The sequence below is a fragment of the Rhinoraja longicauda genome, chromosome 19 (genome assembly GCF_053455715.1).
Source record: "Rhinoraja longicauda isolate Sanriku21f chromosome 19, sRhiLon1.1, whole genome shotgun sequence".
Classification (NCBI taxonomy): domain Eukaryota; kingdom Metazoa; phylum Chordata; class Chondrichthyes; order Rajiformes; family Arhynchobatidae; genus Rhinoraja; species Rhinoraja longicauda.
This window is the reverse complement of record NC_135971.1, coordinates 17,785,037-17,929,215: the sequence shown is the minus strand read 5'-3', so window position 1 is coordinate 17,929,215 and position 144,179 is coordinate 17,785,037. Positions and strand designations below refer to the sequence as shown.

The 144,179-nt window shown below is 48.3% G+C and overlaps 3 protein-coding genes across 3 annotated transcripts in view; all 3 read right to left on the bottom strand.

Annotated features, from left to right (window-relative positions):
• Positions 1-43,136: 43,136 nt before the first annotated feature.
• Positions 43,137-94,251, bottom strand: LOC144603172 (zinc-binding protein A33-like). The gene is made up of 6 exons (XM_078416340.1): positions 93,835-94,251; positions 93,658-93,744; positions 88,670-88,903; positions 87,985-88,007; positions 87,779-87,897; positions 43,137-44,238 (listed from the first exon to the last, which is right to left on the bottom strand). The coding sequence occupies exons 1-6, from the start codon at positions 94,249-94,251 to the stop codon at positions 43,706-43,708; spliced, it is 1,413 nt and encodes a 470-aa protein (XP_078272466.1). The 3' UTR covers positions 43,137-43,705.
• Positions 94,252-99,156: 4,905 nt separating this feature from the next.
• Positions 99,157-103,976, bottom strand: LOC144603168 (E3 ubiquitin-protein ligase TRIM39-like). Its single transcript, XM_078416335.1, has 6 exons — positions 103,569-103,976; positions 103,383-103,478; positions 102,344-102,577; positions 101,660-101,682; positions 101,454-101,572; positions 99,157-99,766 (listed from the first exon to the last, which is right to left on the bottom strand). The coding sequence occupies exons 1-6, from the start codon at positions 103,974-103,976 to the stop codon at positions 99,231-99,233; spliced, it is 1,416 nt and encodes a 471-aa protein (XP_078272461.1). The 3' UTR covers positions 99,157-99,230.
• Positions 103,977-118,609: 14,633 nt separating this feature from the next.
• The window catches only part of LOC144603170 (zinc-binding protein A33-like), a 42,861-nt gene continuing 17,291 nt past the window's right edge, over positions 118,610-144,179 (bottom strand). Inside the window, exons 5-6 of the mRNA XM_078416337.1 lie at positions 122,358-122,473; positions 118,610-119,554 (exon numbers count right to left, since the gene is read on the bottom strand). Of these exons, the coding sequence (XP_078272463.1) occupies positions 119,025-119,554; positions 122,358-122,473 (646 nt within the window). The 3' untranslated portion in view covers positions 118,610-119,024. The remainder of the gene's footprint in view (positions 119,555-122,357; positions 122,474-144,179) is intronic.

The following is a 144,179-nucleotide window of genomic DNA, read 5'->3' as shown; positions in this document are numbered from 1 at the left end:
GTGGTGCTCGAATATAATTATGTATTTTCCACCTAGTTAGCACACACCAAAAGCTTTTCACTGCGCCTCAGTACACGTGACAATAAACTAAACTGAACTGAAGTTGGTCGGCACGGACAAGCTGGGCCGAAGGGCCTGTTTCCGTGCTGTTCAGCTCTATGACTCTACGCTAACAGGCGAAATATCCACTCACTCAACGATCGGTCTGCGGTGCGGGTTACAGGGAGACGACGATGTACAAATAGCTGAGGCGAGGGCAGAGGAGGTTATGGGGGGGGGGGGAGAGGAAGAGGGGGGGTGAGAGAAGTGGGGAGGGGGGAAGGAAGTGGAGGTGGGCGGAAGGGAAACGAGGGGTGGAGGAGAATGGGGGGGGGGGAGGGAAGTGATGATCTGTTTCTTGCAGCTCCCCAGTGATTTAACGGGTTGAGTTATTGGCATCGTAGACACAGGTTTACTGCAACAAGGTGCAGGTAATTTCAGTCTGGGGCAAGCACCCAGCAGCACCTCCCACCCTGCCTAGCCCACAAAACAAACCCAGCATCGCTGATTTCTTTAACCAGGTGCTATCGGTTAGTGAAGAAAATCATCCACGCATTCATTTCCTCCCGCCTAGACTACTGCAACTCCCTATACACTGGGATCAGCCAATCATCCCTGTCCCGCCTGCAATTGGTCCAAAACGCCGCAGCGAGACTCCTGACGGGTGCCCGCAAAAAGGGACCACATCACCCCGATTCTGGCCTCTCTCCATTGGCTCCCAGTACGGTACAGAATCAACTTCAAGCTCCTCCTATTCACATACAAAGCCCTTCCAACCCACCACTCTATCTCCAGGTCCCTCAGGTCGGCCGACTTGGGGCTACTGACTATCCCGCGGTCTAGGCTTAAGCTCAGGGGTGACCGCGCTTTTGTGGTTGCAGCTCCTAGACTGTGGAACAGCATCCCTCTCCCCATCAGAACTGCCCCCCCCCCCTCCATCGTCTCCTTTAAGTCCAGGCTCAAAACCTATTTCTACACCCTAGCGTTTGAGGCCCTCTGAGGGGGCGCTGTGAACTGTTTATGTATGTGCTGTTATGTTTGTGTGCCATTGTATGTTCGTTCTTAGTACCTGAACTGATGTACAGCACTTTGGTCAACGTGGGTTGTTTTTAAATGTGCTATACAAATAAAACTGTGCGTTTTAAACTGGTATGTTTATTTTAAAATTATCCCTAAGTGCTAGAGTGTGCTAGCACTTAGCAGTAAACCAATGTACGACCGGGAAACGCTCGTAAAATTAAACTCGAGCGCTACCGGAGCACTATTAAACAGTATACTACTCACCGATATATCAACGTGGCCGATAGAGATCATCAAAGGAGCGCACCGCGGCAGCAGCAGTGGGAGCGCAGGTCCGTGGGAAAGTCGGAAAAAAACACCGAGGGAAGCGAGGGGGGATTGGGAACAAGCTGAGAGCCCAAGCCTTACGTCCACCTCTGCCCAGCATACTTCTGGCCAACGTCCAGTCCCTGGAGAACAAGCTGGATGACCTGAGGGCAAGGATCAGATTCCAGAGGGACATAAGGAATTGCAACATCCTTTGTCTGACCGAGACATGGCTGACCCCGCTGGTGCCTGACCAGGTGATTTGCCCATCCGAGTCCTTCACTGTTTTCCGGGCGGACAGAACGGAAGAATCTGGGAAATCCAAGGGCGGAGGAGTCTGCTTCTTGACCAATAATAACTGGTGCAATCCTGGAAATATTAAGACGCTTTCTCGTTCCTGCTCGCCGGACCTGGAACATCTAACTATCTCATGCCGACCATTCTACCTTCCCCGGGAGTTCAGCTCAGTGATCATCACAGCCGTCTATATCCCACCGCATTCGGACACCGACGTGGCACTGTCGACCCTACACGATGTGTTGTGTCGACACCAAAACAAGAACCCTGATGCGGCTGTGCTGGTGGCTGGAGATTTCAATAGGGGAAATCTCAAAAAGGTCATGCCCAACTTCTACCAACACATCACGTGTGTCACCAGGCAGGATAGAACTTTGGACCACTGCTACACGCCGTTCAGGAAAGGCTACAAGGCCGTTTCTCTCCCCCCTTTTGGAAAGTCTGACCATGCTGCCATTTTCCTGCTGCCGGAGTATAAACAACGGATAGTACAGGAAGCGACAGTGACAAGGGACGTAAAGCGGTGGGCTGACCAATCAGAGGCCATGCTGCAAGATGCACTGAGCGATGTCGACTGGAACATGTTCCAAGCAAGTTCCAGAGACGTCAGTGAGTTTACGGAAGCGGTTACGGACTTCATTGCCACAATAGCCGATACCATCATCCCCACGGTAAGGGTCAGTATCTTCCCTAACCAAAAACCCTGGGTGGACAGGTCTATTCGCGTGACCTTGAATGCTCGCACCGCTGCTTACAACTCTGGCCTGGCATCCGGCAACATGGACGACTACAAGGGAGAGTCCTACTGACTGCAAAAGGCAGTGAAGGATGCAAAAAGGAGGTACCGGGACAAGATGGAGTCACAGATGGAGCAGCAGGACACCAGGCACCTTTGGCAGGGGCTACGGACAATAACTAGCTACAGGTCCAGCACCCCCTCAACCGGAAGTGCCGGCTCCTCCTTAGCTGATGACCTGAACTCTTTTTATGCACGGTTTGAGACGGGTAACACCCCCAGCTCGCCGTCTAAAAACAGCACCGAAGGGGCACTGGCTAGTGAGGCTGGAGGGGGATCCACTGCCGGGGATGTGCACACATTCTCGGTGTCCGAGCATGAGGTGAGGTGGGCTCTGACGCGTGTGAACACGAGGAAAGCTGGAGGCCCAGATGGTATATCTGGGCGAGTGCTAAAGTCTTGTGCTACTCAGCTTGCTCCAGTGCTCACCACAATATTCAACCTCTCATTGGCCAAGTCCGTGGTCCCTGCATGCTTCAAAAGATCCATTATTGTACCGGTGCTAAAGAATGCCTCTCCAGCGTCTTTAAATGACTACTGACCAGTGGCCCACACCTCGGTTGTCATGAAATGCTTTGAGAGGCTAGTCAAGAAGCACATCTGCGCCCTCCTTCCTCGCAACATGGACCCACTACAGTTCGCATACCATCCAAACAGGTCCACGGATGATGCGGTCTCCCAGGTTCTTCACACCGCTCTCTCTCATCTGGACAGCCAGGGGGGCTATGTGAGGATGCTGTTCATTGACTTTAGTTCAGCATTCAACACAATAGTCCCCATCAGACTGGTTCAGAAGCTGCTGGAACTAGGGCTTAGCACCCCTCTGTGTGCCTGGGTCCTGGATTTTCTCACCGCCAGGCCCCAAGTGGTCAGGATGGGGGTACACACATCTAGCTCCCTCACCCTGAACATAGGATCCCCCCAGGTTTACGTCCTTAGCCCCCTACTGTACTCCCTGTACACACATGACTGTGGGGCCAGGTTCAGCTCAAACTCCATCATCAAGTTTGCTGATGACACTGTGATAGTGGGCCGGATCTCCGACAACAATGAGAAGGCCTACCGGGAGGTGGTGGCTGATTTGGCACTCTGGTGTCAGGACAATAGCCTCCTCTTGAATGGCACTAAAACGAAGGAGCTGATTGTGGACTTTAGAAGGGCTAAACATCCAAGGACGTACATGCCACTGGAGATAAATGGGTCTACTGTGGATAGGGCGAGCAGTTTTAAATACTTGGGAGTCCGCATCACAGAGGATCTGACATGGGCAACGCACATTGCCGCACGGGTGGGTAATGCAAAGCAGCGCCTTTACCATCTTAGACAGCTGAGGAAATTCAGAGTGTCTCTGAGGATCCTTCATTGCTTCTACTCTGGGGCTGTAGAGAGCATCCTGTCCGGCAACATTACAGTCTGGTTTGGGAACAGCTCTTCCCAGGACAGGATGGCCCTGCAGAGAGTAGTGCGTTCGGCAGAACGCACCATGGGAACTACACTCGTCCCCCTGCAGGACCTATACATCAGGAGGTGCAGATCCAGAGCAAGCAAGATCATGAGGGACCCCTGCCACCCCAGTAACGGACTGTTCCAGATGCTACGGTCAGGCAAGCGCCTCCGCTGTCATGCTGTGAAAACGGAGAGGATGAGACGGAGTTTCTTCCCACAGGCCATCAGGAGTGTCAACTTTTATAACTCCAGAGACTAAATTTTTGTCTACACTATAGTAACTTATTAACTTTATTTCTATGCTATGTAACTGTAATTCTTTTTTGTGCACAATCCGCAGTCATTGCCACTTTCATTTCACTGCACATCGTGTATGTGAATGTGACAAATAAACTTGACTTGACTAGTGAATGTCATTAGTAAGGATCCACTAGATTCCACAAACTATCTAATTACTTCCTTTTCATCATGGAATAGATTGAAGACTGTGGTGGCTTGGTTTCTTAAATTAAGAACAATGCTTTTGCAGTGGTCTCGTAAGAGAAGGGAGATTCGGACTGCCGTGAGTAGTTTGGGAACGGATCCTGACAAGTTGAAAGTCAAGGTGGACAAAGAGATGCAAGTTTTTAAGGTATCATACCGGGGACAGTGCTTATGTTCAGATCATCTTTTCAATGCAGAAAATTCAATTATTTCTTTTTGTCAAAGACAAGAATATAAGGATGAGCTATCAGCATTACAAGCTGGTGAGCATGGTGTTAAAATAAGTAGACATTTATACAGGCTTGACCCGATGCTGGATAAAGGGCTTCTGAGAGTAGGGGGTCGCCTAAGTAAACTATCGATGCCTGAAGAAGCTAAGCATCCTATTATTCTCTCAAAGGACTTTTATATTTCAACATTGCTGTTACGGCATATTCATGAACAGATGGGACATGGAGGAAGAAATCACATGTTGTCGAGACTTCGTAGGAAATATTGGATTGTCAAAGGTAACTTCGCTGCAAGAAAGGTTATAAAGAATTGTGTTGCGTGACAGCGTCAGCGAGGAAGATTTGGTGAACAAAAGATGACAGACTTGCCTCTGGAAAGGATTCGACCTGATAATCCTCCATTTACTGAGGTAGGAGTTGATTATTTCGGTCCTATTGAGGTTAAGAGAGGACGATGTCTGGTGAAAAGGAATGGTGTGATCTTCACTTGGATGGCAGGTAAAGCGGTGCATCTTGAGATGGCATGTACACTGGACACAGATTCCTGTATTCACGCACTGCGAAGATTTATTTGTCGACGAGGTCAGGTTCTTTCAATAAGATCTGATAATGGTACAAATTTTGTTGGAGCGGAAAGGGAGTTGAGGGAAGCGCTTAAAGGCTTGAATCAGAACAAGATCCAGAATGATATGCTTCGGCAAGGCATACGATGGTACTTTAATCCCCCAGCGGGATCCCACCATGGTGGTGTTTGGGATCGATTGATTCGTATGATCCGAAATGTGCTGCGTTCGGTTCTTAAACAAGACACTATGGATGAAGAAGGATTGCAAACCTTGTTTTGCGAAATTGAGGCAATTTTGAATGACCGACCTATCACCAAGAGTTCTGATGACCCGAACGACTTGGAAGCGCTTACTCCAAATCATATTCTTTTATTGAAAACTAGGCCAGTGCTACCATCTGGGCTCTTTGCAAAGGACGATTTGTATGTTAGACGCAGATGGAGGCAGGTGCAGTTTTTGGAAACGGTGGACACGAGAATATTTACCTTTAATTCAGGAACGTCAACGATGGTTGAGAGTGAGAAGAAATTTTATTCCAGGTGATATCGTTTTGGTGGTTGATTCTACTGCACCACGAGGTTCTTGGTTGATGGGCAGGATACTGGAGATTATGCCGGACGTTAAAGGTTTTGTGCGTACGGTACGACTTCAAACTAAGGACAATATTTTGGTAAGACCAATGACCAAGATATGCCTGCTTCTGGAAGGTGAAGGAGAAGATTGAAGAATTGCGAAAGAAATTTGTACGCAATGCGTATTGTTTTGTTATTGGATGAACAGTAAGCTTTTATAGCTCCTTTGATATCTATTAGTAATTGCTTCGTTATATACGCAGAACAATTAGGGGCCGGTATGTAGGAGCCATTTATGCTTAATTCAGTTATTGTCATTGTGTTATGACTATGTTTTAATATTTCTAGTTTATGTCTTTTTTGCCTGCTTGTGGGTGTGACTTAATGCGTAATTGGGAGTGTCTAGATGGGAGGAGGCTAGTGTGTTGACAGAGGTTGTGGGTCAGTTTGGACTCGGAGGATGGTGATCATACAGTTCTTTACCACGCGCCGGACCATGCGCTCGCACCAGCTATATTTGTAAGAACCACACGGTAATAACTGCAAGAATTTATAGATATTGTTTGAAGAAGAAACAGTTGATAAAGTACGGAAACTGATGAATTATTCTATGATTTGTGCTACTTTAATAAATCCAATTAATGAAGAAAAGGAGTTTGGAAGATTCGTTTTGTCATATCAGGGTGCGACGTGTGCGTAAGCTATAACCACATTTCATCCCCGAGAAGTAATGGCTATCAAAGTGGGATTTCGAGATGGTATAGAAACTGCCATTACAACCATGTTTAAAAGGCATTTGAGGAGGTACAGGGATGGGAAAGGTTTAGAGCGAAATGGGCCAGCCGCGAGCTGCTGGGACGAGTGTAGATGGGACATATTGGTCGATACGAGCAAGTTGGGCCGAAAGACCTGCGTCCGTGCAGTTGGACTCGATGATAAATGGTCGGGGCCTGGTGCTAACGAGGCCTCAGGTGTAACTGAGAAGGCGTTGGGCAGTGGAACTCGCCGCCCGCATCTCCGATCCCAGCCCGGGATCAGGGTGGACGGAGACCTCTCTCCGGACTTATTTTAATCCACAACAGTGCACCTGTCTCTCGTGCGCCAGTCTTCAGCCCAATCTATATTTGGAGACGCGGCGCATCGCTTGATAAATTGTGTTATAGGATCCATTAACCTTTGTGTAGATCAATCCGTTTATTCGGATTGATCCATGTCTGGTTTTCAGATTGCCAACCAGATCCATGATCCATGACTGGTATTTGTTTGTAACCGATGTTTAGTTTTGCTTGGTAGATTAGGACAGATTGGAAAACGGTGGTGTACTGTGCGAACGTTTGCTCATTTGCTCCCTGCTTGTGTTCTTAATAAATACTTTAGAAGGTAACGATTCTGTGGAAGTCTACATATCTTACATGGTGTCAGAAGTACTGTGGATTGGTTTCAGCTCATTTCTACTGTTATAACATGGCTGGGACATTCCGACAACCGGACTCTCTCGTCTTCGACGACCAGATCGGTGAGCGTTGGCGCCTCTTTGAGAGGCAGTATAATGTGTTTATTCGTGCCGCCCATTACGACAAACCTGCCACGGCTCGGGCCTACATGCTCCTCAATCTCGCGGGAGATGAGGCTTACGAGCGAGCGCAGCAATTCGTCTACGCGGAGGAGATTGTTCATCCCCGGTAGGCGATGCACCTTCGGTTGTGACCCCTGCGGAATCGGCAGAGGACCCGGAGTGCTTGATAAGAAAGTTTCGCCAGCTTTGCGAACCTCGGACGAACCCCATTGTGGAGCGGGTGAAGTTTTTCTCTCGTCACCAGAATGACGGTGAGACAATTGAATCGTTTCTGTGTGCTATTAAAAAGGCAGCCAAGGGCTGCGGGTTTGGACAACTCTGCGACGAGTTTGTGAGGGACAGGCTGGTGTGTGGGCTTGCGAACGATAAATTAAGGAGAAAGCTTATCCGCGACCCTGCTTTGACTCTGGACAAAGCTGTCTCTTTCTGTGCAAACTATGAAATTGGCAACCGTAACGCTGCGACGCTGTCCGGGGCACTACATTCCACACCAGTGGGAATCGATGCCATCCAGACTACGTTTCCAAGACAACGAAAGCCTGGGACACCTTGTTATGTACAATGAGATAAGCAAGGATTTGTTACAAACTGTTCTAACTGTGGGGGCTCTCATGTCACGAACAGGGAGAAATGTCCTGCCTTTGGCCAAATCTGCCACGGCTGCAGAAGGAGGAACCATTTCTGGAGATTTTGCAGGTCCAGGGCTCACGATGCCCCTGCGAAAATACCTAAAAAATCTGTGCACCTGGTCCTGCCGGAGCCCTTATCAGAATCCTCTGATAACAGTCCAGACGAAAGGCCCAAGGTCGACGGTATCGAGCTGCTTGTGCATTCCACTGGGGGGGTTGGTGCTCGGAACAGCGAACCCACGGCCACAGTGATGGTGAATGGCCATGCTCTGGAAATGAAAATTGACACTGGGGCCAAATGTAATGTTGTGTCTGAGACTGAATTCCTCCGTGTTCGGAATCCCAGGGAGGCAGAGAAACTATCCACCTGCAGTGCCACCCTTGTGGCGTACGGTGGCAGTCACGTCAACCCTATTGGGCAGGTCAAGCTGCTGTGTAGTCTCCGGAACAAATCGCAAGTGTTGCGATTCTACGTTGTCAGGGGCGATGTAGAGACACTGTTGGGATCCGCTGCCTGCACTGACATGGGACTGGTCACGTTCAGCGAGGCCGTGCATCAACTGGCTCTTAGCCCTAACTCCACGCAGCGCATCCTCTCTGCATACCATGACCTTTTCGACGACGAGCTGGGCAGGCTGCCGGTCACATACTCCATTGCTTTGGACCCGGACGCGCGCCCTGTGGTGCGTCCTGCCCACCGTGTCCCCATTACAATGCGGGACCGGGTCAAGGCTGAGTTGGACAGGATGGCAGCGCTTGGAGTTATCACGCCCGTTACGGATCCTACGGACTGGGTGTCCTCAATGGTAGTTGCTGTCAAGAAAGACAAACAAGAGCTCCGAATCTGCATCAACCCCAAGGACCTGAACGCCTCTCTGAGGAGGCCGCACCACCCCATGCGCACCGTGGAAGAGGTAGCTGCTCGCATGGGCAAGGTTTCTGTATTTTCAGTGCTGGACGCAAAAAACTCGTTTTGGCAAATTCCCCTGGACAATGTCTCATCCCTGCTAACTACCTTCAGCACTCCGTTTGGGCGCTACCGCTTCCTTCGCATGCCGTTTGGCATCAGCTCGGCCAGTGAGGTTTTCCAACGAACTATGGAACAAATTTTTGATGGCTTGCCGTGCTCCATCATCGTGGACGATATCATCATTGCTGGCAAGAATCTACAGGAACACGATGATAATTTAAAGAGGGTGCTTGAGCGTGCCAGAGAGGTCAACCTGAAGCTCAACCCCCGCAAGTGTCGGTTCCGTGTTGACCAGGTGAAGTACGTGGGACATGTCTTTACCAGTGAGGGGCTCAAGGCTGACCCCTCCAAGACGGTGGCCATCAGTGCGATGGCGGCACCGACCGATGTTACCGGCCTACAGCGGTTTTTAGGCATGGTCAACTATCTCGGGAAGTTCATCCCCAATTTCAGCGAGCTCTCGGCTCCACTGCGTCAGCTCACGCACAAAGACACTGCCTGGTTGTGGGACGAGCCGCAACAACGAGCTTTCGACACGCTAAAAATGCAGATGTCGTGCCCTCCTACGCTGGCGTACTTCGACATTGACCGGCCTGTCACACTCACCTGCGACGCTTCCCAATACGGTCTCGGTGCTGCATGTCTACAAGCGGAACGGCCTGTTGCTTATGCGTCCAGAACGTTGACGGAAACAGAAACCAGGTACGCACAAATTGAGAAGGAGCTGCTGGCGGTGGTTTTCGCTTGTGCAAAGTTTAATGACTACATCTTTGGCCAACCTGTGACTGTAGAGACAGACCACCAACCTTTAGTAACCATTATGAACAAGCCCATACACGCGGCTCCGGCGCGACTGCAGCGGATGATGTTACGGCTCCAGAAATATGACGTGACCTTAGTTTACAAACGAGGCAAGGACCTGCATCTGGCGGACGCACTCTCTCGTGCCCCTTTGCGGTCCTGTGCACAACACGCTTCCGAGCGGGACTCCATGGTGGTGTTAACCCTCGACCACATACCTCCCTCTTGTCGGGACGCACTGGTGGCCTCCACGGCTGAAGATGCCACGCTTCAGCAACTCGCATCCGTTATCAGACGCGGGTGGCCGTGCTATGGTCGGAAGGAGGTGACTATGATTCGTCACCCACAGCTCGAGAGCTGCCCCTTGCGAAGGAGACAAATTCAACATCGGTGAACGCACCATCCGTGGAGCTGCCTCCGACATCCAAATCGCCTATGAGGCCTGTGGCACGATCCCCGGGGAAGCCCATGCCGGTCGCATCATCTCCAGCGAAGGGTACCTCTGAGGGGCCGTATCAGACTCGTGCGGGGCGGATTTGTAAGCCCAACCCTAGATATAAGGACTATGTCTAGAGACTCCCAGGACGCTTGCTGCTACTACAATATATGCTATTATATTCCCGTTACTGCTGTTTTTGCAATTGCATTCTGTTTGGTGCTGTACTGTTGTGTATTTGAATGCCAGAAAGTAGCTGTAGTTTTTTAGTCTGAAAAAGGGAAGATGTAGATCAATCCGTTTATTCGGATTGATCCATGTCTGGTTTTCAGATTGCCAACCAGATCCATGATCCATGACTGGTATTTGTTTGTAACCGATGTTTAGTTTTGCTTGGTAGATTAGGACAGATTGGAAAACGGTGGTGTACTGTGCGAACGTTTGCTCATTTGCTCCCTGCTTGTGTTCTTAATAAATACTTTAGAAGGTAACGATTCTGTGGAAGTCTACATATCTTACACTTTGTGCCAGAGTATTTATGTTTGTCCGCTCACGAGTGACAGTGGGGGACGGTGAACATTCCGCATCGAAAGCCTGGGATCGAATTTGTTGAATTTCCAACGTCAGTGCAGGTCATTTTCCATCATATTCCCCTTGTTGGAGTCACAGTCATGGAGTGATGCAGCGTGGAACCAGGCCCTTCGGCCCAACTTCACTCACCACCTGGTTGCGTCTCTGTTGAAATCGGTGTGGTCTTTGCTCCTCCCACTGACCACCACAGATGGGAAGATCATTGGCCCCCATTGCTCCGGATCCGAAATTGGACCCCTCTGTCAAATCTCCCGACAGCCCCTATCTATGTTCCCCGGAGAAGCAAACACTCTTCTCCGGTCTTATCCTGAACCTGATCCCCGTAATCTCCAAAACCTTTCCAGCAAATATCTCCTGCAACTTCCCGAAGCATCCCGATTCATTCTTTGTGTTTGGTGAAGGGAAATAGACCAGATTCTCCAGTCGGGGTCCTAACCTGTGCTTCTCATCCCCAGGGCAGCGTTCACCGAGATTTGTGGAGCTTTGGAGATCCGCTCATCAAACACTCTTCTCCTCAGACGGCCAAACTTTGTGCAGGCGCGCAGTAGGAGCTGGTGGATTTCACCATCGATGTCTGCTTTCGTCTGGGAAGAGGGGCGCCGGCCAGAGGACCCGAGGGTCTCCATCATGACGACCATTTTAAAGAAATGGGACAAATGCACCTGCGGCGCCAACAGAGGTGGTTCCCCTGCGGTCAACCACAGGGCAAGTGTTTCACGGGTCCCCCTCAACCACCACCTCCCTGTCACTGAAAACCTGCCACTGTTGAAGGTGGAGGAAATGCAGTCGCCAATTTGTAGAAAGGACAACTCAAAAACACAGTTCAAAAGATTAAGGGGTGGTACCGGTAGAGTTGCTGCCTCACAGCGCCAGAGATCTGGGTTCCATCAGGACTACGGGTGCTGTCTGTACAGAGTTTGTACGTACTCCCCGTGAGCTGCGTGTTCTGTGGTTTCCTCTCACACTCCAAAGAGGTATAGATTTGTAGGTCAATTGGCTTGGTAAAGTGCAAATTGTCCCTAGTGTGTGTAGGGTAGTGTTAATGTGCGGGGATCGCTGGTCGGTGCGGACTCGGTGGGCCGAGGGGCCTGTTTCCGCGCTGCATCTCCAATCTAAACTAAAGCAAACTAAACTGCTGTCTCCCCGTTCAGTAGATTTCAAAAGAATTCAAAAGCAAGCTCCACAGTTCAAGTAAGTTTGAGTTTATTTCAATGACAGTATTTGAAGCAACAATGCACATCATTCAAATAAACGCAAACTTTCAATTAGCTTGTCGTGTGTGTCAATGGTTGTGTACATTTTCCAAATCACTGAAGTAACATGAACTGTATCTATTACATTGAACTAGTCATTGAACGGAGTTAATAATACCGTAACGACTTTTGACGAGAAGGGTCCAATCCCATTACATTTAAAAAATATTTTCACAAAAGTAATTTCTGTTGCCGGACGCGGTTAGCGCGTTAAAATGAACGGATCGACAGCTCTGATTCCACTTGCTGTTTATTTCACTCTTCCAACATTTACATTCCCCCTGGTTTTATTTCCGCGCTCACTGGGGTTTTACGACGCGGAATTTGGGGATTAAACGGGAGCCGTTCAAGCGCCGACCTGTTGTCCACCGGGTTTCTGCCCCACAGCCCCTGAGCCCCGCTCCTGACGCCGGTCCCGGGACCCGACCCTTTTGCACACCCGGAGCGGAACCGGAGCAGATTCTCAGCCAGTTTCCATCCCAAGTCTCGAAGAAAGGATAAAGTTTCTCCGTGAATTTATTCCCAGTGAAGGTGTGGAGATGGGACTTGGTGTCCGCGTCGTAAAATGAAACTGTCCCGGACTCGTAACTGAGATAAACTCCCACCCTCCCGGGGATGGGACGGGCGGGGAGACGGGATGGAGGGGAGGTGAGTGCATCAAACCCGTCACCCCCCCGCCAGATGCTCCAGACTCCAGTCTCCGGGGTCTGTGTGACCCATACCTTCCTCTCCACAGACTCTGCGGCGACTCCCAGACTCCAGCGCCGACTCCCCGCCACCTCCACCTCCCAGTAATGTCTCCCCGATGTGAATCCCTCCGATCCCAGCACACACGCACTGACTGTAAACCTCTTCCCGGTGTCAGGGAGACTCCACCAGGTCCGGTTCCCTCTCACCCTCTTCCGATCCTCAGACACCTCGAGCGCCGGATGCGCTGTTTCCACATCCAGGGTGACGGAGACTGGGGGGAGAAGCAGAGAATCAGAGAGTCCCCGGGGGTCGGGGGGAGACTCGGGCAGCGCGGCCCCGGGACCGGGGGAGAGGCCGCTCGGCCTCAGGCACAGGCGGGCGGACAACTGAAACCCTGCCCGGGGTTTTACCCCGACCACAGCGGGTGGACAACAGACATCTCCCCCGGAGTTTTTATCCAGGGATGGAGAGGGGAATTTCGTGAGGTGGGGGAGGGTGGACGGGGAGGACGAGTGTGGAGAGTGAGGAGGATTGAAAGATTGCGGTGGGGATGGAGGAATGGAGTGGGTTATTCAGATGTGGAGGCAGATCGGAGCAGGTTGATATTGAGGTTAGCAGTAATTTGAGGTTGTTAAAGAGGAGGTACAGGTGCGTGATGGGGTCGTCATGATCACAGTGAAAGGGGGCAGACACGAGGGGCCAGATGACCTGCTCCTGTGTTTTTTGAGTGGAGGGTGAGACAAAGGGAAGGGTGGGTTTGTTAGTCAATTGGAGTGGGTGCAAAAGGGTTTACAACAACTTCATCAGGTCTGAAGGGCTGGGTTATCAGGTGAAGTTGGACAGTCATCAGGTCATAATGTCATCAATGAAAGTATTAGAATTAGGCCATTCGGCCCTTCAATTCTACTCCACCATTCAATCATGGCTGATCTATCTCTCCCTCGTAACCCCATTCTCCTGTATTCTCCCCATAACCTCTGACATCCATACTAATCAAGAATCCAACTATCTCTGCCTTAAAAATATCCACCGACTTGGCCTCCACAGCCTTCTGTGGCAATGAATTCCACAAATTCACCACCCTCTGATTAAAAGCATTTCCACTCATCTCCTTCCTAACGGAACATCCTTTAATTCTAAGGCTCTGACCTTTCGTCCCTTCCTGCCCAAACCACCCCATCCCCGGGCACATTCCCCTGCAATCGCAGGAGATGCAACACCTGTCCCTTTACCTCCCCCCTCAACTCCATTCAATTTATCCCAAAGAGGAGGAAAGATTCCAAGGGGAGTAAGAGACACCCGTGGCTGACAAGGGAAGTCAAGGACAGCATAAAAATAAAAGAGCAGAAGTACAACAAAGCAAAGAATAGTGGGAAGCCAGAGGATTGGGACTCTTTTAAAGAGCAACAGAAGATGACTAAGAAGGCAATACGTGGAGAAAAGATGAGGTACGAGGGTAAACTAGCTAATAATATAAAGGAGGATAGTAAAAGATTTTTTAGGTATGTAAAGAGGAAAAAAATAGTCAAGGCAAATGTGGGTCCCTTGAAGACAGAAGAGGGAGAATTTATTATGGGAAACAAGGAAATGGCAGACGAGTTGAACCAGTACTTTGGATCTGTCTTCACTAAGGAGGGTACAAGCAATCTCCCAGATGTTCTAGTGGGCAGAGATCCTAGGGCAGTGGTGTCCATACTTTTTTCAAAGGGGGCCAGATTTGATAATGTGAAAATACCCAAGGGCCAATACCCCCCCCCCCCCGAACCTTTAACTAATGCGCCCCCCCCCCCCCCCCCCCCACCGGACCTTTAACTAATACGCTCCCCCCCCACCCCGGACCTTTAACTAATACGCTCCCCCCCCCCGGACCTTTAACTAATGCGCTCCCCCCCCCCCCGAACCTTTAACTAATGCGCTCTCCCCCCCCCCCCCCCCCCCCCGACCTTTAACTAATACTCTCCCCCCCCCGACCTTTAACTAATACGCTCCCCCCCCACCGGACCTTTAACTAATACGCTCCCCCCCCACCGGACCTTTAACTAATACGCTCCCCCCCCCCCCCCCCCCCCGGACCTTTAACCAATACACCCCCCCGGACCTTTAACTAATACGCTCCCCCCCTCCCCGGACCTTTAACTAATACGCTCCCCCCCCCACCCCGGACCTTTAACTAATACGCTCCCCCCCCCCCGGACCTTTAACTAATACGCTCCCCCCCCCCCCCGAACCTTTAACTAATACGCTCCCCGGGAAGGTGTAGTCGCCGTCGCCTCTCCCGCTGGGGGGGGATGCGGCACTTGCCCGACTGACGGGAGCGCCTGCCAATGAGCGTGCGGGGTGAGGAGAGCTCAGCTGCTGCTCTCCCGTCCCCCCGCACGCCCTCAACCCCGCCGCCGGGAAGTGTAGTCGCCGTCGCCTCTCCCGCTCGGGGGGGGGGGGGAGTCGGGCAGCGCTGACCGCCGGGAGGTGTAGTCGCCCTCTCCTCTCCCCCTCCCCCTACCTTCATTCTGTTAGACAGTGCTGGCGGGCCATAAATAATCATTTTTAAGACGGAAGCTGCGGGCCGTATAAAATCTGACCTCGGGCCGCGATTGGTCCCCGGGCCGGACTTTGGACATGTCTGTCCTAGGGTGACGGAGGAACTGAAGGAAATCCACATTAGGCAGGAAATGGTGTTGGGTAGACTGATGGGACTGAAGGCTGATAAATCCCCAGGGCTTGATGGTCTGCACCCCAGAGTATTTAAGGAGGTGGCGCTAGAAATTGTGGACGCATTGGTGATCATTTTCCAATGTTCTATAGATTCAGGATCAGTTCCTGTGGATTGGAGGGTAGCTAATGTTGTCCCACTTTTTAAGAAAGGAGGGAGAGAGAAAACAGGAAATTATAGACCAGTTAGTCTGACATCAGTGGTGGGGAAGAAGCTGGAGTCAATTATAAAAGACAAAATTGCGGAGCATTTGGATAGTAGTAACAGGATTGTTCCGAGTCAGCATGGGTTTACAAAGGGGAAATCATGCTTGACTAATCTTCTGGAATTCTTTGAGGATGTAACCAGGAAAATTGACAGGGGAGAGCCGGTGGATGTGGTGTACCTTGACTTTCAGAAAGCCTTTGACAAGGTTCCACATAGGAGATTAGTGGACAAAATTAGAGCACATGGTATTGGAGGTAGGGTACTGACATGGATAGAAAATTGGTTGACAAGACAGAAAGCAAAGAGTGGGGATAAATGCGTCCCTTTCAGAATGGCAGGCAGTAACTAGTGGGGTACCGCAAGGCTCGGTGCTGGGACCGCAGCTATTTACAATATACATTAATGACTTGGATGAAGGGATTAAAGTACCATTAGCAAATTTGCAGATGATACAAAGCTGGGTGGTGGTGTGAACTGTGAGGAAGATGCTATGAGGTTGCAGGGTGACTTGGACAGGTTGTGTGAGTGGGCGGATGTATGGCAGAAGCAGTTTAATGTGGATAAGTGGGAGATCAAATCTCCATTTAAACCTCGAGTGCATCAGTTTAAGGTGAGAGTGGAAACAATAAAAAGGACCTGAGGAGCAGGTTTTTCAGTCAGTGGGTAGTGTAGATGTGGAACGATCTGACAGAGGAAGTGGGCGAGGCAGGTACAATTACAACAGTTCACAGAGAATTGGGTAGATACGTGGATAAGAAAGACTTGGAAGGATACGAGCCAGACTCAGGCAAGTGGGGCTAGCTTGGTTGGGCAACGTGGTTGGCATGGTTGAGTCAAAGGGCCTGTTGCTGTGCTACAAAGCTCTCTGACTGTGATGCTTCCCAGCAGATGAGCTTGGTGGGAGATCAAATCTTCAATTTCCCTTCAGTTCAAAATAACATTAATCTTTGCATCTTTGTATAATTTAAGATAGACCATTCAAAGGTAGACACAAAATGCTGGAGTAACTCAGTGGGACAGGCAGCATCTCTGGAGAGAAGGAATGGGTGACGTTTCGGGTCGAGACCCTTCTTCAGACTGAAGAAGGGTCCAGACCCGAAACATCACCCATTCCTTCTCGACTGAGATGCTGCCTGTCCCGCTGAGTCACTCCAGCATTTTGTGTCGACTTTCCATTTAAACCTGCAACTGCAGTTCTTTCGTACACATCTTACTTCAAGATGTCAGAAACAAGAACAATGGAAAAGGTATAAGCTTTACCTTGCTTGAAGTCATCAGATGTTTCTTTAAATGTTGTGTTGAATGAAACAGGGCAATGAAACTTGTCAATCGGCAAGGCCTCCTCTACCACCGACAGTGGTTTGGCTTCATCACGAACCCTGCGAATATTTAACAGCCGGTTATCAACTGAGCATTAGAAATGTTTTGAACTGTTCCACAAAAACTTACAATGTTTCCGTCAAAAGCATGTCCTACCTTCGCTTGCGACCAGCTTCCTCCTGAAAGAAATAAAACACAAATCTCAATTGACAAATCTCACCGACAGATAGGAGTCCAGCAGATGCAACACCCATCCCTATACGTCCTCCCCAGACTCCACTCAGGGACGACGCCAGTCCTTTCAGGTGAGGCAGAGGTTCACTTGCACCTACCCCAACCACATCTACCGTGTCCATTTGTCTCGGTGTGGAATCTAAATAATCGCAAGGGTTGAACCATGGTCTCCAGCCCCATGAGGCAGCGGCTCGACCCGCTGCTCCACAGCACCTCAGAAATATAAAGCCTTCCATTTCCAAATACTGTACACTGCCCGACCTGCCGAATGCTGCCAACGTTTTCTGTCTGTTCTATTTTCATGGCAATTTATTGTCAAACTCACATTCCAATCGAACATTAAACTAGAAAAACTAAAAATAAAGTAGATGCTGAAAATCTGAAAGACATAAGATCCAAGAAATACCCAGCAGATCGGTTAGATTCTGGAGAGAGTGAAACAGAGTTAATGGCTCAGGTTGAACACCATTCATCATCAGTATTAGATCTGAAATGTACAGTCTGTTTCACCTTGCAGATGCTGCCTGACCTGCTGAGTATTTGGGGCAATGTCGCAGTTAACGCGTTGAAATGAACGGATCGACAGCTCTGATTCCACTTGCTGTTTATTTCTCTCTTCCCACATTTACATTCCCCCTGGTTTTATTTCCGCGCTCACTGGGGTTTTACGACGCGGAATTTGGGGATTAAACGGGAGCCGTTCAGCGCCGACCTGTTGTCCACCGGGTTTCTGCCCCACAGCCCCTGAGCCCCGCTCCTGACGCCGGTCCCGGGACCCGACCCTTTTACACACCCGGAGCGGAACCGGAGCAGATCCTCAGCCAGTTTCCATCCCAAGAAGGCACGAAGAAAGGATAAAGTTTTCCCGTGAATTTATTCCCAGTGAAGGTGTGGAGATGGGACTTGGTGTCCGCGTCGTAAAATGAAACTGTCCCGGACACGTAACTGAGATAAACTCCCACCCTCCCGGGGATGGGACGGGCGGGGAGACGGGATGGAGGGGAGGTGAATGCATCAAACTCGTCACCCTCCCGCCTGATGCTCCAGACTCCAGTCTCCGGGGTCAGTGTGACCAGTCTCTTCCTCTCCACAGACTCTGCGGCGACTCCCAGACTCCAGCACCGACTCCCCAACACCTCCACCTCCCAGTAATGTCTCCCCGATGTGAGTCCCTCCGATCCCAGCACACACGCACTGCCTGTAAACCTCTTCCAGGGAGTCAGGGAGACTCCTCCAGTTCCTGCTCAGTCTCACCCTCTTCCGATCCTTAGACACCTCGAGCCCCGGACCCGCTGTTTCCACATCCAGGGTGACGGAGACTAGGGGAAGAATCAGAGAATCAGAGAGTACCCGGGGGTCGGGGGGAGACTCGGGCAGCGCGGCCCCGGGACCGGGGGAGAGGCCGCTCGGCCTCAGGTACAGGCGGGCGGACAACTGAAACCTTGCCCGGGGATTCACCCCGACCACATCGGGTGGACAACATACATCTCTCCCGGTGGTTTTATCCGGGGATGGAGAGGGGAATTTTGTGAGGTGGGGGAGGGTGGACAGGGAGGACGAGTGCAGAGAGTAAAGAGGATTGTGAGATTGCGGTGGGAATGGGTGAATGGAGTGGGTTATTCAGATATGGAGGCAGATCGGAGCAGGAGGATATTGAGGTTAGCGGTAATTTGAGGTTGTTAAAGAGGAGGTAGAGGTGTGTGGTGGGGTCGTCATGATCACAGTGAAAGGGGGCAGACACGAGGGGCCAGGTGACCTGCTCCTGTGTTTTTTGAGTGGAGGGTGAGACATAGCGAAGGGTGTGTTTGTTAGTCAATTGGAATGGGTGCAAAAGGGTTTACAACAACTTCATCAGGTCTGTAGGGCTGGGTTATCAGGTGAAGTTGGACAGTCATCAGGATATAATGTCATAAATGAAAGTATTAGAATGAGGCCATTTGGCCCATCAAGTCTACTCCACCATTCAATCATGGCTGATCTATCTCTCGCTCCTAACCCCTTTCTCCTGCCTTCTCTGCACAACCTCTGACACATGTACTAATCAAGAATCCAGCTATCTCTGCCTTAAAAATATCCACTGACTTGGCCTCCACAGCCTTCTGTGGCAATGAATTCCACAAATCCACCATCCTCTGATTAAAAGCATTTCCACTCATCTCCTTCCTAAAAGAACATCCTTTAATTCTGACGCAATGACATCTAGTCCTAGATTCTCTCACTAATGGAAACATCCTCTCCACATCCATTCTATCCAAGCCTTTCACTATTCTGTATTTTTCGATGAGGTCCGCCCTCATTCTTCTAAACACCAGCGAGTACAGGCCCAATGTTCACAAACCCTCGTCATAGGTTAATCTACTCATTCCTGGAACAGACTATTTTACCCAAGGTCGGAGAGTATAAACCTCGAGTGCATCAGTTTAAGGTGAGAGTGGAAACAATAAAAAGGACTTGAGGAGCAGGTTTTTCAGTCAGTGGGTAGTGTAGATGTGGAACGATCTGACAGAGGAAGTGGTCGAGGCACGTACAATTACAACAGTTTACAGAGAATTGTGTAGATACATGGATAAGAAAGACTTGGAAAGATATGAGCCAGACTCAGGCAAGTTGGGCTATCTTGGTTGGCATCGTCGAGTCGAGTCCAAGGGCCTGTTGCTGTGCTACAAAGCTCTCTGACTCTGTGATGCTTCCCAGCAGATGGTAGATCAAATCTTCGATTTCCCTTCACTCCAAAATAACATTCATCTTTGCATCTTAGTATTACTTATAAATAGACGCAATCAAAGGTAGACACAAAATGCTGGAGTAACTCAGTGGGACAGGCAGCATCTCTGGAGAGAAGGAATGGGTAACGTTTAGGATTGAGAACCTTCTTCAGACTGAAGAAGGGCCTCGACCCGAAACGTCACCCATTCCTTCTCTACAGAGATGCTGCCTGTCCCGCTGAGTCACTCCAGCATTTTGTGTCGACTTGTGATTTAAACCTGCAACTGCAGTTCTTTCGTACACATATTACTTCAAGATGTCAGGAACAAGAACAATGGAAAAGGTATTAGCTTTACCTTGCTTGAAGTCATCAGATGTTTCTTTAAATGTTGTGTTGAATGAAACAGGGCAATGAAACTTGTCAATCAGCAAGGCCTCCTCTACCACCGACAGTGGTTTGGCTTCATCACGAACCCTGCAAATATTTAACAGCTGTTTATCAACTGAGCATTAGAAATGTTTTGAACTGTTCCACGAAAACTTATAATGTTTCCGTCAAGAGCATGTCCTACCTTCGCTTGCGACCAGCTTCCTCCTGAAAGAAATAAAACACAAATCTCAATTGACTGAGATGTTATGTCCTCATCCCGACAGTGGGAATTTCTCCACATTTCTACAACCCTCTGATAATTCCCATTTCCCAACTCTTATCTCCGCTGCCATGCAGATAGAAAGCAGACATTACCGTCGAGACATAGAACGATGGGGAAAAGCACAAGGAATGTTCATGAGAATGATGCCATGACTGAGAGGGTGGAGCTCAATGCAAAGACTGGGCAGGTCATGGGATTTTATCTGGAGAAAATGTCAGGAATGATGAGATAGGATTTAATTTATCGGTGGATTTAAATGGGTGAGGATGAAATAATATCTCTAATCGATGGGAGAGCAAAAATCAAAGCTGAAATGTAACGTGGTCTTCAACAAATACCGAAAGGAATGCAGTCATGAGAACATGGACCTCACTAGCATTGGAGGGAATGAAGACAACAGCAGAGATACATTTAAGGGCAAGCGGGATAAACACGCGAGCGCTCCTGGAATTCAGGGTATTGTTACCGGGTGTGGTGAGTAGATGGGAGGGATGTTGAGTGGAGCAGAAATCCTGACTGGATAGGATGTGCCGAATGGCCTGTCTATGATGCAGAATGGGATGTCATTCTTTGGTGAACAAAGGTGGCTAAAACAAACAGAGCAAATTCCCCCAAGGTGACCGACTACTGCTGATGGGAACCGGATATAGATGTTCAATCTGCTGTGTGCGCTACATTCTAGATTTCAATGTTAATCCCCACAATGTGGTCATGGCTGATCTAGCCCAGGAACAAACTCCTCCGCCTTGTCCCATTCCCTTTGATTTCAGTTCCCCGAATTTTCAAAAATGTATCTTCCTCTGGTATAAATACGTCTAACAGGTTAAACCTCTGAGTCTCTTGGTTGGAGAATCCCAGAGACTTACTGTCCTCTGCTCATTCGTGGCCCTTGGGATCGCCCGTCGTAGTTCTCAACTCTACAGAATACAAACACCTCTCTACATTCAGGCCAGGCAGTCCCGAGATCCCATAGATTATGCGGGAGGCCAATTAGTTTGGGAACAACAGCTGGAACAGATGAAACATTTACCCAGTTCTGAATTACTGGTAAATGCAGCATGTATTTCTGAAATATCCCCCTCCATTTTGTGACTGCACTTTCACTTCGCCAGACTGTGGTGTAACCCCTCACCTTCAGAAACACCACACTGTCCTTTTGATCCATCTGCTGCTGCAACTTAGAGAGTTCCTCCTGAATAGATTTTAAATTCTCTTCGATCTCTCCAAGATTTTTCTTCATTCTATTCAGAATCCTCTTCTCTTCCTCCCGGATATCTGCCTGTACGCGCTGCTCTTTCTCAGTGAGAATCTGGTGCAGTTCAGCAAACTGGGATGCGATCTTGGACTGAAGGTTGTGTGACTGTTCCTGTCAAATGAAAGGTGAAGATCAATATGTGATGTCACTGATTGTGTTTCCCTCAGAGGTTGACGGTGACATTTGTCCTGTGCATTTTTTATTTGCTTTGGCAATTCAATAGTTTGTCTAAATGCTTCTGAAGTGTTGTGAGGGTAATCTGATAACCCATCAATCCTCTACCCCTAATGCAATTCCCAGCTGCCTATTCCTTTTCAAGTGCCCATTAATTCCCATTTATCCGTCCACCACCCCTTAGTGGGGTGCCGCAAGGCTCATTGCTGGGACCGCAGTTATTTACAATATATATTAACGATTTAGACGAGGGAATTAAATGTAACATCTCCAAGTTTGCGGATGCCACAAAGCTGGGCGGCAGTGTGAGCTGCGAGGAGGATGCTGTGAGGCTGCAGGGTGAGTTGGACAGGTTGGGTGAGTGGGCAGATGCATGGCAGATGCAGTAAAATGTGAATAAATATGACGTTATCCACTTTGGTGGCAAGAACAAGAAGGCAGATTATTATCTGAATGGTGTCAGATTAGGAAAAGTGGAGGTGCAATGAGACCTGGGTGTCCTTGTACACCAGTCAATGAAAGTAAGCATGCACGTACAGCAGGCAGTGAAGAAAACTAATGGCATGTTGGCCTTCATTGTGAGAGGATTGGAGTTTAGGAGCAAGGAGGTCCTACTGCAGTTGTGCAGGGTCCTGTTGAGACCACACCTGGAAAATTGTGTGCTGTTTTAATCTCCTAATTTAAGGAAGGACATTCTTGCTATTATGGGAGTGCAGTGTAGGTTCATCAGGTTAATTACCGGGATGGCAGGACTGACATATGATGAAAGAATGTATCACAAATGCTGGAGTAACTCAGCAGGTCAGGCAGCATCTAGGAGAGAGGGAATGGGTGACGTTTTGGGTCGAGACCCTCTTCAGACTGATTCTGATTGGGTCGACTGGGTTCGTATTCACTGGAATTTAGAAAGATGAGATAGGATCTTATAGAAACATGTAAAATTCTTTAGGGATTGGAGAGGCTAGATGCAGGAAAAATGTTCCCGATGTTGGGGGAGTCCAGAACCAGGGGTTATTGTTTAAGAATAAAGGGTAGGCCATGATCATATTGAATGACGGTGCTGGCTCGAAGGGCCGAATGGCCTACTCCTGCACCTATTTTCTATGCAGCGCCCGAGGTCAGGATCGAACCCGGTCACCAGAACTGGGAGACAGCAGCACTACTTGTGTCACTGCGCTGCCCTGTTATTACACACGTCACAGGGATCAAACCTGCACAAGATCAGGAAATCGAAACTTAAAAGCCTCACCAAAACTCCAGAAATCTTCTCTTTCTGTTGCTGCTCCATTTGCTGGATCCCTGATTTATCTTTTGTGAGAGACTGGATGGAAGCTTTAACCTGACCCTGCGATTGTGTTTGAAAATCGGAGAATAAAAGTGTTAGACTATAAAGACGGAATTAAACAATGATGCGATCAAAATCGGTTTGCTTTTACCTTGTAGTTTTCAACAGCTTCATCTATCAGAATGAAGCGGTGCTCTCTATGTTCCCGCCCACCTGCACAAACCACACAGATCAGCTTCTTGTCATTTTCACAAAACAGCTTCAGTTCTTCCTGATGTTCCTCGCAGTGAAGTTTACTTTCCTTCTCTGTCCGATTCAGGCTCAGTGTTCGAGCTTTCTCAGCCAGTCTCGCCAAGGCCCGACTCACCCCGAGGGTGCGGTCTGTAAACACCTCTCTACATTCCGGGCAGCAGTTTCTCCCCTCCCTGTCCCAACTCTGTGTGATACAGGAGCGGCAGAAGTTGTGCCCACACTCCAGCGACACCGGATCGGTGAAGAAATCCAGGCAGATGGGACAAACTAACTCCTCGGTTAAACTCTCGACCTGGTCTTTCGAAGCCATTTTAACTATGCCATTTCCTGGTTCAAAACGCATGTCCACTGCGCACGCCGCCGTCTAGAGGAATGAATGTAAATCTGACGCAAACGTTCAACGTTCAAAGATGCAGAAACAAGGAACTGCAGATGCAGGTTTACAAAAAAAAAGTACAAAGTGCTGGAGTAAGTCAGTGGGTCAAGCAGCACATCTGGAGAACATGGACAGCTGATGTTTCGGGTCGGGACCCTTCTTCAGACTGATTGTAGGGGGTGGGAGATGGAATAACGATGGGAGGAAGGAGGCAGGACAAAGCCTGGCTGGCAATAGGTTGACACAGTTGAGGGGGAGAGGGAGTTGATAGTCAGACGGTTGGACAAAGACCAGAGATGAAAAGACAGAAGATGTGTGACAAAATGATTGAGGACTTGCGAATTGTGTCCTGATCTTCAAACAGTCTTCTCCTCAGACGGCCAAAGGTTGTGCAGGTGCACTGAAGGCGCTGGTGAGTTTCACCATCAATGTCTGCCTTCCTCTGGGTAGAGGAGCGCCGGCCAGAGCACCCGATGGTCACCATCGTTACGACCATTTTAAAGGAAGGAGACAAATCCACCCGCGGAAACTATGGGGGGTTCCCCCGCTCTCTACCACAGGGAGGGGTCAGTTACACATTAAACTGTCCTGAATATAGACGGAAGCGGAGAGTAGCGCTTGGGACAGTGTAAGGCATGATCAAATGCTGGAAACAACTGCAGAGTGGATTCACGAAGATGGTGCCAGGATTTGAGGGTCAGAGCGAAAGGGAGAGGTTGGGCAGGGACGGATTGATTAATTGGAGCGCAGGAGGCTGAAGTGCATAAGATCAAGCGGCGAATAGACAGGGTGAATGCACAGTCTGTTACCCGGAGCAGTGGAATCGAGAACTAGAGGACACAGGTTTGTGGTGAGAGGTGCAAGATTTAATCGGAACCTGAGGAACAACATTTTCACACGGAAGGTCGTGGGTGTCTGGAACAAGCTGCCAGAGGGGGTGAGTGAGGCTGGACAACAACGTGGAGTGGAGTTGAAGCCCCGTTTCCTGAACAAAGAGGATACCTCCGAATCACCCCCTCCTCCTCTTGCTCCTCCTCCCCCTCACCCCTCCTCTTCCTCTCCTTCACCCCTCCTCCTCTCCTTCTCACCCTCTCCCTCTCATCCTCCTCTCCCTCTCACCCACTCCCTTTCATCCTCCTCTCCCTCTCATCCTCTCCCATTCACTGCACCTCCTCCTCCCCCCCTCTTCCACTCCTTCACCATCCTCCTCCTCCCCTTATTCCTCACTTTCACCTCTCCTCCTCCCTCTCCTCTCCTCACTTCCTCTCCACCTCAACTCATCACGCTCCTTCCCCTCAACCCTCCTCTTCCTCTCCCCCTCACCCCTCCATTTCTCTCTCCTCCTCTCCATATCCCTCCATTTCTCTCTCCTCCTCCACTCCGGGCCTCCAAGGCCGCCTCTCTCCGTAGCCGCCGCCGCTCCTTGTGGAGCCACTGCCGGTCGGGGCCGGGGCCGCCGCTGCAGGCCCGGCGGAGAGGGAGGGGGATGAGGGAGAGAGGTTGGAGGAGGGGGGTGAGGAGCCGCGGCAACAGCGGCAACAGCGGGTCTCGGGTTGCCGCCGCCATCAGCGCCATGGGGTCTTGCTTCCATAATACCGGTTGCCATCAAAGCTGAAGTGAACAGTAATCAGTCGCTATGTGTAGGAAGGAACTGCAGATGCTGGTTTAAACCGAAGACAGACACAAAATGCTGGAGTAACTCAGCGGGACAAACAGCATCTCTGGAGAGAAGGAATGGGTGACGTTTCAGGTCAAGATCCTTTTTCAAACGATCAGAATCGACCCGTGCGTTGGAAGGAACTGCAGATGCTGGTTTAAACCGAAGATTGAGTCTGAAGAAGGGTCTCGACCCGAAACGTCACCCATTCCTTCTCTCCCGAGATGCTGCCTGTCCCGCTGAGTTACTCCAGCCTTTTGTGTCTATCTTCAGCAATCGGTCGGTGACAAGCTTTGAGTTTAAAGTCTGAAGATGTCAGAGGGGATGATTGAGGTTTCAGTGAGGAGAGAATCAGGCTGGCAGATGGCATCACAGATCCTCATTACACGATAGTCAGGAAAAAAGATAAGGTCTGAACAAGAGCTAGTTCAAATGCGTTAAATTCTCCAAGTAAGCTTTAGTAAGTTTTAGATATAGGTTTCAAAGGTCTTTTATTGTCACGTTGTAAGGTACAGTGATATGCGAATTACCATACAGCCAGACGAAAATAAAAGCAACAAAACACAGAATTACACAAAAGTATTTCTGTTGCTTTGACGGACGCGGTTAACGCGTTGAAATGAACGGATCGACAGCTCTGATTTCACTTGCTGTTTATTTCTCACTTCCCACATTTACATCCCCCCTGGTTTTATTTCCGCGTTCTGTAGCTTTGCCATTTTGTACGTCATTATATTTTCAATAAACACATCTACAAGTTCCACGGCATGATTTGGCACAGAATACAGAAAGAACATTGCAGTAGTCTTGTCGTTGTTCAATCTGAGCCACAGACCACTTTTCCAATGCACATTATAAGCAGATGCCACTGTGCTAAATGTCGCAACACTCCCTGCACACTAAGGGCAATTAACCAACAAACCAACATGTCTTTTGGAGGTGGGAGAAACCCGGACCAATAGACAATAGGTGCAGGGGAAGGCCATTCGGCCCTTCCAGCCAGCACCGCCATTCAATGTGATCATGGCTGATCATTCTCAATCAGTATCCCGTTCCTGCCTTCTCGCCAAACCCCCTGACTCCGCTATCCTTAAGAGTATCTAGCTTTCTCTTGAATGCATTGAGAGAATTGGCCTCCACTGCCTTCTGAGGCAGAGAATTCCACAGATTCACAACTCTCTGACTGAAAAAGTTTTTCCTCATCTCAGTTCTAAATGGCCTACCCCTTATTCTTAAACTGTGGCCCCTTGTTCTGGACTCCCCCAACATTGGGAACATGTTTCCTGCCTCTAACGTGTCCAACCCCTTAATAATCTTATACGTTTCGATAAGATCCCCTCTCATCCTTCTAACCTGCAGGAAACCCACGTGGTCACAGGGAAAACGTGCAAACTCCGAACAGACTGCAACAGAGATCATGTTTGAACTCTGGTCTCTGGCCCTATGAGGCAAAGGCTCTACCTGCAGCTCCACAGCACCTCAGAAATATTAACCCTTCCCTTTCCAGACACTGTCCCAACCTGCTGAATGCCGACAAAGTTTTCTGTTTTTTTTGTTGGCTGTTTATGGTCAGACTCACATTCCAATCACCCAATCAACTGGAAAAACGAAAAAAAACACGCAAATGCTGAAAATCCAAATGGAAACACCATTCATCATCAGTATTAGATCTGAAATGTCAGGTCTGTTTCACCTTGCAAATGCGGCCTGACCTGCTGAGTATTTGGGACAGAGGAGGTAAGTGAGGCTGGACAACAATGTGGCGGCGGGCTTTAGGACCCGGGGGGACCCGGAGCTGTGGAGCCGCCGCCGCGGCTCCTGCTGAACCCGCGGTCAATGAAAGGGGCGGGGCACGGCTGAGGAGAGGCGGAGCTCGGCCCCGTCAATCACAGCCCTGACCACAAAGTGGATGTCATTTGACAATAGACAATAGACAATAGGTGCAGGAGTAGGCCATTCAGCCCTTCGAGCCAGCACCGCCATTCAATGCGATCATGGCTGATCACTCTCAATCAGTACCCCGTTCCTGCCTTCTCCCCATACCCCCTCACTCCGCTATCCTTAAGAGCTCTATCCAGCTCTCTCTTGAAAGCATCCAACGAACTGGCCTCCACTGCCTTCTGAGGCAGAGAATTCCACACCTTCACCACCCTCTGACTGAAAAAGTTCTTCCTCATCTCCGTTCTAAATGGCCTACCCCTTATTCTCAAACTGTGGCCCCTTGTTCTGGACTCCCCCAACATTGGGAACATGTTATCTGCCTCTAATGTGTCCAATCCCCTAATTATCTTATATGTTTCAATAAGATCCCCCCTCATCCTTCTAAATTCCTGTGTATACAAGCCCAATCGCTCCAGCCTTTCAACATACGACAGTCCCGCCATTCCGGGAATTAACCTAGTGAACCTACGCTGCACGCCCTCCATAGCAAGAATATCCTTCCTCAAATTTGGAGACCAAAACTGCACACAGTACTCCAGGTGCGGTCTCACCAGGGCCCGGTACAACTGTAGAAGGACCTCTTTGCTCCTATACTCAACTCCTCTTGTTACGAAGGCCAACATTCCATTGGCTTTCTTCACTGCCTGCTGAACCTGCATGCTTCCTTTCATTGACTGATGCACTAGGACACCCAGATCTCGTTGAACTCCCCCTCCTCCTAACTTGACACCATTCAGATAATAATCTGCCTTTCTATTCTTACTTCCAAAGTGAATAACCTCACACTTATCTACATTAAACTGCATCTGCCATGTATCCGCCCACTCACACAACCTGTCCAAGTCACCCTGCAGCCTTATTGCATCTTCCTCACAATTCACACTACCCCCCAACTTAGTATCATCTGCAAATTTGCTAATGGTACTTTTAATCCCTTCGTCTAAGTCATTAATGTATATCGTAAATAGCTGGGGTCCCAGCACCGAACCTTGCATTCAGCTGCGGGTAAATTTCATTCCCTTAAACTCAACACATCAGTGTTTCCCATCGTGAATTGTTCATTATATTCGGCCGCACAATAACATTACTTCTACACCAAACACTGTTATTGTATTTAACAGTCTCATGTGCAAACTTGAATTCAACTCAATGATTAAATTATACTCTATTGTCACATGTACCTCGGGACGGTGAAATGCTTTGCTTTTGCATGCAATCCGGTAAAATACAGACCTCACCTGGGCGGTACAGAGAGAGTCGCCACGTTTCATTATATTAGGCTGCACAATAACATTACTTCTCCTGCAAACACTGTAATGAAGAAGGGATCACAAAATGCTGGAATAACTCATTTTGTGATACCCTCGATTAGTACCAGCATCTGCAGTTATTTTTCTGTAATGAAGAAGGGTCTCGCTCCGAAATGTCACCCATTCCTTCTCTCCAGAGATGCTGCCTGTCCCGCTGAGTTACTCCAGCATTTTGTGTCTGTCTTCGGTTTAAACCAGCATCGGCAGTTCCTTCCTACACACTATCATTGTATTTAACAGTCTCATGTGCAAACTTGAATTCAAGTCAATGATTCAATTATACTCTATTGTCACAGGTACCGAGGGACGGTGAAATGCTTTGCTTTTGCATACAATCCGGTAAAATACAGACCTCACCCGGGCGGTGCAGAAAGAGTGGCCACGTTTTTGGCGCCGACAAAGTTGCGAGAAGTTTATGGAACAGTCTGTATTTCCCCGCAGCGGCGAACCAGTCCCCGCCTCACCAGGCAGCAGGCGCCCCCGCGCCGGGACCCCCTTCGTTCTCGGCTGCTCTCGGGATGGAATGATTCACGGCTATTTTCCCGATTGCGGTGGGGATGGAGGAATGAAGCGGGTTATTCAGATATGGAGGCAGATCGGACCAGGAGGATATTGAGGTTAGCAGTAATTTGAGGTTGTTAAAGAGGAGGTAGAGGTGAGTGGTGGGGTCGTCATGATCACAGTGAAAGGGGGCAGACACGAGGGGCCAGTTGACCCGCTCCTGTGTTTTTTGAGTGGAGGGCGAGACAAAGGGAAGGGTGGGTTTGATAGTTAATTGGAGTGGGTGCAAAAAGGTTTACAACAACTTCTTCAGGTCTGTAGGGCTGGGTTATTAGGTGAAGTTGGACAGTCATCAGGTCATAATGTCCTAAGTGAAAGTATTAGAATTAAGCCATTCGGCCCATCAAGTTTACTCCACCATTCAACCATGGCTAATCTTTCTCTCCCTCCTAACCTCTTTCTCCTGCCTTCTCCCCATACACTCTGACATCCATACTAATCAAGAATCCAGCTATCTCTGCCTTAAAAATATCCACCAACTTGGCCTCCACAGCCTTCTGTGGCAATGAATTCCACAAATTCACCACCCTCTGATTAAAAGCATTTCCCCTCATCTCCTTCCTAACAGAACATCCTTTAATTCTGAGGCTATGACCTCTAGTCCTAGACTCTCTCACTAATGGAAACATCCTCTCCACGTCCATTCTATCCAAGCCTTTCACTATTCTGTATTTTTCTATGAGGCCCCCCCTCAATCTTCTGAACTCTAGTGAGTACAGGCCCAATGATGACAAACGCTCATCGTAGGTTAATCTACTCATTCCTGGAACAGACTATTCAGACTGGGACATTTTTTCTTGGGAGCCTGTCAGAGAGACATTGTAGATGTGTATAAGATGCACAGATAAGGTGATGCGCCACAATACTTTTACCCAAGGTCGGAGAGTCTAACCCTCGAGCGCATCAGTTTAAGGTGAGAGTGGAAACAATAAAAAGGACCTGAGGAGCAGGTTTTTCAGTCAGTGGGTAGTGTAGATGTGGAACGATCTGACAGAGGAAGTGGTCGAGGCAGGTACAATTACAACAGTTCACAGAGAATTGGGTAGATACATGGATAAGAAAGACTTGGAAGGATCTGAGCCAGACTCAGGCAAATGGGGCTAGCTTGGTTGGGCAACGTGGTTGGCATGGTCGAGTCGAGTCAAAGGGCCTGTTGCTGTGCTACAAAGCTCTTGTTGTATTTTGTATATTAGTTTGTTACATTGTAACTGCTGTAATCATTATTAGCCATTGAAATTTAACAGCGTAGGCATTCTTTATATTTTAGTACATTGCAACTGTCTGTAACCTTGTTACATTTGGATGAAAGATAATGGTGGCGAGATAAGGAAAGACATAGGCCTTGGGGTGATGGATGGATGTGAGGGATGGACTAGCAGGGAAATAAGGGAGGCGAAGTATGAAGGGATGTGAGCATTTCTCTATGTTCTCTAAATCTCTGTAAAGCGTCTTTGAGTATATGAAAAGCGCTATATAAATAAAATGCATTATTATTATTATTATTATTGAGATAAGAATATATTACTAAATGGGATTTAATGGTGGCGGGACAGACGGGTGACTGCAAAGAAATGAATGACTGAAGAAAGGAGTATGGGTATGAGGTAATGTAAAGAAGATAAGGTTTGGAATAATCCTATAAACATAGACTGCCCGATGTACTAAGGGGGCAGTCAGGTGGTTGGCTTCCTGATTGTTCCAGCCGTTGTTTACTAATAAAGGCTTTTAACTTCTCGAAGAATTCTCCGTGTCGCCTGTCTTAATTTCGGGGATCAGGGAACCACAACAAAATTGGCGCAGCGAGCAGGGTCGGAAAGAGGCCCGTTCGATAACGGACGACAAGCTAAAGGCGCTTCCAAGACCTCCAGGGGCTCCCCGGTTCAACAGGTAAAGGGTGTCCACCCGCAAAAAAAGGTAGGCGGTTTTCCACTTTATTTGGACTAACAGCCTGTTGAACATGGGGGACCTCTGGTGACACAGGAGCGCCCAGGCGGTCCAAGGGCCTCTCCGATCCAACAGAACCTATCGCGAAATTATTCTAAAAAGGAGACCCGGAGGATTGGTGGAGAAGGCTGCGCAGTGGGGTAAGGGGATAATAGTTGAGTAAGATCTTGTGTGTGATGTGAATAAGACCTCGTGGATACCGCCCTAAGAGGATAGGGAACTGTATAGACAAGGCGTCCTGTGGATACCGCTCTAGTCAACTAGGGATCTGCACGGGCAAGATAAGACGTCCTGTGGATACCACTCTGGGTGGCTAGGGGTCTGTACAGGCAGGATAAGACGTTCTGTGGATACCGCTCTAGTTAACTAGGGATCTACACGGGTAAGATAAGACGTCCTGTGGATACCACTGTGGTTAGCCAGGGGTCTGTACGGGCAGGATCAGATGATCTGTGGATACCACCCTAAGTGAGTAGGGGTCTGTACGGGCAGAATAAGAATTGGAATAATTGGATAACATAAAACAAAAAAATTGAAAAATATTAAATGAATATAGTAGAACTGTAGAAGATAGAAATAGCATAATAGGTAGTATAGTGACCATAGAGACGGAACGGAGTGAGAACAAGGACTGCATTTAAACTGACTGACCAAGTGCACTAAAATAAGACGGGTACAATGAATAAGATAACTGCAATTGAACTATTAAGTAAGAAATTCCCCGTATCCAAAGGGGATATTAAAAAACACTCTGAAAAATGGGAAAAAAGGACGAAAAAATTGGTTACGAAATGGCCCAAGAAAGACGTTTGATATAAATATGTGTGATGAAATGGAAGTGTTAAATAAGAACAATAAGCCTAAGGATAAATCAGAAACCCGAGTAATGAAAAAGGAAAAAGAACTAGACGTGCTTAAATTGTTTAGAATAGAAGGAGAAAGGCTGAGGAAAGCATACCAGGAAAAGAATACCACCCTAAACAAGGGTGAAAAACCCGAAAAACAGCATGAAAGTCAGGAGCTTCAGGAGAAAAAAACAAAACTCTGTACCCAAGCCTAAGAGACCCTGGGTATCCCCCTCCCTATTCCGGCCAGGACAGAATAAAGCAGTGTCCTTTGCTGAAGGGAATAGTGGAGATAGAGGGCGAAGTCACAACTTGGAATGATGAGCAAGACATAAAGGAATATAGACAGAGAAGGGGGCAGCGAGAAAAGGAAAGGATGAAGCAAGAAGCACGGGAACTAGAAGCAGACATCACAAGGCTGCAGGACCTCAGGGACAGAAAGATTTATGAGACCCGTCAGGCAGTAAACGAGGGGTATGAGGGAGACAGCAACGCAGAATCACAGGCGAGTAATCAGCAGGCATCAGAGAGAGTGCAAAACTGTGAGAATGAAGCAGAATTAGAAAGTGATGGGGAAAGAACAAGGGAGTGTAGAAGGGAAATAGAGGCATCCATGAAGCACTTAGAGATAGAGATAAGGGAGTTGGAAAAAACTGTAGAGGGAGAAAGAAAGGAAAGCCAGGTGTACGCCCAGGAAGGAATGAGGTGGGAAAGCATACAGGTAGAACCACAGCAGGGGATGCCAAGCGGGAGACAGGAGCTGAGGGGTGGAATGATGCTGTTACTTTTGATAAAGGCAGGACAAACCCAGTATATCCCTTGGGCGACCCGAGACCTAGAAGGGCTGAAAAATGCCCTGCCCAACATATATGACGGGGCAGGAAAATGGATAAGAGCCTTTGAGGAGGAAACTACAGGACGGTTATTGGCTATGGGAGATTTGAAGGCACTACTGGTGAAAGTGATAGGAACCAAAAAACTAGAACTATTTGAAATGGCTGGGGTAAAAAACGCAAATGACCCGATGATTGATGGTAGGTCATTTAACATAGTCAGACGGAGGGTATGGCAGCCCCTCAGAGACTGTTACCCGCTCAAGGTGGACCCAAAGACATTGAGGGGAGACCCGCTGGGGGACACGGAGAACCAAGCAGCTTATCTGGAGGATCAACTGAAAAAGTGGAGACTTGAAACCGAACAAAAAATAGACGGTAGTGAGTTAATGACCACTTTGTTTAGGAGCAAAGAGGTCCTTCTACGGGCCCTGGTGAGACCGCACCTGGAGTACTGTGTGCAGTTTTGGTCTCCAAATTTGAGGAAGGATATTCTTGCTATGGAGGGCGTGCAGCGTAGGTTCACTAGGTTAATTCCCGGAATGGCGGGACTGTCGTATGTTGAAAGGCTGGAGCGATTGGGCTTGTTTACACTGGAATTTAGAAGGATGAGGGGGGATCTTATTGAAACATATAAGATAATTAGGGGATTGGACACATTAGAGGCAGGAAACATGTTCCCAATGTTGGGGGAGTCCAGAACAAGGGGCCACAGTTTAAGAATAAGGGGTAGGCCATTTAGAACGGAGATGAGGAAGAACTTTTTCAGTCAGAGAGTGGTGAAGGTGTGGAATTCTCTGCCTCAGAAGGCAGTGGAGACCAGTTCGTTGGATGCTTTCAAGAGAGAGCTGGATAGAGCTCTTAAGGATAGCGGAGTGAGGGGGTATGGGGAGAAGGCAGGGACGGGGTACTGATTGAGAGTGATCAGCCATGATCGCATTGAATGGCGGTGCTGGCTCGAAGGGCTGAATGGCCTACTCCTGCACCTATTGTCTATTGTCTATTAAAAAATATCCACTGACTTGGCCTGCACAGCCTTCTGTGGCAAAGAATTCCACAGATTCACCACCCTCAGACTAAAATTCTTCCTCATCTTCTTGTATGAACGTCCTTTAAATCTGAGGCTATGACCTCTGGTCCTGGACTCTCCCACTAGTGGAAACATCCTTTCCACATCCACTCTATCCAAGCCTTTCACTCTTCCGTCAGTTTCAATTAACTCATTTTTCTAAACTCCGGCGAGTACAGGCCCAGTGTCGAAAAACGCTTATCACATGTTAACCCACAATAAGGTGGTAATCATGATTGGTTGGAGGAATTTAATATTAACGATGTATTAGATTGGGTGTGGATGAAGAATGTAGAGTCTCAGTCACGTGGACAGAGGCCCAGGAGCGGTTGGAGCAGCGTGTGGGCGGGGCCCAGGAGCGGTTGGTGCAGCGTGTGGGCGGGGCCCAGGAGCGGTTGGTGCAGCGTGTGGGCGGGGCCCTGGAGCGGTTGGTGCAGCGTGTGGGCGGGGCCCAGGAGCGGTTGGTGCAGCGTGTGGGCGGGGCCCTGGAGCGGGTGGTGCAGCGTGTGGGCGGGGCCCAGGAGCGGTTGGAGCGGTTGGTGCAGCGTTGGTTTAAAAACGTTCCCTCACACTTCAAAAGAAGTGGTCTGGAGGAAGCCGCTGATTGGTGGAAGCGACTAGAGGAAGCAACTGTAATAGTAATAGGGGGGATTCAATTGTAAGGGGAATAGATAGGCGTTTCTGCGGCCGCAAACGAGACTCCAGGATGTTATGTTGCCTCCCTGGTGCAAGGGTCAGGGATGTCTCTGATCGGCTGCAGAACATTCTGGAGGAGGAGGGTGAACAGCCAGTTGTCGTGGTGCACATTGGCACCAACGATATAGGTAAAAAACGGGATGAGGTCCTACAAGGTGAATTTAGGGAGCTAGGAGATCAACTTAAAAGTAGGACCTCAAAGGTAATAATCTCTGGATTACTACCATTGCTACGTGCTGGTCAGAGTAGAAATAGGAGGATATTTCAGATGAATACGTGGCTTGAAAAATGGTGCAAGGGGGAGGGATTCAAATTTCTAGGACATTGGAACCAGTTCTGGGGGAGGTGGGACCAGTACAAACAGGACGGTCTGCACCTCTTCCATCACAGTGAGGAGAGAGAGGACTGGAGGAGACTCACTGTGATGGATGTTTCTTTGATGGATGTTTCTTTTTTTTGTGTGTGTTTTTGGGGTTGGGTGGTTTGAGTGCCTGTTGATGCTTTTATTGTTGGACTGTGTTTTGGGGGTTTTGGGGTGTGTGATTTGAATGCCTATTTAATGCTTTTATTGTTGGACTGTGTTTTGGGGGGTTTTTGGGGTTGGGTAATTTTGGGTGCCTGTTTAGTGCTTTTATTGTTGGACTGTGGGTGATTGAATTAACATTTTGTTCAAGATGGCCGCGCCGTTGTGTTTGGCTGCCTGCCACTGTATGTTTCTTTTTTTCCTAGTCAGATGTGCAGCACTTTGGTCAACGTGGGTTGTTTTTAAATGTGCTATACAAATAAATTGACTTGACTTGACTTGAGCTGGAATGGAACCAATGTCCTTGGGGGAGTGTTTGCTAGTGCTGTCGGGGAGGATTTAACGTAATGTGGCAGGGGGATGGGAGCATGCGCAGAGAGGCAGAGGGGTGTAAAATGAGGGTAGAAGCAATAGGTAGCAAGGTGAAAAGTAAAAGTGGCAGGCAGACAAATCCAGGGCAAAAATCAAAAAGGGCCACTTTTCAACATAATGCAAGGAGTATACGTAATAAGGTGGATGAATTAAATGTGGAGATAGTTATTAATGATTATGATATAGTTGGGATTACGGAGACATGGCTCCAGGGTGACCAAGGCTGGGAGCTCAACATCCAGGGATATTCTATATTCAGGCGGGATAGACAGAAAGGAAAAGGAGGTGGGGTAGCGTTGCTGGTTAGAGAGGAGATTAATGCAGTGGAAAGGAAGGACATTAGCTCGGAGGATGTGGAATCGATATGGGTAGAGTGCGAAACACTAAGGGGCAGAAAATGCTAGTGGGAATTGTGTACAGGCCACCTAACAGCAGTAGTGGTGACATTCAAGAAAGAGCTAGATAGAGCTCTTAAGGATAGCGGAGTCAGGGGGTATGGGGAGAAAGCAGGAACGGGGTACTGATTGAGAATGATCAGCCATGATCACATTGAATGGCGGTGCTGGCTCGAGGGGCCGAATGGCCTACTCCTGCACCTATTGTCTATTGTCTAAAGTGAGGTTGGCGGTGGCATCAAACAGGAAATTAGAAATGCGTGCACTAAAGGTGCAGCAGTCATAATGGGTGACTTCAATCTACATATAGATTGGGTGAACTAAATTGGCAGGGGTGCTGAGGAAAAGGATTTCTTGGAATGTTTGCGAGATGGTTTTCTAAACCAACATGTCGAGGAACCAACGAGAGAGCAGGCCATTCTAGACTGGGTATTGAGTAATGAGGAAGGGTTAGTTAGCAGTCTTGTTGTGCGAGGCCCCTTGGGCAAAAGTGACCATAATATGGTGGAGTTCTTCATTAGGATGGAGAGTGACAAAGTCAATTCAGAAACAAGTGTTCTGAACTTAAAGAAAGGTAACTTTGAGGGTATGAGACGTGAATTGTCCAAGATAGACTGGCAATTTATACTTAAAGGGTTGACGGTGGACATGCAATCGAAGGCATTTAAACTTTGCATGGATGAACTACAACAATTGTTCATCCCAGTTTGGCAAAAGAACAAACCAGGAAAGGTAGTGCATCTGTGGATAACAAGGGAAATCAAGGATAGTATTAAAACAAAAGATGAAGCATATAAATTAGCCAGAGAAAGTAGCATACCAGAGGACTGGGAGAAATTCAGAGTCCAGCAGAGGAGGACAAAGGGCTTAATTAGGAAAGGGAAAATTGATTATGAGAGAAAACTGGCAGGGAACATAAAAACTGACTGCAAAAGCTTTTATAGATATGTGAAGAGAAAAAGACTAGTTAAGCCAAATGTAGGTCCCTTGCAGTTGGAAACAGATGAATTGATCATAGGGAACAAGGAGATGGCAGACCAATTGAACAACTACTTTGGTTCTGTCTTCACTAGGGAAGACATAAACATTCTGCTGGAAATAGCAGGGGACCGGGGGTCTAACGAGATGGAGGAACTGAGGGTAATCCAGGTTAGTCGGGAAGTGGTGTTAGGTAAATTAAATGGATTAAAGGCCGATAAATCCCCAGGGCCAGATCCCCAGGCCCAGAGTGCTTAAGGAAGTAGCCTCAGAAATAGTGGATGCATTAGTGATAATTTTTCAAAACTCTTTAGATTCTGGAGTAGTTCCTGAGGATTGGAGGGTAGCTAATGTAACCCCACTTTTTAAAAAGGGCGGGAGAGAGAAAACGGGGAATTATAGACCAGTTAGCCTAACATCGGTAGTGGGGAAAATGCTAGAGTCAGTTATTAAAGATGTGATAGCATCAGATTTGGAAAGTGGTGAAATCATAGGACAAAGTCAGCATGGATTTATGAAAGGCAAATCATGCCTGACGAATCTTATAGAATTTTTCGAGGATGTAACTAGTAGAGTGGAGAAGGGAGAACCAGTCGATGTGTTATATCTGGACTTTCAGAAGGCCTTCGACAAGGTCCCACATAGGAGATTGGGGTACAAACTTAAAGCACACGGTATTGGGGGTTCAGTGTTGAGGTGGATAGAGAATTGGTTGGCGGACAGGAAGCAAAGAGTAAGCGGGTCCTTTTCAGAATGGCAGGCAGTGACTAGTAGGGTACCGCAAGGCTCAGTGCTGGGACCCCAGTTATTTACAATATATATTAATAATTTGGACGAGGGAATTGAATGCAACATCTCTAAGTTTGCGGATGACACGAAGCTGGGTGGCAGTATTAGCTGCGAGGAGGATGCTAGGAGGCTGCAGAGTGACTTGGATAGATTAGGCGAGTGGGCAAATACATGGCAGATGCAATATAATGTGGATAAATGTGAGGTTATCCACTTTGGCGGCAAGAACAGGAAAGCAGAGTATTACCTGAATGGTGGCCAATTAGGAAAAGGGGAGATGCAACGTGACCTGGGTGTCATGGTGCACCAGTCATTGAAAGCAAGTGTGCAGGTGCAGCAGGCAGTGAAGAAAGCGAATGGTATGTTAGCATTCATAGCAAGAGGATTTGAGTATAGGAGCAGGGACGTTCTGCTGCAGATGTACAGGGCCTTGGTGAGACCGCAGCTGGAGTATTGTGTACAGTTTTGGTCTCCTAATCTGAGGAAAGACATTCTAGCCTTAGAGGGAGTACAGAGAAGGTTCACCAGATTGATCCCTGGGATGGCAGGACTTTAATATGAAGAAAGACTGGATAGATTAGGCTTATACTCGCTGGAATTTAGAAGACTGAGGGGGGATCTTATTGAAACATATAAAATTCTTAAGGGGTTGGAGGGGCTAGATGCGGGAAGTTTGTTCCCGATGTTGGGGAAGTCCAGAACCAGGGGTCACAGCTTAAGGATAAGGGGGAAGTCTTTTAGGACCGAGATGAGAAAACATTTCTTCACACAGAGAGTGGTGAGTCTGTGGAATTCCCTCCCACAGAAGGTAGTTGAGGCCAGTTCATTGGCTATATTTAAGAGGGAGTTAGATGTGGCCCTTGTGGCTAAAGGGATCAGGGGGTATGGAGAGAAGGCAGGTACAGGTTACTGAGCTGGATGATCAGCCATGATCATATTGAATGGCGGTGCAGGCTCGAAGGGCCGAATGGCCTACTCCTGCACCTATTTTCTATGTTTCTAAAATGATTGAGGACTTGCGAATTGTGTCCTGATCTTCAAACAGTCTTCTCCTCAGACGGCCAGAGGTGGTGCAGGTGCACTGAAGGCGCTGGTGAGTTTCACCATCAATGTCTGCCTTCCTCTGGGAAGAGGAGCGCCGGCCAGAGCACCCGAGGATCACCATCATTACGACCATTTTAAAGGAAGGAGACAAATCCACCTGCGGAAACTATGGAGGGTTCCCCCGCTCTCTACCACAGGGAGGGGTCAGTTACACATTAAACTGTTCTGAATATAGACGGAAGCGGAGAGTAGCGCTTGGGACAGTGTAAGGCATGATCAAATGCTGGAAACAACTGCAGAGTGGATTCACGAAGATGGTGCCAGGATTTGAGGGTCAGAGCGAAAGGGAGAGGTTGGGCAGGGAAGGATTTATTAATTGGAGCGCAGGAGGCTGAAGTACATAAGATCAAGAGGTGAATAGACAGGGTGAATGCACAGTCTGTTACCCGGAGCAGTGGAATCGAGAACTAGAGGACACAGGTTTGTGGTGAGAGGTGCAAGATTTAATCGGAACCTGAGGAACAACATTTTCACACAGAAGGTCGTGGGTGTCTGGAACAAGCTGCCAGAGGGGGTAAGTGAGGCTGGACAACAACGTGGAGTGGAGTTGAAGCCCCGTTTCCTGAAGAAAGAGGATACCTCCGAATCACCCCTCCACTTCCTCTCCTTCACCCCTCCTCCTCTCCTTCTCTTCCTCCCCCTCTCCTCCTCTCCCTTTCACCCTCTCTCCCCTTTCACCCTCCTCTCCCTGTCCACCATTCTCTCTCATCCTCTCCCTCTCCCTGCACCTCCTCCTCACCCCCCCTCTTCCTCTCCTTCAACTCTCCTCCCCTTCTTCCTCTCCTTCACCTCTCCTCCCCCTCCTCTCCCCTCTTCCTCTCCACCTCCACCTCTCTCTCATCCCTCTTTCACCTCACCCCTCCTCTCCCTCGCCTCCTCACCCCTCCATTTCTCTCTCCTCCTCTCCCTCACCCCTCCATTTCTCTCCACTCCGGGCCTCGAAGGCCACCTCTCTCCGCCGCCGCTCCTTGTGGAGCCGCTGCCGGGCGGGTTCGGGGCCGCTGCTGCAGGCCCGGCGGAGAGGGAGGGGGATGAGGGGGAGAGGGTGGAGGAGGGGGATGAGGAGCCGCGGCAACAGCGGGTCTCGGGTTGCCGCCGCCATCAGCGCCATGGGGTCTTGCTTCCATAATACCGGTTGCCATCAAAGCTGAAGGGAACAGTAATCAGTCGGTATGTGTAGGAAGGAACTGCAGATGCTGGTTTAATCCGAAGACAGACACAAAATGCTGGAGTAACTCAGCGGGACAAACAGCATCTCTGGAGAGAAGGAATGGGTGACGTTTCGTGTCAAGACCCATCTTCAAACGGTCAGAATCAACCCGTGCGTTGGAAGGAACTGCAGATGCTGGTTTAAACCGAAGATTGAGTCTGAAGAAGGGTCTCGACCCGAAACGTCACCCATTCCTTCTCTCCAGAGATGCTGCCGGTCCCGCTGAGTTCCTCCAGCCTTTTGTGTCTATCTTCAGCAAGCAGTCGGTGACAAGCTTTGAGTTTAAAATCTGAAGATGTCAGAGGGGATGATTGAGGTTTCAGTGATGAATCAGGCTGGCAGACGGCATCCTGATTTAGCAGTAAATAACTCACTTAGACCAGAGATTTCAGGAGTAAATGTTCAGTGTACCAAAGTACAACTAGTATATGATTGTCAGTTTGTGCTAGAATTCTGTCCATCCAGCAGTTCAGCAACCGTGGACCCGGCCACTCTACGGAGCCTGGGACTGCTACGTCGGCTGGTACCGGCGGCCGACAAAGCTGCCAAGTCTCCTCCCAGCCCGAGCCGCTGTCGGAGGAGAAGGAGGCGGTGCGACAGGAGGCAGAAGTGCGGCACTCGGGGAGGGCTAACAGCGAAGCTAAAGGTGAACCCCTGCAGAACGCCGCTTGCATCTATTCTGCTCGCTCACGTCCGCCCCTTGGAGAATAAACTGGACTATCTGAAGCTGGGTTTAATAACCAAACGGGAGATGAGAGACTGCTGCGCCCTGATCTTGACAGAGACGTGGTTAAACTCCTCCGTTCCCGACGTCGCTATCAGCGTGGAGGGCGAACAACATTCCGGTCGGACAGGAGCTGCGCTCTCAGTGGTAAATCCCGGGGCGGTGGTGTGTGCATTTACACTAATAACAGCTGGTGTAATAATGCCACAGTGGTCTCAAGTCATTGCTCTCCAGACATTGAGTTTTTGACAATAAAATGTAGACCCTTCTATCTGCCCAGGGAATTTACTATCATGACCATCACAGCCGTGTACATCCCCCCCAGTGCAAACACTAAGGATGCCCTGAATGTCCTTTATCACTCCATCAGTGACCTGCAAATTACACATCCCAACAGTGTTTTCATTGTTGCTGGGGACTTTAACCAGCCCAACATGAAGACAGTTCTCCCACATTACCACCAGCATGTGGACTTTGCAACCAGGGGAGTGAACACACTGGGCCTGGCCTATACAAACATCAAGAAGGCATTCAAGGCAGTCCCCCGCCCCCACCTTGGCTCCTCAGACCATCTCTCTGTGATGCTAATTCCTGCATACAGGCCCCTGCTCACCAGAGAAAACCCCACTGTGAAGCAGGTTAGGGTCTGGCCAGAGGGAGCTATGTCAGCATTACAGGACTGCTTTGAGTGCACTGACTGGGACATGTTCAAGAAGGCTGCGACTGACAATCAACACACCAGCCTGGAGGAGTACGCTGCGTGTGTGTCTGCGTACATGGACAAGTGCATAGAGGATGTCTGTGTCACCGAGATCATCACTATACGGGCCAACCAGAAGCCCTGGGTGATCAGCGAGGCACGTGCCATGCTGAGAGCACGAAATGCGGCATTCAGATCAGCAAGAGCCAGCCTGAACCGAGTCATCAGGCGAGCAAAGCGTGCCCATGGTCAGGAAATCCAGAGTTTCTTTCATGACCCCATGAACACCAGGCCCATGTGGCAGGGAATCCAAACCATCACAGGCTATAAGACTGCTCCACCGCCCTGTGAAGACAGCACAAACTTTCTCAATGAACTCAATAAATATTTTGGACGGTTCGAGGCGCTCAACAACACACCTGCGAGGAAAGCTATTCCTCACCATGATGACAAGGCACTCAGTCTCAACACAGCAGATGTCCGGAGGACCCTAAGAAGAGTCAGCGCACGGAAGGCGGCAGGCCCTGATAACATACCAGGCCGGGTGCTCAGGGAATGTGCTGATCAGCTGGCACATGTCCTCACTCACATCTTCAACACCTCGCTGAACCACGCTATTGTCCCATCGTGCTTCAAGACTGCTACCATCATACCAGTGCCAAACAAAATCCACAATCACTTGTCTCAACGATTACCGCCCTGTAGCACTCACTCCCATAATGATGAAGTGCTTCGAGAGGCTGGTCAAGGACCATATCATCTCCAGACTAACCCCTCCCCACACACACACTTGACCCGTTGCAGTTTGCTTACCGGCCAAACCGCTCCACAGAGGACTCCATATCCTCTGCACTCCACCTGAGCCTGGCACATCTGGAGGACAAGAACACATATGTGCGAATGCTGTTCTTGGACATCAGTTCAGCATTCAATACGATCACCCCTCAGCATTTGGTAAGAAAATTGGGTCCACTGGGCCTTAGCAACTGGCGGACTGGTGCAACACAAGTAATCTGGTCCTGAATGTCGCAAAACCAAAGGAGATCATCGTTGACTTCAGGAGAAAACGTTGCAGGCACACACCACTCCACATCAGTGACACTGCGGTGGTGGTAGTCAGTAGCATTAAGTTCCTGGGGGTGCAGATCACAGACAGTCTGACCTGGTCCCTAAACACTGCAGCTCTCGTCAAGAGAGCCTAGCAGCGTTTGCACTTTCTGCGCCTGATGACAAGAGCACACCTCCCCCATCACACCCTCACCACTTTCTACAGGGGCACCATAGAAGTCCGTGCAGAGAGTGGTGAGGACGGCTGAGAAAATCATCGGGACTTGACTTCCTTCCATCCAGGACATTGCACACAAACGCTGCTTGTCCAAGGGCAACAAAATTATTAAAGACCCCACCCATCTCCATCACGGACTGTTCACCCTGCTGCCCTCTGGTCAAAGGTACTGCAGCATCCGGAGCAGAACAGTCAGGTTCTGCAATAGCTTCTTCCCCCCCCGAGCCATCAGACTCTTGAATTCACAATGGTCCCCCGCCATTATTTTATATGCGAGTCACTTATTTATTTATTTTTCTTTAATACATTTTTATTATTTTGTGTTACATTGAAGCCAGTTGCAACGGAATTTCTTTCAAATATGCACTCGTCTGTATTGTTTTGAATGAAAGTAAAGTTTTATTCATTCATTCATTCATTCATCACAGATCCTCATTACACGATAATCAGAAACAAAGATAAGGTCTGAACAAGAGCTAGTTTAAAAGCATTAAGTTCTCCAAGCAAGCTTTAGTAAGTTTTAGAGATATAGGTTTCAAAGGGATTTTTTTTTTGTCACGTGTGCCAATTAAGGTACAGTGATATGCGAATTACCATAAAGCTATACGAATATAAAAGCAACAAGACACAGAATTACAAAAAAGTATTTCTGTTCCGTTGGCGGACGCAGTTAACTCGTTGAAATGAACGGATCGACAGCTGTGATTCCACTTGCTGTTTATTTCTCTCTTCCCACATTTACATTCCCCCTGGTTTTATTTCCGTGCTCACTGGGGTTTTACGACGCGGAATTTGGGGAAAATGGAAGCCGTTCAGCGCCGACCTGTTGTCCACCGGGTTTCTGCCCCACAGCCCCTGAGCCCCGCTCCTCACGCCGGTCCCGGGGCCCGACCCTTTTACACACCCGGAGCGGAACCGGAGCAGATCCTCAGCCAGTTTCCAACCCAATAAACCCCGAAGAAAGGGTAAAGTTTCTCCGTGAATTTATTCCCAGTGAAGGTGTGGAGATGGGACTTGGTGTCCGCGTCGTAAAATGAAACTGTCCCGGACTCGTAACTGAGATAAACTCCCACCCTCCCGGGGATGGGACGGGCGGGGAGACGGGATGGAGGGGAGGTGAATGCATCAAACCCGCCACCCACCCGCCTGATGCCCCAGACGCCAGTCTCCAGGGTCAGTGTGGCCTGTCTCTTCCTCTCCACAGACTCTGCGGCGACTCCCAGACCCCAGCACAGACTCCCCGCCACCTCCACCTCCCAGTAATGTCTCCCCGATGTGAATCCCTCCGATCCCAGCACACACTCCCTGCCTGTAAACCTCTTCCCAGTGTCAGGGAGACTCCTCCTGGCCTGGGTCAGTCTCACCCTCTTCCGATCCTCAGACACCTCGAGCTGCGGATGCGCTGTTTCCACATCCAGGGTGACGGAGACTGGGGAGAGAAGCAGAGAATCAGAGAGTCCCCGGGGGTCGGGGGGAGACTCGGGCAGCGCGGCCCCGGGACCAGGGGAGAGGCCGCTCGGCCTCAGGCACAGGCGGGCGGACAACTGAAACCCTGCCCGGGGTTTCACCCCGACCACATCGGGTGGACAACAGACATCTCTCCCGGAGATTTTATCCGGGGATGGAGAGGAGAATTTCGTGAGGTGGGGGAGGGTGGACGGGGAGGACGAGTGTGGAGAGTGAGGAGGATTGCGAGATTGCGGTGGGGATGGAGGAATGAAGCGGGTTATTCAGATATGGAGGCAGATCGGAGCAGGTTGATATTGAGGTTAGCGGTAATTTGAGGATGTTGAAGAGGAGTTGGAGGTGTGTGGTGGGGTCGTCATGATCACAGTGAATTGGAGTGGGTGCAAAAGTGTTTACAAAAACTTCATCAGGTCTGAAGGGCTGGGTTATCAGGTGAAGTTGGACCATCATCAGGTCGTAATGTCATCAGTGAAAGTATTAGAATTTGGCCATTCGGCCCTTCAATTCTACTCCACCATTTAATCATGGCTGATCTATCTCTCCCTCCTAACCCCATTCTCCTGTCTTCTCCCCATAACCTCTGACATCCATACTAATCAAGAATCCAGCTATCTCTGCCTTAAAAATATCCACCGACTTGGCCTCCACAGCCTTCTGTGGCAATGAATTCCACAAATTCACCACCCTCTGATTAAAAGCATTTCCCTCATCTCCTTCCTAACGGAACATCCTTTAATTCTGAGGCTCTGACCTTTCGTCCCTTTCTGCCCAAACCACCCCATCCCCGGGCACATTCCCCTGCAACCGCAGGAGATGCAACACCTGTCCCTTTACCTCCCCCCTCAACTCCATCCAATTTATCCCAAAGAGGAGGAAAGATTCCAAGGGGAGTAAGAGACACCCGTGGCTGACAAGGGAAGTCAAGGACAGCATAAAAATAAAAGAGCAGAAGTATAACAAAGCAAAGAAGAGTGGGAATCCAGAGGATTGGGACTCTTTTAAAGAGCAACAGAAGATGACTAAGAAGGCAATACGTGGAGCAAATGAGGTACAAGGGTAAACTAGCTAATAATATAAAGGAGGATAGTAAAAGCTTTTTTAGGTATGTAAAGAGGAAAAAAATAGTCAAGGCAAATGTGGGTCCCTTGAAGACAGAAGAGGGAGAATTTATTATGGGAAACAAGGAAATGGCAGACGAGTTGAACCGGTACTTTGGATCAGTCTTCACTAAGGAGGGTACAAGCAATCTCCCAGATGTTCTAGTGGGCAGAGATCCTAGGGCAGTGGTGTCCAAACTTTTTTCAAAGCGGGCCAGATTTGATAATGTGAAAATACCCAAGGGCCAAAGACCCCCCGCCCCCGAACCTTTAACTAATGCGCCCCCCCGCCGAACCTTTAACTAATACGCCCTCCCCCCCCCGAACCTTTAACTAATGCGCTCCCCCCCCCCGAACCTTTAACTAATACGCCCCCCCCCGGACCTTTAACTAATGCGCTCCCCCCCACCGGACCTTTAACTAATACACTCCCCCCCCCCCCCCGCCACCGGACCTTTAACTAATGCGCTCCCCCCCCCCACCGGACCTTTAACTAATACGCTCCCCCCCCCACCGGACCTTTAACTAATACGCTCCCCCCCCCGGACCTTTAACTAATGCGCTCCCCCCCCCGACCTTTAACTAATGCGCTCCCCCCCCCCCCCCGGACCTTTAACTAATGCGATCAGTTAGTCTGACATCAGTGGTGGGGAAGATGCTGGAGTCAATTATAAAAGACGAAATTGCGGAGCATTTGGATAATAGTAACAGGATTGTTCCGAGTCATCATGCGTTTACAAAGGGGAAATCATGCTTGACTAATCTTCTGGGATTCTTTGAGGATGTAACCAGGAAAATTGACAGGGGAGAGCCGGTGGATGTGGTGTACCTTGACTTTCAGAAAGCCTTTGACAAGGTTCCACATAGGAGATTAGTGGACAAAATTAGAGCACATGGTATTGGAGGTAGGGTACTGACATGGATAGAAAATTGGTTGACAGACAGAAAGCAAAGAGTGGGGATAAATGCGTCCCTTTCAGAATGGCAGGCAGTAACTAGTGGAGTACCGCAAGGCTCGGTGCTGGGACCGCAGCTATTTACAATATACATTAATGACTTGGATGAAAGGATTAAAAGTACCATTAGCAAATTTGCAGATGATACAAAGCTGGGTGGTAGTGTGAACTGTGAGGAAGATGCTATGAGGTTGCAGGGTGACTTGGACAGGTTGTGTGAGTGGGCGGATGCATGGCAGATGCAGTTTAATGTGTATAAGTGTGAGGTTATCCACTTTGGTTGTAAGAATAGGAAGGCAGAGTATTATCTGAATGGTGTCAAGTTAGGAACATAGGACGTACAACGAGATCTGGGTGTCCTAGTGCATCAGTCACTGAAAGGAAGCATGCAGGTACAGCAGGCAGTGAAGAAAGCCAATGGAATGTTGGCCTTCATAACAAGAGGAGTTGAGTATAGGAGCAAAGAGGTCCTTCTGCAGTTGTACAGGGCCCTAGTGAGACCGCACCTGGAATACTGTGTGCAGCTATGGTCTCCAAATTTGAGGAAGGATATTCTTGCTATTGAGGGCGTGCAGCCTAGGTTTACTAGGTTAATTCCCGGAATGGCTGGACTTTCAAATGTTGAAAGACTGGAGCGACTAGGCTTGTATACATTGGAATTTAGAAGGATGAGAGGAGATCTTATCGAAACGTATAAGATTATTAAGGGGTTGGACACGTTAGAGGCAGGAAACATGTTCCCAATGTTGGGGGAGTCCAGAACACAGTTTAAGAATAAGCCATTTAGAACTGAGATGATGAAAAACTTTTTCAGTCAGAGAGTTGTGAATCTGTGGAATTCTCTGCCTCAGAAGGCAGTGGAGGCCAATTCTCTGAATGCATTCAAGAGAGAGCTGGATAGAGCTCTTAAGGATAGCGGAGTCAGGGGGTATGGGGAGAAGGCAGGAACGGGGTACTGATTGAGAATGATCAGCCATGATCACATTGAATGGCGGTGCTGGCTCGAAGGGCCGAATGGCCTCCTCCTGCACCTATTGTCTATTGTCTTTAGATAGTTCCTCTGTCCCTCTCTTCCCCTCCCCCTTCCCAGTTCCCCTCTGTCTTCCTGTCTCCACCTACATCCTTCCTTTGTCCCACCCGAAACATCACCCTTTCCTTCTCTCCTGAGATGCTGCCTGACCTGCTGAGTTACTCCAGCATTTTTGTAAATAAATATCTAGTCCTAGACTCGCTCACTAATGGAAACGTCCTCTCCACGTCCATTCTATCCAAACCTTTCACTATTCTGTATTTTTCAATGAGATCCCCCCCTCATTCCTCTGAGCAACAGCGAGTACAGGCCCAATGCCGACAAACGCTCATCATAGGTTAATGTACTCATTCCTGGAACAGACTATTTAGACTGGGACATTTTTTCTTGGGAGCCTGTCAGAGAGACATTATATATGTGTATAAGATGCACAGACAAGGTGATTAGCCGTAATACTTTACCCAAGGTCGGGGAGTCTAAACCTCGAACGCATCAGTTTAAGGTGAGAGTGGAAACAATAAAAAGGACCTGAGGAGCAGGTTTTTCAGTCAGTGGGTAGTGTAGATGTGGAACGATCTGACAGAGGAAGTGGGCGAGGCAGGTACAATTACAACAGTTCACAGAGAATTGGGTAGATACGTGGATAAGAAAGACTTGGAAGGATATGAGCCAGACTCAGGAAAATGGGGCTAGCTTGGTTGGGCAACGTGGTTGGCATGGTCGAGTCCAGTCAAAGGGCCTGTTGCTGTGCTACAAAGCTCTCTGACTCGGTGATGCTTCCCAGCAGATAAGCTTGGTGGTAGATCAAATCTTCAATTTCCCTTCAGTTCAAAATAACATTAATCTTTGCATCTTTGTATAACTTAAAGATAGTCCAATCAAAGGTAGACACAAAATGCTGGAGTAACTCAGTGGGACAGGGAGCAGCTCTGGAGAGAAGGAATGGGTGACGTTTCAGGTCAAGACCCTTCTTCAGACTGAAGAAGGGTCCAGACCCGAAACATCACCCATTCCTTCTCGACTGAGATGCTGCCTGTCCCGCTGAGTCACTCCAGCATTTTGTGTCTACTTTCGATTTAAACCTGCAACTGCAGTTCTTTCGTACACATCTTACTTCAAGATGTCAGAAACAAGAACAATGGAAAAGTTATAAGCTTTACCTTGCTTGAAGTCATCAGATGTTTCTTTAAATGTTGTGTTGAATGAAACAGGGCAATGAAACTTTTCAATCGGCAAGGCCTCCTCTACCACCGACGGTGGTTTGGCTTCATCATGAACCCTGCGAATATTTAACAGCCGGTTATCAACTGAGCATCAGAAATGTTTTGAGCTGTTCCACCAAAACTTACAATGTTTCCGTCAAGAGCATGTCCTACCTTCGCTTGCGACCAGCTTCCCCCTGAAAGAAATAAAACACAAATCTCAATTGATTTATTCACAAAATGCTGGAGTAACTCAGCAGGTCAGGCAGCATCTCGGGAGAGAAGGAATGGGTGACGTTTCGGGTTGACAAATCTCAATTGACTGAGATGGACCGTCCTCATCCCGACAGCGGGAATTTGTCCACATTTCTACAACCCTCTGATAATTCCCATTTCCCAACTCTTATCGCCGCTGCCATGCAGATAGAAAGTGGACATTACCGTCGAGACGTAGAACGATGGGGAAAAGCACAAGGAATGTTCATGATAATGATGCCATGACTGAGAGGATGGAGCGCAATGCAAAGGCAGGGCAGGTCGTGGGATTTTATCTGAAGAATGATGAGATAGAGTTTAAGTTTATCGGTGGATTTAAATGGGTGAGGATGAAATAATATCTCTAATCGATGGGAGAGCAAAAATCAAAGCTGAAATGTAACGTGGTCTTCAACAAATACCGAAAGGAATGCAGTCATGAGAACATGGACCTCACTAGCATTGGAGGGAATGAAGACAACAGCAGAGATACATTTAAGGGCAAGCGGGATAAACACGCGAGCGCTCCTCGAATTCGGGGTATTGTTACCGGGTGTGGTGAGTAGATGGGAGGGATGTTGAGTGGAGCAGAAATCCTGACTGGATAGGATGTGCCGAATGGCCTGGTCTATGATGTAGAATGGGATGTCATTCTATGGTGAACAAAGGTGGGTAAAACAAACAGAGCAAATTCCCCCAAGGTGACCGCCCACTGCTGATGGGAACCGGATATAGATGTTCAATCTGCTGTGTGCGCCACATTCTAGATTTCAATGTTAATCCCCACAATGTGGTCATGGCTGATCTAGCCCAGGAACAAACTCCTCCGCCTTGTCCCATTCCCTTTCATTTCAGTTCCCCGAATTTTCAAAAATGTATCTTCCTCTGGTATAAATACGTCTAACAGGTTAAACCTCTCAGAGTCTCTTGGTTGGAGAACCCCAGAGATTTACTGTCCTCTGCTCATTCGTGGCCCTTGGGATCAGTTATAGGATCACCCGTCGGAGTTCTCAACTCCACAGAATACAAACACCTCTCTACATTCAGGCCAGGCAGTCCTGAGATCCCATAGATTATGTGGGAGGCCAATTAGTTTGGGAACAACAACACTGGAACAGATGAAACATTTACCCAGTTCTGAATTACTGGTAAATGCAGCATTTATTTCTGAAATATCCCCCTCCATTTTGTGACTGTACTTTCACTTCGCCAGACTGTAGTGTAACTCCTCGCCTTTAGAAACACCACAATGTTTGTCTAAATGCTTCTGAAATGTTGTGAGGGTAATCTGATAACCCATCAATCCTCTACCCCTAATGCAATTCCCAGCTGCCTATTCCTTTTCAAGTGCCCATTAATTCCCATTTATCCGTCCACCACCCCCTAGTGGGGTGCCGCAAGGCTCATTGCTGGGACCGCAGTTATTTACAATATATATTAACGATTTAGACGAGGGAATTAAATGTAACATCTCCAAGTTTGCGGATGCCACAAAGCTGGGCGGCAGTGTGAGCTGCGAGGAGGATGCTGTGAGACTGCAGGGTGAGTTGGACAGGTTGGGTGAGTGGGCAGATGCAGTAAAATGTGAATAAATGTGACGTTATCCACTTTGGTGGCAAGAACAAGAAGGCAGATTATTATCTGAATGGCGTCAGATTAGGAAAAGTGGAGGTGCAATGAGACCTGGGTGTCCTTGTACACCAGTCAATGAAAGTAAACATGCACGTACTCCAGGCAGTGAAGAAAACTAATGGCATGTTGGCCTTCATTGTGAGAGGATTGGAGTTTAGGAGCAAGGAGGTCCCACTGCAGTTGTGCAGGGTCCTGTTGAGACCACACCTGGAAAATTGTGTGCTGTTTTGATCTCCTAATTTAAGGAAGGACATTCTTGCTATTGTGGGAGTGCAGTGTAGGTTCATCAGGTTAATTACCGGGATGGCAGGACTGACAAATGATGAAAGAATGTATCACAAATGCTGGAGTAACTCAGCAGGTCAGGTAGCATCTAGGAGAGAGGGAATGGGTGACGTTTTGGGTCGAGACCCTCCTCAGACTGATTCTGAATGGGTCGACTGGGCTCGTATTCACTGGAATTTAGAAAGATGAGATAGGATCTTATAGAAACATGTAAAATTCTTTAGGGATTGGAGAGGCTAGATGCAGGAAAAATGTTCCCGATGTTGGGGGAGTCCAGAACCAGGGGTTATAGTTAAAGAATAAAGGGTAGGCCATGATCATATTGAATGACGGTGCTGGCTCGAAGGGCCGAATGGCCTGCTCCTGCACCTATTTTCCATGCAGCACCCGAGGTCAGGATCGAACCCGGTCACCAGAACTGGGAGACAGCAGCACTACTTGTGTCACTGCGCTGCCCTGTTATTACACGCGTCACAGGGATCAAACCTGCACAAGATCAGGAAATCGAAACTTAAAAGCCTTACCAGAACTCCAGAAATCTTCTCTTTCTGTTGCTGCTCCATTTGCTGGATCCCTGATTTATCTTTTGTGAGAGACTGGATGGAAGCTTTAACCTGACCCTGCGATTGTTTTTGAAAATCGGAGAATAAAAGTGTTAGACTATAAAGACGGAATTAAACAATGATGCGATCAAAATCGGTTTGCTTTTACCTTGTAGTTTTCAACAGCTTCATCTATCAGAATGAAGCGGTGATCTCTGTGTTCCCGCCCACCTGCACAAACCACACAGATCAGCTTCTTGTCAGTTTCACAAAACAGCTTCAGTTCTTCCTGATGTTCCTCGCAGTGAAGTTTACTTTCCTTCTCTGTCCGATTCAGGCTCAGTGTTCGAGCTTTCTCAGCCAGTCTCGCCAAGGCCCGACTCACCCTGAGGGTGCGGTCTGTAAACACCTCTCTACATTCCGGGCAGCAGTTTCTCCCCTTCATGTCCCAACTCCGTGTGATACAGGAGCGGCAGAAGTTGTGCCCACACTCCAGTGACACCGGATCGATGAAGAAATCCAGGCAGATGGGACAAACTGCCTCCTCGGTTAAAGTCTCGAACCTGTCTTTCGAAGCCATTTTTTAACTCTGCCTCTTCCTGGTTCAAAACGCATGTCCACTGCGTACGCCGCCGTCTAGAGGAATGAATGTAAATCTGACGCAAATGTTCAACGTGAAGATGCAGAAACAAGAAACTGCAGATGCAGGTTTACAAAAAAAAGTACAAAGTGCTGGAGTAAGTCAGTGGGTCAAGCAGCACATCTGGAGAACATGGACAGCTTATGTTTCGGGTCGGGACCCTTCTTCAGACTGATTGTAGGGGGTGGGAGATGGAATAACGAAGGAAGGGAGCAGGACAAAGCCTGGCTGGCTATAGGTTGACACAGCTGAGGGGGGAGAGGGAGTTGATAGTCAGACGGTTGGACAAAGGCCAGAGATGAAAAGACAGAAGGTGTGTGACAAAATGATTGAGGACTTGCGAATTGTGTCCTGATCTTCAAACAGTCTTCTCCTCAGACGGCGAAAGGTTGTGCAGGTGCACTGAAGGCGCTGGTAAGTTTCACCATCAATGTCTGCCTTCCTCTGGGAAGAGGAGCGCCGGCCAGAGTACCCGAGGGTCACCATCGTTACGACCATTTTAAAGGAAGGAGACAAATCCACCCGCGGAAACTATGGAGGGTTCCCCCGCTCTCTACCACAGGGAGGGGTCAGTTACACATTAAACTGTACTGAATATAGACGGAAGCGGAGAGTCGCGCTTGGGACAGTGCAAGGCAGGATAAAATGCTGGAAACAACTGCAGAGTGGATTCACGAAGATGGTGCCAGGATTTGAGGGTCAGAGCGAAAGGGAGAGGTTGGGCAGGGAAGGATTTATTAATTGGAGCGCAGGAGGTTGAAGTGCATAAGATCAAGAGGTGAATAGACAGGGTGAATGCACAGTCTGTTACCCGGAGCAGTGAAATCGAGAACTAGAGGACATAGGTTTGTGGTGAGCGGTGCAAGATTTAATGGGAACCTGAGGAACATTTTCACACAGAAGGTCGTGGGTGTCTGGAACAAGCTGCCAGAGGGGGTAAGTGAGGCTGGACAACAACGTGCGGCGGGTTTAGGACCCGGGGGGGGGGGGGCGGAGCTGTGGAGCCGCCGCCGCGACTGCTGCTGCTGAACCTGCGGCCAATGAAAGGGGCGGGGCACGGCTGGGGGGAGGCGGAGCTCAGCCCCGTCAATCACAAAGTGGATGTCATTTGCAATCAGCTGCGGGTAAATTTCATTCTCTTAAACTCAACACATCAGTGTTTCTCATCGTGAATTGTTCATTACATTAGGCTGCACAATAACATTACTTCTACAGCAAACACTGTTATTTTATTTAACAGTCTCATGTGCAAACTTAAATTCAACTCAATGATTCAATTATACTCTATTGTCACATGTTATGTGACCTCCCCCACTCATACGCCGCTTCATCTGGGGGTCGAGGATGGACCGGGTGCGACGGGCCATAATGCACAAGTTGGCAGACAATGGGGGTAAAAGCTTGCCCAACGTCGCATTCACCCTGATGGACGCCTTCGTGTGTGGCTGCATCAGGCGGAGCGTAGAGCCAAGGCATGTGGGCACCAAGTATCACTGCCTGCTGACGTTCTACCTGTCCCCAGTGTTGCGAAGGATGGGCCTGGCGCAGATGCCACGCACTGTGACAGTCAGCTGGACCATTGCCGCAACATGTGATTCGTGGTAAGGTTCTTCCAGACCAACATGTTTGACCACAAGTCCATCGGACAGTGGTCAGCACGGAACGTCCTGCAGGCACTGCAGGGAAATGACTCCATGGATCCTGTGGCGTGGTTCCGAGAGCAGACTGCCCAGCTTGTCTGGCAAAATGTCTCATCACCAGAACTCACCAACAGCACCAAGATCTGGCTTGGCTGGCGGTGAGGGGAGCCCTCCCACTCAGATCCTTCTTGCACCGTCAGAACCTCACTACCGGCGCACACTGCCCTCGGGACGGCTGCTACGGAGAGGAGACGGTCGCACACCTCTTCACAGAGTGTGGATTTTCCAAGAGAGTCTGGAGAGGTTTGCAGGGGTCCCTGTCACGATTTATTCCGAGCAGCTCCATCACAGAGGACTCTGTGATCTACGGACTGTTCCCAGGGACGCATTCAGAGACTGACATCGAGTGCTGTTGGAAGGTCATTAACTGGGTTAAAGACGCTCTTTGGTCTGCCCGAGCTTTGTTGACCTCCCAGCGGAGCGAGCTGTCCGTCTGGTAATGTTGCCGACTGGCCCACTGCAGACTGCAGGAGTACGTGCTGAGGGACGCATTGAAGCTTGGTGCAGCCAACACCAAGGCTCTGTGGGGGAGGGCCACAGACTAGGGTCCTTCTGCTGCTGGACACGGGGGAGGGGAGGGGGGGCATGGTGTGGTGGAGACGCCCCTCCAAATAAGGGAAGGGATTCCACGCCATTGAGCCACATGAGTGGCAAGGGTAGGGGGTAATTTTGTGTAAGTGGTGTATTGAATATCTGCATTGAATGTGTGTATAGCCTCTGAGAATGTCGGATGGAGTTTTGGAAGGAACATCTTTTGTATATACTTATTTCTTGAATAAAATATTTTTTGATAATAAAAAAATAAATAAAAGGGAAGGGCGATTGTTTCACTCTTTATATTTTCGCAAAAGTGTTTCTGTTCCGTTGACGGACGCAGTTAACTCGTTGAAATGAACGGATCGACAGCTCTGATTTCACTTGCTGTTTATTTCTGTCTTCCCACATTTACATTCCCCCTGGTTTTATTTCCGCGATCACTGGGGTTTTTTACCACGTGGAATTTGGGGATTAAACGGGAGCCGTTCAGCGCCGACCTGTTGTCCACCGGGTTTCTGCCCCACAGCCCGAGCCCCGTTCCTGACGACGGTCCCGGGACCCGATCCTTTTACACACCCGGAGCGGAACCGGAGCAGATTCTGAGCCAGTTTCCATCCCAAAAGGTCCGAAGAAAGGATAACGTTTCTCCGTGAATTTATTCCCAGTGAAGGTGTGGAGATGGGACTTGGTGTCCGCGTCGTAAAATGAAACTGTCCCGGACTCTGAATGGACAGCAAATTGGCTCCATGGAAGGAAGCTGAGGGTGATGGTGGAAGGTTGCTTCTCAGACTGGAGGCCTGTGACCAGTGGTGTGCCTCAGGGTTCAGTGCTGGGCCCATTACTGTTTGTCATCGACATCAATGATTCATATGAGAACATACAGGGCACGATTAGCTAGTTAGCTGATGATACAAAAGTGGGTGGTTTTGAGATTGTGAAGATGGTTGTGAAAGATTGCGGCAGGATCTGGATCGATTGGTCAGGTGGGCGGAGGAATGGTTGATGGTATTTAAAACAGAGAAGTGTGAGGTATTGCATTTTGGAACGTCTAACAAGGGCAGGACATGCACACTGAATGGTAGGCTTCTGGAGAGTGTTGTAGAGCAGTGGGAACTGGGAGTGCAGGTGTATAGTTCCTTGAAGGTCAAGTCCCAGGTAGATAAGTTCAAGTAGGTTTTGGCACATTGGCCTTCATCAATCAGAGTATAGAAGTTGTGAGGTCATGTTGCAGTTGTATAAGACGTTGGTGAGACCGCATTTAGAATATTGTGTTCAGTTCTGGACACCATGTTATTGGAAAGAAATTGTCAAGCTTGAAAGGATTCAGAGAAGATTTACGAGGATGTTGCCAGGACTCGAGGGTGTGAGCAAAAGGGAGAGGTTAAGTCGGCTTGGTCTCTATTCCTTGAAGCACAGGAGGAAGAGGGGTGATCTTATAGATGTGTACAAAATCATGAGAGGAATAGATCGGGAAGATGCACAGTCTCTTGCCCAGAGTAGGAGAATCGATGACCAGAGGGCATAGGTTCAAGTTGAAGGGGGAAAGATTTAATAGGAATCTGAGGCATAACCTTTTCACACAAAAGGATGGCGGGTGTATGGACAAGCTGCCAGATGTGGTAGTTGAGGCTGGGACTATCCCAATATTTAAGAAACAGTTAGACAGGTACATGGATAGGACAGGTTTCGAGGGATATGGACCAAGCGCAGGCAGGTGAGACTAGTGTACCTGGGACAGGTTGGCCGGTGTGGACAAGTTGGGCCGAAGGGCCAGTTTCCACACTGTGTCACTCTATGACTCCGTGACTCGTAACTGAGACAAACTGCCACCCTCCCGGGGATGGGACGGGCGGGGAGACGGGATGGAGGGTAGGCGAGTGCATCAGACCCGTTACCCAGCCCCCGCTAGATACTCCAGACTCCAGTCTCCGGGGTCGGTGTGACCGGTCCCTTCCTCTCCACATACTCTGCGCGACTCCCAGACTCCAGCCCTCACTCCCCGCCACCTCCACCTCCCAGTAATGTCTCCCCGATGTGAATCCCTCTGATCCCAGCACACACGCACTGCCTGTAAACCTCTTCCCGGTGTCAGGGAGACTCCTCCAGGTCTCGGTCCATCTCACCCTCTTCCGATCCTGAGACACCTCGAGCCCCGGACCTGCTGTTCCCACATCCAGGGTGACGGAGACTGGGGGGAGAAGCAGAGAGTCAGAGAGTCCCCGGGGGTCGGGGGGAGACTCGGGCAGCGCGGCCCCGGGACCGGGGGAGATCATGTCTCCCGGAGTCTTTATCCGGCACGGGGAGGGGAATTTCGGGAGGTTTCGGGAGGGGGGAGGGAGAGGGCAGGGAGGACGAGTGAAGAGAGTGTATCTTATAACCCATCAATCCTCTTCCCCCAATACAATTCCCCGCCGCCTTTTCCTTCTCACGTGCCCTTTAATTCCCATTCATCCGTCCACCACCCACTTTCACAGGGATAATTTACAGTCGCCGATTGACCATAGAACCAGTGTGTATTGTGGACGTGGAAGGAATCGGACGCGGTTACCGGGAGAAGGCGTGAACCACATGGGCAGCGCCCGAGGTCAGGATGGAACCCGCTCACCAGAACTAGGAGACAGCAGCACTACTTGTGTCACTGCGCTGCCCTGTTGCTTCTGCTTTGTTGCTGCTCCATTTGCTCTGATTTCTTTTTTAGGTGAGATTTCGAAGGAAGATTTCTCCTGCTCCTGGGAAAGGCCGCCAGCATCATCAGAGACCCGCGCCACCCTGTGTGGGATAGTGCTAATGTACAGGTATCGCTGGTCAGCACGGACACGGTGGGCCAAAGGGCCTGTTTACACGCTGTATCTCTTAAAGTAAACCAAAGAACGTTTTTTAGCCAAAGAACAGTGGGAATGTGTGACCCACTCCCTCAGGTTGAACAGAATAGAGTGAATATATTTTAGTTTAAAGATACAGCACGGAAACAGTCCCTTCAATCCAGCGCGTCCACGCCGACCATCGATCACCCGTTCACACTAGTTCTATGGTACCTCACTTTCTCATCCACTGGTTAGCACTCAACTAAAGCTTCTCACTGCACTCAACTAAAGCTTCTCACGTGACAACTGAACTCAATCAACTAAACTCAAAACTACCGAGACACCGGGGGGGGACATACAGCGCAGAAACAGGCCCTTCGGCCCACCGGGTCCGCACCAACCAGTGATCCCTGTTCACTAGCAATAGGCTAATCACTAGGGACAATTTACAATTTTTACCGAAGCCAATAATCCTACGAACCCACACGTCTTTCGGACATGGGAGGAAACCGGAGCACCCGGAGGAAACCCATGCAGTCACAGGGAGAATGTGCAAACTCCACACGGACAGTACCCGAGGTCAGGACGGAAACCCTGGTATCTGGCGCTGTGGGACAGCGGCTCTACCATCTAGGCCACTGTACCACCCGAGGTAAAAGGCAAAAAAAAGGGTTATGCCGATAGTTTTAAACTGAGGAGAAAGCGTGCCTGGAGCATGAAGACCAGAAATGCTTGATTGGGCCAAATGGTCTGTTTGTGTGTAGGAAGGAACTGCAAATGCTGCTTTAAATCAAACATAGACACAAATTGTTGGAGTAACTCAGCGGGACAGGCGGCATCTCCGGACGGAAGGAATGGGTGATGTTTTGGGTCAAGACCCCTCTTTAGATGTCTGTTTTGTGTCATGTGCATCCAATGAATAATTCAAACAAAATCCACAAAAATATTTAAAAGAACATTAAAATTGTCATTGAAATGGCTGCAATATTAGAAACAGAATCTGCAGTTTATATTAATAAACTAAATTAAAATATACATTCCTGCTGTAATGTAATAGTTGCATTCCTAGCAAAACTGGTAATAGAAAAATCACACGATTAAAAACTGGAAGGGGCGATTTGGGACCACAGTTTGGGGCTGACACTAACAGTTTCAATGCCACTGCAGGTTTTGCAGAATAAATGTCATGCTTTTTCGCACAGTCTTTCTTGTAGAATGTTGTGTGTGATTTATGTGTAAATGTCGTTAAACTGGAAAGATTACAGAGAGGTTTCACAAAGACGTTGCCAGGACTTGAGGGCCTGAGCAATAGGTTGAGGTTGAACAGGCTCGAACTTTATTCCTTGGAGCGCAGGAGGATGAGGGGTGACCTTATGATGATGTATACAATCATGAGGCGAATAGCTAGGGTAGAGGCACAGAGTCTTTTACTCAGAGTCGGGGAATCAAGAACCAGAGGACATAGGTTTAAGGTGAGACGGGGGAAAGATTTAACAGGAACATGAAGGGTCACTTTTTTTACACAAAGAGTGGTAGGTACGTGGAACGAGTTGTCTTCCTATTGAGGGAGTGTAGCGCAGGTTCATGAGGTTAAATCCCAGGATGGCGGGACTGTCATATGATGAAAGAATGGAGCTGCAGGGCTTGTATTCACTGGGATTTAGAAGGATGAGCGGGGATCTTATAGAAACACATAAAATTATGAAGGGATTGGACACGCTGGATGCAGGAAACATGTTTCCGATGTTGGGGGAGTCTAGAACCAGGGGTCACTCACAGTTTAAGAATAAGAGGTCGGCAATTTAGAACTGAGATGACGAAAACCTTTTCACCCAGAGAGTTGTGACTGTGGATTCACCGGATATATTCAAGAGAGAGTTAGATAGAGCTCTAGAGTCCAGTGGAACCAAGGGATATGGGGAGATGGCAGAAACAGGGCACTGATTGTGGATGATCAGCCATGACCACATTGAATGGCGGTCCTGGCTCGAAGGGCCGAATGGCCTCCTCCTGCACCTATTGTCTATTTATCTATGTATCCCACATTGTCCCCCTCCCCTCAACCTCTCCTCTTCTGCCTGCCCTCCTTTCCCACCCCTCCTCCCTTCCCACCCCTCACCCCCCCTCCTCATTTTCCCCGTCACTTCTCCTCCCCAAACACCTCCCTTCCCCCCCCCCCATAACCCGCCCTTCCTCTTTTTCCTCCCTCTTCCCTATCCAGGTTGGGACCAGGCCGCGTCTCCATGGAGACGGGCCCCGCCGTTGCCCCCCCTCTCCCCTCTCCCCCCTCCTCCGGTCGCCATGGTTACTCACGCCCTCTCCCCCCTTCTTGCTCCAGCGCTGGCCCGCCCGCGCGCCCAACCACACGTCACTGGCCGGCGCCGCTATTCCGCCCCGTCGCCCCCGACACGTGACACAAGATCGTTATTCACCCGACACGTGACACCAGACCCCATTCCCCGCCCCCGACACGTGACACCAGATCTCCATTCGTCCGCCCCGACACGTGACACCAGATCTTTATTATCCCGCCCCTGACACGTGACACTAGATCCCATTCAACCCGCCCCCGGCACGTGACAGCTGTCTCCGTCCACACCCCTTTCCCCACGGCACGTGACAGCAGTGACATAACTCAGGGCGCTCCCATTGTCCCGCCCTCCGCACGTGACAAGGGTCCCCGCTCCCCCAGCCTCATTCCGGCTTCAAAGATTGGCAACTCTTTGAAGCTTTGGTCATGGGGATGAACATAAGTTACAGAAGTGAAACATAGAAAATAGGTGCAGGAGTAGGCCATTCGGCCCTTCGAGCCTGCACCGCCATTCAATATGATCATGGCTGATCATTCAGCTCAGTAGCCTGTACCTGCCTTCTTTCCATACCCCCTGATCCCTTTAGCAAAAAGGGCCACATCTAACTCCCTCTTAAATATAGCCAATGAACTGGCCTCAACTACCCTCTGTGGCAGAGAATTCCACAGACTCACCACTCTCTGTGTGAAGAAATGTTTTCTCATCTCGGTCCTAAAAGACTTCCCCTTTATCCTTAAGCTGTGACCCCTGGTTCTGGACTTCCCCAACATCGGGAACAATCTTCCCGCATCTAGCCTCTCCAACCCCTTAAGAATTTTATATGTTTCTATAAGATCCCCCCTCAGTTTGTCGAACTCACTGGTGAGGCTGCACTCGAGATTAATATGTTCAAAAGGACACAAAGTGCTGGAGTAACTCAGCAGGTTCACAAGCGATAGGAACAGAATTAGGACATTTGGCCCATCGTGTACTCCGCCATTCAATCATGGCTGATCTATCTCTCCCTCCTAACCACATTCTCCTGCCTTCTCCCCATAACCTCTGATACCCGAAATAATCGAGAATCTAACTGTTTCTGCCTTAGAAATATCCACTGATGGCCTCCACAGCCTTCTGTGGCAATGAATTCCACAGACTCACTACCCTCAGACAAAACAAAAATCCACCACATCTCCTTCCTAAAAGAACATTCTTTAATTCTGAGGCTATGACCTCTAGACCTAGACATTCCCACTGGTGGAAACATCATCTCCACTATATCCAAGCCTTTCATTATTTAGTACGTTTTGAGAGGTCCCCCCGCATTCTTCTGAACTCCAGCGAGCACAGACCCAGTGCAGTCAAACGCTCATCAGGCAGCATCTCTGGAGAACATGGATAGGCAACGTTTCCGACACAATCCGAAATGTCACCTATTGAAGTTCTCTGGTGATGCTGCCTATTCAATTATTCAAATATTCCTTACACCAAGTCAAGCCTGATGCACCAATTAAGTCATACAGTGTGGAAACGGGCCCAACGGTCCAACTTGCCCATATCAACCAACATGCCCCGTCTATACTAGTCCTACCTGCCCCACATTTGGCCCACGACCCTCTAAACTTTTCCTATCCATATTCCTGTCCAAGTGACTTTTAAACTTTAGATATACAGAGTCAAGGTTCAATCCTGACTACGGGTGCCGTCTGCACAGAGTTTGTACGTTCTCCGGGTGACCGCATGGATTTCCTCCAGGTGATCTGGTTTCCATCCACATTTCAAAGACATAACATAACATAACATAACATAACATAACAACACTTTATTGTCACTCGGCACAACACCGAGCGAAATTTCAGCAGTCACACAAAACACAGCAAAAAAGAAAAGAACACAGGACACCCGACCCCAACACAAACATCCATCACAGTGACTCCAAACACCCCCTCACTGTGATGGAGGCAACAAAACTTCCCCTCTCCTCCCCCCGCACCCACGGACAGGCAGCTCGACCCCTACCGAGGCAAACGACACGCACAGCCCCCGCAAGGGGATGGAAGGGCCCCGGGCCGAGCCGCCCCGGGCACCGAAACGTCCCGCAGCCACACCGGGCGATGTTAAGTCCAGCGGCCAAGCCACACCGGGCACTGATACGTCCCGCGGCCGCACCGGGCGATGTTAAGTCCAGCGGCCAAGCCACACCGGGCACTGATACGTCCCGCAGCCACACCGGGCGATGTTAAGTCCAGCGGCCAAGCCACACCGGGCACTGATACGTCCCGCGGCCGCACCGGGCGATGTTAAGTCCAGCGGCCAAGCCACACCGGGCACTGAAACGTCCCGCAGCCACACCGGGCACTGAAACGTCCCGCAGCCACACCGGGCGATGTTAAATGTCCCGAGGCCGAGCCGCGCCTGCGATGTTAAGGCCCACAGCCGGGCCGCGCCCCGGGGAAGAGACCCAATAAAAGAAAGGTTTCCCCCCGCCCCCCCCCCCACCCCACAACCCCCCACCCCCACCACACATACACAGCCAAAAACAGAAACAAAAACCATCCCACCACCGACACAAACAAAAAAAAAGAAAAAAAGACAACAGACTGCCAGAGAGCCGCAGCCGTTAGGCGCAGCCAACTCCTCCCACGTGCAGATTGGTAGGTTAATTGGCTCCGTTAAGAATTTTAAAACGTCCCCATTGTGTCCGATAGTGTTGATGGTAATGGTCATAGTGTTGATGGTTCGGCACGGACTAGGTGGGCTGAAGGGCCTGTTTCCGAGCTGCACCTCTGAAATCAACTAAACTACACGAAACTAAGTCCACCCAATGGAGCGCATGTCACTGGAGTTTAACAATTCATCTGAACGTCAGCATCTCATTCTCCCAGCACCCAACAGGGATGGTCACCCTTGGTAAACGTAAATTTCCTGAGCAGTCTGTGACCCATAGCGCTGTGGACATAGTGCTATATTTAAACCCCACAGCGCTGTGCCCATAGTATACTGCCCAAGCTGCTGAATGCAGACGTTTTCTGTTTTTTGTTGGCAGTATATGCTCAGTCTCACATTCCAATCACCCAATCAACTGGATGAAGTTAAAAAAAACCCACAGATCCTGAAAATCTGAATGGAAACACCATTCGTCGTCCTCGCAACATGGACCCACTACAGTTCGCATACCGTCCGAACAGGTCCACGGATGATGCGGTCTCCCAGGTTCTGCACACTGCTCTCTCTCATCTGGACAGCCAGAGGGGCTATGTGATGATGCTGTTCATTGACTTTAGTTCAGCTTTTAACACAATAGTCCCCAGCAGACTGGCTGAGAAGCTGCTGGAACTGGGGATTAGCACCCCTCTGTGTGCCTGGGTCCTGGACTTTCTCACCGCCAGACCAAATGTGGTCAGGATGGGGGAACACACATCTAGCTCCCTCACTCTGAACATAGGATCCCCCCATGCATGCGTCCTTAGCCCCCTTTTGTACTCCCTGTACACACATGATTGTGGGGCCAGGTTCAGCTCAAACTCCATCATCAAGTTTGCTGATGACACTGTGGTGGTGGGCCGGATCTCCGACAACGATGAGAAGGCCTACCGGGAGGAGGTGGCTGATCTGGCACTCTGGTGTCAGGACAATAGCCTCCTCTTGAATGTCACTAAAACTAAGGAGCTGATTGTGGACTTTAGAAGGGCTAAACATCGAAGGACGTACATGCCACTGGAGATAAATGGGTCTACTGTGGATAGGGTGAGCAGTTTTAAATACTTGGGAGTCCACATTACAGAGGATCTGACGTGGGCAACGCACATTGCCGCACTGGTGGGTCAGGCAAATCAACGCCTTTCCACGTTAGACAGCTGAGGAAATTCAGAGTGTCTCTGGGGATCCTTCATTGCTTCTACTCTGGGGCTGTAGAGAGCATCCTGTCCGGCAACATCACAGTCTGGTTTGGGAACAGCTCTGCCCAGGACAGGATGGCCCTGCAGAGAGTAGTGCATTCGGCAGAACGCACCATGGGAACTACACTCGTCCCCCTGCAGGACCGATACATCAGGAGGTGCAGATCCGCAGCAAGCAAGATCATGAGGGACCCCTGCCACCCCAGCAATGGACTATTCCAGATGCTACGGTCAGGCAAACGCCTCCGCTGTCACGCTGTGAAAAAGGAGAGGATGAGACGGAGTTTCTTCCCACAGGCCATCGGGACTGTTAACTTTTATAACTCCAGGGACTAAATTTTGTCTTCTCTATATTAACTTATTAACTTTATTTATATGCTGTAACTGTAATTATTTTTTGTGCACAATCCGCAGGCATTGCCACTTTCATTTCATTACACATCGTGTGTGTGTATGTGACAAATAAACTTGACTTGACTTGTATTAGACCTGAAATGTAAAGTCTGTTTCACCTTGCAGATGCTGCCTGACCTGCTGAGTATTTGGGGCAATTCATGCTTTTATTCCACATTTTAAGCCATGCATGTGGTTTGGGCCGCAGGTGTGGTAACAGGTGACAAAAGTCACTTATTAAATCAGATTTCCGCTGTTTCTGCAATTGTCGAAGTTAATTCTCAAAGTTACAGCTGGTCTGTGGTCGCACCGCGTGGCGTTGCTGCCATCTCGTGGCGGAACCAAGACGTGACGCAGTTAACGCGTTGAAATGAACGGATCGACAGCTCTGATTCCACTTGCTGTTTATTTCTCTCTTCCCACATTTACATTCCCCCTGGTTTTATTTCCGCGCTCACTGGGGTTTTACGAGACGGAATTTGGGGATTAAATTGGAGCCGTTCAGCGCCGACCTGTTGTCCACCGGGTTTCTGCCCCACAGCCCCTGAGCCCCGCTCCTGACGCCGGTCCCGGGACCCGACCCTTTTACACACCCGGAGCGGAACCGGAGCAGATCATCAGCCAGTTTCCATCCCAAGGCCCGATGAAAGGATAAAGTTTGTCCGTGAATTTATTCCCAGTGAAGGTGTGGAGATGGGACTTGGTGCCCGCGTCGTAAAATGAAACTGTCCCGGACTGGTAACTGAGATAAACTCCCACCCTCCCGGGGATGGGACGGGCGGGGAGACGGGATGTAGGGGAGGTGAGTGCATCAAACCCGCCACCCCACCGCCTGATGCTCCAGACTCCAGTCTCCGGGGTCATTGCGACCCATTCCTTCCTCTCCACAGACTCTGCAGCGACTACCAGACTCCAGCGCCGACTCCCCGCCACCTCCACCTCCCAGTAATGTCTCCCCGATGTGAATCCCTCCGATCCCAGCACACACTCACTGCCTGTAAACCTCTTCCCGGTGTCAGGGAGACTCCTCCGGGTCCCGGTCAGTCTCACCCTCTTCCGATCCTCAGACACCTGGAGCTCCGGATGCGCTGTTTCCACATCCAGGGTGACGGAGACTGGGGGGAGAAGCAGAGAATCAGAGAGTCCCCGGGGGTCGGGGGGAGACTCGGGCAGCGCGGGACCGGGGGAGAGGCCGCTCGGCCTCAGGCACAGGCGGGCGGACAACTGAAACCCTGGCCGGGGTTCAACCCACAACCACGTCGGGTGGACCACAGACATCTCCCCCGGAGTTTTTAATCCAGAGATGGCGGGGGGGATTTCGTGAAGTGGGGGAGGGAGGGTTACGGGGAGGGCGAGTGTGGAGAGTGAGGAGGATTATGAGATTGCGCTGGTGAAGGAAAAACGAAGGGGGGTGGGGGTCTACTCACATATGGATGCAGATCGGAGCAGGAGGATATTGAGGTTAGCGGTAATTTGAGGTTGTTAAAGAGGAGGGAGAGGTGAGTGGTGGGGTCGTCATGATCACAGTGAAAGGGGGCAGACACGAGGGGCAGATGATCTGCCCTTGTTTCTTAGAGTGGAGGGTGAGAGAGAGGGAGGGGTGGCTTGGACCATGGAAGGAAGCAGAGATTGAATGATCGGGTGTTGGACAGAATGGGTGGAGACTTGTGGTTGTAGGGTTGTTGAAAGACAATAGACAATAGACAATAGGTGCAGGAGTAGGCCATTCAGCCCTTCGAGCCAGCACCGCCATTCAATGCGATCATGGCTGATCACTCTCAATCAGTACCCCGTTCCTGCCTTCACCCCATACCCCCTCACTCCGCTATCCTTAAGAGCTCTATCCAGCTCTCTCTTGAAAGCATCCAACGAACTGGCCTCCACTGCCTTCTGAGGCAGAGAATTCCACACCTTCACCACCCTCTGACTGAAAAAGTTCTTCCTCATCTCCGTTCTAAATGGCCTACCCCTTATTCTTAAACTGTGGCCCCTTGTTCTGTACTCCCCCAACATTGGGAACATGTTATCTGCCTCTAATGTGTCGAATCCCCTAATTATCTTATATGTTTCAATAAGATCCCCCCTCATCCTTCTAAATTTCAGTGTATACAAGCCCAATCGCTCCAGCCTTTCAACATACGACAGTCCCGCCATTCCGGTAATTAACCTAGTGTACCTACGCTGCACGCCCTCCATAGCAAGAATATCCTTCCTCAAATTTGGAGACCAAAACTGCACACAGTACTCCAGGTGCGGTCTCACCAGGGCCCGGTACAACTGTAGAAGGACCTCTTTGCTCCTATACTCAACTCCTCTTGTTACGAAGGCCAACATTCCATTGGCTTTCTTCACTGCCTGCTGTACCTGCATGCTTCCTTTCATTGACTGATGCACAAGGACACCCAGATCTCGTTGAACTCCCCCTCCTCCTAACTTGACACCATTCAGATAATAATCTGCCTTTCTATTCTTACTTCCAAAGTGAATAACCTCACACTTATCTACATTAAACTGCATCTGCCATGTATCCGCCCACTCACACAACCTGTCCAAGTCACCCTGCAGCCTTATTGCATCTTCCTCACAATTCACACTACCCCCCAACTTAGTATCATCTGCAAATTTGCTAATGGTACTTTTAATCCCTTCGTCTAAGTCATTCACGCGGATTCACGGGTGGATTTAGACAATAGACAATAGACAATAGGTGCAGGAGTAGGCCATTCAGCCCTTCGAGCCAGCACCGCCATTCAATGCGATCATGGCTGATCACTATCAATCAGTACCCCGTTCCTGCTTTCTCCCCATACCCCCTCACTCCGCTATCCTTAAGAGCTCTATCCAGCTCTCTCTTGAACGCATCCAACGAACTGGCCTCCACTGCCTTCTGAGGCAGAGAATTCCACACCTTCACCACCCTCTGACTGAAAAAGTTCTTCCTCATCTCCGTTCTAAATGGCCTACCCCTTATTCTCAAACTGTGGCCCCTTGTTCTGGACTCTCCCAACATTGGGAACATGTTATCTGCCTCTAATGTGTCCAATCCCCTAATTATCTTATATGTTTCAATAAGATCCCCCCTCATCCTTCTAAATTCCAGTGTATACAAGCCCAATCGCTCCAGCCTTTCAACATACGACAGTCCCGCCATTCCGGGAATTAATCTAGTGAACCTACGCTGCACGCCCTCCATAGCAAGAATATCCTTCCTCAAATTTGGAGACCAAAACTGCACACAGTACTCCAGGTGCGGTCTCACCAGGGCCCGGTACAACTGTAGAAGGACCTCTTTGCTCCTATACTCAACTCCTCTTGTTACGAAGGCCAACATTCCATTGGCTTTCTTCACTGCCTGCTGAACCTGCATGCTTCCTTTCATTGACTGATGCACTAGGACACCCAGATCTCGTTGAACTCCCCCTCCTCCTAACTTGACACCATTCAGATAATAATCTGCCTTTCTATTCTTACTTCCAAAGTGAATAACCTCACACTTATCTACATTAAACTGCATCTGCCATGTATCCGCCCACTCACACAACCTGTCCAGGTCACCCTGCAGCCTTATTGCATCTTCCTCACAATTCACACTACCCCCCAACTTAGTATCATCTGCAAATTTGCTAATGGTACTTTTAATCCCTTCGTCTAAGTCATTAATGTATATCGTAAATAGCTGGGGTCCCAGCACCGAACCTTGCGGTACCCCACTGGTCACTGCCTGCCATTCCGAAAGGGACCCATTTATCCCCACTCTTTGCTTTCTGTCTGTTAACCAATTTTCTATCCATGTCAGTACCCTACCCCCAATACCATGTGCCCTAATTTTGCCCACTAATCTCCTATGTGGGACCTTGTCGAAGGCTTTCTGAAAGTCGAGGTACACCACATCCACTGACTCTCCCTTGTCAATTTTCCTAGTTACATCCTCAAAAAATTCCAGTAGATTTGTCAAGCATGATTTCCCCTTCGTAAATCCATGCTGACTCGGAACGATCCCGTTACTGCTATCCAAATGCTCAGCAATTTCGTCTTTTATAATTGACTCCAGCATTTTCCCCACCACTGATGTCAGACTAACTGGTCTATAATTACCCGTTTTCTCTCTCCCTCCTTTCTTAAAAAGTGGGATAACATTTGCTATTCTCCAATCCACAGGAACTGATCCTGAATCTATAGAACATTGAAAAATGATCTCCAATGCTTCCACTATTTCTAGAGCCACCTCCTTAAGTACTCTGGGATGCAGACCATCAGGCCCTGGGGATTTATCAGCCTTCAGTCCCATCAGTCTACCCAAAACCATTTCCTGCCTAATGTGGATTTCCTTCAGTTCCTCCATCACCCTAGGTTCTCCAGCCCCTAGAACATTTGGGAGATTGTGTGTATCTTCCTCAGTGAAGACAGATCCAAAGTAACGGTTTAACTCGTCTGCCATTTCTTTGTTCCCCATAATAAATTCCCCTGCTTCTGTCTTCAAGGGACCCACATTTGCCTTGACTATTTTTTTCCTCTTCACGTACCTAAAAAAACTTTTGCTATCCTCCTTTATATTATTGGCTAGTTTACCCTCGTACCTCATCTTTTCTCCCCGTATTGCCTTTTTAGTTAACTTTTGTTGCTCTTTAAAAGAGTCCCAATCCTCTGTCTTCCCACTCTTCTTTGCTATGTTATACTTCCTCTCCTTAATTTTTATGCTGTCCCTGACTTCCCTTGTCAGCCACAGGTGTCTCTTACTCCCCTTAGAGTCTTTCCACCTCTTTGGAATAAATTGATCCTGCAACCTCTGCATTATTCCCAGGAATACCTGCCATTGCTGTTCTACCGTCTTCCCTGCTAGGGCCTCCTTCCAATCAATTTTGGCCAGCTCCCGCCTCATGCCTCTGTAATCCCCTTTGCTATACTGCAATACCGACACTTCCGATTTTCCCTTCTGCCTTTCCATTTGCAGAGTAAAACTTATCATGTTGTGATCACTGCCTCCTAATGGCTCTTTTACCTCTAGTCCCCTTACCAGATCAGGATCATTACACAACACTAAATCCAGAATTGCCTTCTCCCTGGTAGGCTCCAGTACAAGCTGTTCTAAGAATCCATCTCGAAGGCACTCTACAAACTCTCTTTCCTGGGGTCCATTTCCAACCTGATTTTCCCAGTCTACCTGCATGTTGAAATCTCCCATAACCACCGTAGCATTACATTTTTGACACGCCAATTTTATCTCCTGATTTAACTTGCACCCTAAGTCGAGGCTACTGTTTGGGGGCCTATAGATAACTCCCATTAGGGTCTTTTTACCCTTACAATTTCTCATTTCTATCCATACTGATTCAACATCTCCTGATTCTATGTCACCCCTTGCAAGGGAATGAATATCATTCCTTACCATCAGAGCAACCCCACCCCCTCTGCCCACCTGTCTGTCTTTTCTATACGTTGTGTACCCCTGAATATTCAGTTCCCAGCCCTGGTCCTCTTGTAGCCATGTCTCAGTGATCCCTACAACATCATACTTGCCCATGACTAACTGAGCCTCAAGCTCATCCACTTTATTTTTTATACTACGCGCATTTAAGTACAACACTTTAACTTCTGTATTTACCTCCCCTCTCACATCGTTCACAATTGGCCCTGCCCTTAATTTCTTTTCCGCTCTGGAACTTCTGTTCCCATTCTTCCTAGAGTCTTTTGCAATATCTCCTGTATTCCCTTTTACCTCATCTTCATATTCACAATTTGTTAACCCCTCCCCCCCACTACTTAGTTTAAAGCCACAGGTGTCACACTAGCAAACCTGCCTGCCAGAATGTTTGTCCCCCTGCTGTTAAGATGCAACCCGTCCCTTTTGTACAAGTCACCCCTAGCCCAGAAGAGATCCCAGTGGTCCAGAAATCTAAATCCCTGCTCTCTGCACCAGTCCCTCAGCCATAAATTCATACCCTCTATCTCTCTGTTCCTGGCCTCACCAGCACGAGGTACCGGTAGCAGTCCAGAGATAACTACCTTCGACGTCCTACTTCTCAGCGTTTTTCCCAACTCTCTAAACTCCCGCTGTAGCACCTCCTTCCTCTTCCGCCCGACGTCATTCGTGCCCACGTGCACAACGACTTCAGGTTGATCGCCTTCCCTCGCTAGGATTTTCTGAAGCCGGTCTGTGATGTGTTGAACCCTGGCACCAGGGAGGCAACAGACCATCCTCAAGTCCCTCCTGCTGCCACAGAATCTTCTATCCGTACCTCGGACTATGGAGTCACCGACCACTACGGCTCTTCCAGACTTCGGTCTCCCCTGTCGTGTATCCTTGCCAACAGGTCCGCCACTCGGACTGGAAACGTCTTCTGCCCCGACAGTTCCCAAGAGGGTATACCTATTTGCAATAGGCACAGCCACTGGGGTCTCCTGTAGTCCACGTCCACTCCCCCCGGAAACAGTCTCCCACCTTCGCTCGACCTGGACCCTTGGCGTGACAGCCTCACAATAGGTCCTGTCGAGGAAACTCTCGCATTCCCGGATGGCCCTGAGGTCATCCAACTGCCTCTCCAACTCCACCACACGTCCCTTCAGGAGCTGCACCTGGACACAGTTCTTGCAGGTGTAGCTCCCAGAAGCTCCCGCGACGTCCCTGTCTTCCCACATCCTGCAGGAAACACACCGCACCAACTTTTCCGCCATCACCTTGTGCCTATAACCAGCTCTGGCTTAAAACAATGGTATCCTCCTCACCTCAGCCTCCTCGCCGAAGACTCGCAGCCAAAGACTCGCACTTTTCTCACTGGGCACTTCCCTCACTGGGCTGCACCTGAACAGGGCTGCACCCTTTTGTGAGCCTTGCTTATATCACCAATTTAAATTGCCTGATTGTCCAATTTACCTGACTTCTCACTTAAACTGCCTGTTGAACTGTGATTAGCACTTACTTTACTGCTCAGCCAACGGGCGTCCTTGCTCTGCTCCCGGACTTTGATGGGTGTGCACAACTAACACACTGATCTCATTGTAAACCAATATATGAACTTCACTGAGGGACTTGACAATGTTCCGTGTGCAAGGCTGGTTCAGAAAACGAAGGCAGGTGGGATCCAAGGCGAGCTGGTGAAATGGATCCACAATTGGCTTGGTGGTTGGAGGTAGAAGGTAGCGGTAGAAGGATGATTTTTCTGCTTGGAGGTCTGTTGCTGGTGTTGTGCAGCAGAGATCGGTGCTGCAACCTTTGCTGTTTATGTTACATGATCATGGCTTGGATGTGAATGTGGGAGGTGTGATTAGTAAGTTTGGGGAGGAAGCAAAAATTGTGGATAGTGGGGAAGGTTGTCAAAGTCTGCAGCCGGATGCAGGGTAATTATCTAAACCTTATTCGCATGCAGGGATATCAAATCAAGAGAGTGCAGGTTTATATTGAGAGCAAAGAATTTTAAAGTACATCTGAGATTTAGGTTTTACTAGACCAAGTGGACCCGTTGGGCCCAAACCTCTCCTGCATTGGTGCAGCACCCTCTCCTCCCCCTCTCTCCTCCTCCCTCCCTCCCTCACCCCCCCCTCTCTCCCTCCCTCTACCCAACCTCCCTAGGAGATAGATTTAAACTTTAAAATGTGAATAACTTTAAAAATATAACACTGATTTCAATGAAATGTCTTCCATTAGCATCAAAGGATGACGGTGAGTAAGGTGGGCTTAAAATTGTTGCACTATCGTGCACCATTTTGGCTGTAGTTCAGGAACAAACAAACAAATGAGAGGTTTAGTACATAGATTTCCACTGAGAGTGGGTGATATCTTGAACATGCTAGAGAGGAGTTGGTGGAGTGAGATATAATCAATATATTGGAGGTACTTAAATAGGTGAGGTGGAGAAGAATGCCGATGGAATGTGGGCAAATCGATTAGTATAGCTGGGGAAAAGAAGGTCATGGACACGATGGGCCGAAGGGCCAGACTCTGTAACGTACAGTCACGGCTCTCAGCTCCAAGAGCACGGAATGACTGAGTCTCCACCGGTGCAGGGTGGTTCCCCAGTCTCTGCATGCAGTAATGTCTCCTTATCTCTGTGCTACACGGTGCGGCCCACATTCTGAGAGAGTGCCCGCTCTCCAGACCCCTCCGACAAGGGACCCATCCTCCCTGCATCCAGCCCACTGAGCCCTGTAAGAACTCTGTGTTTCACTGAGATCCCCTCCAATACACTGAAACACTCGAGTACACAGGCCTAGTCGACTCAATCTCACCCCGCACAGCAAACTCATTGTCCCAGGGACAAGTATTGTTAATCTTTGCTGCATTTCCTCTGTGTCAAGTCTGTCAATTTATCAGTACACAGGAGGAAAGGAACACAAGAAAACAGGAGCAGGGTTAGGATCCGCTCCTCAGGCTTGTCCCTCCATTCAATGTGATCATGGCTGATCTAAGCTGGCACCAATTCCTCTTCTGTGTGAGTTCCCCATAATCATATATTTTCGATCTATCAAATATTTATTTGTAGCCAAGTTGCACATATCGAACAACTCAGCTTTTTACCACCACCATGCCAGATATTCACTGCCCTCAGAGAGATGCAACTTCTACACACTGCATGGGAGGCCGCTCTGGAAGGTTGGATCTCATGGAATCCGGGGTGAACTAGCCGATGGAACACAACATTACCTGAAGGTCGCAGACAGAGGATGTTGGTAGAGGGTTGTTTTTCAGACTGGAGACAGAGCCCACTGTTGTTCCTTATTTATATACACGATTGTGTGTGTATGTAGGTTGCAAGGTCACTCAGTTTGCAGAAGGAAGTAAAATTGGTGACATTGTGGAGAGTGAAGAATGTTACCCGAGAGTAAATGGGATCCCTGTGAACTGGGCCAATGGGCTCAGGAACGGCAGGTGGGATTTATTCATGTGAAGGTGAGGCGATGCACTTTGCTGAGACAAACCAGGGCAGGACATACACAGTAAACGGGGAGCTTTATAGAACGGAGAGATGTCGGGGTGCAGGTGCACAGTGCCAAGGAAGATGCAACGGTGACAGGCAGGGAGGTGAAGAATGTGTTTGCCGCTCATGCTTTCATAGGTCAGGATATTAAATACAGCGTTTGACACAATGAGGTTGTTTGTAAATTGGAGAGGGTGCAAAAGGATTTACGACAATTTCATCAGGTCTGAAGGGAGACGTTGGACAGGCAGGGACATTTGTCTTTGGAGCCCATCAGGGTGCTTTAAGAGTTGTGTATCAGATCTATATAAGGTGCACAGATGAGGTGAATAGCCACAGTATTTTAGCCAAGGAAGGAGAGTCTAAACCTAGAGTGCATCAGTTCAAGGTGAGAGTGGAAACAGTAAAAAGTAGCAGCTTTTTCAGTCAATGCGTTGTGTATGTACGGAACAAAACTGACAGAGGAAATGGTGGAGGGAGGTACAATGATGACGTTTTACAGACAGTTGGGTGGATACGTGGATCAGAAAGACTTGGAAAAATATGTGTCAGACTCAGGCAAGTGGGACAAGCTCGGTTGGGCAACTTGGTTGGCATGGTCATGTCAAGTCAAAGGGCCTGTTTCTGTGTGACACAGCTCTCTGACTCTGTGATGCTTTTCTGCAGCTGTGTTTGGTGGAAGATCAAATCTTCAATTTCCCTTCAGTCCAAAATACCATTAATGCTTGCATCTACACATTACTTAAAGATGTCAGAAACAAGAACAATGGAAAAGGTATAAGCTTTACCTTGCTTGATGGCATCAGATGTTTCTGCCAATACCGTGTTGTACAAAAAAGGAGTTTCAAACTTTTCAATCAGCAAGTTACCATCTTCCACCGACTGTGGTTTGGCTTCATCACCAACTCTGCAAATATTTAACAGCTGGTTATAAACTGAGCGTTAGAAATATATTGGACTGTTCAACAAAACCTTACAATGTTTCCATCAAGAGCATGTCCTACCTTCGCTTGCGACCAGCTTCCTCCTGAAAGAAATAAAACACAAATCTCAATTGACTGAGATGGACCGTCCTCATCCCGACAGCGGGAATTTCTCCACATTTCTACAACCCTCTGATAATTCCCATTTCCCAACTCTTATCGCCGCTGTCATGCAGATAGAAAGCGGATATTGCCATGGAGATGTAGAACGATGGGGAAAAGCACAAGGATTGTTCATGAGAATGACGACATAAATGAGAGGATGGAACTCAATGCAAAGACAGGGCAGGTCATGGGATTTTATCTGGGGAAGATGTCAGGAATGATGAGAGAGGATTTAAGTTTATCGGTGGATTTAAATGGGTGAGGATGAAATAATATCTCTCATCGATGGGAGAGCAAAGAATCAAAGCTGAAATGTAACGCGGTCTTCAACGAATACTGAAAGGTATGCAGTCATGAGAACATGGAGCTCACTTGCATTGGAGGGACTCAAGTCAACAGCAGAGATAAATGTAAGGGCGAGCGGGATAAACACGTGAGCACTCCTGGAATTCGGGTATTGTTACCGGGTGTGGTGAGTATGTTGAGTGGAGCTGAAATCCTGACTGGATAGGATGGGCCGAATGGCCTGTCTATGATATAGGATGGGATGTCATTCTATGGTGAACAAAGGTGGGTAAAACAAACAGAGCAAATTCCCCCAAGGTGACCGCCCACCGCTGATGGGAACCGGATATAGATGATCAATCTGCTGTGTGTGCCACGTTCTAGATTTCAATGTTAATCCCCACAATGTGGTCATGGCTGATCTAGCCCAGGAACGAACTCCTCCGCTTTGTCCCATTCCCTTTCATTTCAGTTCCCCGAATTTTCAAAAATGTATCTTCCTCTGGTATAAATACATCTAACAGGTTAAACCTCTCAGAGTCTGTGGGTTGGAGAGTCCCAGAGATTTACTGCCCTCTGTTCATTCGTGGTCCTTGGGATCAGATATAGGATCACCCGTCATAGTTCTGAACTCCACAGAACACAAACACCTCTCTACATTCTGGCCAGGCAGTCCTGAGATCCCATAGATTATGCGGGAGGCCAATTAGTTTGGGAACAACAACAGCTGGAACAGATGAAACATTTACCCAGTTCTGAATTACTGGTAAATGCAGCATTTATTTCTGAAATGTCACCACCATTTTGTGACTGCACTTTCACTTCGCCAGACTGTGGTGTAACCCCTCACCTTCAGAAACACCACACTGTCCTTTTGTTCCATCTGTTGCTGCAACTTTAAGAGTTCCTCCTGAATAGATTTTAAATTCTCTTCGATCTTTCCCAGATTTTTTTTCATTCTATTCAGAATCCTCTTCTCTTCCTCCCGCTGTATATATATGATATGAACTCTGTGTGATACAGGAGCGGCAGAAGTAGTGCCCACACTCTAGTGACACCGGATCGGTGAAGAAATCCAGGCAGATGGGACAAACTACCTAAGATCAAGAGGTGAATAGAGAGGGTGAATGCACAGTCTGTTACCCGGAGCAGTGGAATCGAGAACTAGAGGACACAGGTTTGTGGTGAGAGGTGCAAGATTTAATCGGAACCTGAGGAACATCATTTTCACACAGAAGGTCGTGGGTGTATGGAACAAACTGCCTGAGGGGGTAAGTGAGGCTGGACAACAACATGGAGTGGAGTTGAAGCCCCGTTTCCTGAAGAAAGAGGACACCTCCGAAATGCCCCTCCTCTTGCTCCTCCTCCCCCTCACCCCTCTTCTCCCTCTCCACCTCTCATCCTCTCCCTCCCCTCTTCTCCTGTCCCTCAACCCCCACCCCCCTCTCCCCTTCCTCTCCTGCACACTGTAAATGTCTCGATTGTAATCATGTATAGTATTTCCGCTAACCGGCTAGCACGCAACAAAAAGCTTTTCACTTTACCTCGGTACACGTGACATTAAATGAAACAAAACTATTCTTGCGGCCAGCACTAACGGGCCCTGCACTTTTATCGCCTCCAGCTCTTCACCCCCACCCCACCTACCACACTGGCCCAAATAAGAGACCGGACCCGAAACGTCACCCATCATTTGTCTCCAGAGATGCTGCCTGACCCGCTGAGTTACTCCAGCATTTGTGTCCATGAATGGTATAAACCAGCATCTGCGGTTTGTTGTTTCTACACCAAGTCTCCGTGCTTTTATGTCAGGCAGAGGGCGGCAATCAAAGTCCGACCTCGAGGATTAGGGCGAAGGAGGGGGGCAACAGGGACAGGTGATCAGGGCTGTAAAAATATCAAGGTATTGGACCTTTCCAATGACATGCACTTGCAGTATCATTAACTCCATTCGATTATCAGATTACTTCAACAGATATATCCAATGTCACTTCATTGAATTTGGACAACTTGCACAACGTGTAACATGCACAAGAATCGCATGGAAAATTTGATTTAATCTGAATTAAGTGTCTTGGTGCTTCTAATACTGTGAGATGGAAATAAACCCCAAAGCGTTTGGACTGTAAGTTTGCTTTTAAACTCCGTTTTTGAAATTCCTGCGTGCAATTTGCAATCACATTTCCCACATTGTAAAATAGTGGCTGCATTTGAAAGTTATTTTGTCAGTAAAGCACTTTGGAGTCTCCTATGTGAGATGTGAGGATATTGTGTGAATGCAAGAAGGTGCTTAGTTGCGCTTGGAAGAAACAGTCCATCTCCGATGCTGAAACTGAGGTTGTGAGTGGATAAAGTAGCCGAAGGTGTCCGTGGACTTGGAGTGGAAACTGGTCGCTCGCCCTTGCCCAGAAATGGAGACAGAGCCGCTGGGAAATGGCAGGGTTTAGGTGGGAGCCCAAGCAGAGGAAAGTGGGGACTATTTGGAAAGTACTCCCATTTAATCCACAAATTTCGCGTCGTATAACCCCAGTGAGCGCGGAAATAAAACCAGGGAGAATGTAAATAAATGTAGGAAGAGTGAAATAAACAGCAAGTGGAATCAGAGCTGTCGATCCGTTCATTTCAACGCGTTAACCGTTTCAGGCAACTGAACAGAAATACTTTTGTGAAAATATAAAGATTGAAACAATCTCTCTTCCCGCGGGTTCAGCAGCGGCCGCGGGCGGCGGGTCCTGAGCTCTGGGCTCCCCCCGGGTCCGAAACTCACCCCGAGTCACAACGCGGCACAAGCGGTGATGGTGCGGATTTCAACAGCGGCGTAAAGGCGAGTTTTTTTGGGGGGGGGGGAGGGGGCGGGCAGGTGGAGATCGGAGGGCGGAATGAAATCGGAAATTCCCGGAAGTGAGAGAAGGCAAAGTGAATATTGGGAATGCTAGATACAAGAAATCTGGTGAAATAGTTTGAGAGAGAAAAAAACCAAAGTGCTGGAGGATCTCAGCGGGCCAGGCAGCATCTATGGAGAGAAATGGACAGACCACTCTTCGGGGTCGGGACCCTTCTTTGTTCTGAAGAAGGAATTCCAAGAGCTGTAGGTTGTCTATATCAGAGTGAATAAATTGGTGTTGATGTCGTTCGGAAGAGGGCGGCAAAGGTCTGACTCGGGAGGTGTAAATAGGAGGGAGGAGTGGAATCGGAAATTACTTGAAGGGGGAAGAATGAAGCTGAATGTTGGGAGTGGGAGATACAATGGGCCTCTCGGTGTTGTTGATGGCCATTAAGAACTGGAACAGGCTTTAAGATCAGTCTCTTCGGCCCACATAGAACGTGGAACAGTACAATGTCAAGCTAATGTCGTCTGTTTCCTCCAGTTGCTCCGGTTTCCTCCCCACATCCCAAAGACGTGCGGGTTTGCAGGTTAGTTGGCCTCTGTGAAGCAGCCCCTGTGTGCAGAGCGGATGAGAAAGTGGGATAACCTAGAACTGTTGGGAACTGTTGATCGATGTTCGGCGTGGATTCAGTCCCTCCCCCACCCTGGTCGTTGTTCTAGTTTCACTGTCGTCCTGGTGATTTTCATTGCCTGTAACTCGTTTTCACTGAGCCCAGAGCTAACAATGGCATGTTTCCTTCATCACCGTTACTTGTTTACGTATCATTCATTCATTTGTTCTATAACTCCCCATATCACCGACGATATGAAGGTCAGGGAGAGTGGTCGGCGTGGACTGGTAGGGCCGAACGGGCCTGTTTCCGTGCTGTAGTTGTTATATGGTTATATGGTTATATGATATCTCTAGTTTCCCTTTCCCCTGACTCTCAGTCTCAAGAAGGGTCTCGACCCGAAACGTCTCTTATTCCTTTTCTTCGTAGATGCTGTCTGACCCAGATGTTTGCTTCTATCTTTGGTTGGCCGAATGGCCTGTTTCAATGCTGAATCTCTACACCAAACCGTGATCTGTTAATCAGGAACAGGAGTTCTTGCACGTCTTCATCTTGCCACTGGATAGATGGCAGCAACGCCACGCGGTGCGACCATAGACCAGCTGTAACTTTGAGAATTAACTTTGACAATTGCAGATACAGCGGGAATCTGATTTAACAAGTGACTTTTGTGACCTGTTACCACACCTGCGGCTCAAACCACATGCATGGCTTAAAACGTTGAGGCTTTAAAATGTGGGAAAAAAACAGAAATTGTCCCAAATACTCAGCATCCCAGGCAGCATCTGCGAGGTGAAACAGACCTTACATTTCAGTTCTAATACTAATGACGAATGGTGTTCAACCTGAGTCATTAACTCTGTTTATCTCTCTTCAGATGCTAACCGTCCTGCTGTGTATTTACTGGATCTTCTGTGTTTATTTCAGATTTTCAGCATTGCGTTTTTTCTAGTTTTTCCAGTTGAATGGGCGTTTGGAATGTGAGTCTGACCATAAACTGCCAACAAAGAAACAGAAAACGTTCTCGGCATTCAGCAGGTCGGGCAGTATACTGTGTGTGTGTGTGTGTCTGGAAAGGGAAGGGTTAATATTTCCGATGTACTGTGGAGCTGCGGATCGAGCCGCTGTCGATGCTGACCTCTTTTTTTTTTTTTTTTTAATATAAAAGTTTTATTCCAAAGAAAACCATACAAACATACTAAGCAAAATGTGATCAAACAAAAGCCGCCTGTATAAACAATTATCACATTAAAATCCCGCCATCTCTGTCACACAATCGCGGCGACCACCGTTCACGGAAGGCCTCCAGAGTCCCCGTGGACACCGCGTGTTCCCTCTCCAGGGACACGCGGGCACGGACGTATGCCCGGAACAGGGGTAGACAGCCGACCTCTGTGAGGCCGTCGACTGTCCGCTGCCTGGACCCGCGAAGGGCCATCTTGGCCAGGCCCAGGAGCAGACCGACAGGGAGACCCCCTCCTCCCTCCCAATCCTCCCCACTCTGTACTGGGTGCCCCAAAATTAAAAGCGTAGGGCTAAAATGGAGCCAGAACTTGAGGAGCAGCCCCTTCAGATACTGGAACAGGGGCTGCAACCTCACGTACTCTATATACAAATGATACACGGTCTCCTCCTTGCCGCAGAAGCGACAGGCGGCAGACGAGACAGTGAACCGGCTCAAGTACCTGTTACAGGCCACAGCCTTATGCAACACTCTCCACCCCAGGTGACCTCAGGTGTTGTCTGTTCAGTTTGCAAGTCCTCCCTGTGACCGCATGGGGTTCCTCCGGGTGCTCCGGTTCCCTCCCCCATGACAAAGACATGCCGGTTTGTAAATTGCCCCAAGTGTGTTGGTGGGATAACAGAGACCAAAGTGTAAATTGGTGATCAATGGTCGGTGTGGACTCGGTGCGCCGAAGGGCCTGTTTCCGTGCTGTATCTCTAAAGTAAAGTCAGCTCCGCTCTGATCAGAAAATCAACATTGCTCTCCCCTCAACAGAGAAAACACGTCATCAATCAATACTGCACCAGAACAGGCTCTTCATGCCACAATGTCCAGCTTATGGAAGGACTGTTCAGAAGCATGATAACAGAGGGAGCTGTTCCGGAGACGGATCGCGTAGATGCACACAATCTCTTGGCAGGAGTAGGGGATTGAAGAATGAGAAGACATAGGTTTGAGATGAGGGTGGAAAGATTTCAAAGGAACGTGAGGCTAACTTTGTTCACACAAAGTGTGGGGGTTTATCTCAGTTACGAGTCCGGGACCGTTTCATTTTACGACGCGGACACGAAGTCCCATCTCGACACCTTCACTGGGAATAAATTCACTGAGAAACGTTATCCTTTCTTCGAGCCTTCTTGGGATGGAAACTGCCTCAGAATCTGCTCCGGTTCCGCTCCGGGTGTGTAAATGGGTCAGGTCCCGGGACCGGCGTCAGGAGCGGGGCACAGGGGATGTGGGGCAGAAACCCGGTGGACAACAGGTCGGCGCTGAACGGCTCCAGTTTAATCCCCAAAGTCTGCGTGGTAAAAACCTCAGTGAGCTCGCAAATAAAACCAGGGGGAATGTAAATGTGGGAAGAGAGAAATAAACAGCAAGTGGAATCAGAGCTGTCGATCGTTTCATTTCAACGCGTTTCACACGACTGTGCACCTGGTGTCACCAGGAATACAGGATGCAGTAGATGAAGTGACCGTGAACCTCTGTCTCATTTGGAAAAACGGCTGGGATCCCTGGATGGAGCTGAGCGGGAAGGTACTGTAAATGCAGTCAGTCCAGTTTAGTTTATTGTCACGTGTCCCGGGCTACAGTGAAAGGCTTTTGTTGGGTGCATCCAGTTTGCAGAAAATCAAGCCATTTCCACTGTATAGATACATGAGATGGGAAGAACGTTTAGTGCAAGGTAACGCCAGTAAAATCCGATCTATGATAGTCCGAGGTTCACCAAATAGGTAGATAGTAGTTCAGCACTGCTCTCTGGTAGGATAATTCAGTTGCCTGATAACAGATGGGAAGAAACTGTTCCTGAATTTGGAGGTGTGGATCTTATTAGTGGCTTGTACAGTTGTGTCAAATCCTCTATATCATACCCTCATGGTCCCAAGCAAATGTGCCAAACGCCTCCGTCACCACCCTGCCCATCCCTTTTGGAAATTTCATCGAGCTGTGCATCTACATTCCAATATCTCTCTCGTCTGCTAAAAATAACACAGGGCGTAAATTTTTAATGTTTGTATTCTGCCCTGGCCTGTCTTGGCAACTTGCATCCCCAGTTAAATAAATCAGCCTTTAATCCGCCCATTGGCCCAGTACATGAATATCTTGTTCCATCCCAGAGAAATGGATTCACTCTCCAAATGTCACCAGAGAAACGTAAAAACATAGAAAATAGGTGCAGGACTAGGCCATTCTGCCCTTCGAGCCAGCACCGCCATTTAAATTTGATCATGGATGATCATCCAAAATCAGTACCCTGTTCCTGCTTTCTCCCCATATCCTTTGATTCCGTTAACCCGAAGAGCTACATCTAAGTCTTTCTTAAATACACCCAGTGAATCGGCATCCACTGCCTTCTGCGGCAGAGAATTCCGCAGATTCACAACTCTCCTGGTGAAAAGATACTCCTTTATCTCAGTCCGAATTGGCCGACCCCTCATTCTTCAAATGTGCCTATTTCTGGGCTCCCCCAAAATCGGGAACATCTTTCCTGCATTCACCAGGTCTAATCCGCTAAAAAAAATATGTTTCTACCAGAATAAGGTGTCTGTCCTGCCTCTTCCACTCTCCTACCTCCCCCCCCTCCTCATTGGCCGCCACTCCCGTCACTCTGGCGGGTCCGGGCGGGTCCTGCTATCTTGGGCGCGGCAAGTGGGAAAGGGATTTAAGGGATTTATTAAAGTTTAAAATGTCAAGAACTTTTAAAATATAACACCAATTTGAACGAAACGCGCTATTTGAAACATTATCCTGGGCATAATTTCTAACAACTCCTTCAAATTGAAGCTATATTTGTAAAGCTAGAGAGATTTTAAAGTTTAAACATTTCATTTCTAACCCATTTCTCAAGGTCTTCAGCGTGAGACGTCACAATGGGACCCGTGCGCCTGTGAGAGATGAGCTCGCGCCCCCCCCCCCCCCCACCTTTAACTAATGCACTCCCCCCCACCCCCCCCCCCCCCCCGACCGGTCTTCAGCGTGAGACGTCACAATGGCACCCGTGCGCCTGTGAGAGATGAGCTCGCGCTCCCCCCCCCCCCCCCCCCGGACCTTTAACTAATGAGCCCCCCCCCCGCTGGTCTTCAGCGTGGGACGTCACAATGGCACCCGCCCCCCCCCCTCCCCCCGGACCGTTACCTAATGCGTTCCCCCACCCCCCGGACCTTAAACTAATGCCCCCCCCTCCCCGGACCTTTAGCTAATGCGCCGCCACCCCCACCGGACCTTTAACTAATGCGCTCCGCCCCCCCCCCCCCAGGAACTTTAACTAATGCGCTCACCGCCCCCCTCCCCTGCCCGGAGTACCGCCGTCCGTCCCGGAATGCCTCGCGCCCTGACATTCCTGAGATCCGGCAGCGCTAACCGCCGGGAGGTGTCGTCGCCTCTCCCGTTCCGAGAAAGGAGGGGGGGGGCACCCACCCGACTGACGGCAGTGCCGTGCTCAGTGCCTTTCTCTCCCCTTTCCGCTCCCCCTCGCACGGAGGGGGGGGGGAGGGTCGAGGGGGTGGAGGCGATGGTGGGGGTAGGAGGGAGTGGGGGGAGAGTGGAGATGGGGAAGGGGGTCGGGGAGAGTGGGGAAGGAAGGGTGGGGGGAAGGGGAACTGTGTGTGGGGGGCAGGGGATGGTCGGGGTCGGGGTAAGAGAGTGGGGGTGGGGGGACGGTGCGGGGCAGGGGAGAGTGGGGTGGGGAAGAGGGGAGAGTGGGGGGAGGAGAGAGTGGGGGTGGGGGGAAGGGGACAGGGAGAGTGGAGATGGGGGAAGGGGGTCGGGGAGAGTGGGGGAGGAAGGGTGGGGGGAAGGGGAACTGTGTGGGGGGCAGGGGATGGTCGGGGTCGGGGTAAGAAAGTGGGGGTGGGGGGACAGTGCGGGGCTGGGGAGAGTGGAAGTGGAGAAGAGGGGGAATGGGGGGAGGGGTGAGGGAGGAGAGAGTGGGGGAGGGGGGAAGTGAGGGGGGACAGGGGGGTGGGGAGGAGAGAGTGGGGGGAGTTGGGGAGGAGGGGTTGGGGAGGAGAGAGTGGAAGGAGGGGGAGGAAAGAGTGGGGGTGGGGGGAGAGTGGGGGTTGGGGAGGAGAGAGTGAGGGTGTTGGGGTAGGAAGGGGTGGGGAGGAGAGATTGGGGGGAGGGGTAGGGGGAGGAGAGAATGGGATGGGGGAGAGTGGGGGGGCGAGGAGGGCTCTCTGGGGGTGGGGACAAGGGAAGAGTGGGGGTGGGGAAGAGTGGGGGTGGGGAGGAGGGAAGATTGGGGGAGGGCGGTGAGTAGGGTGCGGGCAGGGAGAGACGGGGTGGGGGGTGGGGGCAAGGGGAGGGGGAGAATAGGGGTGGGGAGTGGGAAATTGGGGTGGAGGCAGGGCTAGGGTGAGTGGGGGTAGGGGAGGGGATATTGGGGGAGGGACAAGTGGAGGTGGGGGCAGTGTAGGTGCAAGTGGGGGTGGGTAGGGGGATGGAGTGGGTCAGTGGGGGATAAGGGGGATTGAGTGGAGGGGAGGGTGTTGAGGGTGGTACAATACAGGAGAGGCGTTGGGTCCACGGCTCACTCAGTGACACCCTCTCCCCTTCCCTTTCCCCCATCTACGCGGAATGGGCCCAACGGGTCCACTTGGTCTAGTTATAAATAAAAGTAAAGACAAGGATAAATTGTCATCAGTTTATGTGTATTCTTAACTGTTCCTGTTGACTCGTCTGCTGGGAGCAGTGCTGGTTGTGCAGTCTCACAGCAGAGGGAAGGAAGGACGTCCTATATCTCTCCTTCACGCACTTGGTGAAGGAGTCTGTCACCGAAGGAGCTACTCAGTGCAGTGAGAGTGTCCTGCATGGGGTGGGAGTCCTTGCCCAGCAGCGATGTTAATTTTGCTATCATCCTCCTCTCTCCCACCACCTGCACTGAGTCGAGGGGGCAACCCAGGACGTAGCTGACCTTCCTGACCAGCTTGTCGCGTCTCTTCCCTTCCGTCGCTGAGATGCTGCTGCTCCAGCAGACCACTCCATAGAAAATGGCCGATGCAACCACCGTGTTGTAGAAGGTCCTTAGGAGTACCCCCAGTTCTCCAAAGGACCTGAGTCTCCTTAGCAGATAAAGTCTGCTCTGGCCCTTTCTGTATAATGCATCGGTGTTTTCTGTCTAGTCCAATTTATTATTGAGGTAAACACTCAGGTACTTATCAGAATCCACCCTCTCAATGTCTATTCCCTGGATGTTCACCTCGGTGAGCCGAAGGGCCTGTTTCCGCGATGTATCTCTAAACTAAAGGGAGACGCAACATGCTGGAGTAACTCAGCGGGTCAGGCAGCATCTCTGGATAGAAGGAATGGGTGACGTTTCGGGTCGAGATCCGCTGAGATCCTCCAGCATTTTGTGTCTACCTTCGATTTAATCCAGCAACTGCAGTGTTTGTTCCCACTATCTCTAAACTAAACTATACTTTGATCGAAAAATGTCACAATGATCTTTTATAATTGTAATAAACAGATGGCAATGTAACCGGTAAATTGGGTTGCGAACACATGACCGTGTGGCCCCTCTGTGGTCCCGAACCAGTCCGGAGAAAGGTTTCGGCTGAAATGTCACCCATTCCTTCTCTCCAGAGATGCTGCCTGTCCCGTTGAGTTACTCCAGCTTTTTGTCTATCCTCGGTTTCAACCAGCATCTGCATTTCCTACCTACACACCTCATCTAGAGCACTGATGCGGGAGAGATGGAGGAACTGAGAGGAGATGGTATCCTCACAGGAGGCTGGGCTAGTGGAAGCACTGACTGGGTACCTGTTGGAGTCAGTGCGTTTGTGGTCAATGTCCAGATGTCTAGGGGGAAATGGAGCACACAATGGTCTAATGTTGACTGTCGAAATGATAATTATGGGGCACGAATAATAAAGCTAGTGGGACGCCTATGGTGGGTAGAGGGAGAAGCAGGGAGAGGGAATGAAAGGGTTACTTGAAATTAGAGAAATCAATATTAATAGCACTGGGTTGCAGGCTGCCCAAGCGAAATATCAGGTGCTGTTCCTCCAATTTGCGCGTGGCCTCACTCTGACAGTGGAGGTGGCCCTGGGTAGAAATGTCAGTTTGGGAATGGGAAGGGGGGTAAAAACATTTGACAACCGTGAGATCACGTAGGCCAAGGCGGAAGATCGGTGCTCAGCGAAACGATTGCCCAGATTGCACTCTATACGTTCCCCCTAGACACCACTCAGGGACGCCGCCAGTCCTTTCATGTGAGGCAGAGGTTCACTTGCACCTCCTCCAAACACATCTACTGTATCCGTTGTTCTCGACGTGGACTCCAAATTAGCATAAGGGTTGAACCCTGGTCTCTGGCCCCGAGGCAGAGGCTCTACTCGCTGCTCCACAGAACCTCAGAAATATTAAGCCTCCCTATCCACATACTACTTTCTGCTCGACCTGTCGAATGCTGCCAACGTTTTCTGTCTGTTTTATTTTCTTGGCAATTTATAGTCACACTCATATTCCAATCGAACATTGAACTGGAAAAACTAAAAAAAAAGCAGATGCTGAAAATCTGAAAGACATAAGATCCAACAAATACCCAGCAGATTGGTTAGCTTCTGTACAGAGCGAAACAGAGTTAATGGCTCAGGTTGAACACCATTCATCATTAGTATTAGATCTGAAATGAAAGGTCTGTTTCACCTTGCAGATGCTTCCTGACCTGCTGAGTTTTGGGGGCAATTTATGCTTTTATTCCCCATTTTAAGCCATGCATGTGGTTTGGACCGCAGGTGCGATAACACGTGACAAAAGTCACTTATTAAATCAGATTCCCGTTGTTTCTGCAATTGTCAAAAGTTCATTCTCAAAGTTACGGCCGGTCTGTGGTCGCACCGCGTGGCGTTGCTGCCATCTAGTGGCGGGACCAAGAAGTGACGCGGTTAACGCGTTGAAATGAACGGTTTGACAGCTCTGATTCCAATTGCTGTTTATTTCTCTCTTCCCACATTTACATTCCCCCTGGTTTTATTTCCGCGCTCACTGGGGGTTTTTACGATGCAGAATTTGGGGATTAAATGGGAGCCGTTCAGCGCCGACCTGTTGTCCACTGGGTTTCTGCCCCACAGCCCCTGAGCCCCGCTCCTGACGCCGGTCCCGGGACCCGACCCTTTTACACACCCGGAGCGGAACCGGAGCAGATTCTCAGCCACTGGTTTTCATACCAACAAGGCCCGAAGAAAGGATAAAGTTTCTCCGTGAATTTATTCCCAGTGAAGGTGGGGAGATGGGACTTGGTGTCCGCGTCGTAAAATGAAACTGTCCCGGACTCGTAACTGAGATAAACTCCCACCCTCCCGGGGATGGGACGGGCGGGGAGAGGGAGTGGAGGGTCGGTGACTGCATGAAACTGGTCATCACACCAACTGATGCTCCAGCATCCAGTCTCCGGGGTCAGCTCGTCATCTCTCTTCCTCTCCACAGACTCTGCGGCGACTCCCAGACTCCAGGCTTCACTCCCCGCCACCTCCACCTCCCAGTAATGTCTCCCCGATGTGAATCCCTCCGATCCCAGCACACACACACTGTCTGTAAACCTCTTCCCGGTGTCAGGGAGACTCCTCCGGGTCCCTGTCCATCTCACCCTCTTCCGATCCTCAGACACCTCGAGCCCCGGATTCGCTGTTTCCACATCCAGGGTGACGGAGACTGGGGGGAGAAGCAGAGAATCAGAGAGTCCCCGGGGGTCGGGGAGAGACTCGGGCAGCGCGGCCCCGGGACCGGGGGAGAGGTCGCTTGGCCTCAGGCACAGGCGGGCGGACAACTGAAATCCTGCCAGTGGTTTCACCCACAACCACATCGGGTGGACAACAGACATCTTTACCGGCTGGAGAGGGGAAATCCCGCGGGTTATCGGGAACGGGAGGGGGTGGTGCATGCGGACGGGGAGAACGAGTGCGGAAAGTGAGGATGAACGAGAGATTGCGGGTGGGGATGGAGAAATAAGGCGGGCATTCAAATATCTTGCCGGTAGATGGCGAGGGAGAGGAAGATTAGAAGATGAGGAGACTGGTGTGAGGGGTAATTGGAGATGGTTAAAGAGGAGGTAGAGATGTGGGGTGGAGTTGCCGTGATCACACTGAACGGGAGTGGACTGGACGGGCGAGGCAATCTGCTACTGGTTACTTGCTTTATTTATTGGAGGGTGGATTTGATGCGTCTGTGCAACCAAGAACACTCTGATCTCGTTGTGAACCAATATATGAACTTCACTGAGGGACTTGACAATGTTCCGCATGTAAGGCTGGTCCAGAAAGCGAAGGCAGGTGGGATCCAAGACGAGTTGCTAAAATGGACCCATAATTGGCTTGGTGGTTGGAGGTGGAAGGTAGCGGTAGAAGGATGATTTTTCTGCCTGGAGGTCTGTGACTGGTGGTGTGTATTATGGGAGATAAAACGATATTATTTTATACATTAGACATTGTTACGATGTTATTTTATACATTAGACATTGTTGTTTAAGGTTTGTAACTACTTAGGCATTAGGCGCCTCTCTGTAACTAATTAAGGCGCTCCCTCCTTACCCTTGACACGTGTCTGTACTTAGGCATTAGGCGCCTCTCTGTAACTAATTAAGGCGCTCTAGACATTCCTTACCCTTGACACGTGTCTGTAACTGCTCAGGCGGATAATTAATGGTGGAGCGAGGAGGAGAAACATATGAGTTGGAATGATGGATGAACCAGAATAGAAGATAAGGGTGGCAGAATGTGAAGAGATACAGACATTCATCAATGAGTGGGGTGATTACTTGGAAGTTTAATGGTGGCAGGGTGAAAGGTGACACGTGAAGAAATACAGACATTCATCAATGAGTGAGGTTTAATGGTGGCAGGGTAGACAGGGTGACTGCAAAGAGATGAATGACTGTAAAAAGGAGTATGAGTGCGAGATAAGGTAAAGAAGATAAGGCTGAAAGAATCCTATAAAAATAGGCTGCCCGGTGTACTAAGTGGGCAGTCAGATGGTTGACAAATAAAGGCTTTTAACTTCTTGAAGAATTCTCCGTGTCATCTGCTTCATTTTTGAACACCGGTAACCACGATAGTATCACAGATCGGTGCTGCAACCTTTGCTGTTTATTTTATATTTTCGTGGCTTGGATGTGAATGTAGGAGGTGTGTATAGTATGTTTGTGGAGAATGGGAAATGTTATGGGTTGCGAGGAAGTCTGTCAAAGTTTGCAACAAGATCTAGGCTGGATCATCAAAACATTATTTTCATGCGGGGATATCAATTCTGGAGAACGCAGTTTTCTTCACACAAAGAGTTGATAAGAGGTATCAGTTTTACCTCGCTTGATGATATCAGATGTTTCTCTCAATGCCATGTTGTAGAAAAAGGTGCGATCAAACGTTTCAATCATCAATGCTTCATCTGCCACCAACATTGGTTTAGCTTCATCACTAAACCTGCAAATATTTAACAGCTGGTTATAAACTGAGCATTTGAGCTGTTCTTTGAAAACATACATTGTTTCTGTCAAAAGCATGTCCTACCTCTTCTTGCGACCAGCTACCTCCTGAAATAAATAAAACACAAATGTCAATAGACTGAGATGGATCGTCATGATACCGACAGCGGGTATTTCGCCAAATTGCTAGAAAAAACCCCACTGATAATCCCTATTTCCCAACTCTTTGCCTGTGCCACACAGACAGGAAGTGGATATTCTGGTAGAAACATCGAACACGGGGGAAAGCATTAGGAATGTTGACGAAAATAGGCGCGATCATGCAACTTACAAGTAAGACTGGGCAGTTCGTGGGATTTTACCTGGAGAAGATGTTACAGAAAATTGGATGGAATATTTTAGGATCAGCGTCGGATTTAAATGGGTGGGGGATGGAAATATTATCACTACTTGTGGGGGGAATAAAAATCAAAGCTGAAATTTAAGATGACGTTTTAACAAATTCCATTAGAAATGCAGCAAAGAGAACGTGGAACTCACCGGTCGGCCTGAAGACAATATTGCAGATAAATTTAAGTTGAAGTGGGATGAATACATGAGGATTCCTGGAATTTGGGGCAATGTTGGCGGAAGTGGTGAGTAGTTGGAACAGATGGAACATTGACCCAGTTCTGAATTACTGGAAAATGCGGCATTTATTTCAGAAATGTAACCCACTATTTTGTGACTGTGCACTTTCACTTCGCCAAACTGTACTGTAACCCCCTCACCTTCAGAAATATCACGTCGTCCTTGTGATCTATCTGTTCCTGTAGCTTTGAGAGTTCCTCCTGAATGGACTTTAAATTCTCTTGAATCTCTTGAAGATTTTTCTCCATTGTTTTTACAAGCTTCTTCTCTTCCTCCCGGATCTCTCCCAGTAAGCACTGCTCTTTCTCAGTGAGAATCTGGTGCAGTTCAGCAAACTGGGATGTGATCTGTGACTGAAGGTTGTGTGACTCTTTCTGTCAGATGAAAGATGAGAATCAATATATTGTGTTATCTGCTGTGTTTCCTCATGGCATGGCAGGTGACATTTGGCTAGTCAATGTCAAGTCCTGCAGTGCAGAAATAGGCCCTTCGGCCCAGCATTTCCATGCTGGGCTCTGTACGTATCTACGCTAACTCCATTTACTTGTATTGAATCCGTAGCTTTCATTTCCCTAATGTACGGCAATTCAAGAGCTCGTCTTGATAATTCTGAAATATTTTGTGAAAGTAATGTGCAAGCACATCATTCCCATTTTCCCAGTACAATTCCCTGCAACCTGTTCCATTCCGTGTGTCCATTAACCCTCAGTGGACAGAACCAGGTCACCAGAACTGGCAGACAGCAGCACCTCTTAGAATGACAGACTTCACAGAGTCATACAGCAAGGGGTGTTAGATACAGACCAAGACGCCCCATCTGTGCTATTTCCTACAGTTCGCATTTGGCCCAGATAGTTCTAAAATAGTTCTCCTAAGAATTTGTTCAAAGACTTTTTAACTGTAGTCAGTAGAGCGCCAAGAAGACGCGAGTTGTCAGTCAGAAAAGGTAGGGTGCAGGGCAAGGACGACCGTTGGCTGAGAGCAAAGTAAGTGGTAATTGCAATGTGAAAAGGCAGTTTAAAAAGAGCGCCAAGAGGACGCGAGTAGTCAGTCAGAAAAGCGCATAACAAAAAATAAAGTGGATGAGCTTGAGGCTCAGTTGGACATTGGCAAGTATGATGGTGTGGGAATCACTGAGACATGGCTACAAGAGAAACAGCGCTGGGAACTGAATATTCAGGGGTACACAACATATAGAAAAGACAGACAGTTGGGGAGAGGGGGCGGGGTCGCTCTGTTGGTGAGGAATGATATTCACTCCCTTGCAAGTGGTGACATAGAATCAGGAGATGTAATAATAATAATAATAATGCATTACATTTATATAGCGCTTTTCATATACTCAAAGACGCTTTACAGAGATTTAGAGAACATAGGGAAATGAATAAATAGATAAATAAGTAAATAAGTAAACGAACAGAGAAAGGAGACAGAAGGTGAGGTGACCTTCAGTGGTTGAAGGCAGTACTGAACAGGTGAGACTTCAGCGATGTTTTGAACGTGGTGAGTGTGGAGGAGTCTCTAACGGTTTGGGGTAGTGAGTTCCATAGGGTGGGAGCAGCGATGGAGAAAGCCCTGTCCCCCCAGGATCTGAGTTTGGTCCGGATGTGGGGGGATAGGAGATTGGCAGCAGCAGAGCGGAGGGTGCAGGTGGGAGTGTGCATGTGGAGGAGGTCGGTCAGGTAGGATGGGGCCAGGTTATGGAGGGCTTTGTAGGTTATGAGGAGGATTTTGTACTGGATTCTCTGGGGGATGGGGAGCCAGTGGAGTTTGTAAAGGACGGGGGTGATATGGTCACGGATCGGGGTGTGGGTGAGTAGACGGGCAGCGGAGTTTTGAATGTATTGAAGTTTACTGATGATTTTTGAGGGTGAGCCATAGAGGAGGCTGTTGCAGTAGTCCAGACGGGAGGTGATGAAGGCGTTGATGAGGGTTTCTGCAGCTGTGTAGGAGAGGGATGGACGGAGACAGGCAATGTTTTTGAGGTGGAAGAAGGCTGTCTTTGTGATGTGTTTGATGTGTTTGTCGAAGGAGAGGGTTTGATCAAAGATGATTCCAAGATTCCGGATGTGAGGGGAGGTGGATACTGGGAGACCATCAATGTTGAGGATGAAGTTTTGGGTGGATTTGGTGAGCGTTTTTGGACCAATGATGAATGGTTTTTGGACCAATGATGAATGGTTTTTGGACCAATGATGTAGAATCAGTATGGATAGAAATGAGGAATTGCAAGGGTAAAAAGACCCTAATGGGAGTCATCTACAGGCCCCCAAACAGTAGCCTCGACATAGGGTGCAAGTTGAATAAGGAGCTAAAATTGGCATGTCGTAAATGTAATGCTCCGGTGGTTATGGGAGATTTCAATATGCAGGTAGACTGGGAAAATCAGGTTGGTAATGGACCCCAGGAAAGAGAGTTTGTGGAGTGCCTCCGAGATGGATTCTTAGAACAGCTTATACTGGAGCCTACCAGGGAGAAGACAATTCTGGATGTAGTGATGTGTAATGAACCTGATCTTATAAGGGGACTCGAGTTAAAAGAGCCATTAGAAGGCAGTGACCACAATATGATGTTTTACTCTACAAATTGAGAGGGAGAAGGGAAAATCGGAAGTGTCAGTATTACAGTACAGCAATGGGGATTACAGCGGCATGAGGCAGGATCTGGCCAAAATTGACTGGAAGGAGGCCCTAGCAGGGAAGACGGTGGAACAGCAATGGCAAGTATTCCTGGGAATAATGCAGATGTTGCAGGATCAATTTATCCCAAAGAGGAGGAAAGATTCTAAACGGGAGTAAGAGGCACCCGTGGTTGACAAGGGAAGTCAAGTAGAGCATAAAAATAAAAGAGAAGAAGTATAACATAGTAAAGAAGAGTGGGAAGCCAGAGGATTGATACTCGTTTAAAGAGCAACAGAAGATAACTAAAAAGGCAATACGGGGAGAAAAGATGAGTTACGAGGGTAAACTAGCCAATAATATAAAGGAGGATAGTAAAAGCTTTTTTAGGTATGTGAAGAGGAAAAAAAATAGCCAACGCAAATGTGGGTTCCTTGAAGACAGAAGCAGGGGAATTTATTGTGGGGAACAAGGAAATGGCAGACGGGTTGAACCGGTACATTGGATCTGTCTTCACTAAGGAGGATACAAACAATCTCCCAGATGTTCTAGTGGCCAGAGATTCTAGGGTGACGGAGGAACTGGAGGAAATCCACATTAGGCAGGAAAAAGTTTTGGGTAGACTGATGGGACTCAAGGCTGATAAATCCCCAGGGCCTGGTGGTCTGCATCCCAGGGTACTTAAGGAGGTGGCTCTAGATATTGTGGATGCATTCGTGATCATTTTCCAATGTTCTATAGATTCAGGGTCAGTTCCTGTGGATTGGAGGGTAGATAATGTTATCCCACTTTTTAAGAAAGGAGGGAGAGAGAAAATGGGAAATTACAGACCAGTTAGCCTGACATCAGTGGTGGGGAAGATGCTGGAGTCAATTATAAAATACAAAATTGCGGAGCATTTGGATAGCAGTAACAGGATCATAGAAACATAGAAAATAGGTGCAGGAGTAGGCCATTCGGCCCTTCGAGCCTGCACCACCATTCAATATGATCATGGCTGATCATCCAACTCAGTATCCCGTACCTGCCTTCTCTCCATAGCCCCTGATCCCTTTAGCCACAAGGGCCAGATCTAACTCCCTCTTACATATAGGCAATGAACTGGCCTCAACTACCTTCTGTGGCAGAGAATTCCACAGATTCACCACTCTGTGAAAAAAAACGTTCTCATCTCGGTCCTAAAAGACTTCCCCCATATCCTTAAACTGTGGCCCCTTGGATTTATGAAGGGGAAATCATGCTTGACTAATCTACTGGAATTTTTTGATGATGTAACTAGCAAAATTGACAGGGGAGAGCCGGTGGATGTGGTGTACCTCGACTTTCAGAAAGCTTTCGACAAGGTCCTACATAGGAGATTGGTGGGCAAAATTAGAGCACATGGTATTGGAGGTAGGGTACTGACATGGATATAAAATTGGTTGACAGACAGAAACCAAAGAGTGGGGATAAATGGGTCCCTTTCAGAATGGCAGGCAATGACTAGTGGGGCACCGCAAGGCTCGGTGCTGGGACCGCAACTATTTACAATATACATCAATGACTTGGATGAAGGGATTAAAAGTACCATTAGCAAATTTGCAGATGGTACAAAGCTGGGTGGCAGTGTGAACTGTGAGGAAGATGCTATGAGGTTGCAGGGTGACTTGGACAGGTTGTGTGAGTGGGCGGATGCATGGCAGATGCAGTTTAATGTGGATAAGTGTGAGGTTATCCACTTTGGTGATAAGATTAGGAAGGCAGATTATTATCTGAATGGTGTCAAGTTAGGAAAAGGGGATGTACAACAAGATGTCAAACTCCGTACAGACGCCGCCCGTAGTCAGGATCGAACCTGAGTCTCCGGCGCAGCATTCGCTGTAAAGCAGCAACTCTACCACTGCGCCACCGTCCAGTCAGAGAGTTGTGAATCAGTCAGTCAGAGAGTTGTGAATCTGTGGAATCCTCTGCCTCAGAAGGCAGTGGAGGCCAATTCTCTGAATGTATTCAAGAGAGAGCTAGATAGAGCTCTTAAGGATAGCGGAGTCAGGGGGTATGGGGAGAAGGCAGGAACGGGGTACTGATTGAGAATGATCAGCCATGATCACATTGAATGGCGGTGCTGGATCGAATGGCCGAATGACCTACTCTTGCACCTATTGTCTATTGTTATGGTGCCTGACTCAACTACCTCCTCTGGCAGCTCGTTCCATATACCCACTACCAAAGTTGCCCTTAATGTTCTATTAACTGTTCCCTCTCACCTTAAACCCATGCCCTCGCACTCTCGACGCCCTACTCAGGATAAAAGACTGAGTATTCACCCGAACATTTCATTTCATGATATTATACACGTGCAATTGATCATTATTCAGACTCCTGCGCTCCCATTAGTAAAGTCCTTGCCTGCCCAACCTCTCCCAATAGCTCGGGCCCTCAACCACTGAGCTCTATGCAGGTGCCCACTTATTACACGTGACACAGGGATTAAATCTACACATAAAACATTAAATCATAAGACAAAGCCTCACCTGAACTCCTGAAATGCTCCGTTTTTGTTTCTGCTCAATTTTCTCGATCTCTGATTTCTTTTCTGTGAGATATTCGGAAGATTTCACCTGATCCAGGGGTTGGGGTTCAGATCAGAGAATAAACATGTCAGACAATAAATAATAGAATACACAATGATGTGATCAAAAACGATTTGCTTTTACCTTGTAGATTTCAACAGCTTCATCTACCGGCATGAAGCTGTGAGACTTGTGTTCCCGCCCAGCTGCACAAATCACACAGATCAGCTTCTTGTCCGTTTCACAAAACAGCTTCAGTTCTTCCTGATGTTTCTCGCAGTGAGGTTTACTTTCCTTCTCTGTCCGATTCAGGGTCAGTGTTCGAGCTTTCTCAGCCAGTCTCGCCAAGGCCCGACTCACCCTGAGGGTGCGGTCTGTAAACACCTCTCTACATTCCGGGCAGGAGTTTCTCTCCTCCCTGTCCCAACTCTGTGTGATACAGGAGCGGCAGAAGTAGTGCCCACACTCCAGTGACACCGGATCGGTGAAGAAATCCAGGCAGATGGGACAAACTGCCTCCTCGGTTAAACTCTCAACCTGGTCTTTCGCAGCCATTGTAACTCCGCCTCTTCCTGGTTCAGTGTTTTCCACTGCGCACGCTGCCGTCTCCGGCAATGACCTATTTGGCTGCAAGTGTTCAGTGTGAAGGTGTCCTGGCCACTTCCAACTAATCACTCGAGGGAGGGGTCACTTCGACATTAAACCGGCCTGAATATAAATGAAAGCGGAGAGATTGCCCTGGGATTGTCTAAGGCGGGACAGAAAGGGACAGGGACCAGCGCTAAGGAGGTGTAACTGAGGAGGCGTTGCACCCGTTGGGCAGTGGAACCCGCCGCCCGCATCTCCGTTCACAGCCCGGGATCAGGATGGAACGAGAATTCTACCCGGTCTCAGAGGGTCGTCTGACATAGGACCCGAGGGCCACAATCATGGCGACCACTTTTAAGAAATTGGACATATGCACCTGCGGCGCCAACAAGGGGCGGGGTGGGGGGTTCCCCCGCTGTCAACCACAGGGCAAGTGGTTCACGGGTTCCTCTCAACCACCACCTCCCTGTCACTGAAAACCTGCCACTGTTGAAGGTGTAGGAAATGCAGTCGCCAATTTGCAGAAAGGACAACTCAAAAACAACGTTCAAAAGACGAGTTGCTGCCTCACATCGTCAGAGATTCGTCAAAAGGCCGAATGGCCTACTCGTGCAATTATTTTCTACGTTTCGCCGTTTCTATGGTGACGTTTTGGAGAGTGAATCCATTCATCTGGGATGGAGCAAGATTTCCATGAACTGGGCCAATGGGCGGATTAACGGCTGATTTATTTGACTCGGATAAAGGTGATGCAAGTTGGTAAGACAGGCCAGGGCAGTTTATCTGTCTGTCTGTCTGTCGTAAGAATATAACTGCAGATGCTGGTACAAATCGAAGGTATTTATTCACAAAGTCCTGGAGTAACTCAGCAGGTCAGGCAGCATCTCAGGAGAAAATGAATGGGAGACGTTTCGGGTCGAGACCCTTCTTCGGACTGATGTCAGGGGGGGACCGTCCGTCCGTCCGTCCGTCCATCCATCCATCCATCCATCCATCTATCTATCTATCTATCTATCTATCTATCTATCTATCTATCTATCTATCTATCTATCTATCTATCTATCTATCTATCTATCTATCTATCTATCTATCTATCTATCTATCTATCGTGGTGGGGAAGGGGGGGTGGGGGAGAGTGAGGCTGAGGGACGAGAGAATGGGGGGGTGGGTGTGGAGAGAGTAGGGTCAAGGGGGGTGAGGGAGATTGGGGGTGGGGGAGGAGGGAGATTGGGGGTGGGGGAGGAGAGAGTGGGGGGGAGGGTGTGTGGGAGAGTGGGGGGAGGTGGGAGGGAGAGTGGGACTGGGGAGGGGAACAGCGGGGGAGGGGTGGTTGGGGGAAGAGAGAGTGGGGTGGGTGTAAGGGGAACAGTGGGGCTCAGAGAAGAGGGGAGAGTGGGAGGGGAGGGTGGGAGGAGGGGAGAGTGGGAGGGGAGGGTGGGAGGAGCAGAGAGTGGGGGTGGGAGGGAGAGTGGGACTGAGGAGTGGGCAGCGGGGGTGGTGGGGGGAAGAGAGAGTGGGTGTGGGAAGGAAGGGGGTAAGTGGAGGTCAGGGAAGAGTGGTGGGAGGGGAAGGTGGGTGGGGGAAGGGGACAGTGACAGTGAAAGGGGGAGGAGGGGGTGTGGCAGGAGGGGGATGCTGGGGAACGAGAGGGTGTGTGGGGGAAGGGGGGTGGTGGTGGGAAGAGAGGGGGGAATGGGACAGTGGTGTGGGGAAGAGGGGACAGTGGGGGTGGGGGGGAGGGGGACAGTGAGAATGGGGGTGGGGCGAGTGTGTGGAGGGGAGGGGTGGGGTAGGAGGGGCTAAGGATGGGGGAGGAGAGGAGCGGGAGGTGGGGGAGGAGGAGAGAGGGCATAGGGGAGAGAGAGAGTGGGGTTGAGGGAGGAGAGAATGGGGGGAGGGGAGGAGCAGAGAGTAGGGGTGGGAGGGAGTGGGACTGGGGAAGGGGACAGTCGGGGAGGAGGGGTGGTGGTGGGGGGAAGAGTGAGTGGGGGTGGGGGGAAGGGGACAGTTGGGGTCAGGGAAGAGTTTGGGGTGGGGAAGAGGGGAGAGTGGGGGGAGGGGGACAGTGAGAATGGGGGTGGTGGAGGGTGGGGGTAGGAGGGGGGTGACGGTGGGGGAAGGAGAGAGCGGGGTGGAGGAGAGAAGGGTTGGGGAGAGTGAGAGTGGGGCTGGGGAGGAGAGAATATGGGGGTGGGGAGGGTATGGGGGAGGAGAGAGTGGGGAAAAGGGGGGTGGGGGAGGAGAGAATGGAGGGGAGGGGGAGGGGGGAGCAGAGAGTAGGGGTGGAGGGAGAGTGGGACTGGGGAGGGGGACAGTGGGGGAGGAGGGGAGAGAATGGGGGGTGGGGGAAGGATTGAGTGGGGGAAAGGGGGGTGGTGGTTAATGGGGGTGGGGGAGAGTGGGGGTGGGAGGGAGAACGGGGTGGGGAGGAGGGAAGAGTGGGAGTGGGGAGGAGGGGTGGGGGAAGGGGACAGCAGGGGTGGGGGAGAGGGGGGTGGTGGGTGGATGAGAGAGTGTGGGTGGGGGGGGGAAGGGGGCGGTGGGGGTCAGGGAAGATGGGAGAGTGGGGTTGGGGAGGGGGGATAAGGGGGATTGAGTAGGGGGTTGAGGGTGCTACACAAATACAGGAGGGGCTTTAGATCCAGGGCTCCTCTGTCACACCCTCTCCCCTTCCCTGTACACCCTCTAAACTCATACCCACTTACAGTATTGTATATTAATAGGTTCGTGATGTGACCCCAGCTTGATGTGACCCCAGCGTCGGTTAGTGTGGGGGTGGAGGCAAGGAGGAATAGGGTAGAGTGAGGGGGGAGGGGGGGGTGATGGTACGAGTGCGAGAAATGAGTGCAGGCAGTGGGGCTAATGGGAATACAGTGAGTGGCGGCAGAGAGTTGATTCACAAGAGCCAGGATTTGCTGGAATCTGGAACAAAATTTTAAAAATCCGCTCGACTCAACGGGTGTGGCAACATCTGTGGAGGGACATGGATGTTTCACGTTTCCACTCGTGATCCTCAGGCTTGATGGACGATTGGCTTCTCGTCTTTAAAATCGTGCGTAAAAAAGAACGAACCTTTACAGAATTTCACTTTCAGAACTTGAATTTCCCCTTGAACCGCGCGGCCGCGGGTATGACTTGGTACATCTAGATTGTGCTCGTGTACAGTATGATTTGAATGGACAGCACGCAGGCAAAGATTTTCACTGTACCTCGGTGCACGTGAAATCATAAACCAAACGAAACCAATACCACCATGTTGTTGTCAGCGAATGAATGAATGAATGAATGATTGAATAAACGAATGAATGAATGATTGATTGACACTTTATTATCACATGTAACATGTCACAGTGGGATTCTTGGATTTGCATGCACAAGTATGCAAAGAGTCGCTACACAAACTGCACCGATAGAGTTACAAAGTATTCGCTGAAACGGAGACAGAGACGGCGAGAACGCGAAGGGAAGAGTCGGGGCTCGAGCAGAGGAAAGTAGGAGCTGGTGGGAAACTGGCAGTGAGGGAGGTGAAGCGTTAATGGGGTGAACGAGAGCAGGAAGCAGTGCCGATACAGACATGATGTGCCTGAGAGAGAGGTGAGGGAGATGAAGCGTTAAATGCTGAGGTTCTATGAGGCGCTGGTCTGGCCGCATTTCAAATATCATGAACAATTCTTGGCACCATATCTGAGGAAGGATGTGCTGGCTCTGGAGAGGATCCAGAGGAGGTTTACAAGAATGATCCTAGGAATGATTATTTATTTACAAAATGCTGGAGTAACTCAGCAGGTCAGGCAGCATCTCGGGCGAGAAGGAATGGGCGACCATTCCTTCTCTCCCGAAATGCTGCCTGACCTGCTGGGATACTCCAGCATTTTGTGAATAAATACCTTCGATTTGTACCAGCATCTGCAGTTATTTTCTTATACTACCAGGAAGGAGCAAGTTAACATATGATGAGCGTTTGGCGGCACTGGGACTATGTTCGCTGGAGTTTAGAAGAATGAGGGGGGACCTCATTGAAACATACAGAATAGTGAAAGGCTTGGATAGAGTGGATGTGGAGAGGATGTTTCCACTAGTGGGAGAGTCTAGGACTAGAGGTCATAGCCTCAGAATTAAAATACGTTCTTTTAGGAAGAACATGAGGAGGAACTTCTTTCGTCAGCGGGTGGTGAATCGGTGGAATTCTTTGCCACAAAAGGCTGTGGAGCCCACAAGTCAGTTGATATATTTAAGGCAGAGACAGATAGATTCTTGATTTATAAGAAAATAACTGCAGATGCTGGTACAAATCGATTTATTCACAAAATGCTGGAGTAACAAAATGCTGGAGATTCTTGATTAGTACGGGTGTCAGAGATTACGGGTAGATGGCAGGAGAATGGGGTTAGGAGGGAGAGATAGATCAGCCATGATTGAATGGCGGAGTAGACGGTGGGCCGAATGGCCTAATTCTACCCCTACCACTTATGAACTTAATGCGGTGAACAAAAGCAGGAAGCAGCAGCGATACAGACTTGATGTAAATGAGGGAGAGGCGAGGGAGGGGTCTGGCGGCGACTAAATGAAAAATGATATATGTATCGACGTCGAACTACAATCTTAAGAACCCGGGGGGGGGGGGGGGGCGGAGCTCATGACCCGCCGCCCGCGGCCGCTGCTGAACCCGCGGGAAGGGCGATTGTTTCAATCTTTATATTTTCACAAAAGTAATTTCTGTTCCGTTGACGGACGCGGTTAACGAGTTAAAATGAACGGATCGACAGCTCTGATTTCAGTTGCAGTTTATTTCACCCTGGTTTTATTTCCGCGCTCACTGGGGTTTTTACAACGCGGAATTTTGGGGATTAAATGGGAGCCGTTCAGCACCGACCTGTTGTCCATCGGGTTTCTGCCCCACAGCCCCTGAGCCCCGCTCCTGACGCCGGTCCCGGGACCCGACCCTTTTACACACCCGGAGCGGAACCGGAGCAGATTCTCAGCCACTGGTTTGGTGCCCAAGGCCCGAAGAAAGGGTAAAGTTTCTCCGTGAATTTATTCCCACCGAAGGTGTGGAGATGGGACTTGGTGTCCGCGTCGTAAAATGAAACTGTCCCGGACTCGTAACTGAGATAAACTCTCACCCTCCCGGGGATGGGACGGGCGGGGAGACGGGATGGAGGGGAGGTGAGTGCATCAAACTCGTCACCCCACCACCGCCTGATGCTCCAGACTCCAGTCTCCGGGGTCGGTGTGACCCGTTTCTTCCTCTCCAAAGACTCTGCGGCGACTCCCAGACCCCAGTGCTGACTCCCCGCCACCTCCACCTCCCAGTAATGTCTCCCCGATGTGAATCCCTCCGATCCCAGCACACACACACTGTCTGTAAACCTCTTCCCGGTGTCAGGGAGACTCCTCCGGGTCCCGGTCCATCTCACCCTCTTCCGATCCTCAGACACCTCGAGCCGCGGATGCGCTGTTTCCACATCCAGGGTGACGGAGACTGGGGGGAGAAGCAGAGAATCAGAGAGTCCCCGGGGGTCGGGGGGAGACTCGGGCAGCGCGGCCCCGGGACCGGGGCAGAGGCCGCTCGGCCTCAGGCACAGGCGGCGGACAACTGAAACCCTGCCCGGGGTTTCACCCACAACCACATCGGGTGGACAACAGACATCTTTACCGACGTTTTTAACCGGGCAGTAGATGAGAAAATCCGCGCGTTAGCGGGAACGGGAGGGGGTGGTGCATGCGGAGGGGGAGAACGAATGCGAAAAGTGAGGATGAACGAGAGATTGCGGGTGGGGATGGAGATACGGCGGGTAGTCAAATATCTGGGTGTCCTTGTGCATCAGTCACTGAAAGGAAGCATGCAGGTACAGCAGGCAGTGACGAAAGCCAATGGAATGTTGGCCTTCATGACAAGAGGAGTTGAGTATAGGAGCAAAGAGGTCCTTCTGCAGTTGTACAGGGCCCTAGTGAGACCGCACCTGGAGTACTGTGTGCAGTTTTGGTCTCCAAATTTGAGGAAGGATATTCTTGCTATTGAGGGCGTGCAGCGTAGGTTTACTAGGTTAATTCCCAGAATGGCGGGACTGTCATATGTTGAAAGACTGGAGCGACTAGGCTTGTATGCACTGGAATTTAGAAGGATGAGAGGGGATCTTATCGAAACGTATAAGATTATTAAGGGGTTGGACACGTTAGAGGCAGGAAACATGTTCCCAATGTTGGGGGAGTCCAGAACCAGGGGCCACAGTTTAAGAATAAGGGGTAGGCCATTTAGAACGGAAATGAGGAAAAACTTTTTCAGTCAGAGAGTTGTGAATCTGTGGAATTCTCTGCCTCAGAAGGCAGTGGAGGCCAATTCTCTGAATGCATTCAAGAGCGAGCTAGATAGAGCTCTTAAGTATAGCGGAGTCAGGGGGTAAGGGGAGAAGGCAGGAACGGGGTACTGATTAAGAATGATCAGCCATGATCACATAGAATGGCGGTGCTGGCTCGAAGGGCCGAATGGCCTACTCCTGCACCTATTGTCTATTGTCTATCTTGCGGGTAGATGCTGAGGGAGAGGCAGATTGGAAGATGAGGGGTAATTGGAGATGGTTAAAGAGGAGGTAGAGATATGGGGTGGAGTTACCGTGATCACATTGAATGGGAGTGTACTGGGTGGGTGAGGCAATCTGCTACTGGTTACTTGCTTTATTTATTGGAGGGTGGATTTGATGCGTCTGTGTAACCAAGAACACTCTGATCTTATTGTGAACCAATATATGAACTTCACTGAGGGACTTGACAATGTTCCGCATGTAAGGCTGGTCCAGAAAGCGAAGGCAGGTGGGATCCAAGACAAGTTGGTAAAATGGAGCCATAATTGGCTTGGTGGTTGGAGGTAGAAGGTAGCGGTAGAAGGATGATTTTTCTGCCTGGATGTCTGTTACTGGTGGTGTGTATCACAGATCGGTGCTGCAACCATTGCTGTTTATTTTATGTTTTCGTGATCTGGATGTGAATGTAAGAGGTGTGTATAGTACGTTTGTGGAGAATGAGAAATATTATGGTTTGTGAGGAAGTCTGTCAAAGTTTGCAACAAGATCTAGGCTGGATCATCAAAACATTATTTTCATGCGGGGATATCAATTCTGGATAACGTAGTTTTCTTCACACAAAGAGTTGTTAATAGATATCAGTTTTACCTCGCTTGATGATATCACATGTTTCTCTCAATGCCATGTTGTAGAAAAAGGTGCGATCAAGCTTTTCATTCGGCAACTTGCCACCGACCACCAACATTGGTTTGGCTTCATCACTGAACCTGCAAATGTTTAACAGCTGGTTATAAACAGAACATTTGAGCTGTTCTTTTAAAACATACATTGTTTCAGTCAAAAGTATGTCCTACCTTGTCTTGCGACCAGCTACCTCCTGAAATAAATAAAACACAAATGTCAATAGACAGATGGATCGTCACGATCCCGACAGCGGGTATTTCGCCAAATTGCTACAAAAAACCCAACTGAAAATTCCCATTTCCAAACTCTTTGCCTGTGCCACACAGACAGGAAGTGGATATTCTGGTAGAGACATCGAACACGGGGCAAAGCATTAGGAATGTTGATGAAAATAGGCGCGATCATGCAACCTACGTGTCAGACCGGGCAGGTCGTGGGATTTTACCTGGAGAAGATGTCAAGAGAAAATGGGATGGAATATTTTAGGATCAGCGTCGGATTTAAATGGGTGGGGGATGGAAATACTATCACTACTTGTGGGGGGAACAAAAATCAAAGCTGAAATGTAAGATGACCTTTTGATAAATCCCATAAGAAATGCAGTAAAGAGAAAGTGGAACTCACAGGACGGCCTGAAGACAATATTGCAGATAAATTTAAGTTGAAGTGGGATGAATACATGAGGATTCCTGGAATTTGGGGCATTGTTGTCGGATGTGGTGAGTAGTTGGAACAGACAGAATATTGACCCAGTTCTGAATTACTGGTAAATTCGGCATTTATTTCAGAAAATTTAACCCACCATTTTGTGCCTGTGCACTTTCACCTCACCAAACTGTAGTGTAACCCCTCACCTTCAGAAATATCACGCCGTCCTTGTGATCTATCTGTTCCTGTAACTTTGAGAGTTCCTCCTGAATGGACTTTAAATTCTCTTGAATCTCTTGAAGATTTTTCTCCATTGTTTTTACAATCGTCTTCTCTTCCTCCTGGATCTCTCCCAGTAAGCATTGCTCTTTCTCAGTGAGAATCTGGTGCAGTTCAGCAAACTGGGATGTGATCTGCGATTGAAGTTTGTGTGACTCTTCCTGTCAGATGAAAGATGATAATATATATGTTATATCATTCTGAGCACAGAATATGCCATTTGGTCCATCATGTCCATGCTGGGCTTCATATATATCTACACAAATCCCATTTACATGTATTTAACCATAGCTTTCATTACCTTGGCAATTAAAGAGCTCGTCATGATAATTGTGAAATATTTTGTGAAAGCTATGTGCAAGCACATCATTCCGATTTCCCCAATTCAATTCTCTGCAACCTGTTCCATTTAATTTCTCCATTAACCCTCACTGGACAGAACCAGGTCACCAGAACTAGCAGACAGCAGCACCACTTAGAATGTCAGACTTCACAGAGTCATACAGCAAGGGGCCATACCGACCAAGAAGCCCCATTTGCACTATTTCCACCTGTCCGCATTTGGTCCAAATAGTCAAAACCTTTTCTCTCCACGAATTTGTTCAAATACCTTTTAAATGTTCTTATGGTACCTGACTCAACGACCTCATCTGGCAGCTCTTTCCATGCACACACTACCAAATTTGTCCTTCATGTTCGTTTGAAATCTTTTCCCTCTCACCTAAAACCTATACCCTCACTTTCCCGATCCTCCTGACCATCCAACTTATCATTCCGTTTCGTGATATTATACACCTGCCACAACCCATTCTTCAGACTACTGCGCTCCAGGGAGTAAAGTCCTTGGTTGCTCAACCTCTCCCAAGAGTTTTGGCCCTCGACTACTGAGCTCTATAGAGGTGCCAAATTATTACACACATCGCAGGGATGAAATGTACACAAGAACATTAAATCGACAGTACAAACCTGAACTTCAGAAAAGCTCTCTTTCTGTTCCTCCTCCGTTCGCCAGATCTCTGATTCTTTCCTTCTGAGAGATTCGAAGGTAGATTTCACCTGAGCCTGGGGTAGGGTTTTAAATCAGAGAATAAAATTGTCAGAAAATAAACAAGACGTGACACCATGAAGTGATCAGAATCGGTTTGCTTTTACCTTGTAGATTTCAACAGCTTCTTCTATCAGCATGAAGCTGTGAGACGTGTGTTCCCGCGCAGCTGCACAGACCATACAGATCAGTGTCTTGTCCGTTTCACAAAACAGCTTCAGTTCTTCCTGATGCTTCTCGCAGTGAAGTTTACTTCCCTTTGTCCGATTCAGGCTCAGTTTTCGAGCTTTCTCAGCCAGTCTCGCCAAGGCCCGACTAACCCTGAGGGTGCGTTCTTCAAACTCCTCTCTACATTCCGGGCAGGAGTTTCTCTCCTCCCGGTCCCATCTCTGTGTGATACAGGGGCGGCAGAAGTAGTGGCCACACTCCAGTGCCACCGGATCGGTGAAGAAATCCATGCAGATGGGGCAAACTGCCTCCTCGGTTAAACTCTCGACCTGGTCTTTCGCAGCCATTGTAACTCCGCCTCTTCCTGGTTCAGTGTTTTCCACTGCGCGCGCTGCCGTCTCCGGCAATGACCTTATTTGGCTGCAAGTGTTCAGTGTGAAGGTGTCCTGGCCACTTCCAACTAATCACTCGAGGGAGGGGTCAGTTAGACATTAAACCGGCCTGAATATAGACGAAAGCGGAGAGATTGCTCTGGGATTGTCTAAGGCGGGACAGAAAGGGACAGGGACCAGCGCTAAGGAGGTGTAACTGAGGAGGCGTTGCACCCGTTGGGCAGTGGAACCCGCCGCCCGCATCTCCGTTCACAGCCCGGGATCAAGATGGAACGAGACTTCCATCCGGTCTCAGAGGTTCGTCAGGCATAGGACCCGAGGGCCACAATCATGGCGACCACTTTTAAGAAATTGGACATATGCACCTGCGGCGCCAGCAATGGTGGGGTGGGGGGTTCCCCCGCTGTCAACCACAGGGCAAGTGGTTCACAGGTTCCTCTCAACCACCACCTCCCTGTCACTGAAAACCTGCCACTGTTGAAGGTGTAGGAAATGCAGTCGCCAATTTGTAGAAAGGACAACTGAAAAACAATGTTCAAAAGATTAAGGGGTGTTAGCGGTAGAGTTGGTGCCTCACATCGTCAGAGATTCGTCAAAAGGCCGAATGGCCTACTCGTGCAATTATTTTCTACGTTTCGCCGTTTCTATGGTGACGTTTTGGAGAGTGAATCCATTCATCTGGGATGGAGCAAGATTTCCATGAACTGGGCCAATGGGCGGATTAACGGCTGATTTATTTGACTCGGATAAAGGTGATGCAAGTTGGTAAGACAGGCCAGGGCAGTTTATCTGTCTGTCTGTCTGTCGTAAGAATATAACTGCAGATGCTGGTACAAATCGAAGGTATTTATTCACAAAGTCCTGGAGTAACTCAGCAGGTCAGGCAGCATCTCAGGAAAAAAGGAATGGGAGACGTTTCGGGTCGAGACCCTTCTTCGGACTGATGTCAGGGGGGGCATCCATCCATCCGTCCGTCCGTCCGTCCGTCCTTCCGTCCATTCGTCCATCCGTCCATCCATCTATCTATCTATCTATCTATCTATCTATCTATCTATCTATCTATCTATCTATCTATCTATCTATCTATCTATCTATCTATCTATCTATCTATCTATCTATCTATCCATCTATCCATCTATCCATCTATACATCTATCCATCTATCTATCTATCTATCTATCTATCTATCTATCTATCTATCTATCTATCTATCTATCTATCTATCTATCTATCTATCTATCTATCTGTCTGTCTGTCTGTCTGTCTGTCTGTCTGTCTGTCTGTCTATCTATCGTGGTGGGGAAGGGGGGGTTGGGGGAGAGTGAGGCTGAGGGACGAGAGAATGGGGGGGGGTGGGGGAGGAGAGAGTAGGGTCAAGGGAGGGTGAGGGAGATTGGGGGTGGGGGAGGAGAGAGTGGGGGGGGAGGGTGGGTGGGAGATTGGGGGGGAGGTGGGAGGGAGAGTGGGACTGGGGAGGGGAACAGCGGGGGAGGGGGTGGTTGGGGGAAGAGAGAGTGGGGTGGGTGTAAGGGGAACAGTGGGGCTCAGAGAAGAGGGGAGGGTGGGAGGAGCAGAGAGTGGGGGTGGGAGGGAGAGTGGGACTGAGGAGTGGGCAGCGGGGGTGGTGGGGGGAAGAGAGAGTGGGTGTGGGAAGGAAGGGGGAAAGTGGGGGTCAGGGAAGAGTGGTGGGAGGGGAAGGTGGGTGGGGGTGGGGGGTGGGGGGGGGGTGGGGGGGGTGGTGGGAGGCGGGCGGGTTTGGTGGGCGGGGGTTTCACACCCTCCGGTGTTTATGTTCTGCCCCCGTGTTCTCCGTGATCCGTAGGGCCGCCGAGTAATGATGGTGGCCTCACTCACAGAGACTTTTGGTCATTCTGTGAAGAAAATCACATATTTGGAATATAAATCGATAATTATTTAACTGGTTTAGTCGACAAATTCACTGCACTGCCCCATCACAAACGCTGCCGTGGCTGGCGGGGTGTTCCAGTGATTACAGCTGCCGCCAGCGAGATCCAATGACCAGGGTTCGATCCTGGCCTCCGGTTCTGCCTGTGTGGACTTTGTTCAATCAACCCGTCACCGCGTGCTTTTCCCGCGGGTGCTCCGGTTTCCTGCCACTTCCCGAGGGCGTGAGGGGCTCTCCGTGAACCGGCTGCTTGATGTGACCCCAGCGTAGGTTAGTGTGGGGGTGGTGGCAAGGGGGAATAGGGTAGGGTGAGGGGGGGGGGGGTGATGGTACGAGTGCGAGAAATTAGTGCAAGCAGTGGGGCTGATGGGAATATAGTGAGTGGCGGCAGAGAGTTGACTCACAAGAGCCAGGAGTTGCTGAAATCTCAAAACATAAATAAATCCGGTCGACTCAACGGGTGAGGCAGCATCTATGGAGGGACATGGATGTTTCATGTTTCCACTCGTGATCCTCGGGCTTGATGGACGATTGGCTTCCCGTCTATTAAATCGTGCGTAAAAAAAGAACGAGCCTTTACAGAATTTCACTTTCAGAACTTGAATTTCCCCGCTGGTATGACTTGGTACATCTAGATTGTACTCGTATACAGTATGATTTGAATGGACAGCACGTATGCAAAGCTTTTCACTGTACCTCGGTGCACGTGAAATCATAAACCAAACGAAACCAATATCACCATGTTGTTGTCAGCGTGTTAGTGAATGAATGAATGAATGAATGAATGAATGAATGTGTAGGAGCCATTTATGCTTAATTCACTTATTGTCATTGTGTTATGGCTATGTTTTAATATTTCTAGTTTATGTCTTTTTTGCCTGCTTGTGGGTGTGACTTAATGCGTAATTGGGAGTGTCTAGATGGGAGGAGGCTAGTGTGTCGACAGAGGTTGTGGGTCAGTTTAGACTCGGAGGATGGTGAGCAATCAGTTCTTTACCATGCGCTCGCACCAGCTATATTTGTAAGAACCATACGGTAATAACTGCAAGAATTTATAGATATTGTTTGTAGAAGAAACAGTTGATAAAGTACGGAAACTGATGAATTACTCTACGATTTGTGGTACTTTAATAAAACCAATTAATGAAGAAAAGGATTTATTCACAAAATGCTGGAGTAACTCAGCAGGTCAGGCAGCATCTCGGGAGAGAAGGAATGGGTGACGTTTCGGGTCGAGACCCTTCTTCAGACTGATGTCGGGGGTGGGACAAAGGAAGGATATAAGTGGAGACAGGAAGATAGAGGGAGATCTGGGAAGGAGGAGGGGAAGGGAGGGACAGAGGAGCTATCTGCAGTTGGAGAAGTCGACGTTCATACCACCGGGCCGCAAACTGCCCAGGCGAAATATGAGGTGCTGCTCCTCCAATTTCCGGCGGGCCTCACTATGGCACTGGAGGAGGCCCATGACAGAGAGGTCAGACTGGGAATGGGAGGGGGAGTTAAAGTGCTGGGCCACCGGGAGATCAGTTGCGTTAATGCGGACCGAGCGCAGGTGTTCAGCGAAGCGATCGCCGAGCCTGCGCTTGGTTTCGCCGATATAAATAAGTTGACATCTAGAGCAGCGGATGCAATAGATGAGGTTGGAGGAGGTGCAGGTGAACCTCTCTCTCACCTGGAACTTGGAGTTTGGAAGATTCGTTTTGTCATATCAGGGTGCGACGTGTGCATAAGCTATAACCACATTTCATCCCCGAGAAGTAATGGCTATCGAAGTGGGATTTCGAGATGGTATAGAAACTGCGATGACGTTAGAGTAAAGAACTTGCTCTGAAGGAATTAAAGTAAAAGGAATTTAAGAAAGACTTGTTCTACAAACAAAATCCGATTCTACAGTGGAGTTGAAGAAAAAGCTGAATCTCTGCCAGAGATTGGAGCTGAAATCCTGGAACAAAAACCTGACGGTCGAAGGCAAATTGATACGGTCTACACCTGGATCCTCGGAAGATTGAAGACTTCATTGACCGGGTACCATGAATAGACGACTGTTTAGTCGTAATTTGAAGTTATGAAGTTTTTTAAAAAAATTAAAAGCCTGTGGGAAATTTCTGCAGAAGTACTATTTTGATACAAGAAGCTTGTTTTGCTACGACGAGATAAGGAAGCCCAACTTGCTGAGCATGACATTGAAATCAATGATGCTATGAACTTCTGAAAGATAAAGTGCTCAGCCAGCGATTGTTTACCATAGGTGCTTGCCGAAGACTTTCAGCCTTGAAATTAATGATGTATTTTGAGAAAAGGCTCATTCTGTTTTGAATTCTTCTGGTGTTGCTGGAACATCGTGATGAGCACCAATTATCACGGATCTTCCGTCAGGTAAGTACGAAGAACTGCCACCGGAGGGAAATGTGGAGCAAAAGGCAAGAAGATATGAAAAAAGAGACATTCAACTGTCGGAAAAGTGTCTAGCGGCCTATCTGTAAAAATGCCAGAAGGAGAGAGACAAGCTGTGGAGGAAGGTCATCAAATCGATTGAATGTCAGAAGGAACTGATGGAATCAGATGGGAATGCGAACACTGTACGATCTAATATGGATCACATGCTTAACCTTCACCAAGAGATTGGAGAAAAACAACACTCGATATTGTGTTTGCAATTACCAGAAGGACAACTCGAATGCCACACTCAGTGGTTCCAAGAGAGGGAAAAGATTTTTGACGGTTTCGTGGCTGACGTGTAGAAATGGATGCCTGAAGCCATGGCTCAAACATCGCACTCTACAGTGGAAGGTGCGCTGCGACAAGGTGTAGAGGTGGAAGAAGAGATTACACGTGTCTCAAACGTCTCAACGCGAAGATCTAGACGTAAATCCAGTTCTGTGGCCAGTTCAGCTACAAGGGTCTCCGCTCAAATTGAATCTGAAGCTGAGATGGCTGCTCTCTCGCTAGAAGCTGCCGCTTAGAGAAAAAATATGAGATTGAGGTACAAGAAGAACAGCTAAAGAGAGAGGCTGTGAGACAAGAAGAACAGCTGAAAATACAAGAAGAACAGCTGAAGAGAGAGGCTGAGAGACAAGAAGAACAGCTGAAGAGAGATACAAGAAGAACAGCTGAAGAGAGAGGCTGTGAGACAAGAAGTGCAACTGAAAAGACAAGCAGAACAGCTGAAGAGAGAGAAGGAACGGCTGGAAATAGCCACAAAGCTGGCAGCTGCAGAGGCAAGGAGGGACGTACTGGAGGGCCGAAGGTCTAAGGCCAGCTCGAGAGTTTCCCAGAAGAAGGGTTCCTTAATCCAAGAAAGAGCTACTAAGTAGGAATCAAAGGCTGAGGCCAACCCACAGCCAGGGCCAGCCTGGTCGCGTGACGCTGAACTGACACTGAGTAAGTGGATGGTCGACGAAACTTTAACAAAGCAACCGGGTGCTAGACCGAAGCAACCTACCTTTGGGATGCCTGTTACGGCTCCGGATGAGCCAACCCAATACTCTTTTCAGAGGTCCGCTCGTCAGCTACCTACACCCAGACAGAGACAGACAACTGACTATGGGGCTCATGACAGAGTTTACCAGGATCGCCCTGAACCAAGCCAGGGACCTCAAAATGAGTTATACGAATTAGTAAGGAACCAAACGAGACTCAGCGAGCTCATGGTCCAACAAAATCTTTCTGCTACCTTACCCCCAATGGAAATTCCTCATTATGATGGTGATCCCTTACAATATGAGACTTTCATAGCGGCGTTCGAAGAAGGAGTGGAAATGAAAACCACGAGTTTCAGAGATCGTCTGCGATTTCTGGAGCAATACACGAGTGGATACGCGAAGAAGCTTGTTAGGAGTTGCCGATATTTGCCTGCGGATGCGGGCTATCGAAAGGCAAGAAGAGTGCTTGGAGAGCATTTTGGTGACAAACAGAAGATTGCTGACGCATACATGAAAAAGGCCTTTGCTTGGCCAGTTATTAAGGCGGAGGATGTGAAGGCGTTGCATGAATTTGCAATGTTTCTCAGTGGTTGTTGTGATTCCATGAGAAATGGCAGCCACATGGAAGAGATGAACATTGTTAGTAATATGAAGGTTATCGGCCTGAAACTGCCCTATAGGCTCAGAGAGAAATGGAGAGACAAAGCAGGCCTGATACAGGAGGTTGACGACAGAGAGGCCATGCTTCCTGACCTGGTGAATTTCATGGAAAGAGAAGTACGGTTAATGTCAAACCTACGCTATGGGAATATTCAAGATCCTAAATCAGCAACTGTTAAAGGCTCTACATTTACTAAAGGCAAGGGAAGACCAGGACCTAAGGAAAGCAGTTTTGCTGCCACCGTAACACCTGTAGAAAAGAAGGGCGGAGTGAAAGAAGAGGTATCTACCGTTAAACCGCAATGGTTTTGCTTTTCGTGTAATGAAGTTGGCCATATTATAAGATGGTGTCGGAAATTCAAGAAACGGGATTATAAAAAAAAGATTGACTTCTTGAAGGAGAAAGGAATCTGCTATGGATGTCTGAAGAAAGGACACATGGTCAAGGACTGCAGGAATAAGATAATTTCTAACATATGTAAACAAGATCATCCTGAATTGCTTCACACCGAACCGAGGAATACGGACACGATGCCGGAGCAACTGGAACAAACGGAGAAGCCGGCCACGAGTGACGTTCTTGACCCCCTCAGTTAACTGCACATATTGGGGCCGGGGTAGAAGCCTGTACTTTCGCCATCCTGCCAGTACAGGTAAGAAGCAGCGAAGGGAATACAGTGTTGTAAACATATGGCTTTTTGGACAGTGGAAGTTCTGCTACCTTATGCACAGAAAGCTTGATGAGAAAACTGGCTATTACAGGAGAAAAGGTTAAGCTTCTCTTGAACACCATAAATGGTCCGAAATACCACGTAAGTTATCATATCACAAGTATGGAAATAGCTAGTCTGGAGAAAGACAACTTTATACAGATATCTGATGTGTTTACACAAGAGACTATAGCCGTCTCTCATTCGAACAGACCTAAGCAAGAGGACTTGCAAATGTGGCCATACTTGAAGGATGTAAAATTACTCAAAATAAATTCGTATTGACCTACTTATCGGAACGAATGCGTTTAAAGCATTAGAACCTAGAAGGGTTATTACCAGTCAAGAAGATGGTCCGCTTGCTGTGAAAACCTTACTCGAATGGGTTATCTGTGGATCCCCGAGAAAGAATAATAAAGGCAGAAAAGTGAATAATTATACTGCTGCTGCTGTCAACCGGATATCTATCGTAAACCTAGAGGAGTTGTTGACTAAGCAATATAATCACGACTTCAATGAAAGAGCCGGCAAGGAATCAGAAGAAATGTCCAGAGAAGAAGTGAAATTCTTGGAAATTATGGGTCGCTCAGTAAAGATGATAGAAGGTCACTATTGCCTGGATCTACCATTTAAACAAGAAGGTCTTAGTCTGCCAAATAACCGATGCATTGCAGAACAACGTATTCAGAATCTGAAACGCAAGTTTGGTAAGAATACTCAATTTCATGATGAATATACATCTTTCCTCTCGGAAATGATTAATAATGGTTATGCAGAAAGAGTGCCGGAAGACCAGCTGAATAGAGGTGATGGAGAACTTTGGTATATCCCACATCATGGGGTATATCATTCAAAGAAGGGAACATTAAGAGTGGTCTTCGAATGTGCTGCGGTTTTCAAGGGTAAATCACTTAACTGTCAGCTGTTACAGGGTCCAGACTTAACGAACTCACTCATCGGAGTTCTTATCAAATTCAGACAAGAGCCGGTAGCCTTGATGGCAGATATCAAAGCAATGTTTTATCAGGTCAAGGTGTCGGAAAAACATGTTGACTACTTGCGATTCCGATGGTGGCCGGACGGTAATGCACAACAAGATCTCGTTGAATATAGGATGAAGGTACATCTCTTCGGAGCAGCGTCATCGCCGAGTTGTGCAAACTTCGCATTGAGGGAAACCGCTGAGGATAATAAAGCTTACTTTTCAGAAGAGGTGACAAACACATTAAAGAGCAATTTCTATGTGGACGATTGTTTAAAATCTATGACGACGGAAGAAGAAGCGATTCAAATGGTCAAACACTTGACTTCCCTTTGCAATAAGGGAGGGTTCGGGCTAACAAAATGGATCAGCAACAGCCGTGATGTACTGGAAACTATTCCACCGGAGGACAGAGCTAAGGAGGCTCGGGAGTTGGACTTGGATAAGGACGATCTGCCCATGGAAAGAGCACTGGGATTGCACTGGTGCGTTGAAACAGATGTGTTCAAGTTCAGAATCTCGATTCAGGATCGACCATGTACAAGACGGGGTATCCTGTCTGTGATTGGTTCTGTTTACGACCCTTTATGATTTCTTGCACCATTTACATTACCAGCCAAGTTAATTTTGCAGGATCTCTGTGAGAAGAAACTTGGATGGGATGAGAGTATAACGCAAATCGTCTCTCAGCGATGGACAGAGTGGTTACAAGATCTCAACAAGATCTCGGAGTTCAGAGTGGACCGGTGTATGAAGCCGACAAACTTTGGTCGAATCAGATTTGCACAGCTGCATCACTTTTCTGACGCAAGTGAAGGTGGTTATGGTACTGTTTCGTATTTGAGGTTGGAAAATGATGACAGTGAAGTACATACTGCGTTCTTAATGGGAAAGGCCAGAGTGGCACCATTGAAGCAAATGACGATTCCCAGGATGGAGCTTGCAGCCGCAGTCTTAGCCGTTAGAATTGACATATTGCTGCATAAGGAGCTGCAGCTTGAGCTGGTGGAGTCTACTTTTTGGACTGATAGCATGACAGTGCTTAAGTACATTAATAATGAAAACAAACGTTTCCTAACCTTTGTAGCAAACAGGGTCTCTTTAATAAAGGATGCTACTAAGGTATCACAGTGGAAGTATATTAATACCAAGGAGAATCCTGCGGATGAGGCATATAGAGGATTAACAGCGGACCGCTTCTTAAGTAATAAGAGATGGATCAGCGGGCCAGAGTTTCTCTGTAGACCAGACAGTGAATGGCCAAAGTTTAAGCTGGAAACCGAAATCCTTACCAATGATCTGGAGGTCAAACAAGAACTCATTTTATGCACGGTTTGAGACGGGTAACACCCCCAGCTCGCCGTCTAAAAACAGCATCAAGGGGGCGCTGGCTAGCGAGGCTGGAGGGGGATCCACCGCCGGGGATGTGCACACATTCTTGGTGTCCGAGCATGAGGTGAGGTGGGCTCTGACGCGTGTGAACACGAGGAAAGCTGGAGGTCCAGATGGTATATCTGGGCGGGTACTAAAGTCTTGTGCTATTCAGCTTGCTCCAGTGCTCACCACAATATTCAACCTCTCCTTGGCCAAGTCCGTGGTCCCTGCATGCTTCAAAAGATCCATCATTGTACCGGTGCCAAAGAATGCCTCCCCAGCGTGTTTAAATGACTACCGACCGGTGGCCCTCACCTCGGTTGTCATGAAATGCTTCGAGAGGCTAATCAAGAAGCACATCTGCGCCCTCCTTCCTCGCAACATGGACCCACTACAGTTCGCATACCGTCCGAACAGGTCCACGGATGATGCGGTCTCCCAGGTTCTGCACACCGCTCTCTCTCATCTGGACAGCCAGGGGGGCTATGTGAGGATGCTGTTCATTGACTTTAGTTCAGCATTCAACACAATAGTCCCCAGCAGACTGGTTGAGAAGCTGCTGGAACTGGGGCTTAGCACCCCTCTGTGTGCCTGGGACCTGGACTTTCTCACCGCCAGGCCCCAAGTGGTCAGGATGGGGGAACACACATCTAGCTCCCTCACCCTGAACATAGGATCCCCCCAGGGTTGCGTCCTTAGCCCCCTACTGTACTCCCATTACACACATGACTGTGGGGCCAGGTTCAGCTCAAACTCCATCATCACGTTTGTTGATGACACTGTGGTGGTGGGCCGGATCTCTAACAACGATGAGAAGGCCTACCGGGAGGAGGTGGCTGATTTGGCACTCTGGTGTCAGGACAATAGCCTCCTCTTGAATGTCACTAAAACGAAGGAGCTGGTTGTGGACTTTAGAAGGGCTAAACATCCAAGGATGTACACGCCACTGGAGATAAATGGGTCTACTGTGGATAGGGTGAGCAGTTTTAAATACTTGGGAGTCCGCATCACAGTGGATCTGACATGGGCAACGCACATTGCCGCACCGGTGGGTAAGGCAAAGCAGTGCCTTTACCACCTTAGACAGCTGAGGAAATTCAGAGTGTCTCTGAAGATCCTTCATTGCTTCTGTAGAGAGCATCCTGTCCGGCAACATTACAGTCTGGTTTGGGAACAGCGCTGCCCAGGACAGGATGGCCCTGCAGAGAGTAGTGCATTCGGCAGAACGCACCATGGGAACTACACTCGTCCCCCTGCAGGACCTATACATCAGGAGGTGCAGATCCAGAGCAAGCAAGATCATGAGGGACCCCTGCCACCCCAGTAACGGACTGTTCCAGATGCTACGGTCAGGCAAACGCCTCCGCTGTCACGCTGTGAAAACGGAGAGGATGAGACGGAGTTTCTTCCCACAGGCCATCAGGACTGTCAACTTTTATAACTCCAGAGACTAAATTTTTGTCTACACTATAGTAACTTATTAACATTATTTATATGCTATGTAACTGTGATTCGTTTTTGTGCACAATCCGCAGGCATTGCCACTTTCATTTCACTGCACATCGTGTATGTGTATGTGACAAATAAACTTGACTTGACTAGTGAATGTCATTAGTAAGGATCTGCTAGATTCCACAAACTATCTAATTACTTACTTTTCATCATGGAATAGATTGAAGACTGTGGTGGCTTGGTTTCTTAAATGAAGAACAATGCTTTTGCAGTGGTCTCCTAAGAGAAAGGAGATTCGGACTGCTCTGAGTAGTTTGGAAACGGATCCTGACAAGTTGAAAGTCAAGGTGGACAAAGAGATGCAAGTTTTTAAGGTATCATAATGGGGACAGTGCTTATGTTCAGATGATCTTTTCAATACAGAAAATGCAATTATTTCTTTTTGTCAAAGACAAGAATATAAGGATGAGCATTACAAGCATTATAAGCTGGTGAGCATGGTGTTAAAAGAAGTAGTCATTTATACAGGCTTGACCCGATGCTGGATAAAGGACTTCTGAGAGTAAGGGGTCGCCAAAATAAACTATCGATGCCTGAAGAAGCTAAGCATCCTATTATCCTCTCAAAGGACTTTTTTATTTCAACGGTGCTGTTACGGCATATTCATGAACAGATCGGACATGGAGGAAGAAATCACATGTTGTCGAGACTTCGTAGGAAATATTGGATTGTCAAAGGTAACTCCGCTGCAAGAAAGGTTATAAAGAATTGTGTTGCGTGCCAGCGTCAGCGAGGAAGATTTGGTGAACAAAAGATAGCAGACTTGCCTCTGGAAAGGATTCGACCTGATAATCCTCCATTTACTGAGGTAGGAGTTGATTATTTCGGTCCTATTGAGGTTAAGAGAGGACGATGTCTGGTGAAAAGGAATGGTGTGATCTTCACTTGCATGGCAGGTAGAGCGGTGCATCTTGAGATGGCATGTACACTGGACACAGATTCCTGTATTCACGCACTGCGAAGATTTATTTGTCTACGAGGTCAGGTTCTTTCAATATGATCTGATAATGGTACACATTTTGTTGGAGCAAAAAGGGAGTTGAGAGAAGCGCTTAAAGGCTTGAATCAGAACAAGATACAGAATGATATGCTTCGGCAAGGCATACGATGGTACTTTAATCCCCCAGCGGGATTCCACCATGGTGGTGTTTGGGAACGATTGATTCGTATGATCCGAAATGTGCTGCGTTCGGTTCTTAAACAACAGACTTGAAGAAGGATTGCAAACCTTGTTTTGCGAAATTGAGGCAATTTTGAATGACCGACCTATCACCAAGAGTTCTGATCACCCGAACGACTTGGAAGCGTTTACTCCAAATCATATTATTTTATTGAAAACTAGGCCAGTGCTGCCATCTGCGCTCTTTGCAAAGGACGATTTGTATGTTAGACGCAGATGGAGGCAGGTGCAGTATATGGCGGACCTTTTTTGGAAACGGTGGACACGAGAATATTTACCTTTAATTCAGGAACGTCAACGATGGTTGAGAGTGAGAAGAAATTTTATTCCAGGTGATATCGTTTTGGTGGTTGATTCTACTGCACCACGAGGTTTTTGGTTGATGGGCAGGATACTGGAGATTATGCCGGACGTTAAAGGTTTTGTGCGTACGGTACGACTTCAAACTAAGGACAATATTTTGGTAAGACCAATGACCAAGATATGCCTGCTTCTGGAAGGTGAAGGAGAAGATTGAAGAATTGCGAAATAAATTTGTACGCTGATGTATATGCAATGCGTATTGTTTTGTTATTGGATAAACAGTAAGCTTTTATAGCTCCTTTGATATCTATTAGTAATTGCTTCGTTATATACGCAGAACAATTAGGGGCTGGTATGTAGGAGCCATTTATGCTTGATTCAGTTATTGTCATTGTGTTATGACTATGTTTTAATATTTCTAGTTTATGTATTTTTTGCCTGCTTGTGGGTGTGACTTAATGCGTAATTGGGAGTGTCTAGATGGGAGGAGGCTAGTTTGTTGACAGAGGTTGTGGGTCAGTTTAGACTCGGAGGATGGTGATCATACAGTTCTTTACCACGCACCAGCTATATTTGTAAGAACCACACGGTAATAACTGCAAGAATTTATAGATATTGTTTGAAGAAGAAACAGTTGATAAAGTACGGAAACTGATGAATTACTCTATGATTTGTGCTACTTTAATAAATCTAATTAATGAAGAAAAGAAGTTTGGAAGATTCGTTTTGTCATATCAGGGTGCGACGTGTGCGTAAGCTATAACCACATTTCATCCCCGAGAAGTAATGGCTATCAAAGTGGGATTTCGAGATGGTATAGAAACTGCCATTACAACCATGTTTAAAAGGCATTTGAGCAGGTACAGGGATGGGAAAGGTTTAGAACGAAATGGGCCAGACGCGAGCTGCTGGGACGAGTGTAGATGGGGCATATTGGTCGATACGAGCAAGTTGGGCCGTCCGTGCAGTTGGACTCGATGATAAATGGTCGGGGCCCGGTGCTAACGAGGCCTCAGGTGTAACTGAGAAGGCGTTGGGCAGTGGAACCCGCCGCCCGCATCTCCGTTCCCAGCCCGGGATCAGGATGGACGGAGACCTCTCTCCGGTCTTATTTTAATCCACAACAGTGCACCTGTCTCTCGTGCGCCAGTCTTCAGGCCAATCTATATTTGGAGACGCGGCGCATCGCTTGATAAATTGTGTTATAGGATCCATTAACCTTTGTGCCAGAGTATTTATGTTTGTCCGCTCACGAGCGACAGTGGGGGACGGTGAACATTCCGCATCGAAAGCCTGGGATCGAATTTGTTGAATTTCCAACGTCAGTGCAGGTCATTTTCCATCATATTCCCCTTGTTGGAGTCACAGAATCATGGAGTGATGCAGCGTGGAAACAGGCCCTTCGGCCCAACTTTACTCGCCACCTGGCCACCTGGTTGCGTCTCTGCTGAAATCGGTGTGGTCTTTGCTCCTCCTACTGACCACCACAGATGGGAAGATCATTGGCCCCCATTGCTCCGGATCCGAAATTGGACCCCTCTGTCAAATCTCCCGACAGCCCCTATCTATGTTCCCCGGAGAAGCAAACACTCTTCTCCGGTCTTATCCTGAACCTGATCCCCGTAATCTCCAAAACCTTTCCAGCAAATATCTCCTGCAACTTCCCGAAGCCTCCCGATTCATTCCTTGTGTTTGGTGAAGGGAAATAGACCAGATTCTCCAGTCGGGGTCCTAACCTGTGCTTCTCATCCCCAGCTTTGGAGATCCGCTCATCAAACACTCTTCTCCTCAGACGGCCAAACTTTGTGCAGGCGCGCAGTAGGAGCTGGTGGATTTTACCATCGATGTCTGCTTTCGTCTGGGAAGAGGGGTGCCGGCCAGAGGACCCGAGGGTCTCCATCATGACGACCATTTTAAAGAAATGGGACAAATGCACCTGCGGCGCCAACAGGGGTGGTTCCCCTGCGGTCAACCACAGGGCAAGTGGTTCACGGGTCCACCTCAACCACCACCCCCCTGTCACTGAAAACCTGCCACTGTTGAAGGTGGAGGAAATGCAGTCGCCAATTTGTAGAAAGGACAACTCAAAAAGCACAGTTCAAAAGATTAAGGGGTGATACCGGTAGAGTTGCTGCCTCACAGCGCCAGAGATCTGGGTCCCATCAGGACTACGGGTGCTGTCTGTACAGAGTTTGTACGTTCTCCCCGTGTTCTGTAGTTTCCTCTCACACTCCAAAGAGGTGTAGATTTGTAGGTCAATTGGCTTGGTAAAGTGCAAATTGTCCCTAGTGTGTGTAGGGTAGTGTTAATGTGCGGGGGTCGCTGGTCGGTGCGGACTCGGTGGGCCGAGGGGCCTGTTTCCGCGCTGTATCTCCAATCTAAACTAAAGCAAACTAAACTGCTGTCTCCCCGTTCAGTAGATTTCAAAAGAATTCAAAAGCAAGCTGCACAGTTCAAGTAATTTTGAGTTTATTTCAATTACAGTATTGGAAGTAACAATGCACATCATTCAAATAAACGCAAACTTTCAATTAGCTTGTCGTGTGTGTCAATGGTTGTGTACATTTTCCAAATCACTGAAGTAACATGAACTGTATCTATTACATTGAACTAGTCATTGAACGGAGTTAATAATACCGTAACGACTTTTGCCGAGAAGGGTCCAATCCCATTACATTAAAAAAATATTTTCACAAAAGTAATTTCTGTTCCGTTGCCGGACGCGGTTAGCGCGTTAAAATGAACGGATCGACAGCTCTGAATCCACTTGCTGTTTATTACTCTCTTCCCACATTTACATTCCCCCTGGTTTTATTTCCGCGCTCACTGGGGTTTTTACGACGCGGAATTTGGGGATTAAACGGGAGCCGTTCAGCGTCGACCTGTTGTCCACCGGGTTTCTGCCCCACAGCCCCTGAGCCCCGCTCCTGACGCCGGTCCCGGGACCCGACCCTTTTACACACCCGGAGCGGAACCGGAGCAGATTCTCAGCCACTTACTATCCCAAGGCACGAAGAAAGGATAAAGTTTCTCCGTGAATTTATTCCCAGTGAAGGTGTGGAGATGGGACTTGGTGGCCGCGTCGTAAAATGAAACTGTCCCGGACTCGTAACTGAGATTAACTCCCACCCTCCCGGGGACGGGACGGGCGGGGAGACGGGATGGAGGGGAGGTGAGTGCATCAAACCCGTCACCCACCCGCCTGATGCTCCAGACTCCAGTCTCCGGGGTCAGTGTGACCGGTCCCTTCCTCTCCACAGACTCTGCGGCGACTCCCAGACTCCAGCACCGACTCCCCGCCACCTTCACCTCCCAGTAATGTCTCCCTGATGTGAATCCTTCCGATCCCAGCACACACCCACTGACTGTAAACCTCTTCCCGATGTCAGGGAGACTCTTCCGGGTCTTGGTCAGTCTCACCCTCTTCCGATCCTCAGACACCTCGAGCCCCGGACCCGCTGTTTCCACATCCAGGGTGACGGAGACTGGGGGGAGAAGCAGAGAATCAGAGAGTCCCCGGGGGTCGGGGGGAGACTCGGGCAGCGCGGCCCCGGGACCGGGGGAGAGGCCGCTCGGCCTCAGGCACAGGCGGGCGGACAACTGAAACCCTGCCCGGGGTTTCACCCACAACCACATCGGGTGGACAACAGACATCTCTCCTGGAGTTTTTATCTGGGGATGGAGAGGGGGATTTCGTGAGGTGGGGGAGGGTGAACGAGGAGGACGAGTATGGAGAGTGAGGAGGATTGTGAGATTGCGGTGGGGAAGGGGGAATGAAGCGGGTTATTCAGATATGGAGGCAGATCGGAGCAGGAGGATATTGAGGTGAGCGGTAATATGAGGTTGTTAAAGAGGAGGTAGAGGTGGGTGGTGGGGTCGTCATGATCATAATGAATGGGGGCACACGAGGGGCCAGATGACCTGCCCCTGGTTCTTTGAGTGGAGGATGAGAGAGAGGCAGGGGTGGCTTGGACCATGGAAGGAAGCAGAGGTTGAATGATCGGGTGTTGGACAGAATGGGGGGAGACTTGTGGTTGTGGGGTCGTTGAAAGAGGATTCAAGGGTGGATTTGATGGGTGTGTACAACTGACACACTGATCTCATTGTGAACCAATATATGACGTTCACTGAGGGACTTGACAATGTTCCGCATGTAAGGCTGGTCCAGAAAGCGAGGGCAGGTGGGATCCAAGGCGAGCTGGTGAAATGGATCCACAATTGGCTTGGTGGTTGGAGGTAGAAGGTAGCGGTAGAAGGGTGATTTTTCTGGTTGGAGGTCTGTGGCTGGTGGTGTGCAGCAGAGATCGGTGCTGCAACCTTTGCTGTTTATGTTATATGATCATGGCTTGGATGTGAATGTGGGAGGTGTGATTAGTAAGTTTGTGGAGGAAGCAAAAATTGTGGATAGTGGGGAATGTTGTCAAAGTCTGCAGCAGGATGCAGGGTAATTATCTAAACCTTATTCGCATGCAGAGAAATCAAATCACGAGAGTACAGGTTTAGTTTGAGAGCAAGGAATTTAAAAGTATATCTGAGATTTAGGTTTTACTAGATCAAGTGGACCCGTTAGGCCCAAACCTCTTCTGCACTGCAGCACCCACCCCTCCCCCCCACTCCATCCCCCTCAACCCCCTTTATTTTCCCTCCTCCCCTTCCCCCCCTCCCTCCCTCCCTCCCTTGGAGATAGATTTAAAATTTAATATGTGAATAACTTTAAAAATATAACACTGATTTCATTGAAACTTCTTCCATTAGCACCAAAGGGACGACGGTGAGTAAGGTGGGTCTAAAATTGTTGCACTATCGTGTACCTTTTTGTTTGTAGTTCAGGAACGAACAAACAAACAAACAAACGAGAGGTTTAGTACATAGATTTACACTGACAGTGGGTGATATCTGGAACATGCTACAGAGGAGGTGGTGGAGTGAGATATAATCAATATATTGGAGGTACTTAAATAGGTGAGGTGCAGTAGAATGCCGATGGAATGTGGGCAAATCGATTAGTATAACTGGGAAAAGATGGTCGTGGACACAATGGGCCGAAGGGCCAGACTCTGTAATGTACAACCATGGCTCTCAGCTCCAAGAGCACTGAATGACTGAGTCTCCACAGCCACCGGTGCAGGGTCGTTCCCTAGTCTCTGCGTGCAGTAATGTCTCCTTATCTCTGTCCTACACGGTGCGGCCCACATTCTGAGAGAGTTCTCGCTCTCCAGACCCCTCTGACAGGGGAACCATCCTCCCTGCATCCAGCCCACTGAGCCCTGTGAGGACTCTATGTTTCACCGAGATCTCCTCTAATACACCCAAACGCTCGAGTTCACAGGCTTAGTCTACCCAATCTCACCCCGCACAGCAAAATCATTGTCCCAGGGACAAGTATGGTCAATCTTTGCCGCATTCAACTCTGTGTAAGGTTTATCATGCTGTAGGTATGAAAAAAACTAAAGATCACAAGAAAATAGCTGGAGGAGTAGGCTCCACTCCTCAGTCCGGCTCCGCCATTCAATGTGATCCTGACTGATCTAAGATGGCACCAATTCCTGTTCTCCATAACCGCCAATTCCTCGATCCTTCAAATATCCATCTGTGTTCACTTTGCCTATTCCAATAATCTGACCTATCACTACCTCCTAGGGCAGAACATTTCAGATGTTCACTGCTGTTTATGTTTTATTTCTAAGGCTTGGATGTGAATGTCGGAGGTATGATTAGCAATTTGATAGCAGCAACCTCTATGGTCGGCTGATCAGGAAGGCTGGAACGTATGGAATCCAGGGTAGTTAGCCAATGGGTAAACATGTGGCCTGAAGGTGGGAGACAGGGGGCAGAGGGAGAGTGTTGTTTTTCAGACTGGAGGCCTGTCGCAAGTGGTGCACCATAATGCTCAATGCTGTCTCCACTGTTGGTCCCTATTCATACAAATGATTAGATAAATGATGTGTATGTGGGTGGCATGGCCAGCAGGTTTGTGGATGAGACTAAAATTCATGAGACATCGTGGAGAGTGAAGAAGGTTGTCTAAGATTAAACTGGTCATAATGAACTGGGCCAATGGACTGAGGAGTGGGAGATGCAGTTTTCTAAACTTCGAGGGCATCGGTTTAAGTTGTGAAGGGGAAAGTCTAAAATGTTCTTGAACGGCAACGTTTTCAGGCACTGGGTGGCAGAGAGATAGCTGCTATCGGAGGTGTAGAGGCGAATACAATTTCTCTCGGCAATGTTTGCATCTGTGTTGCTAAAAGGCGTTATAAACAAGAAGAGAGGAAACTGGACAGGTTTTACCTCGCTTAATGGCAGATGTTTCTCTCCACAGCGTGTTCATCAAAAAGTGCTGATGGAATTTTTCAATCGACAAGGCACCGTCTGTCACTGTGAGTGTTCTATCTTCATCACTAATCCTGCAAGTATTTAGCAGCTGGTTATAAACTGAGCCTCAACAATTTCTTTGAGCTTTTACACACAAACATGCAGTATTTCAGTAAAGAGCATGTCCTACCTCCTCTTCCTCCCAGCTTCCTAAACGACTCCCAGTTATTCTAAACGACAACATTTAAGAATTCTTGGAGTTAAAGAAGGTAAAGAGAAAGCTAAAAACCTTCGTGACTTTACTGCTGAGCTGTTACAAGAAGTTTTGAAAATGGATTCAAAGCCCTTGCTGGATCGAGCCCACAGAGCACGGCCAGGTGCTAACGCCCCTCCAAGGCATTTGATACTGAAGGTGCATTATCCTCACGTTTTAGAAGATATGCTGTCGAGAATTGCTAGCAACAGAACTTTATCATTTCAAGGCGATGAGATTCGCATCTTCAGAGATTACCCTGCTGAGGTGGTCAAGAAAAGAGCACTGTTCAATTATCTATTCTTAGGAAGATCCCATCGCTCAGATTTGGTATGTTGTATCCAGCAAAACTCCGAGTTACCTACAATCAAATAGAATCCTTTTTTATTGACCACAATAAAGCACTGGAATTCGCTCGGGAGATCGAAAGGTCGCTGAAGGGTTGAATATGACTTCACGGCTTTATTAATTGGCAGACAACTGATTGGACTTTAAGATATTAAAACCTAAAGATTTAAGCTTAGTGTATATACTATACGAATATTAACCGTAACTAATTACTATTAATCAAAAAACATATATATTATTATTAATCATTACTAATAAGAAGTACAAGTAATATTTGATTTACGTAAACTTTACTTCGAACACTTAATTAATATACCTTAGACAGAAAAATCGATTTATTATAGACTAATTAGTTTCGGGCCTGCCCCGTTTAACTCTCTTTTATTAAAAAAACCAACTTCGTTAAAAAACGGAGCTAGTATTATTATTTTTTAACATCCCACGGAAGTCCTTAGATTTTTTTGTCACCTTAGGGTGGCTATCACTAACTGCACTAATTGTAGTTGTAGTTTTAGTTGTTTCTTTCTTTTTCCTGCACTCTTTTAACCTTTTATATATTAATTTTTTTTTTAGATTCAATTTTTATTATTATGTCATTTTTCAGAATTTATATACCTTTGGGAGATATTTCCGGGAGACATTCTACGTAGTACAAAAGATCATCCACCCTTCATTCAAGAAAAATGTTGTAGTTCGGGTGCCAGGCCATTTGCTTTATTATAGACTATTTATCGGTTAAGATGCAAGATACTACTATGAAAACAGGGGGTAAAGGTATTACATTTTGTAGTTGGAATGTCAAGGGTATTAATAAACCAATTAAAAGAGGTAAAGTACTTTCACATTTAAAATCTATTGATGCTGATATAATGTTCCTTCGGGAAACTCATCTAAAAAATGTAGCACATAATAGATTGAAAGGCAAATGGATTGATAAATTATTTCACTCATCATTTCCCTTTAAATCAAGAGGTGTTGCCATTTTAATTCGTAAGGGTATACCATTTATACATACTTCCTCTATAGTTGACATTGAAGGTAGATATGTTATATTAGTGGGAGAACTATATTCTACAAAATTGATATTGGTGAATGTCTATGCACCAAATTTTGATAATCCGTTATTTTTTTTTAAAAAATTTAATACCATTCCAGAATTTGGACAATATAACTTGATAATTGGAGGAGATTTAAATTGTACATTAGATCCTTATTTGGATAGATCGTCAACTCAAAGGAAAACAAAATCCAAGTCGTGTGAATTATTAAACTCTTATATAAATAGTGCAAATATAAAAGATGTTTGGAGAATTGAAAACCCTTCAGGCCGAGAGTATTCATTTTATTCACCAGTGCATAAAACTTACTCAAGAATTGACTATTTCTTGATGGACTCGAAACTTATTCCTTATACGTATAATTCAAAATATCATAATATTATTATATCCGATCATGCCCCTTTAACATTTAGGGTAAAACTCCAAGGAGTAATGGGGAAACAGACCAATTGGAGATTTAATCCTCAAATTTTAAATGAAACAGCATGTTATGACTATCTTAAATCGCAAATTGAAACTTTTTTTAACGCAAATGACCTCCCTGAAACACCTGCGTCCCTGCTTTGGGAAACATTTAAAGTGTTTGTGAGAGGATGTATTATTGCCTTTCAAGCGTCTCAAAACAAGAAGAAGCGGGTTGAACAACATGACCTAGAAAGTCAGATAAAACAGTTAGACATAACAAATGCCATCGCTCCCTCTAGTGAAATACATAATAAAATCGCAGCTCTCAAATATAAGTTACTCTCAGCTCATATTTTAAGGCTTTTTCAATATACTAAACAAAAACATTTTGAATTTGGAGATAAACCACAGAAATTGCTAGCACGTCAACTCCGTAAATTAGAAGATGATTCTACAATTCATAAAATTAGATCAGAAAACGGAGATTTGCTTAAACTACCCAAGGATATTAATCAGAGATTTTTGCAATTTTATCAGACATTATATTCATCAAAAATAACAGATAGCTCTGCGCAGATGCAAAATTTTTTGCAGGAATGTAACCTCCCTGGTTTGAATGTGAGTGACAGAATGGACAGATAGGGCCATTGTCAAGTAGAATGGCCCTATCTTTTCTCAGTGATGGAAAAATTTCAATTAGGTGAAAATTTTTGTTCATGGGTGAAACTTTTATATACATCCCCAACAGCTAGAATATTAACTAATCAAATGCTGTCATCCAAATTTCATTTATTTAGGGGTTGTAGACAAGGATGCCCACTATCTCCGCTTCTATTTGCCCTTGTTATAGAACCACTTGCTGAGAGTATTAGATCAAATTCAGATATTCACGGTTATAACACTAAACATACAACCAATAAAATTTCTTTATATGCGGATGATGTATTAATATACATTACAAATCCAGAAATTAGCATTCCGAATTTATTAAATCTTATAACTCAATTTGGTTCATTTTCAGGTTATAGAATTAACTGGTACAAAAGTGAAATTATGCCAATAATGGAGCACAATCCGGCCATACTTCAACAATTTCCTTTTAAAATTGCCTATGAAAAGTTTAAATATCTTGGAATTTACGTGACTAGGAAATATACTTCTTTATTTAAATTACATTTTCCTCCTTTACTTACTAAATTACACAGAAATATCCAATTTTGGAAAACACTTCCTATATCATTAGTTGGTCGTAGTAATGCTATAAAGATGATCTTTCTTCCACAGCTACTATACTTATTTCAAGCAATTCCGATCTATCTTCCAAAAAAGTTTTTTTTTTAAATCGATTCAATTATTACTAATTTTATTTGGGACTACAAGACTCATAGAATAAATAAAAGACATCTATGTAAGTCTAAAACTAATGGAGGAATTGCCTTACCTAACTTCTTATTTTATTACTGGGTGGTTAATATTAAAAATATAACCTGCTGGTTGGATGACACTGATCAACAACCGGATTGGTTAAAGATGGAGAAAGAGGATTGTTTACCATTTAACATTGGTGCGATCCTCTTAGCTCCAATAAATTTAAATAAAAAAACATATGGAGGTAATCCGATTATACACAGTGTTATCCGTACCTGGAAACAATTAAAACTTACTTTAAAACTGAGTAAATTATCTGCTTTCCTCCCTATTGCGAATAATCCTTCTTTTAAACCGTCTGCTTTAGATAGAGGATTTGCTCAATGGAAAAGTTATGGAATTAAAAGGTTGGGAGACCTTTATCATAAGGGAACTTTTCTTTCTTTTCAGGATTTACAGCAGAAGTACGGATTACATGTTAATAATTATTTTAGATATTTACAACTTAGAGAATATGTAAAACTACACATGCAAGAATATAAATTTAGAGGTCCAGAAACTCTTGATGTATGCCTGAATCGACATTATAATTCAAATAAATTAATATCCTTTATTTATAATACTCTCTTAGATACTGACATTCCGTCATCAGAATCATATAGACGAGCATGGGAGGACGAACTGAACCAACTTATAATGCAAGATATATGGGATGAAAGTTTACAACATATACACCAATGTTCATTAAATACTAGACATTCCTTAATACAATTTAAAATAATACATAGATTACATTATTCGAAGACGAAATTAAATAGGATTTTTCCTAGTATCTCTCCTATTTGTGATAAATGTCAATTTCAAGAAGCTAATTTAACTCATATGTTCGTAACTTGCATAAAAATGCAAAATTTCTAGTTGGAGATTTTTTAAATAGTTTCTAAAGTTATCGATAACCAATTGGATATGGATCCAAAATTAATTATATTAGGATTATCAGAACATACTACAACTGTACAACAAGTCAGGTACATTTTCTTGATTACAGTTTAATAACTGCGAAAAAATTAATACTTAAATTTTGGGAAAAAACAATAACCCCCACAATTAAAATGTTGACTACAGAAATGACAGAGACCCTGCATTTGGAAAAAATAAGATTTGCCTTAATTGACAAACCTGATTTATTTTTTTAAATATGGTCTCCATTTATTGAATTTTTAGAAAAGTAAATGGGTTTGACACAGGACTAAAATAAAAATTTTAAATTAAAAGTTGAAACTTGAGTTTAGGGTTAGATGTACAACTGTGGTTATTGTCTCCCGGATCTACCCCCTTTAATTTTTACAGTTATATCTTTTTTTATTTTTTTAAAATTATTCTCTCTTCCCAATAGTTTAGTTTTTTTTTTTCTTGTTTTTTTTTCTCTCTTTAAAAATTTGAAGCTATGTAAGAACTTTGTAACAAATTTGTCTTTTATTTCTATCTGTACATATGCTTTTCAAAATAAATAAATAAATAAATAAATAAATAGATAAATAAATAAATAAGCAAGTAAGTAAATAAATAAATAGATAAATAGATAAATAAATAAATAAATAAATGGGTGATAAATAGATAAATAAATAAATAAATAGATAAATAAATGAATGAATAAATAAATAGATAAATAAATAAATAAATAGATAGATAAATAAATAAATAAATAAATAAACTGAGCCTCAACGATTTATTTGAGCTTTTACACACAACCATGCAGTATTTCAGTCAAGAGCATATCCTACCTCCTCTTCCTCCCAGCTCCCTCCTGCAAGAAATAAAACACAAATCTGAGCAGACTGAGACGGGACATCCACATCCCAACAGCAGGAGTTTCACACAAATCACAACAAGCCCCAGAAATGTTCCATTGCCCAGCATTTATTGTCATCATCACAGAGACAAATATTGGATATTGCCCGAGAGATTCTACAAGTGTATTAATAGCAAAATAATAACTAGGGGGAGAATAGGTCCCTTTAAGAGCAAAAGGATAATTAGGATAGGATAGGATAGGTCCTCTTAAATGCTGGCGACCTCAAGGCATGTTAAGGTGGGTAAATTGCAGGGCTTGATGAAGTGTATCCGAGAGCAAGCCTTCAACAGATCGGTTTAACGCCGCGTAATTCTTTCCCACTAAAGAGGAACATAGGACAAACTTTCCACATGATCTTTTGATTTCCTGGAGATTTTCCATCTTTTCGGGGAAATTTCAAACATTCGCTAACTCAGTGACATGATCACAGTAACTCATCCCAAGGAGACCGCAGGCAGTGCAGAGATCCCGCAGATTATGCGGGAGGCCATTTAGTTTGGGAACAACAGCAGCACAGCTCTGGAACAGACGGAGCATTTACCCAGTTCTCAATTACTGGCAAATGCAGCATTTATTTTAGAAATATCCCCCACCATTTTGTGACTATGCAGTTTCACTTCGCCAAACTGGAGTGTCACCCCTCACCTTCAGAAACACCACACTGTCCTTTTGATCCATCTGTTGCTGCAACTTAAAGAGATCCTCCTCAATGGATTTTAAATTCTCTTCAATCTCTTCAAGTTTTTTCTCCATTGCATTTAGAATTTTCTTCTCTTCCTCCCGGATATCTGCCAGTACGCGCTGCTCTTTCTCAGTGAGAATCTGGTGCAGTTCAGCAAACTGGGATGTGATCTTGGACTGAAGGTTGTGTGACTGTTCCTGTGAAATGAAAGATGAAGATCAATATTTCATGCCACTGATTGTGTTTCCTCACGACCTTGACCATGACCATGACATTTGGCCTGTGCAATTTTGTTTGCTTTGCCAGTTTAATTCTTTGTCTAAATGCTTCTGAAATGTAGAGAGGGTAATCTTATAACCCAGCAATCCTCTACCCCCAATACAATTCCCTGCTGTCTATTCCTTTTCATGTGCCCTTTCATTCCCATTTAGCCGTCCACCACCACTATCCCAGGGATAATTGACAGTCGCCCATTGACCATTGAACCAGCGTGTATTGGGGACGTGGAAGGAATCCGACGCGGTCACAGGGGGAAGGCGTGGACCACACGGGCAGCGCCCGAGGTCAGGATCGAACCCGCTCACCAGAACTAGGAGACAGCAGCACTACTTGTGTCACTGCGCTGCCCTGTTATTACACGCGTCACAGGGATCAAACCTGCACAAGATCTGGAAATGGAAACTTAAAAGCCTCACCAGAACTCCAGAAATCTTCTCTTTCTGTTGCTGCTCCATTTGCTGGATCCCTGATTTCTTTTTCGTGAAAGATTTTATGGAAATTTTCATCTGATCCTGGAATTGTGTTTGGGAATCAGAAAATTAAATTGTTGAACAATAAAAATGGAATTAAAATGATGTGATTAAATTCGGTTTGCTTTTACCTTGTAGTTTTCAACAGCTTCTTTAACCGGCGTGAAGCGGTGATCTCTGTGTTCCCGCGCATCTCGACAAACCAGGCAGATCAGCTTCTTGTCAGTTTCACAAAACAGCTTCAGTTCTTCCTGATGTTCCTCGCAGTGAAGTTTACTCTCCTTCTCTGTCCGATTCAGGCTCAGTGTTCGAGCTTTCTCAGCCATTCTCGCCAAGGCCCGACGCACCCTGAGGGTGCGGTCTGTAAACTCCTCTCTACATTCCGGGCAGGAGTTTCTCCCCTCCTTGTCCCACCTCTGTGTGATACAGGAGCGGCAGAAGTTGTGCCCGCAGTCCAATATTACCGGATCAGTGAAGAAATCCAGGCAGATGGGACAAACTACCTCCTCGGTTAAACTCTCGACCTGGTCTTTCGAAGCCATTTTTACTCCGCGATTTCCTGGTTCAAAACGCATGTCCACTGCGCACGCCGCCGTCTAGAGGAATTAATGTAAATCTGCTGCAAGGGAGAGGTTGGGCAGGGAAGGATTTATTAATTGGAGCGCAGGAGGCTGAAGTGCATAAGACCAAGAGGTGAATAGACAGGGTGAATGCACAGTCTGTTACCCGGAGCAGTGGAATCGAGAACTAGAGGGCACAGGTTTGTGGTGAGAGGTGCAAGATTTAATCGGAACCTGATGAAAACATTTTTACACAGAAGGTCGTGGGTGTCTGGAACAAGCTGCCATAGGGGGTAAGTGAGGCTGGACAACCACGTGGAATGGGGTTGAAGCCCCGTTTCCTGAACAAAGAGGACACCTCCGAATCACCCGTCCTCCTCTTGCTCCTCCTCCCTCTCACCCCCCTCTCCTCCTCTCCCTATCCTCCTCTCCCTCTCCTCCTAATTCTCTCCCTCTCCCTGCACCTCCTCCTTCCCCTCTTCCTCTCCTTCACCAGTCCTCCTCATCCCCCACTTCCATTCCACCTCTCTCTCATCCCTCTCCTTCCCCTCTCCCCTCCTCTCCCTCGCCTCTTCCTCTCCTCCTCGCCCCTCCATTTTTCTCTCCTCCACTCCCTCTCCTCCTCTCCCTCACCCCTCCATTTCTCTCTCCTCCTCCACTCCGGGCCTCCATGGCCGCCTCTCTCCGCAGCCGCCGCCGCTCCTTGTGGAGCCGCTGCCGGGCGGGGTCGGGGCCGCCGCTGCAGGCCCGGCGGAGAGGGAGGGGGATGAGGGGGAGAGGGTGGAGGAGGGGGATGAGGAGCCGCGGCAACAGCGGGTCTCGGGTTGCCGCCGCCATCAGCGCCATGGGGTCTTGCTTCCATAATACCAGTTGCCATCAAAGCTGAAGTGAACAGTAATCAGTCGCTATGTGTAGGAAGGAATTGCAGATGCTGGTTTAAACCGAAGACAGACATAAAATGCTGGAGTAACTCAGCGGGACAAACAGCATCTCTGGAGAGAAGGAATGGGTGACGTTTCAGGTCAAGATCCTTTTTCAAACGGTCAGGATCGACCCGTGCGGAGCTGCTGATCAAAGATACTAGAGGACCACTCGACCCTTACGTAGCAGGTCATGGCGACAGTTCAGTCGGCAGAAACTTGCAGAAACATTTAAAAAGAAAAATAACTAAAATCTGTGAATTGATAGATGAGATATATTCTGCATTTTAATGGCATCATCACACATACTGTTCCCCAAAACACTGATTACACTGCGAGAGGCGGGTTTTGCCGTTGATCGGCAGACGGTTGGACAAAGGCCAGAGATGAGAAGACAGAAGGTGTGTGAAAATGATTGGGGACTTGCGAATTGCGTCCTGATCTCCAAACAGTCTTCTCCTCAGACGGCCAAAGGTTGTGCAGGTGCACTGAAGGCGCTGGTGAGTTTCACCATCAATGTCTGCCTTCCTCTGGGAAGAGGAGCGCCGGCCAGAGCACCCGAGGGTCACCATCGTTACGACCATTTTAAAGGGAGGAGACAAATCCACCCGCGGAAACTATGGAGGGTTCCCCCGCTCTCTACCACAGGGAGGGATCAGTTACACATTAAACTGTCAAGATGTGAGCGCAGGAGGCTGAAGTGCATAAGATCAAGAGGTGAATAGATAGGGTGAATGCACAGTCTGTTACCCGGAGCAGTGGAATCGAGAACTAGAGGACACAGGTTTGTGGTGAGAGGTGCAAGATTTAATCTGGAACCTGAGGAACATCATTTTCACACAGTAGGTCGTGAGTGTCTGGAACAAGCTGCCAGATGGGGTAAGTGAGGCTGGACAACAACGTAGAGTGTTGAAGCCCCGTTTCCTGAAGAAAGAGGACACCTCCGAATCACCCCTCATCCTCTTGCTCCTCCTCCCCCTCACCCCTCCTCTCCCTCTCCACCTCTCATCCTCTCCCTCCCATCTTCTCCTTCCTCCGGTCCCTCAACCACCACCCCCTCTCCTCTCCCTCTCTTCCTCTCCTACACACTGTAAATGTCTCGATTGTAATCGTGTGTAGTATTTCCGCTAACCGACTAGCACGCAACAAAAAGCTTTTCACTTTACCTCGGTACACGTGACATTAAATGAAACTAAACTATTCTTGCGGCCAGCTCTAATGGGTCCTACACTTGTGTCGCCTCCAGCTCTTCACCCCCACCCCACCTACCGCACTGGCCTAAATAAGAGTCCCGACCCGAAATGTCACCCATCACTTGTCTCCAGAGATGCTGCCTGACCCGCTGAGTTACTCCAGCATTTGTGTCCATGTTTGGTATAAACCAGCATCTGCGGTTTGTTGTTTCTACACCAAGTCTCCGTGCTTTTATGTCAGGCAGAGGGCGGCAATCAAAGTCCGACCTCGAGGATTAGGGCGAAGGAGGGAGGCAACGGGGACAGATGATCAGGGCTGTAAAAATATCAAGGTATTGGACCTTTCCAATGAAATGCACTTGCAGTATCATTAACTCCATTCGATTATCAGATTACTTCAACAGATATATCCAATGTCACTTCATTGAATTTGGACAATTTGCACAACGTGTAACATGCACAAGAATCGCATGGAAAATTTAATTTAATCTGAATTAAGTGTCTTGGTGCTTCTAATACTGTGAGATGGAAATAAACCCCAAAGCGTTTGGACTGTAAGTTTGCTTTTAAACTCTGTTTTTGGAAATTCCTGCGTGCAATTTGCAATCACAAAATTTCGCACATTCTAAAATAGTGGTTGCATTTGAAAGTTATTTTGTCAGTAAAGCACTTTGGAGTCTCCTATGTGAGAGGTGAGGATATTGTGTGAATGCATGAAGGTGCTTAGGTGCGCGAAATCGAGCTTGGAATAAACACTGTATCTCCGATGCTGAAACTGAGGTTGTGAGTGGACAAAGTAGCCGAAGATGTCCGTGGACTTGGAGTGGAAATTGGTCGCTCGCCCTTGCCCAGAAATGGAGACAGAGCCGCCGGGAAATGACAGGGGTTCGGTGGGAACCCAAGCAGAGGAAAGTAGGGACTATTTGGTAAGTACTCCCATTTAATCCCCAAATTCCACGTCGTATAACCCCAGTGAGCGCGGAAATAAAACCAGGGAGAATGTAAATAAAAGTAGGAAGAGTGAAATAAGCAGCAAGTGGAATCAGAGCTGTCCATCCGCTCATTTCAACGCGTTAACCGCATCAGGCAACTGAACAGAAATACTTTTGTGAAAATATAAAGATTGAAACAATCTCTCTTCCCGCGGGTTCAGCAGCAGCCGCGGGCGGTGGGTCCTGAGCTCTGCGCTCCCCCCGGGTCCGAAACTCCCCCCGAGTCACAACGCGACAGAAGCGGTGATGGTGCGGATTTCAACAGCGGCGTAAAGGCGAGTTTTGGGGGGGGGGGGGGGGGGCAGGTGGAGATAGGAGGATGGAATGAAATCGGATATTCCCTGATGTGAGAGAAGGCAAAGTGAATATTGGAGATGGTAGATACAAGAAATCTGTTGAAATAGTTTGAGAAAAAAAGTGCTGGAGGAACGCAGCGGGCCAGGCAGCATCTGTGTAGGGAAATGGACAAACCACTCTTCGGGGTCGGGACCCTTCTTTGTTCTGAAGTAGGAATTCCAAGAGCTCTCTTTTTCAGTCAGAGAGTTGTGAATCTGTGGAATTCTCTACCTCAGAAGGCAATGGAGTCCAATTCTTATAGAAACATATAAAATTCTTAAGGGGTTGGAGAGGCTGGATGCGGGAAGATTGTTCCCGATGTTGGGGGAGTCCAGAACCAGGGGTCACAGCTTAAGGATAAGGGGGAAGTCTTTTAGGACCGAGATGAGAAAACATTTCTTCACACAGAGAGTGGTGAGTCTGTGGAATTCTCTGCCACAGAAGGTAGTTGAGGCCAGTTCATTGGCTATATTTAAGAGGGAGTTAGATGTGGCCCTTTTTGCTAAAGGGATCAGGGGGTATGGAGAGAAGGCAGGTACAGGCTACTGAGCTGGATGATCAGCCATGATCATATTGAATGGCGGTGCAGGCTCGAAGGGCCGAATGGCCTACTCCTGCACCTATTTGCTATGTTTCTATGTTTCTATGAATGTATTCAAGAGAGAGCTAGATAGAGCTCTTAAGGATAGCGGAGTCAAGGGGTATGGGGAGAAGGCAGGAACGGGGTACTGATTGAGAATGATCAGCCATGATCACATTGAATGGCGGTGCTGGCTCGAAGGGCCGAATGGCCTCCTCCCGCACCTATTGACTATTGTCTATTGTCTATATCAGAGTGAATAAATTGGTGTTGATGTCGTTCGGAAGAGGCGGTAAATGTCTGACTCGGGAGGTGTAAATAGGAGGGAGGAGTGGAAAGGACTTGAAGGGGGAAGAATAAAGCTGAATATTGGGAGTGGGAGATACAATGGGCCTCTCGGCGTTGTTGATGGCCATGAAGAACTTGAACAGGCTTTAGACCAGGCTATTCGGCCCACATAGAACGTGGAACAGTACAATGCCAAGCTAATGTCGTTTGTTTCCTCCAGTTGCTCCGGTTTCCTCCCCACATCCCAAAGACGTGCGGGTTTGCAGGTTAGTTGGCCTCTGTGAAGCAGCCCCTGTGTGCAGAGAGTGGATGAGAAAGTAGGATAACCTAGAACTATTGTGAACGGGTGATCGACGTGATAGAGGTTTTTAAAATTTTAAGAGGGACGGACAGAGTTGATGTGGGTAGGCTTTTCCCTTTGAGAGTGGGGAAGATTCCAACAAGGGGACATAGCTTCAGAATTGAGGGACAAAAGTTTAGGGGTAACATGAGGGGTAACTTCTTTACTCAGAGGGTGGAGGCTGTATGGAATGGGCTTCCGGTGGAAGTGGTGGAGGCAGGCTCGATTTTATTATTGAAGAGTAAATTGGATAGGTATATGGATAAGAGGTGATTAGAGGGTTATGGTCTGAGAGCAGGTAGATGAGACTAGGTCAGAGAGAGTGGTCGGCGTGGACTGGTAGGGCCGAACTGGCCTGTTTCCGTGCTGTAGTTGTTATATGGTTATATGGTTATATGGTTCGGCGTAGATTCAGTCCCTCCACCCTGGTAGTTGTATTAGTTTCACTGTCGTCCTGGTGATTTCCATTGCCTGTAACTCATTTTCACTGAGCCAAGAGCCAACAATGGCGTGTTTCATTCATCACCGTTACTTGTTTACGTATCTTTCATTCATTTGTTCTATATCTCCCCATATCACCGACGATATCTCTCGTTTCCCTTTCCCCTGACTCTCAGTCTGAAGAAGGGTCTCGACCCGAAACGTCTCCTATTCCTGTTTTTTCAGAGATGTTGTCTGACCCAGGTGTTTTCTTCTACCTTTGGTTGGCCGAATGGCCTGTTTCCATGCTGAATGTCTACACCAAACCGTGATCTGTTAATCGGGAACAGGAGTTCTTGCACGTCTTCATCTTGCCACTGGATAGATGGCAGCAACGCCACGCAGTGCGACCACAGACCAGCTGTAACTTTGAGAATTAACTTTGACAATTGAAAAAACAGCGGGAATCTGATTTAATAAGTGACTTTTGTGATCTCTCACCACATCTGCGACCCAAACCACATGCATGGCTTAAAACGTTGAGGCTTTAAAATGTGGAATAAAAGCAGAACTTGTCCCAAATACTCAGCAGGTCAGGCAGCATCTGCGAGGTGAAACAGACCTTACATTTCAGTTCTAATACTAATGACGAATGGTGTTAAACCTGAGTCATTAACTCTGTTTATCTCTCTTCAGATGCTAACCGTCCTGCTGTTTATTTGTTGGATCTTCTGTGTTTATTTCAGATTTTCAGCATTGCGGGTTTTCTAGTTTTTCCAGTTCAATGGGCGTTTCGAATGTGAGTCTGACCATAAACTGCCAACAAAGAAACAGAAAAAGTTGTCGGCATTCAGCAGGTCGGGCAGTATACAGTGTCTGGAAAGGGAAGGGTTAATATTTCCGATGTACTGTGGAGCTGCGGATAGAGCCGCTGCCTCACAGGGCCAGGGAGCCGGGTTCGATCCTGACATCAGGTGTTGTCTGTTCAGTTTGCACGTCTTCCCTGTGACCGCATGGGTTTCCTCCGGGTGACCCGGTTCCTTCCCCCATGACAAAGACATGCCGGTTTGATAATTGCCCCAAGTGTGTTGGTGGGATAACAGAGACCAAAGTGTAAATTGGTGATCAATGGTCGGTGTGGACTCGGTACGCCGAAGGGCCTGTTTCCGTGCTGTATCTCTAAAGTAAAGTCAGCTCCACTCAGCTCCACTCTGCTCAGAAAATCAACCTTGCTCTCCCCTCAACAGAGAAAACACGACATCAATCAATACTGCACAAGAACAGGCTCTTCATGCCACAATGTCCAGCTTATGGAAGGACTGTTCAGAAGCCTGAAAACAGATGGAGATGTTCCGGAGATGGATCGGGTAGACGCACAGAATCTCTTGGCAGGAGTAGGGGATTGAAGAATGAGAAGACATAGGTTTAAGATGAGGGTGGAAAGATTTCATAGGAACGTGAGGCTAACTTTGTTCACACAAAGTGTGGGGGTTTACCTCAGTTACGAGTCCGGGACAGTTTCATTTTACGACGCGGACACCAAGTCCCATCTCCACACCTTCACTGGGAATAAATTCACTGAGAAACGTTATCCTTTCTTCGAGCTTTCTTGGGATGGAAACTGCCTGAGAATCTGCTCCGGTTCCACCCCGGGTGTGTAAATGGGTCGGGTCCCGGGACCGGCGTCAGGAGCGGGGCTCAGGGGATGTGGGGCAGACACCCCGTGGACAACAGGTCGGCGCTGAACGGCTCCTGTTTAATCCCCAAAGTCCGCGTCGTAAAAACCCCAATGAGCTCGCAAATAAAACCAGGGGGAATGTAAATGTGGGAAGAGAGAAATAAATGGCAAGTGGAATCAGAGCTGTCGATCCGTTCATTTCAACGCGTTTCACACGACTGTGCACCTGGTGTCACCAGGAATAGAGGATGCAGTAGATGAAGTGACCGTGAACCTCTGTCTCATTTGGAAAAACGGCTGGGATCCCAGGATGGAGCTGAGCGGGAAGGTACTGTAAATGCAGTCAATTCAGTTTAGTTTATTGTCACGTGTCCCGGGCTACAGTGAAAAGCTTTTGTTGGGTGCATCCAGTTTGCAGAAAATCAAGCCATTTCCACTGTATAGATACATGAGATGGGAGGAATGTTTAGTGCAAGGCAACGCTAGTAAAGTCCGATGTATGATAGTCCGAGGGTCACCAAATAGGTAGATAGTAGTTCAGCACTGCTCTCTGGTAGGATAATTCAGTTGCCTGATAACAGATGGGAAGACACTGTCCCTGAATTTGGAGGTGTAGATCTTACTAGTGGCCTGCACATTTGTATCTAATCCTATATTTAATACCCTCATGTACCCAAGCAATTGTACCAAACGCCTTCGTCACCACCCTGCCCATCCCTGTTGCAATTTTCATCGAGCTGTGCGTCTGCATTCCAATATCTCTCTCGTCTGCTAAAAATAACTCAGGGCGTAACTTTTTAATGTGTATAATCTGCCCTGGCCTGTCTTGGCAACTTGCATCATCTTTCTCCCAGTTAAATAAATCAGTCTTTAATCCGCCTATTGGCCCAGTTCATGAATATCTTGTTCTATTCCAGAGAAATAGATTCACTCTCCAAATGTCACCAGAGAAACATAAAAACGTAGAAACACAGAAAATAGGTGTAGGTGTATGCCATTCGGCCCTTCGAGGCAGCACCGCCATTTAATTTGTTCATGGATGATCATCCACAACCAGTACCCTGTTCCTGCTATCTCCCCATATCCTTTGATTCCGTTAACCCGAAGAGCTATATCTAACTCTCTCTTAAATACACCCAGTGAATCGGCATCCATTCCCTTCTATGGCGGAGAATTCCACAGATTCACAACTCTCCTGGTGAAAAGGTACTCCCTCATCTCAGTCCGAATTGGCCGACCCCTCATTCTTCAAGTGTGACCCCTGGTTCTGGACTCCCCCAGAATCGGGAACATCTTTCCTGCATTCACCAGGTCTAATCCGCTATGAATTTTATATTTCTACCAGAATGAGGTGGCTGTCCTGCCTCTTCCACTCTCCTAATCCCCCCCCCTCCTCATTGGCCGCCGCTCCCGTCAATCGGGCGGGTCCCGCCCCCCGGCGGCCATCTTGGGCGCGGCAAGTGGAAAAGGGATTTAATGGATTTATTAAAGTTTAAAACATCAAGAACTGTTAAAATATAACACCAATTTGAACGAAACGTGCTACTTGAAACATTATCCTGGGCATAATCTCTAACAACTCTCATTCAGATTGAAGCTATATTTTGAAAGCTAGAGAGATTTTAAAGTTTTAAAATTTCATTTCTAACCCATTTCTTGAAGGTCTTCAGCGTGTGACGTCACAATGGCACCCGTGCGCCTGTGACGGATGACCTCGCGACCCCCCCCCCCCCCCCCCCCCCCCCCGGACCTTTACCAAATGTGCCCACCCGGACCTTTAACTAATGCGCCCCCCCCCCCCCGGACCTTTGGGCAATGCGCCGCCCACCCCTCCCGGACCTTTAACTAATGCGCTCCGCCCCCCCCTACCTTTAACTAATGCGCTCACCGCCCCCCCCCCGCCCAGAGTACCGCCATCCGTCCCGGCATGCCTCGCGCCTGACATTCCTCAGATCGGGCCGCGCTGACCGCCGGGAGGTGTCGTCGCCTCTCCCGCTCCGAGAAAGGAGGGGGGGGGGGCACCCACCTGATTGACGGCAGTGCCGTGCTCAGTGCCTTCCAGTGGGTGTAGGGGAGGGGAGTGGGGGTGGGGGCGAAGTAGAGAGTCGGGGTGGAGGGGAGGAGAGAGTGGGGATGGGGGGGTTGAGTGAGGATGGGGGAAGGGGGTCGGAGAGAGTGGGAGTGAGGGGAGGAAGGGTGGGGGGAAGGGGGACTGGGTGTGGGGGGCAGTTGAGGGTTGGGGTGGGAGGGATGGTGGTCGGGGTAACAGAGTGGGGGTGTGGGGGAAGGGGGAAGTGCGGGGCAGGGGAGTGTGTGGGTGGGGAAGAGGGGAGAATGGGGGGAGGGGTTGGGGGTGGAGAGAGTGGGGCTGGGGGGAGAATGGGGGTGGTGAGGAGGGCAGATTGGGGGTGGGGGTAGAGTGGGGTGCGGGCAGGGAGAGTGGGGGTAGGGGGAGGGGGAGGGGGGTGGGGGCGAATGGGGGACTGGTGAGGCGGAGGGGGAATAGAGGTGGGGAGGGGGAAATGGGGGTGGAAGCAGGGCTATGTTGAGTGGGGGTATGGGAGGGGCAAGTGGGGGAGAGGCAAGTGGAGGTGGGGGAAGGGGAGGTGCAAGTGGGGGTGGGTAGGGGGGATGGAGTGGGTCAGTGGGGAAGGCGGGGGGATAAGGGGGATTGAGTGGGAGGTTGAGGGTGGTACAATACAGGAGAGGCTTTGGGTCCAGGGCTCACTCAGTGACACCCTCTCCCCTTCCCTTTCCCACCTCTACGCGGAATGGGCCCAACGGGTCCACTTGGTCTAGTTATAAATAAAAGTAAAGACAAGAATAAATTGTCATAAGTTTTCTGTGTATTCTTAACTGTTACTGTTGACTCGTCTGCTGCGAGCAGTGCTGGTTGTGCAGTCTCACAGCAGCGAGAAGGAAGGACATCCTATATCTCTCCTTCACTCACTTGGGGTGAAGGAGTCTGTCACCGAAGGAGCTACTCAGTGCAGTGACAGTGTCCTGCATGGGGTGGGAGTCCTTGCCCAGCAGCGATGTTAACTTTGCCCCAAGTGGTCAGGATGGGGGTACACACATCTAGCTCCCTCACCCTGAACATAGGATCCCCCCAGGGTTGCGTACTTAGCCCCTACTGTACTCCCTGTACACACATGACTGTGGGGCCAGGTTCAGCTCAAACTCCATCATCAAGTTTGCTGATGACACTGTGGTGGTGGGCCGGATCTCCAACAACGATGAGAAGGCCTACCGGGAGGAGGTGGCTGATTTGGCACTCTGGTGTCAGGACGATAGCCTCCTCTTGAATGTCACTAAAACTAAGGAGCTGATTGTGGACTTTAGAAGGGCTAAACATCCAAGGATGTACACGCCACTGGAGATAAATGGGTCTACTGTGGATAGGGAGTCCGCATCACAGAGGATCTGACATGGGCAACGCACATTGCCGCACTGCTGGGTAAGGCAAAGCAGCGCCTTTACCACCTTAGACAGCTGAGGAAATTCAGAGTGTCTCTGAGGATCCTTCATTGCTTCTCCTCTGGGGCTGCAGAGAGCATCCTGTCCGGCAACATTACAGTCTGGTTTGGGAACAGCTCTGCCCAGGACAGGATGGCCCTGCAGAGAGTAGTGCGTTCGGCAGAACGCACCATGGGAACTACACTCGCCCCCCTGCAGGACCTATACATCAGGAGGTGCAGATCCAGAGCAAGCAAGATTATGAGGGACCCCTGCCACCCCAGTAACGGACTGTTCCAGATGCTAAGGTCAGGCAAACGCCTCCGCTGTCATGCTGTGAAAACGGAGAGGATGAGACGGAGTTTCTTCCCACAGGCCATCAGGACTGTCAACTTTTATAACTCCAGAGACAAAATTTTTGTCTACACTATAGTAACTTATTAACTTTATTTATATGCTGTAACTGTAATTCTTTTTTCTGCACAATCCGCAGGCATTGTCACTTTCATTTCACTGCACATCGTGTATGTGTATGTGACAAATAAACTTGACTTGACTTGATCCTCCTCTCTCCCACCACCTGCACTGAGTCGAGGGGGCAACCCAGGACGTAGCTGACCTTCCTGACCAGCTTGTCGAGTCTCTTCCCTTCCGCCGCTGAGATGCTGCTGCTCCAGCTGACCACTCCATATAAAATGGTTGATGCAACTACCGTGTTGTAGAAGGTCCTTAGGAGTGCCCCCAGTACTCCAAAGGACCTGAGTCTCCTTAGCAGATAAAGTCTGCTCTGGCCCTTTCTGTATAACGCATCGGTTTTTTCGGTCTAGTCCAATTTATTATTGAGGTAAACACTCAGGTACTTTTAAGAATCCACCCTCTTAAAGTCCATTCCCTGGATTTTCACCGGTGTCGGGGTGACCTGGCTGCGCCTGCAGAAATCTACCACCATCTCCCTGGTTTTCCCAGCGTTGATCCGGAGGCAGTTCTGCTGGCACCTGTGCACAAACTCATTGATCAGTTCTCTGTACACCCTGTCCTCGTCGCCCATGATGAGACCGATGATGGTAGAGTCATCAGAGAACTTCTGTAGATAGGAGTTTGCAGAGCTGTGCCTGAAGCCCGCAGTGTACAGGGTGAACATGAATGGAGGTAGCACTGTTTCCTGTGGAACCCCTGTGCTACAGACCACCCTGTCCGAGACCAGGTCCTTTGTCCTCACATACTGCGTCCAAAACAAATTCCCAGTTGCGGGTGGGAACCCGTAGGGATCATGCTCTGCCTGCCTCTCTGTAGAATGCGGAATGTCTTGTTTCAGTATGAAAATATTGTTCCTCTGGTTCCTGATTAAATCTTGCATCTCTCACCACAAACCTGTGTCCTCTAGTTCTCGATTCCACTGCTCCGGGTAACAGACTGTTCATTCACCCTGTCTATTCACCTCTTGATCTTATGCACTTCAGCCTCCTGCACTCCAATTAATAAATCCTTCCCTGCCCTACCTCTCCCTTTCGCTCGGACCCTCAAATCCTGGCACCATCTTCGTGAATCTACTCTGCAGTTGTTTCCAGCATTTTATCCTGCCTTACACTGTCCCAAGCGCTATTCTCCACTTTCGTCTATATTCAGGACAGTTTAATGTGTAACTGACCCCTCCCTGTGGTAGAGAGCGGGGGAACCCTCCATAGTTCCGCGGGTGGATTTGTCTCCTTCATTTAAAATGGTCGTAACGATGGTGACCCTCGGGTGCTCTGGCCGGCGCTCCTCTTCCCAGAGGAAGGCAGACATTGATGGTGAAACTCACCAGCGCCTTCAGTGCACCTGCACAACCTTTGGCCGTCTGAGGAGAAGACTGTTTGAAGACTGTTTGAAGATCAGGACACAATTCGCAAGTCCCCAGTCGTTTTGTCACACACCTTCTGTCTTTTCATCTCTGGCCTTTGTCCAACCGTCTGACTATCAACTACCTCTCCTGCCTCAACTCTGTCAACCTATTGCCGGCCAGGCTTTGTCAAAGAAAGGTAACTTTGAGGGCATGAGACGTGAATTGGACAAGATAGACTGGCAATTGATTCTTAAAGGGTTGACGGTGGATATGCAATGGAAGGCATTTAAAGATCGCATGAATGAACTACAACAATTGTTCATCCCAGTTTGGCAAAAGAATAAATCAGGGAAGGTAGTGCATACATGGCTAACATGGGAGATTAGGGATAGTATCAAAACAAAAGATGAAGCGTACAAATTAGCAAGAAAAAGCAGCCTACCAGAGGACTGGGAGAAATTCAGAGCCCAGCAGAGGAGGACAAAGGGCTTAATTAGGAAAGGGAAAATAGATTATGAAAGCCCAGTCTCCTGAAGAAAGTGGACACCTTCGAATCAACCCCTCCTCCTCTTGCTTCTCCTCCCCGTCACACCTTCCACAGCGGCGTAAAGGCAAGTTTGGTGGGGGGGGGCAGTTGGAGATCAGAGGGCGAATGAAATCGGAAATTCCCTGAAGTGAGAGAAGGCAAAGTGAATATTGGAAATGATAGATGCAAGAAATCTGTCGAAATTGTTAGGAAAAAAAAGTGCCAGAACGCCGCTTCCATCTATTCTGCTCGCTCACGTCTGCCCCTTCGAGAATAAACTGGACTATCTGAAGCTGGGTTTAATAACCAAACGGGAGATGAGAGACTGCTGCGCCCTGATCTTGACAGAGACGTGGTTAAACTCCTCCGTTCCCGACGTCGCTATCAGCGTGGAGAGCGAACAACATTCCGGTCGGACAGGAGCTGCGCTCTCAGTGGTAAATCCCGGGGCGGTGGTGTGTGCATTTACACTAATAACAGCTGGTGTAATAATGCCACAGTGGTCTCAAGTCATTGCTCTCCAGACATTGAGTTTTTGACAATAAAATGTAGACCCTTCTATCTGCCCAGGGAATTTACTATCATTAACATCACAGCCATGTACATCCCTCCAGTGCAAACACTAAGGAGGCCCTGAATGTCCTTTATCGCTCCATCAGTGACCTGCAAACTACACATCCAGACGGTGTTTTCATTGTTGCTTGGGACTTTAACCAGGCGAACATGAAGGCAGTTCTCCCACATTACTACCAGCATGTGGACTTTGCAACCAGGGGAGTGAACACACTGGGCCTAGCCTATACAAACATCAAGAAGGCATTCAAGGCAGTCCCCTGCCCTCACCTTGGCTCTTCAGACCATCTCTCTGTGATGCTAATTCCTGCATACAGGCCCCTGCTCAACAGAGAAAACCCCACTGTGAAGCAGGTTAGGGTCTGGCCAGAGGGAGCTATGTCAGCATTACAGGACTGCTTTGAGTGCACTGACTGGGACATGTTCAAGAAGGCTGCGACTGACAATCAACACACCAGCCTGGAGGTGTACGCTGCGTGTGTGTCTGCGTGCATGGACAAGTGCATAGAGGATGTCTGTGTCACCGAGATCATCACTACACGGGCCAACCAGAAACCCTGGATGACCAGTGAGGCACGTGCAATGCTGAGAGCAGGAAATGCGGCATTTCAAGTCAAGTCAAGTTTATTTGTCACATACACATACACGATGTGTAGTGAAATGAAAGTGGCAATGCCTGCGGATTGTGCACAAAAAATAATTACAGTTACAGCATATAAATAAAGTTAATAAAGTTAATATGGTGTAGACAAAATGTAGTCCCTGGAGTTATAAAAGTTAACAGTCCTGATGGCCTGTGGGAAGAAACTCTGTCTCATCCTCTCCGTTTTCACAGCATGACAGTGGAGGCGTTTGCCTGACTGTAGCATCTGGAACAGTCCGTTACTGGGGTGGCAGGGGTCCCTCATAATCTTACTTGCTCTGGCTCTGCACCTCCTGATGTATAAGTCCTGCAGGGGGACGAGTGTAGTTCCCATGGTGCGTTCTGCCGAACGTACTACACTCTGCAGGGCCATCCTGTCCTGGGCAGAGCTGTTCCCAAACCAGACTGTAATGTTGCCGGACAGGATGCTCTCTACAGCCCCAGAGTAGAAGCACTGAAGGATCCTCAGAGACACTCTGAATTTCCTCAGCTGTCTAAGGTGGTAAAGGCGCTGCTTTGCCTTACCCACCAGTGCGGCAATGTGCGTTGCCCATGTCAGATCCTCTGTGATGCGGACTCCCAAGTATTTAAAACTGCTCACCCTATCCACAGTAGACCCATTTATCTCCAGTGGCGTGTTCGTCCTTGGATGTTTAGCCCTTCTTAAGTCCACAATCAGCTCCTTAGTTTTAGTGACATTCAAGAGGAGGCTATTGTCCTGACACCAGAGTGCCAAATCAGCCACCTCCTCCC

Excerpts from the sequence above, each read along its gene's own strand:
- LOC144603168 (XM_078416335.1), bottom strand. The coding sequence starts at position 103,976 with ATGGCTGCGAAAGACCAGGTCGAGAGTTTAACCGAGGAGGCAGTTTGC. Across the intron at positions 102,578-103,382 it reads AGAGCTTTTCTGAAGTTCAG|GAAGAGTCACACAAACTTCA; the intron begins GTTTGTACTGTC and ends TTCATCTGACAG. Across the intron at positions 99,767-101,453 it reads ATGTGATATCATCAAGCGAG|TCTCCGTCACCCTGGATGTG; the intron begins GTAAAACTGATA and ends TTCTCCCCCCAG.
- LOC144603172 (XM_078416340.1), bottom strand. The coding sequence starts at position 94,251 with ATGGCTGCGAAAGACCAGGTTGAGAGTTTAACCGAGGAGGCAGTTTGT. Across the intron at positions 88,904-93,657 it reads GGAGCATTTCAGGAGTTCAG|AAAGAGTCACACAACCTTCA; the intron begins GTGAGGCTTTGT and ends TTCATCTGACAG. Across the intron at positions 44,239-87,778 it reads ATCTGATATCATCAAGCGAG|TCTCCGTCACCCTGGATGTG; the intron begins GTAAAACTGATA and ends TTCTCTCCCCAG.